General features: G+C 39.4%; 2 protein-coding genes across 15 annotated transcripts; one reads left to right on the plus strand and one right to left on the minus strand.

The window, feature by feature from the left end:
- Positions 1-20,627: 20,627 nt before the first annotated feature.
- LOC106634519 (uncharacterized) lies at positions 20,628-31,581 on the minus strand. 3 transcript variants are annotated; one of them, XR_004670252.3, is made up of 2 exons: positions 29,940-30,264; positions 20,628-23,203 (listed from the first exon to the last, which is right to left on the minus strand). XR_004670252.3 is itself a non-coding variant. In XM_034954697.3 (2 exons), the coding sequence occupies exons 1-2, from the start codon at positions 31,348-31,350 to the stop codon at positions 23,122-23,124; spliced, it is 333 nt and encodes a 110-aa protein (XP_034810588.1). In that variant the 5' UTR covers positions 31,351-31,581; the 3' UTR covers positions 20,628-23,121. The 3 variants fall into 3 exon arrangements, 2 of the variants coding, with proteins under 2 accessions (XP_034810588.1, XP_063451569.1); XM_034954697.3 differs by lacking the exon at positions 29,940-30,264 and adding an exon at positions 31,100-31,581; XM_063595499.1 differs by lacking the exons at positions 20,628-23,203; positions 29,940-30,264 and adding exons at positions 25,910-28,132; positions 31,100-31,581.
- On the plus strand, positions 30,330-74,530 carry NAB1 (NGFI-A binding protein 1). Of its 12 annotated transcripts, none has more exons than XM_034954693.3 (9): positions 30,837-31,091; positions 31,589-31,740; positions 41,029-41,747; positions 52,057-52,190; positions 54,817-54,868; positions 65,463-65,552; positions 67,201-67,363; positions 68,925-69,041; positions 72,010-74,530. In XM_034954693.3, the coding sequence occupies exons 2-9, from the start codon at positions 31,692-31,694 to the stop codon at positions 72,096-72,098; spliced, it is 1,413 nt and encodes a 470-aa protein (XP_034810584.1). In that variant the 5' UTR covers positions 30,837-31,091; positions 31,589-31,691; the 3' UTR covers positions 72,099-74,530. The 12 variants fall into 12 exon arrangements, with proteins under 12 accessions (XP_034810580.1, XP_054964863.1, XP_034810578.2 ...); XM_034954692.3 differs by having other exon boundaries at positions 31,604-31,740; XM_055108889.2 differs by lacking the exon at positions 31,589-31,740 and adding an exon at positions 35,486-35,539 and having other exon boundaries at positions 30,838-31,091; positions 40,910-41,747.
- The last annotated feature ends 69,649 nt before the right edge of the window (positions 74,531-144,179 follow it).

Below are 144,179 nucleotides of genomic sequence, written 5' to 3' on the forward strand. Positions count from 1 at the left end.
ACTTTGCTTGCAGCTTATCAGTGTGGTAACTCATCAAGGCCTTAGCAAAATCATCCTGCCTTTTGGCTGTTTGCCTCATTGTTTGTTTAGTGTAGACCGAGTTACAAATCAAGTCTTATCTTCCTTTGTCAATCAGTTCTTCCCCTTTGCCAGGTGTTCTAAGCAGTTTCTTGCCTCTCACTGTCAGTTTCTAGCAGTTCCTGGACTCTCAAGGTCAGCATGGAGCACTACAGTATATCTCTCACAAGGATCAATGACACTTTATGAGAAACACCTAAACTCTCCCACCAAAACTTAAAAAAGGTGGAGCACTATTGTGACTTTTCATGTATCTCAATCCCTTCTGCTTCTCCCATCCCTCCTTCCCGCTCTTCGACCAAAGATAAATTATTAGCTAGGGATAGATGATATTATCTTTGGACAAAGGAGATAATTCCCCATTATCTACCTTTTTTTATTTTTAATTGAGACAAGTCTCACTCTGTTCTTCAGGCCGGAGTACAGTGGCACGATTATAGCTTACTGCAGCCTCGATCTCCTGGGCTCGAGCAATCCTTCTGCCTCAGCCCCTCAAGTAGCTAGGACTACTGGCACGTTTCACCACGCCCAAGTAGTTTTTGATTTTTAATAGGCACAAGATCTCACTATGTTGCCCATGCTGATCTTGAACTCCTGGACTCAAGCGATCTCCCTGCCTTGGCCTCCCAGTGCTGGGATTACAGGCGTGAGCCACAGCACCCGGCCTAACTTTTTACGTACTCTGTGATTGCATTATTGTGTCATCTGAAATGAAAGAAGATTATTTGCTCTTTTAAAATTGTTTTTTTAAACTTGTAATTCTTGCCCAAAATGCTGAAGTTGGTGAAATGGAAATAAGCAGAGAATAATCTCTCTTCTATCAGAGAGAGCAAAGCTACTTCTCAACTCATACAGCAGAATTGGACTTGCTATTAAGACTCACAGTAGGACAGATGTGGTGGCTCACACCTATAATCCCAGTACTCGGGAGGCCAAGGTGGAAGGATTGCTTGAGCCCAGGAATTTGAGACCAGCCTGGACAACATAGTGAGATTTCGTGTCTACTAAAAATAAAAAATTAGCTGGGCGTGGTGGTGCACGCCTGTAGTCCCAGCTGCTTGGGGGCTGAGGCAGAAGGATCACTTGAGACAAGCCTGGGCAACATATGGAGACACCTGTCTCCACAAAAAAAAAAAAAAAATTAGCCAGATGTGGTGGTGTGAGCCTATAGTCCCAGCTACCTGGGAGGCTGAGGTGGGAGCATCCCTTGAGTCCAGGAGTTTGAGGTTGCAGTGGGTTATGATTGCATCAGTGTGCCCCAGCCTGGGTGACAGAGTAAGACCCTGTCTCAAAAAATAAAAAAAATTTTAAAAAAAGACTCATAGCAACCCATTTGTTACTTGGCTCTGAAATCATGAGATGAAGTAAAAGATTTTTTTTAAATGTTATGCTTTGCTCTTCCAGTTGTGATTGTTATATACAAATAATGCAAAGCTGAGCAGAGTCAAACCTGGGGTATGTGCATGGTGAGTTCCAAAAATCAGGATACATGATTTTTCATTCTGCTATCTAAGGGACAGGCTCATGGGGCAGCCAGGGGCAGAACTTATTGGCCCCTAGACATTATATAGTACTAAAGGCAAAGTGCCAAAAGTTGAGAGTAGGAGATGAATATAGGCCACTGAGGAAAATGGCAAGCTATGAAGTAATAGAAAGTTGGAGAACGGTCACCAAAGCCATTCAATGAATCCTGCCATACTGTGTTTTCCTTGGCTCAGACTGTTTTTACCTCGGTGGCCAGCCCTGCATTGGCTCTTGGGTCTCAGCTTCTTAAAGGTACCACTTAGCACCTGGTGGTTCTTATTCTGTAAATCGATGCTGTATCATCATTGTCATCAAATCAGCAATTCTTTTCCAGGATGCAGACCATGTCCTAATTTGCTTAATTTTCCCTGGGAAACTAAGCTCTCAGTTGGAGGTGATAATGTCTTCTCTTCTTAGAAGTTTGTCAAGACAGTTTTCTAGAGTTGACACCTTTACTGACTTCCTGCTGTCTATTTTATATAACAGGCATGGCATATGCACTATCAAAATTCATGCACAAACATATTGCATGCTACAAGCATAAGGATAGAATGGAAAGAAGCTATTATATTTACCCACCCCAATCAGTTGTTTGCTCTCATGTGGTGGGAGATATGGAAGAATGCTCAGGGGAAAGGAAAAGAGAGAGAAAAGTTTCTTCTGCAACATCCAGCCTTTTCCAGGAAAAGCAAAAAACAAAAACAAAACAAAATAAAACAAACAAAAAAACAGAGAATCCGTCTCTAGTGGGCATTGTTTCCATACCTTATTACAAATAATGAAAAGGATATAAAATCCCAAATGAACTTTCAGATCTCATTTGTTTTAACAATTCAGCCCTGACCACGAATGGCATTTAAAGAGAGTTATAGAAGGGAATTTAATGAACTGATTAAGGTCATCTACAGAAACCTCACAACTAGCATCATACACAATAGTGAAAGACTAGATGATTTTCCTTGTCCAGAAAAAGACAAGAAGGCCCACTCTTGTTACTTTTATTCAACACTGTACAAGAAGCTCTACACAAGGCAATTAGGCAAGAAAAAGAAATAAAAAGCATCCATATTGGAGAGTAAAAAATGAAACCATCTTTATTTACAGATGGCATAATATTGTATACAGAAAATCCTAAGGAATCCATTAAAAAACTATTGGAAGTATTAAATTCAGAAAGGTTGCAAGATACAAGATCAAAATGCAAGTATCAATATACTTCTATATGCTAGCAATGAACAATATGAAAATGAAATTTCAAAAATTCATTCATAGTAGCACTAAAAAGGATAAAATAATAAATTTAACAAAATGAGTAAAAGATCTAAAAGATCTACACCAAAAAATACAAAATACCATTGAAAGAAATTAAAGAAGATCTACATATAGTCATAAGTTGTTTAATGATGGGATTATATTCTGAGAAATGTGTTGTTAGATGTAGGTGATTTTGTTGTCATGTGAACATCACAGAGTGTACTTATACAAACCCAGATTGTATATAGCCTACTATACACTCTGCAGATATATGGCATAGCCTATTGCTCCTAGGCTACAAACTTGTACAGCATGTTACTGCATTGAATACTGTAGGCAACCACAGCATAATGGTAAACATTTGTGCGTCTCAACATATTAAAACATAGAAAAGGTAGAGTAAAAATATGGTATTATAATCTTATGGGATCACCATTATATATGTGGTCTGTCATTGACCAAAATGCCATTATAGTGGCACATGACTGTAAATGGAAGACATCCTATGTTCATGGGTTGGAAGACTTAATATTGTTAAGATTATAGTACTCCCCAAATTGACCTATATATTCAATGCAATACATATAAAAAATTCCATCTGTCTTTGGGTTTTTTTTTTTTTTTGCAGTAATTGGCTCATATGTCCCTATTTCAAAACTTACTACAAAGCTACAATAATCAAGACAGTGCAGTAGTGGCATAAGTATAGACATAAATATCAATGGAATAGAATTGAGAGTCTGGAAAGAAACCTTCACATGATGGTCAATTAATTTTCTACAAGGGAACCTGTCAAGACAATTCAAGGAGAAAGACTATTCTTTTTAATAAATACTTCTGAGGGCTGGGCATGGTGGCTCATGCCTGTAATCCCAGCACTTTGGTAGCCTGAGGCTGGTGACTCACCCGAGGTCAGGGGTTCAAGACCACCCTGGCCAACATGGTGAAACCCCGTCTCTACTAAAAATAAAAATTAGCTGGGCGGGGTGGCATTCACCTGTAGTCCCAGTTACTTGGGAGGCTGAGGCAGGAGAATCACTTGAGCCTGGGAGGCGGATGTTGTAGTGAGCATGCCACTGCACTCCAGCCTGGGGAGTGAGACTCTGTCTCAAAAATAAATAAATAAAGTGCTGAGAAGCTGGGTGTGGTGGCCCATACCTGTAATCTCAGCTACTCAGAAGGCTGATGTTGGGGGATCACTTGAAGCCAGGAATTCAAGACCAGCTGGGCAACATAGCAAGATCCTGTCTCCAAGAAAATAAAAATTTAAAAAATTAACTGGGTGTGGTGGTGTGAGCTTATAGTCTCAGCTACTCAGGAGGCTGAGGTGGGAGGATCTCCTGAGCCCAGGAGGCCGAGGTTGCAGTGAGCTATAGTCATGCCACAGCACTCCAGCCTGGGTGACAGACAAAAACCAAGGCTAGAGTGCAGTCTCTTAAAAAAAAAAAATTAAAGGCTAAGACATCTAGATATTTACATGCAAAAGAAAGAAGTTGGATTCTGACCTTTCATCTTATAGAATAATTAGCTCAAAATAAATCAAAGGCCTAAATGTAAGGGTAAAAATTATAAAACTCTTGGAAGAAAACATTAGAGTAAACTTTGTGACTTGGGATTGGGCAGTGGTTTCTTAGATATGACACCAAAGCACGACAACAAAAATCGGACATCATCACCATAAAAAACTTTTGTGCTTCAATAAAGGGAAAGACACACCACGGACCCTTATCTAATAAGGAATTTGTATCAGAATATATAAAGAATTCTTAAAAGTCAAAATAAGATCAAAAATTAAAAAACAATTTAAATGGCCAAAGAATTTTATTCAACATAATACTGGAAGTCCTAAGCAGAGCAATTAAGCAAGAAAAAAAATAAAGAATATCCAAATTAAAAATAAAGATGTCAAATTATAATGTTTGCAAACGATATATTAGATTTAGAAAAATCTAAAGACTCCACCAAAAAACTAGAACAGACAAACCAATTCAATAAAGTTTCAGGATATAAAATCAACATACAAAAACCAGTAGCATTTATATATGCCAACAGTGAACAGTCTAAAAAATAAATCAAGAAAGCAATCCTATTTACTATACAAAATACCTATGAATAAATTTAACCAAAGAAGTGAAAGATTTATGCAATGAAAATTATAAAGTACTTATGAAAAAATTGAAGAGGACAAAACAAGGGAAAAATGTTCCATGCTCATGGATTGGAAGAATTAATATCATTAAAATGACCATACTGCCCAAAGCAATCTGCAGATTCAATGCAATCTCTATCAAAATACCAATGACATTCATCACAAAAAGAGAAAAAAAAAAACCCTAAAATTCTAATGGAACCACTCAAGACCCCAAATAGCCAAACCATTCCTGAGCAAAAAGAACAAAGCTGGAGGCATCACACTACCTGACTTTGAAATACACTACAAAGCTATAGTAGCCAATAGAAAGGCTACTGGCATAAAAACAGACACACTGACCAATGGCACAGAGTAGAGACTCAGAAATAAATCCATGCATTTACAGCTAACCCATTTTCAACATAGGTGCCAAGAACATATATCAGAGACAAGATGGCCTCTTCAATAAATGGTGGTGGGAAAACTGAATAACCAGATGCAGAAGAATGAAGCTAACCTCTATATCTCATCATATCAAAAATTAAATCAAAGTAGATTAAAGACAAATCTAAGACCTAAAACTATGAAACAACTAGAAGAAAACATTGGGCGAAATGCTTCGGGACACTGGTCTAGGCAAAGATTTTTTAGAAAAGACCTCAAAAGCACAGGCAGCCAAAACAAAAATAGACAAATGGGGTTATATCAAGTTTTAAAAAAACACAAAACCTCTGCAGAGCAAAGGAAACAATCAGCAAAGTGAAGATACAACCTACAGAACGGGAGAAAATATTTGCAAACTATCCATCTCACAAGGAATTAATAAGCAGAATATATAAAGATTCAACTCTATAGCAAAAAACAATCTGATTAAAGAATGGGCAGAGCCAGGCACATGGCACTCATCTGTAATCCCAGCTACTTAGGAGGCTGAAGCAGGAAGATTGCTTGAGCCAGGGAGTTGGAGACAAGCCTGAGCAACATAGTGAGACCCTATCTCCAAAAAGGAGTGGGGGGCAAAAGACCCAAATAGATATTTCTCAAAAGAAGACATACAAATGGCCAACAGGTATTTAAAAAATGGTCAACATCAGTAATCATCAGGGAAATGCAAAGAAAAACCACAATGAGATATCATCTCACCCTAATTAAAATGGCTTTTATCAAAAAGACAAAAACAACAGATGGTGGTGAGGATGTGGAGAAAGGGGAATACCCATACATTGTTGATGGGAATGTTAGTATAGTCACTATAAAACAGTATAGAAGTTCCTCAAAAAAATTATAAATAGAGTTGCCATATAATCTAGCAATCCTACTGCTAAAGACTTAAGTCTTTAATCCATTTTATCCAAAAGAAAGAAAATCAGTATATGGAAGATGTATCCACATTTTCATATTTATTACTCTATTCACAATAGCCAAGATATAGAATCAACCTATGTGTCCATCAATGGATAAATGGATAAAGAAAATGTGGTACATATACACGGTGGAATATTATTCAGCCATAAAAAATACAATGCTTTCATTTACAGCAACTTGGATGGACCTGGAGGTCATTATGTTGAGTGAAATAAGCTGAGCACAGAAAGACAAATACCACATGCTGTCATTCATATGTGGGAGCTAAATGTGGATCTCATGGAGGTAGAGAGTGGATTCATGGTTACCAGAGGCTGGGAATAGTAGGGGTGAAGGAGAGACAAAGAAAGGTTGGTTAGTAATCACATGAAAAGATTCTCAACCATATTAGTTATTAGGGTAATGCAAACCAAAACCACAAGATACCACTTCACATCCATTAAATCATCTATCATCAAAAAGATAGACAATAAAAAGTGTTGACAAAGATGTGGGGAAATCTGAATCCTCATTTATCGTTGGTGAGAATGTAAATGATGCAGTCACTTTGGAAAACAGCTTGGCAGTTCCTCAAAAAGTTAACCATTGAGTTGCCATATGGCCCAGCAATGCCAGTGCTAGGTATACACCCAAGAGCACTGAAAACATGTCTACACAAAAACTTGTACACTCATGTTCACAGAACATGATTAATAGTAGCTAAAATGTGGAAACAACCCAAATGTCCATCAGCTGATGAACAGACAGAGTGTGTTATAGCCATACGATGGAATATTATTTGGCCATAAAAAGGAAAAAAGATAGATGAACCTTGAAAGTATTATGCTGAATGAAAGAATCCACATAATGTATGATTCCATTTATATAAACTGTCCAGAAGAGGCAAGTCCGTAGAGACAGAAAGTAGATTAATGGTTTCCAGGGGCTCCAGAAAGGGGGAATGGGGTAACTGCAAATAAGCATAGGGCTTCTTTTTCGGGTAATGAAAATATTCTGGAACTAGTGTCAATGGTTGCACAACTTTGTGAATGTACTAAGAACACTGAATTGCACATGTTGAAAGGATGCATTTTTGATATGTGAATTACATCTCAATAAAGCTGTTATTTTATAAAAGAAAGAAAGGAAAAGTAAAAGCAAGCTATACAGAAAAAGATAGCTATACAGCTATCTATGATGCTTTAGGCCACCATCGTCCCTGGCTGCTTCAATGCTGTCAGGTATTTACATTGATTAGCTTCTGTTTAGTTGTGCTTTTTTTCTTTCTTTTTAAAATTTGAGGCTTCAATCCAAGCCATCTAGCCAAATAAATTCCCAAACATGTGTTTCTGACACATGGCCAAATAATCTAGATTTAGAGAGGAAATCATGACCAAATTAATTTTAGTCATAAATTAACAGACAGGCAGCTTCTAGAGACCCAAATATGTCTCTTTTTCAAACATGGTGACTGTCTTACTCCATTCAGGCAGCTGTAACAAAAATACTATAGACTGGGTGGCTTAAACTACACTTACTTCTCACAGTTCTGGAGGCTGGGAAGTCCAAGATTAAGATGCAGATTCAGTGTCTGGTAGGGACCAGCTTACCAGTTTATAGACTGTGGTCTTCTGACTATGTCCTTACATGGCAGAAAGGGGTGAAAGAGCTCTCTGGGTCTCTTTTATAAGGGCACTAATCTTATTCATGAGGACTCTGTCGTCATGACATAATCACCTCCCCAAAGCCACACCTCCCAATGCAGCACATTGAGGGTTAGGATTTCAACATATGAATTTTGGGGGGACACAAATATTCAGTCCATAGTAGTGACATAGAAGCATTAAATTAATAGGTTTCCTTTAGTGCAAGGATAACATCCTGAAAATAATAATTAATTTAAAAGTTAAAATGAATAACAAATGGAATGAAACACCCACAGACATTTAAATGTACCCTGAGGAATGCCCTTTTATATTACCATATTAAGAGTGTCGAGAGAGAGAGAGAGAGAAAGAGAGAGAGAGAGCTTTACCTGTGGGTGTATAGTAATTTTGGGTAGTTAAGCAGCACCCTTCTTTTGAGTTGCTCACAATGCTTTATAGCATTCACTTCAATTGTGACAACACTCCTGTGGGTGGCAGGCATTGTACTAAAAGTGCAGTACAGCTGCAGGTCAGACAACCCAGGGGCACACAGTTTTCACATGAACAGTTTATAGCACAGGTGGGTGCCGAGCCCACAGGGTCGGTCCAGTCATGCCTCATCCACATCTGACCAAGGTGGCATCTTCTTGGACTGATGAGCTCTCGAATGAATAACAGTTTTGAGTTCCCATTATTCTGGGTTTCCCAAGTGTGCGTGCCATATCTGAAACAGATGGTCAGTATTACAGGATGATGACGGTTTTTAATGGTAATAGGAATCACATGATTAACACTTCCTGAAAAGAACTGGATTACATATTGAAAATTGGACCTCAGCTCTTCAAAAAAATATTATTTGATTTCCTGTCTCATTTCCAGAAAATCATAGGAATACTGAAAGTCTGTGAAGAGTATTTTGAAATGGATTAACATCTACACTTGTTTTATGTCACACTGATCTCTTAGGCCCCATTCAACTATTTACTTATTTGGCAGTTATGGTACTTTCTCTACACACCAAAAGCCTGGGGAGGGACATGCATGCAGGGACAATGTCCATTTTATTTTCCCGTGTTGTCCCAAGCTTAGCACTGTGCCTGGCACATAGAATGTGCTCAACAACAGTTTTTGAATAAATAAATCTTGCAGTATTTTGCTTTATAAGACTTTTCTTTGACTATATGGCACTCCAGTTGGAGTTCTATTTATCATAACAACCCCTTCTAGCAATGCTTTTGTTGCACAGATAATGTGTTTTTATTTTTCCAGATTTCTTTCATTTCTGATTTACTCTGACCATTCACAAAAGGATATTAAGATTTGAAGATTTCCAAACACCTCTGGTGAGGGAATTTCTATAAGTGTTCAAATGTTTCTTGACTACATTTTAAAAGGTTATTTATATCTGCAGTATTTTTGGCACTTAACAAGTAATAACATATTCATATTACATCAACACTTACTTCATTGTTTTTCCTTTAAAAGTTCTTAGGGGGAAAAAAAAAAAAACCTTAACATCTTCCCAGATTGTATTTCCCTCATCTCCATTAGTTACCAGTGTTGACTCTATTCTTTTTATTGCCAATATTCCTGCAGAAAACTTAGAGATGACCTATTTGTCCTTGATTTTTGCTTCCAAAGATGTGCCACCAAAGAATAGGAATTTCTTATAGAATGCATATGCTTTAGGGGCATCTGTCTCTAACTTTACAAAAATAAAATAATAAAGTTATGTGTTTTCTTCACACATTTGAAAGCCAGAAATAGATTCAAACGTACATTTTTCTAACCGTGTGCCAAGCTAATAAGCTGAGCGCAACAGACTGCATCGCGCAGGCCACCGCGGCTCCGCCCTCGCACTGCGCTCTTCCTCCTCCCGCGCCTACCGCGTCCCTCCTCCCACTGGGAACTGGCCGGCCAGCAGCCCCCCCGCAGTCCCTCCAGCTGCTCCCCTGGCAGCTGCACACTTGCCTCTGGGTCTGTCGTGCCTCTTTGTGTTCCTGGGCATCATTAAAATAATAGAATCGCAGCGTTTAGAGCCGAGTGACTTTGGACTGGCTCCTCTGACACCACTGAATTTCTGCAGATCATTTACTCCATTTTAGACTCTTAACACTTCACCATCTGGAAGGTCTTGGGGAGGGCACTGGGACCAGCGAAATGTCTGCTGCATCATGTGGGGCACTTTTAGTGACCTCCCCTTGAAGCAGACGTCAATGGGAAGTGTTCTAGGTGCCCACAGAGAGGGGTCTGATGGAGGACGCCTGTTACTGCTTCTTCACCCTCAAAGGAAGGAAACCTTTTAGACTTCTGAGGAGGTAGAACTCAACAGTATACACGCTTTTAACTAGCAATATTTATGGTACACGTTCTTCCTTTATAAAATCAGTTCTGCAATGCCTGCTACCAGTCTCTGTTATCTCAGGAACTCTTGAGTGAAGACTATCCCCTGACCTAAGCTGGGCCCATCAGAATCTCTCTGGGGAGTTCGGAACTGGGACAGAAATGCTCATCTCTCTCCTGGTTTCTCCAACAGGAAAGATGTGCATGGGGAGCTGGGGATGGGCAGTGTTTGGGGCTGTGTACCTTGAGGTAGTGAAAACAGATCTGCTGATCCTGCAGGCAGTGAAAGAGAGAGAGAAAGAAAAATAAATCTACAGTGAGAAAAATAGACATGAGAAAAAGCCAGCTTCCCGGCTTCCCAGAAGCTTCCTGGCTCTTGGTTCTAATCCCCCAGGAGATTGTGCTACTTCCTTGCCTGGCCTGAAGTTAGTTTCTCTTCCATGCAACAAAAATCCTCTCCTAAGATGTTGACTCCATAAGGCTTCTGACCACAAAGCACAATCATAATTCTTTCATTGAGTTTAACTATCCAAAATCTCAAGAATCTCAAACTCAAGAACCCAGAATTAGACAGATGACATATCCAAATAGTGAAAGCTATGTTTTTGGTCCAGAATTGTGCAGAGCGTCAGTCCTAGCTGCGCCTGGCCCTGCTCACTAACTCCTCCTCAAAAAACAGTTCATCAGATTTATCTTGCAGCTGCTATATGCTCTGCACCAGGTCAAATGCTGAAGTTTTGGAAGCCATCATGACACAGCCCGATTCCCATGAGCTTTCAATTTAGTAGGGAACTTAGACAAGTAAAACACATTACACAAGCGGTCTTTAAAAAGTTCATTGAAATACATATTATGAAAAAACTATGCATAGATGTCAAAAATTTTTTGCACCAAAATAAACTCGTACTAACTTGTTATAACATGTCTGAAAAGGATCTAGTTCGAGGCACTAAGATATCAGTTTGTAAGGAGTCCCTTATCAGAGCAACGTGAATTCTGCTAAAATTGAAGCAAGAACAAACATTAAATTTTTGGTGAAGCTTGGTTGGAAGAATGATGAAATAATTAACTTTTAATGGAAAGTTTATTGGGACAATGCCCCCCAAAACTAAGCAGTTTATAAATAGAATAATTCATTTTAAGAAGGGGTGAGACAATGTTAAAGCTGAAGCCTAGAGCAGCAGACCATCCACGTCAATTTGTGAGTTAAAACTCATCTTGTTTGAGCCCTAATTGAAGAGGACCAATGATTAACAGCAGAAACAATAGCCAACACCATAGACATCTCAGTTGGTTCCACTTACACAATTCTGACTGAAAAATTAAAGTTGAGCAAATTCTCCACTTGATGCGTGTCAAAACCGTTGTGCCCAGATCAGCTGCAGACAAAAGGAGAGCTTTTGACGGAAATTTTAAAACAAGTGGGATCAACAATCTCAGAGCATTTCTTCAAAGAACTGTAACAGGAAATAAAACATGGCTTCCCCAGTACAATCCTAAAGACAAAACACAATCACAGCAATAGCTACCAAGAGGGGGGATGTGCTTCAGTCAAAGCACAAGCAGACCATCAAGAACCAAGGTCATGGTGAAGGATTTTTTCGGATGCTCAAGGCACTTTGCTTGTTGACTTTCTGGAGGGCCAAAGAACAGTAACATTTGCTTATTATGAGCATGTTTTGAGAAAGCCAAAGCTTTAGCAGAAAAATGCCCAGGAAAGCTTCACCAAAGAGTTCTCCACCACAACAATGCTCCTGCTCATTCATTCCTCTCATCAGACAAGGGGAATTTTTGTTTTTGTTTTTAAGATGGAGTCTCGCTCTGTTGCCCAGAGCAATCTCGTCTCACTGCAACTTCTGCCTCCTGGGTTCAAGCCATTCTCTTGCCTCAGCCTCCCGAGTAGCTGGGATTACAGGCCAGCACCACCACGCCCAGCTAATTTTTGTATTTTTAGTAGAGACGGGGTTTCACCATGTTGGCCAGGCTAGTCTCAAACTCCTGACCTTGTGATCTGCCCACCTCAGCCTCCCAAAGTGCTGGGATTACACCGTGCCCTGCCAGACAAGGGCAATACTTTGAGTTTTGATGCGAAATAATTAGGCATCCACCTTACAGTCCTGATACGGCTCCTTCTGACTTTTTGTTTCCTAAAAAAATCCTTAAATCTTTTTTTTTCAGTTAATAATGTGAAAAAGACTACATTGATCTGGTTAATTTCACAGAACCCTCAGTTCTTTAGGGATGGACTAAATGGCTATTATCACTTATAAAAATGTCTTGAACCTGTTGGAGTTTATGTTGAGAAATGAAGTTTATATACTTTATTTTTATCTTTTAATTCCGTTTTTTCATGAACCTTTTGAACTAGTAAGAGAATTTTCTAATTTAACTTCACTCAGTTTAAATCTCAGTGTTGTTCGAGAAATCATAATATTGGCCAGGTACAGTGGCTCATGTCTGTAGTCGTAGTGCTTTGGGAGGCTGAGGCAGGAGGATTGCTTGAGGCCAGGAGTTTGAGACCAGCCTGGCCAACATAGTGAGACCCTGTTTCTAATTAAAAAAAAAAAAAAAGATCTGAGTCACACAGCAGAAAAACAAATATAAAAAATGATAATACTACTTTGCAGATTTTATCTGTTTAATATTTCAACAGGCCAAGCGTGAGTATCAGCTACAAAAATCTCAAGAATTTTAAAGATATGACAAACTTAAATTATTTGAAGATGTTGTATGAGACCTGCAGAGTTCTAGATGGGGAAGAAACTGTTTCCAAGATGCTTACATATCCAACCAAAGGAAATAGATTAGAAAACAGCAGGATGATCACACAACATAGCTTCACTTTGCTGGTTGTGTGGAATGGGCCTTACAGGACACCATCAACTTTGCTACAATCATGTTGCATTTTTAATTAGGCTCTCAGTGTTGACAGTACAGCAAAGCCCTTTTGGTCAAGGAAACAAACCTTAGACATTGTCAGAGACCAGTTACAAGATCAAGTGGTTTTATAAGATCAATGTAAAAAAAACTTTATATTAATATTTTACTACTTTTATTTTGAATATGTACCAAAGAGCATATGTTATATTTTAAAGCTAATTTGGTAATTTAGAATAAGACTTATAAAAGCAACTTCTTTCAGATTATATATTAACACATGTTGATTGCAGAATATTTGGATAATATAGATCAATACTGTATAACCTAATCCACAAAACCACTTTATTGTTATAGTCATGACTTTTATTTTTGTAATTAATTTCTCAAATCCTCACTTACCCTATCAGGAGACAGTCCAATATAGACTTTCCCCAAATTGTCCAAAGATACCATGGGCTGGGCGTGGTGGCTCATGCCTGTAATCCCAACACTTTGGGAAGCCCAGGCAGGCAGGTTGCTTGAGTCCAGGAGTTCGAGACCAGCCTGGGCAACATGACAAAACCCCATCTCTACTAAAAATACAAAAATTAGCTGGGCATGGTGGCATGCATCTGTAGTTCCAGCTACTCGGGAGGCTGAGGTGGGAGAATCACCTGAGCTCAGGAGGTAGAGGCTGCAGTGAACTGAGATAACGCCACTGCACTCTTGCCTGGGCAACTGGAGTAAGACCCTGTCTCAAAAAAAGAAAAAAGAAAAGAAAAGAAAAGAAAAAGACACTATGGGTCTTACTGGATCCAAAGAGTGACAAGGGTGAGTTGTGTTTCCATTGCTAGGTCTAGAGGGAAGTGGGAAGCTTGACCATTTCACTAGTGCTCTCCTTCCTTGCAGCCTCACAGGGCTCTGTGGAAGTATGGTCCTGCATGGTCCATGCTGTGGCAAATGCCCTTGCTGCATCTGGCCCTGCCTAGCCATGTAGGGCCCCAACCTGGGGTCCTACAATTATAGGTCTCTTGGAGTCCCTCTCAGTCAATGATAGTCACCATTTCCTGTATTCTCAGCATAGGACCAAAGTAGCTGGATCCCAAGAAGCTTCTAACTTAGCCACATGCTGTGCTTCCTCCAAGAATGCCTAAGCCCTTAAATTTATCCCAGGATGTCAACTTAGGTTTGCTGATTCCTAATGATAATTTTATTTCAGGTCCTCATTACTGTTCTCTGATAATGGGCCTTGGCCAGGTTACCCTGATCAATCTTGAAAAGAGCAGGGTAGAATATGTGTCCTTGCCTTTCCAGATGGTCAGGGCTCCATCCTCATATTATCCAACCACTTCATCAGGGACCAACTTTGTTTACCCTGGGTTTCAGAGAATGGCATAATACCAGAAGGATGGGTAAACTCTATTCCCAACATTTCCATAACTAAGGGGGCAACTGGAATGACTTGGCAGGCGACAAATGAAATCCTGTTATGTCAATTAAAAAAAAATCCATGACCAAGCAGTAATATGTGGTCATTATAGAATATACAGAATATTACAAAGAAGAAAATAAAAATCCTTCATAATCTCATCCACAGATAACCTGTTAATGCTGTAGAGGACTCTTGTCCTAACTTGCCTTCCCACCCACCGTTGCAGTACTCTTCCATACCCATCCAACAATTTAGACACGTTGCTGCTCTGAACACTCCATTCTTTACTTCTTTGTGCATTGTATTTCCTTGTCCTGCAATGCCTTCCTATTTTTCCCTGTTGAAATCTACTTCTTTTAAGGTCCAGATCGAATGTCACCTTCCTCTTAAATGCATTCTGATCGCACCCTCTGAATGAAGCTCCACCTACTCGGACCACCCACAATTTGTACTTTACTTGAGGCACATATATCATGCCTTTGAACTGTACTAATTGTTGCAGTAGTGTCAACTCCACGACTAAATTGAAAGTTTGAGAGTAATTCCTACTTGAGAGTAAGATTTTGTTGCATTCAACTTTTCCTTTTTTTTTTGGAGACAGGGTTTCGCTCTTGTTGCCCAGGTTGGAGTGCAATGGCGCGATCTTGGCTCACTGCAGCCTCTGCGTCTCGGGTTCAAGTGATTCTCTCGCCTCAGCCTCCTGAGTAGCTGGAATTACAGGCACCCACCACCATGCCCAGCTAATTTTTGTATTTTTAGTAGAGACGGGGTTTCACCATGTTGGCCAGGCTGGTCTCAAACTCCTGACCTCAGGTGATCCACCTGCCTCAGCCACCCAAAGTGCTGGGATTACAGGCATGAGCCACTGCGCCCAGCCCATATTCAACTTTTCATCTCCCATGTCAACTGGTACAATGCCTTCCTTGCAAATAGTATGTACTCAGCAAATGTTTGTTAAAAAACACGTGTGTACCTAGCAATAGAGAGATAACATATCAATTAACTTGGCCTAGTCAAATTCTTTAACTTTATTAAAATAAAAAATGATAAGGCCAGGTACTGTGGTTCACACCTGTAATCCCAGTGACTCAGGAGACTGATAAAGGAGGATCACCTGAGGCCTGGAATTCAAGACCACCCTAAACAACAAAGCAAGACTCTGTCTCCACAACAAATTAAAAAATTAGCCAGGCATGGTGGTCACATGCCTATAGTTGTAGCTATTTGGGAGGCTGAGGCAGGAAAATCGCTTGAACCCAGGAGTTTGAGGTTACAGTGAGCTATGATTGTGCCACTTCACTCCAGCCTGGGCAACAAAGCAAGATTCTGTGTCTTAAAAAAAAGTATCAAATGTCTGTTGTAAGACTCCAGGTATTTACTATTTCAAACTTTTCTTAAATTTATTTTTAAAAAGTTCAGATGCATAAAATTATAAATAATAATATAATAAACACCCACATACCCAGCATCCATATTAAGAAACAAAACATTACCAATATAACTGAAGTCCTGTAAATTCCATCCTTAATGCACCCCTTTATGCCTCTACCATAGTTAGGCAAATCCTGAACTTGGGGATTAATCTTTCTAAGCATTTATTTTTATTTTAACCATATTACATATGTATTTATAATGTGTGTTTGTTGAATTATTTAAGAATATTCAATTCTGCTATACAAAATAAGAGAAACAAACACATAGGGAGAAAATAATGAAACTAAGAATTGAAGCAAGTAGCTTATGAAACAAGCAAAATTCCTACAAAATGTAGTAGTGCATTTGCGTAATGAACATAATTAGAAAGAGATGGAAAGAACAAGAAACACCTAATAGTCATGATACACGTGAGGCCCTGAATCATCCAACTTTCATGACGCACTGAAGATACTTAAGGCATATCAGGCATTCCCTATTCAAAAGGTTTTAATCTGGCCAACCGTTGGCTCCTCATATCCTCTGCAAAAGAAATATAAATAAAATCCATAGCTGTTCATGAGGTTAACTGATGAGCTACTGCTGTCAGCCAGACCCACTCTGCTCCCAAGACTTTAGAGCAACTGTGTGTTTTGACCCTAAACACCCGTCTGTTAGGCTGCTTTGGTTAAATCTCAACTCTGATCTTTGCAAGCAAACACTTGGTTAGGAAGGCTGATGTGGCAGGGAGAGACAGGACTGAAGATTCAGGTGTTGTCATCTTTCCACCCTGCCTCCTGTGACACATCTTAAATGTGTTAACCCCCTCCATGTCTTTCACCTAGCTTCTTATGGTGTGTTTTAAATTGATTTAATAAGCCACGTGATTTGAGGATTTTGTTTTGGTCCATAAGCCTTTCTTGTTCTGTGATCCCTTGAATAGCTTGCCTGTTAGTGTACTTACAGGCTACCATTGCAGCAACAATGGTTGTTGTTTCCCACACAACAATAGCATTTGCAAGTTTTTAACCTAGATAGAAATATATTCTACACATTCATCTGCAATCTTTTTTTAAGAGACAAGAGTCTTGCTCTGTCACCCAGAATGGAGTGCATTGGTGCAGTCATAGCTCACTGCAGCCTACAACTCTTGGGCTCAAGGAATCCTCCCACCTCAGCCTCCTGAGTAGCTAGGACCATGGGCATGTGCCACCAAGGCTTGGCTAATTTTATTTTTTGTAGAGCAGGGCCTTGCTATGTTGCCCAGGCTGGTCTCAAACTCTTGGCCTCAAGAAGTCTTCCTGCCTTGGCCTCCCAAAGTGCTCCCAATTTACAGGCATGAGCCACTGCGTCTGGTCTTGCAACTTGATTTTTGGTCAACTTGATCAACATCTTATTTGTGAGATTCTTCCATGGGAGATATGCATATCTATTTCATTCATTTTCAGAGCTATATTCATTGAATATTTCACAATTTACCCATAAATTCTTCTGTTGATCTAATATACATCATTTCCAATTTTTTTCTATGCTGCTGTGAATATTCTTGTATGTATCTCCTTGGGCACAGGTAAGAGAGCTTCTCAGAGACTATACCTAGGAGTGCAATTTCTGGGTCACAGAGTATGCACACCTTTAACTTAACTAAATACCACCAAATTGCTCTCCAAAGTGTTTGTACCAATTTATACTCTTAACAGAAGTAAGTTCCTATGTTGTTTGTTTTTTGAGACAGGCTCTCACTCTGCGGCCCAGGCTGGAGTGCAGGGGCATGATTATAGCTCACGGCAGCCTTGGACTCCAGACTTAAGCAATCCTCCTACTTCAGCCTCCCCACTAGGTGGAACCACAGGCGTGTGCCATCATGCCTGGTTAAGTTTTTATTTTTTGTAGAGACGGGATCTCATTATATTGCTCAGGCTAGTTGCTAACTCCTGGACTCAGGTGATCCTTCTGCCTTGGCCTCCCAAAATATTGGAATTAAAGGCAGTTTCTATGTTCTTAATCCTAGCCAACACTTTGCGCTGTCAGACTTTTAAAATTTTTACTGATCTGATGAATGGATGAGCTCTGCTCACAAAGAATCATCTTATGGCATTTCCTTAGTACTTTAATTATGAGGGAAAAAAATCTGTGCAAATTTTCTGTCAGATTTTTGGATTTTCTCATTCTCTGCTTAAGGCCAAGTAAGGTTTCCTCTTTCTATTTCCATCACTGTCAGCAGCAAAGGAAAAACTTTGCAACAAAACTTGTTATATTTTTTTCAGAAGGATTAAAGTTTGGAAGAATACCATATTGGAGGCTTTAAGTCTCAAAAATATCCCTCTGATTATACAGGGGCATAAGAAAATGAATTTAACTGCATCCATGCAAATCGATCATCACTAAGCGTATGTCGTAATGACGGTAGGTCAGTAGTGGAACAACTATGACTCACAGGCTGAGAATGCCCTCATTTAAGAAATTCTACAAAGTTGCTCCCTACCCCAGAGTATCTACCCCAGGGGCTTGTTCCATGTCTCAAATTCAGCTACTAAAGTGCTGAAGTCCAAAATTTTCATATTTAAGAAAACTCCAAAAGAAAACACATCTCAAAAATCATATTTAGTACTTATAAGTCATTAGCACCTTATTTGTCACATCTCTTAAAAACACAAAAGGAATGGGACACAGAACCTGCAAGTGCTAATAAGGCATAAGGTGGAGGCCACCCTCAACTTCTTCCTCCCCCTTTATCCAGAACATTCAGACAGACAAATCTCTGTTCTTAGCATCTTGCTTAAATCTTTTGGATGGCTCCCCAAAAGGGCTAGCAGTATTCTCCAAGTGTGGTCTAGGGGTCCCTTCTGGCTTCAGATCCTTCACTAAGGTAATCATTTAAAAAGTACAGATTTCCCAAGTGCCAGCCCAGGCCTACTTAATCAGTATGTCTGACAGGGAGATCCTGGAATCTGTTTTCAATAAATAATCCAGCTTGATTTTCTTAAAAATACTTTTTCACAATTGAGAAGTATAGTGTACAGTAAGTACAGAAAGCATAAATGTGCAGTTCAATGATTACAAAGTGAACATCCACATAACCATGGTCCAGAACAAGAAAGAGGGCCTTGCTTGCCAGCACTTCAGAAGCCCCCTTGTTCCCCTTTCAATCATTTCTCTCTTCTCTTAGTTGTATCTACTATTCTCATGTCTGACACTCACAGCTTGATTCTTGCACTCACCAGTGCTGACAACTACAGCTACAAGATAAAGTCCACACTGCTTAGTGTGTCAGAGGTGGCTCCTGCACAATTTGGTCTCTACAATTTCATCTTCTGCCTCTGCCCTCTTCACATGTAATTCTCAAGTCATTTGGAATCAGTTATGCTTCATTTCACAATAATTTCCCTAAGTTACTGCTCATGTTTATGCTGCCTCACTGCCTCTGTGCTTCTGTACTTGCTGGGGAGTGCCTGCACTTCCTGAGTCTATTAATTTCATCCTTCCAGACCTGTCCAATTGTTGCTTGCTTACAAGGCCTACTGACTTTCACCCCTCTGCCCTACCCAAACCAGAACCATCACTCTTTCTTTGTGTGACTAAGAACATCTTATAATGTGTGCAAGTGCTTGTTTACATGTGTATTCCGCTTTCTAGACCAGGAAATAGGGCAGAGATTTAATTTTCTTGTGCTTATAGGCTTAGTGTGTATCCCTCAGTCAGTGCTTAATTGTTGAACAAGCAAATAGTCTCCAGGTATAAACATCTTAGGAAAAGTAGCACACTGCAACCTTAATACCTCTGGGTATATTTGGATCAGATCACGTTCTTCCTTGTCAGGAAACAAATGCAGACATCAGTAACACACTGGGTGCCCGAGAGGGAGGTGAAAGTAAGTGAAGAAAGAGGGATGAAACACTGCAGGAGCGGGAGCAGGGGAGCTAGTGATGTTGTCTGAAGGGCTGCCAGAGCCTACAGACCAAGGAGCAATCAGAGTGCTCCCGGCAGCACTGAGCCTTCCCTTCTTTCTCAGAGAGGACTCCCAGTTGTCAGACCACTGTGCTGCATGGGGAGCCTGGACTGTTCCAAATTCCTTACATCTTTTCCTGCCTCTGATTGTCCTCACATTGTCCATCTTCTTCTCTGAGTATCCATTCTGCTTGCAAAATGCCACCTTTTAAGTAAGTAACCTGCCTATTTTTGACCTTAGCATCAAAACTCCTACCCATCCACAGTATGTGAGTGGGAGTGGAAGGCGACAATAAGCCACACAGAGGGGCCTTGTGTAACTGCTTGGTGCTCAGAGGATCTGGACAGAAGCATCTGGGCAGCCTGCCACAGGAAACTTCACAGCAATGTCAATAGTCCTGACGAAAACGAACCTTGACTGTTGGGCAAACTGAGAGGGTGGAAGGACAGAAATGAGCATCACTTGAAATCTACTGATGCCGGAAAAGATATTGTAAAGCAAAATTTAAAATCAAAAAGTAGTTAATAAATTTTGGCCCCTTCTACTGTATGGGTCTGAAAGAGAGCCATCACTGGTGGTTTGATACCTGGGGAAGGGGTGAGGGCAGCTTTGAGTGGAGATGATCAAGGCAGGTCTGGAGCCCACACTTGGGAGATGCTTGCATCTGCAAAATGAAGAAAGAACTGCAGTCTCAGAGAAAGTGGGCTCTGCTCTCCTCCCCTAAGGAACCAGAGCAGCAGATGGGTCTCAAGCAGCACTGGACCAGTTTGGCACCTGGTGGGCCAGTTTTCTGCAGCTAAACAAGGACCGGAACAAACAAACAAGGCATCAGATGTGGCCCAGATGCCAGTTCTGTCACTGGGTGTGAAAGCCCAGTGAACGTCACATTTTGAACTGCAAAAGCTCTGGGACTGCATAGGTCCCTGGAACAGGAGGATCCTTAAGAAGATATAAAGAGATACATGCTTGAATGATTAATAAGGAAAAGAGACTATTTGTGACATCAGATTAAAGCAGTTCAAGCCAGCTCTATATCTATAAATATGTATAAAATCAATATTAACACATTCAATTTTTTTTGTAGCTAGTTGGGTGATAAGGCAACTCAGGACGGCATCTGAATCAGCATGGTCAAAGAATTTGGTGTGGTGGGGTATCTATGCCTTGAGGGTCTACCATGTGTCAGATGGTAGACCCTCAAGACATGTAGTTATACAGGCCAGATGACATTAAAGTGCTTGACACATACTTTTTAGCCCCCAGATTTTGTTGACCTCCTGGTTTTTGTTGCCCTCTGCAAACAAGTGCATAAATACATACAATTTGGTTTTCATTTTTATTTGTAAACTGCTTTTGAAGCAGGATCTTTGTTAAGTAACATTTATTTTTTTCCTGATTTTCAAAGTAATGCATGTTTATTGTTGTTTTTTTGTTTTTGTTTTTTGTTTTTGTTTTTTGACGGAGTCTCACTCTGTCACCTAGGCTGGAGTGCAGTGGCACGATCTCAGCTTACTGCAAACTCAGCCTCCCGGGTTCAAGTGATTCTCCTGCTTCAGCCTCCTGAGGAGCTGGGACTACAGGCGCATGCCACCATGCCCAGCTAATTTTTTGTATTTTTAGTAGAGACGTGGCTTCACCATGTTAGCCAGAATGGTCTCGATCTCCTGACCTCATGATCTGCCCACCTCGGCCTCCCAAAGTGCTAGGATTACAGTCGTGAGCCACTGTGCCTGGCCAAAATTTTTGAAAATTGAAAAAAAGCATAAAGAAGAAAATAAAAACTATCTATAATACCATCACCCAGAGATAATTACTGCTAACATTTAGTAAATTTCCTTCCATGTTTATTTAGGTAGAGAGATTACAGGTTGTTTTGCTCTGTTCTATTTTTACCCATAACATTATGAGCATTTCTCAATATTATTAAATATTAATTGAATATATTCCATCATATAGATATCTTATTTAATACATTATTTTTTATTTTTTTCCATTTCACAAATAATGTTGTAATAAAAATGTATAAACTTAGCATAATATCTTAGAAGTGAATTTGTTGGCTGAAATCATATGGACATGTTGCAACTCTTGGTTCGACTTGCCAAACTACTGTTCTAAAGGTTATTTTTTTTTTTACCAGTAATGATGAGCCCCTAACCTCTGCAACACTGTGATTATTTGGAACAGTTTATTTAAGGAATATAATTTATAGTTGGAAAAAACCCTTATTCTGCCACTATGAGAAACTTATAGTAAGGAATGAAAATACAATAATAGGTAGAAAACTTTAAAGTTTTTGACTACCACATATTATTGCCAGTCCTGGGTAAGCTGAGTCATGATGTATAAGTCCAGGTACACGACAATATAATTCAAACTGTAAAGATGTAACTTTGCAGTTATATGCAAACGGAACTATGTTTATCTGTATTTCAGTAGTTTAAAAGTCTCTCATTGTAGGATATATGCATTGTCCTTTCAAAGTATCCGCTCCTAGAAGGCAGTGTTGAGTAATTTGTTGTGGTAATTTGTTGTGACAATTCACCAACTCATCAATATCAGCACATTCAATTTTTTTTTTTTTTTTTTTTTTTTTTTAGCTAGATGGGTGATATGGCAACTCAGGATTCTACCTGAATCAGCATAGTAAAGTATTTGGTGTGCTGGGGTAGTTTTTGAACCCATTCTGCTTTTCTTTCCTTTTCCTGACACTTACCTCTTGCAATCCAAGCGAAGAGAGAAGACTGGCTGCTGTTTCTCTGCCCCTTCTCCCTGCAGATCCGTCCCAACTACTCCATCCCAACACTCCCATCTGTCCCACGTGAAGAGGCTGGTTTAGAGGAGTTTATGTGAGGATGATCTCTTCTTTGCCCCCTCTGCCTTTTCTTTCCATTTTTTTTTCAGGGGAGCCCTGTACTTGGTACTTTTTCTTTGGCTTTTGACTTCTCCCAAAATAGTTATATCTACTTTAGTCACTTGTCATAAGTACAGACACATCTTCTGTAATCTCCATCCTCTTTCCCCACTTCCTTCCAATTCTTGCCCATTTGCTTCAAGAGGGGCTCTCTTCCTTAACATGCTCTCTTCCTATTTCCTTGCTCCTTTCATGAAAAAGCCAACATCTTGGCTGACAAGTCACACACCTTTGTCAAGGAAACAAACAAAATCCTCCATCCACCCTCATGATGGAGGGTACTCCAGCTGCTGGGTCCTTTGGCTGCAGTGTAGACCTAGAGGAAGAGAGAAGCCCAGAGACTGAGCTGGGAGAGTGGGCACAGACTTGACATTCATCTCAGCAAACAGGGTGGAGAAGGGTAAAGCCAAAGCTGGGACTGTGAGGAACAAGGTGGCCAAGAATGCAGTGTGCAGTGGAAGATGGTTTGAATACATTCCAGAGATGGGGAGCAGAGCACTTTAACCTACTCTCCACCCTGGCTTGTGTTGTTAACAGACAATTATTAATGGCCAGGAATGAGCGGACAGTAGCCAGTGTGGCTGAGACCTAAAACAGTGTTACAGATCAGTTAACTATACAAGTCCTGCACAGTGGATGCTGGGAGAAAAGGGAAGGAGTGGGAAGAGAAGATAGAGTTGCGGAGTTTTAACCACTGTTGCCAAAGATAGGGGATAGAAGAGAAAGAAAAACAAGGCTCTAATCCTTAAAAAATTTCCCGAAATTCTCTTAAGAAAGTCTTTTCAAAAGTTTCCATTTACATTTCTTCTGTCTTAAACACAAATTTTAACCACAATTACTATTCAGTCAATTAAATATTTGGTTGTACTTACTGCCTAATATACTTTTCTGCTCTTTCTATAAGCAATGTGTAGTATAAATTTGCTTATCTGTAGAAGTCAATTGGATTAGATGATTTCTAGGATCCCACCTAATCCCCCCAAAGTTTGTAATACTTGTATTTTCACTTGTATTTTATAAGCACTGGTAGCTCATCCTGGGAATCTAACCATCTCGGGTTTTGTTGTTGTTGTTGTTGTTGTTTTCTTACAACAGAGATTGCATTATAAGTTCAAAATAACCAACTTATAAAGAAATAAGCAATTGGAAACTAAACTAGTTGTATGATGAATTTCTGCAAGGTATTTGAATATATTTTGAATATACAAAAGAGGATGAACTAGGTAAACTTTATAATCCTTTATACCTTAAAATTCTATAGTATCTTGTAATAAAATACAATGGATAAAGGTTTGCTTATTTTTCAGAAGAGCAGCTACTTTTAAAGTCGTGGCTCTTGAAATTATGAGTTATTATATATTCCTATTAACTTGTCTTTAAGAAACTTGTTTATAATCTCTATATATTTAAAAATACTCAAATTTCCATGCATTTAAAAGTTTATTTAGTCTACAATACACTTCCAAAGCTTTGAATTTCATATCGCAAAATAAGGGAAATTTTAATTATATTTCTGGTAATATGAATATTCTACATGACTCAGTTAATTGTAGGGCTACCACCACACAGAGTGGAAAATTTGTTAAGTATAGAATTGTTCTGAGGCAATAATAGACGAGAATTATATTATACCTTAGATCTTGTAGGTCATAAGCCATAATGTTATTCTTCCTCTCCTCTAAGAACATTTTAAATCTATTCTTTTGTTTGGAATTACTGAAGCATTTTAAAGTAAGAAATCTTTCCGAAAATAATAAATTAATGCTCTTTCAGTGAAATTTTCATTCAAATGTCAAAATCACTACCAACTTCTTACATTTTTTTTTTTCACTGAAAACTTTTTTTTAGTTTCACAAAGTGGAAATGGTTAGGGTTTTTTTTTTTTTTTTTTTTTTTTTGGTCAAAAGAATCCCCTATTTTTGCAAATGCTAAAATAATGCACTAATCATTGAGCAGTTTTAATAACAATTTCTTAAAACCCCTTTTAAACATATATTCACTGAATTCAAGAGAAGTATAACACATAGTTGCTCCTTCCAAGGGGGCTTACTGTATACTTAGGATGAACATAATTAAGTAACTAAAGATGCATAAATAACTATAAGCCTTCCATGTGGTACCAAAGAGAAGTGGAATGGGAGTTAGGGAAAGCAGAAGCTACTGAGGGAAGTGGAGCTCACGGTGATCTTCAAGGAAGCTAAACTGGACTTTTAAAGATGGGAGAAACACTTGTGTCAGTGTTTCTGAAACCTCCAGCACTGACTTGGCTGCTTAGAGCTATCTGTTTAATGGTCCAGACGTGGGCTGTGGGACAGAGATCTTGGCCTCAAAGCCTGGCTCTCCCATGTTACCTAAACAGGTAATTTTAGTACCCCATATTTCAGTTTCCTCAGTTCTACCAGAGAATGAAGTGAATAATAGTGCATACTTTATAGCGCTGTTGCGAGGATCAGATGAATTAATACTGATAAAGTGCTACAGCACTTATTAGGTACTCGATACATGTTAGTTATTATTTTCTTGCACCACTAAAATAGCATTTATCCTTGGGAGGTGAGCTTCAGCCCAGGAGTTTGAGACCAGTCTGGCCAACATGGTGAAATCCTGTTTCTATAAAAAATAGAAAAATTAGCCGGGCATGGTGGCACGCCTATAGTTTCAGCTACTTAGTAGACTGAGGTGGGAAGATCACTGGAGCCTGGGAGGTTGAGGCTGCAGTGAAAGCCATGATTGTGCCACTGTACTCCAGCCTGGGTGACAGAGTGAGACCCTGTCTCAAAAACAAAAACAACAAAAAAGAGAGTTTACTTAATAGTCCTCATTTTAAAATTAAGGGTCTTTGCTCAAGGAAATCTATTTAAAAGGTATTTTGAGATCGTTATTCTAAATGCATAATGAATCTCATTTGCCTCAATGGAAGATAACCATAAAAACAAATACAAGGAAAACAGTGCTATTAAATTCTAGCTATATACTGAAGCCTGCCAAGGCTCTGAGCTGAAGCCTGTTTCCTCATTGTAAAAAAAAAAAAAAAAAAAAAAAAAAAAAAAAAAACAGAATTCAGCAAGTATTAGAAGGATTACAGACATACTGGCACCAATTTAAATTTCCTCCTTCGAAGGACTGAAAGAATTGAAAAGGGAATAGCTTGTTCAGTACGTGGTTTACTGCTATTTAATGCCAACGTGCATCTTCCATCTCGAATCATCTCAGCATGCTTCTGTACTTTGACAGAGCCATCAGAAGACAATGTGAAGGAGCAGTGTTCATTTACCATTGACTGGTCTTGTGTTCAAAGGTGTGTCATATATACTGACTGTATATTGTCAGTGGCATACATTATATTCTATTTTCCATGAATTACAACTTCCATTCAGAAGCAGAAAAAAAATTATTCTCTTTCTCTAATTTTTAAACCTGAGAGCAGCCATAAAAAAGAACAGGTTCATGTCTTTTGTGGGAACATGGATGGAGCTGGAGGCTGTTATCCTTAGCAAACTAACACAGGAACAGAAAATCAAATACCTCATGCTCTCACTTACAAGTGGGAGCTAAATGATAAGAACTCATGGACACGAGGAAGCAAACAACAGACACCGGGGTCTACTTGAGGGTGAGGGGTGGGAGGAGGGAGAGAGGCAGAAAAGACAACTATTGGGTAGTGGGCTTAATACCTGGGTTATGAATTAATCTGTACAATGAACCCCAGTGACACAAGTTTACCTATGTAACAAACCACATGTGCCCCAGAACCTAAAATAAAAGTTAAAAAAACACACACACACAACTTGAGAGAGGAAATCTGGTTTTCTGAGAGGGGAAATAAACCTGGTGATTTGGCTGTACACTGTGACACACTCTACAACACGGATTAAAATTATGAACACGCCTGTAAAATAAGCTTCTCCCAAATCTACTCCTGACAGGTAAAAACAAAAACTAAGTCAAGAAGGCTTTCAAATTTTTTAAAAAGTGTTTTCAAAATTTAAAACCATACAAGTGATATTTATTTAAGACATCAGAAGTAGCTCTGTCTTGCCCTTACTTTTATATATAAGGAATAAGCCTGGGATGATATTTGCAAGAGATAGAGTTAAGAATAAACACATGAATAATAGATAAAAAACAGAATTTGATATATTTCTCAGACCACTTTCCAAATGGTGTTAAAAATTCAGAATCTGGTGTATTTATTAACCCTTTGTAATTTATTTAAAAATAAATTTTGTGCCTAAAAATCTAATATGAATTACTTTAGGGACATTCTAAAATTACTTCACAATTTACACACTGCTTCAAAACATATTCTAACTCTTAATATTTTATTGAAAATGTTATATATTTAATCAGAAACTTCTATTAGGAAATACAAATCATACTAATAACATCTACAAAATACAAAATTCTGCTAGTTCATATTTTCCATTTCATTTATTCAGCAAATATTTATTAAGTGACTAGTATGCGTCAGCCAATGTTCTAGCCACTGAATATACAGCAGTGAATAAAAAATTCTGCCCTCTTGGAAATTACACTCATGTCCTTTAGGCTCTTAATGAAATGTAACATGAAATGTGATTTTCCATTTATAAGAAAATTATTTTTATTTTACTATTTGCATTCGACGAAGTATTACAAAAATAATATAGTCTCATTCCTTAGTAGTTTTTATATTCATCTTTTAGAGTGCCTGAAAAGACAATCAAAACTATAAACAGAGACAAAACATTTTCCTTTGTCTTTTAGACTTCCTTCTGTTCTCCTTATTTTCACTGTTTTATAGCAAAGCCCTGGGGGCAGGGAACCATCCATGACTTACTTGTCTTTGTGTTCCAAGCATCCAGCCCTAAACCTGGCACATTCTTGGTGCTTAACAAGCTGTACTGAATAAATGAATAATTTCAATATACAGGTATTTATAATAAAATCACACCAGGAGAAACCAAAACTATTGCATGGACGTTTAACAAAAGATATCCAAAGTGGTCTGAATGGGAACTATTTGTGTTACCACATTCTTACACCTGTCTGGGATGCCTCCAAGAACACTCTAAAGCCTTGAAACTGTTTGATCTCTTCCAGAGGGCCTTCAGAGGATAATCAGACACCATAATTGTTACCTTCCAGGATGGAATGTGAATCTCTTTGCTTTCCTCTAACAAATCCGCAGGGCGTGGGAGTGGGAGAAGACTGTGTGTGTGCTGGAGTCAGGAGGAGGTATTAGGGATGGCATGAGTGACAAAACCTGGTAAGGTGGAAAAAAAGAATCCATCGTCTGACTTGTCTCAGATACAGGCGAATGCTTCAGTTCTTTTTGAGCTACCATATTGACTACAGTGTTGTCATACAGACATACAGAATTGGATGCTTAAAAGCTTAAAATTTTATCTTTCCTTCATTTTCCTTCCTCCCACCACTTCCCCCAGCACCACAGGGCATTTAAGGCAAAGTAAAGTGGGCCAAAAATGCCATTCTTAATGTGGGAAGAATACACTATCTAAATGTGCCCAGAAAACAAACAAGGATAGATTCCACTGTTTAACTGTAGAAACCAGATACAACTCAAGAAAAAAGTATCTGTCCTGACACATTTCCTTTTCAGCATCATGTTCAGCCAGACACAGACAAGCTTGGGAAGAGGATTTAATGTTGTTTCTTCCAACTCTGGAAACAATTCCACTCGAAGGCTCAATAGTTCAGGTAAGACCACTAATTTTGTGACTCATGAATCAGTGATTATACATCTTTACGGAAAAAAGTTCTTTTTTTCTAGCTGTTCAGAACCAAGAGTGTTTGCAAAACATCAAGATTCCACAGAGGAATTAGAAGAGAATTTTGCAGATTTCGTTGCCTGAACATTACCTTCCCCACCAGCCAAGAAATTGCCTAAATCGTCTTTAACATGACCATCTAACTTTCTCTTTAGTAGAACAGGATCCACAGCTGCAAAAACCGTGACAATTAGGGAGACTAAGAGAAACTTCCAGCAGTGATTTCTGCAGTTAAAGAATTTCAGGAATTAAGCAGACTTATTCATTTGAAATATCAACTCAACTACTCCAGACAAAACCTGTCACTAATACTGAAGAAAAAGATTTAACTTTAATTATATGTATTCCATTGCGGCATTACTCATTTCTATAACATGATTTCGCAAAAAGAAAAAAAAAGGTTCTGTACTTTATTAAAGTCTTTTTCTTTCAATATCATCATCATCATCCTATCCATTGCTGCAACATAAAGATGTGGTTTGAAGAATTTCCCATCTCAAAGAATGCCTTGTATCCCCATCAGCGAAGTAGGCACACTCTGGGAGGCCAGCCAGGGTGTGGGAATGGCCTCCTATAAAACTGGATTTTTATGTGTATGTTAAAATGGGATTCTACCTGTCTTTGCAGTAGTTTTATATTAATGAATGCTCTCTAATCTTCAAGAACACAATGCTAAAATTCTTTAATTTTTCCATTTTTTGCCAAGAATTGAAATATAGATTTAAAAAACAGACTTCCAAAATTTTTTTGGCAATAGCTTAAGTACATTTTTCTTTTCTTTTTTTTTTTTTTTGAGACGGAGTTTCGCTCTTGTTGCCCAAACTGGAGTGCAATGGCACGATCTTGGCTCACTGCAACCTCCGCCTCCCGGGTTCAAGCTATTCTCCCGCCTCAGCCTCCCAAGCAGCTGGGATGTCAGGCATGCGCCACCACGCCCGGCTAATTTTGTATTTTTTGTAGAGACGGGATTTCACCACGTTAGCCAGGCTGGTGTCCAACTCCGGACCTCAGGTGATCCGCCCGCCTCGGCCTCCCACAGTGCTGGGATTACAGGCGTGAGCCCTGGCCAGCCTAAGTACATTTTTGAAGGTGCTTTAATACTTTGGTTAGCAAAGTTTATGCAAACCAAAAAATTCTATATTGTGCCTTGGGAACTCTAATTTAACACACACCAGCACTATACTAGCGCCGTAGTTTTTCTACACCATGGACACAAAAAACATTAAACAGTAAAATAAAAGGCAGATTTTCAGGAGGTTAAAAAGGTTGGAATTAAATTACCCGGCCAGCGCGACAGTTGTCAAAGCTGTACTTCGGACTCCCTGGTTCCATTCCTCCCTCCCGCCTCCCGTCCCAACGCCAGAGAGGAGGTGGGGAGGGGGCAAGATGGGCGAGGCAGAGATGCTCTCCCAGCCGCCGGTTCTTCCAGCGCCGCGCACCTGCCGCCCCTTCCTCCATGCGGTCGCTGCAGCCTTCCCGCCGGACGCCTCGCCCCCCCGGGCAGGGGCGCACCTGGACCACCTGCCTCCCCGCCTCTGCCCCGAGCCTGCGGGGGCCAGGGGAGCCCAGCGCGCTGTTGTTTTTTTTTTGTTTTTTTTTTTTTAAAGTCAGCCTCCTAGAGGATGTTGGATTTGGCGGGTGTGCTCTTTGAAATACTATATCGGGAACCTCACACATAATTTTTTTTTTTTAATTGCAAACCTTCCCAGTTCACTCCGCAGCTGGAGAGCAGGCCGGAGGCGGCGTCCCCCACCCGTCTCCCTCCTTGTCGTCCCCTCCCCGCGCCCGGAGCGGGACTCGCGGGAGCCGCCCACTCCCGGCGCCCACTTGGTTCCTCCCAGCTGCCGTGTGAATGGGCCGTCCTCCGGATTCCGCGGAGGGGGCGGCGGGAAGGGGCCGAGCCCCGGGCCCAGCGGCCGCCCCCGCCCCCGCCCGGCGGCGGCCCACGCCGGGATCTGCGTCACTCGGCCGCGCGTGGGCGGGAGCCGGAGCGGCGAATGTAGCAAGAGCGGAATCTCCCAATGTGACAGCGCGGGGTGGGGGAGTGGAGGCGGCGGAGGCGGGCGGGGGAGGGGGAGGAGGGTGTAGCGCGCGCGGGGAAGGCAGGGGAGGGGAGGGGAGGGCAGGGCGCGGCGGGGGAGGCGCTGCCGCCGCCGCCGCCGCCCGCGCGCCGCAGCCTGGAGGAGCCGCCGCCGCCGCCGCCGCGGCCAAGCGAGCGCCGTCGGGGCGGGTGGGCGGGAAGAAGCGGCGGGCTCGAGGTGGGGGGGAGCAGAGAGAGCGCGCCCACCACCTTCCCTTCCCCCCTCGATGGGAGCGGGGGCGTCCCGGCTCCCGCAGCCGCCAGAGGAGGGAGAGCCGGGGGCCGTCGCTTCGGAGTTGGGGCTGAGCAGTCCTCGGGGAGAGCGCGCCAAGACCGCTGCAGCCGCTGGCTGAGTACGTACCGGAGCGGACGGTCGCCACTCCCGGTCCGCCAAGTGCGGGACACTTTCGCGGCTGAGCGGCCGCGGGCGAACTTGGGGCGGCTGAGTCGCGGGGCCGCGCGGGCACTTTGGGGGCGGTGTCCGGGGGAAGCGGGCTCCGCGCGGCCGCCGCCGGAAGGAGAGGGCGGCCCCGGGCTCGTGTGGGCGATTCCCGGAGACATTCGGTGTGCCAGGGCGGCGGGGAGCGGGGAGCTCGGCCCTGACTCGTGCATTTTCCCTCCGAGAAAGGTTGGGGTGCCGAGTCCGTTCTGCTAACGGGGCTGGGGGCGTCACACGGCGCTCTGAGGAACCGCGGGGCGCTGTGGGGGTGTGCGATGTGGGTTGTGCGCGCCGGCCCCAGAGTTTTGCAGCCACCTTCGTCAGGGCAGTCTTTTTGTTTGTTTACTTTATAAAAGTGCTGCACTTACCGTCTCGATTTTCTTCTTGGGTATCTTCCCTTTCCGAATGTAGTTTTCTTTTTAAAAGCGGAAGGAGAGTTTTACATGGAAGTGGCTTACAGAAACTTGGCACTGAGGTGCAGGGAAGCCAGAAACTCTTTGTGTCTCTAAGGCCGATGAGGAATTTGCAAACACATGTGGGACATACAAGCGTTGGATATAGAGGTGTGTGTGTGACCTTATCATGGAGAAACACTGAAAATACTATTAAATCTTTGTGGTCTGCAAACTCAGAGCTTCCAAAGCTTGAGATAGGAAATGACACTTCTGTTAAGCCTGAATGTTGCAGGATCTTGGGGAAAGGGATAGTTGAGATGGAATATACATTTGTAGATTCTGCAGACCAAGCTTTGCAGCGAGTGATCGGGAGGAACCGTAGACTTGAATGTACTTACACCTCGCTCCCTGAGATTCGGGAGGCACGGAAAATTTTTGGATGGCTGTTAATTTAAAATTTCATCTGAAAGAGTCGATTTGGAGTAACTTGTCACTACCAGTTGGTTTGCCAGTGACGTGTCTGCCAACTCAAAGAGTGCAAAGATCAGAAGCTGAAAGAGGAATTCTCAGATCTTGTTTAAAAATATTTTGGCAGTTTTAATAGGTAATATGAGATTGCATAGGAACAGAGGAGCCGAATTTAAAATAGATTAGTCACGTAGGAAATGCTTAGCTGTTGTAAAAGTGTTCACGCAATGACTTACCTTCCTAGGTTTTCACTTTTTTGAAAATTTTTCCCTGAACAACATACTGAATTATGATATTTCATAATTTGTGTGTGGGTTATAAGAAGTATGAGGAGAGAGGATGCATAGGATTTGCTTTTTCTGTTTTGGGTGGAGATTGAGCTTTTCCTGAAGACCTGAAAGAGCTGCTTTTGATCTAATCTGAGTGCCAGTAAAAGTGGCTCTTAGATGAAAGGCTTTTTCTTCTCCATATTTGTGTCATTTAAGACATACAATATTATCTTTTCTTTAAGTTTAAAAGATTATATTTTGTCATCGGTATTAACATACAAATAAGGGTTTTCTTGAGACTTTGTAGATGACTGGCTAGGTCAGCCTTTTTTATCCCTGATTTGGGTATTAGATATTGGAACATTAGGTCTTGAAAGAAAATTTCAAGGAACTTCTGGAAGAAGCTTTCTTGTTTCAATTTTATTATTTTTACCATTTTGCACTAAAGTTAATATGCCATTTCGATATTAAAAATGTTTTTTGTCCTGACTCTGATGGTCTCTTGTTACTTGTGAAGGTATCAATAATAATATAATAATGACAACATTGAGGAACTGTAGATTTTTATTTTATTCTGCCTGCTAATTATGGATGTAATTCAAATGACAGAAATTCTTAGGATTACTATGGTTGTTACAAGGACATTTAGTAAGCTTATATGTCTAGTAAATAACTTGATCTATCTAAAAAATACTTTATCTCATCTTATTTCAAAATTATTCAGTTGAGTAATCTCTTTTTTGTAAGTGGCAAATAACATCCACTGTCGTATGAGAAAGTTAATAGATGTTTATTCTCCTTGTTAGAGAAACACTGAAAGCATTAGGTATTTTCATCACGGTATAGCTAAGAACCTATTGGTTTATTAAAGATTTTGGGGGTTTGCACTGTGGATGCTTCTTTGAAAGAAGAAATTATAAAGTGGGGGACATCTTTGATGAATTTGTTAATGAACTTTAAATATTTAAAGTTCAGGTTGGATGAAAACAGAAGTATGTCAGTTTCTAAAGAAAATATAGACATGGGGTCTCGCTATGTTGCCCATGTTGGCCTCAAACTCCTGGGGCCAAGGGATTATCCCACCTTAGCCTCCGAAGTTATGTCAGGTTTCATTGACCTAAGACTTAGGACTCATTTATTCCATTATAACAAGCCTGGAGCTGTTTTTTGTGAGTGCTATTTATGTACATTTTTGGAAATGAAATCTTTGTAAAATTTACCTTTAAATGCAAAGCTGTGTTTTGGATGGAAGTGACCATTTTATAATATGTTTTGAACAGTTTAAGATCATGCTAATGTATAATCAACCCGTCTCTGCATATTTCATTGTGGAATTTGCTAAACATATTATAGCATAAATAATACCCACTTGAGCATAATAGAAGATTGCTAGACCCTTTGCTTTGGATTTATTTTTATCTTACCTGCTTCTTTTATCCTTTTCAACAGTAGAATGAAGAATGGTACAGTTGTTATATTAAATGCAAATTCCCTTTCTGATCTGACATGTTCAATAACTCATACAACAGTAGAATATACTCCTTAAACTTAATAATGGAGCAAGTGGGAAATTTGAGAAGTTGATGCTTGGAAAAAATAGTAATCCTCATCTTGTGAGAATTCACACAGCTGAAACATGCCATTAAGCTTTCAAAGAGTTTGTCATTTCTCAATACATTGTATTTAGGGGGTGACCCATTAATTTGCATGGTATATTAATTTAATGATTTTTACAGAGAAACTTCTGAAAAGGTGAAAAAAACTTATAAATATTGCCCGCATACTCTGTGCTCAGTGGGTACTTAATGTTTGTTGAATGACTTGATGGTTGGTTGGTTAAGAATTTCCAGCCATTGTATGAAATGCTAGTATCTGCCTATTGTTACTATAGTTAAATGAATAAATACATAGTTATCATTTAGCAAAATCTGGTTTCGTTTTTTCTAATTTTGGCAAGTAAATTTAACCTCACACTGAATATTTTTATTAAAATTTTAAGGTGTCTCTAAAATTTTTTTCCAGCTTCATTCATTCCATTCAGAATTTAGAAACGAATCAATAAGAGACAACATTTTAAGTTTCCCAAATTACCTTCAATTCATTAGAAGGTATATATTTAATTCATAGCTAAGATCCAGAAGTATCTTGACTTATATGGTACACCACTGAATGTTTACTAATATGTGTGCCTAGGTAAATCACTGGAAGCTTGAAACACATACATGGGAGTTAGTACCTAGGCCAACCCTACAATCTTAAGTAACCCATAAAGTGTAGCTGAACTATATTTAATCATTTTAGCTTGAGTTCTGGGTCTAGGATGAGAATAAAAGCGAAAATAATTAATTGCATAGAGCAAGCTTGTCCAACCCGAGGCCTGTGGTTGCATGCAGCCCAGGAGGGCTTTGAATGCGGCCCAACACAAATGCGTAAACTTTCTTATCAGCTATCGTTAGTGTATTTTTTGTGTGGCCCAAGACACTTCTTCCAGTGTGGCTCAGGGAAGCCAAAAGATTGGACACCCCTGACACAGAGGCTCATCCTTCCCTAAATCAAATTCTTGTTTGTTATAAACCTTTTCTGTTTGAGCCTCTCGTGTGCCCATTTCACCCTTCTCTCAGGCCCCTGTACCTTCAAGCTATACTCTCCTGAACTTGGAATACTTCAGAGGCTCTAAGTGTAGTCTTTCTGTCCTCAGATTTCCTATTTTCATTGTCCCCATTTCCCATCTCAGTCTTTCATTAATGTGCATCAGATCTTGTCTAGATGTTAAGAGGAAAACAATCTGATGGAACTAATTTACCTTTATCTGTAAATGACTCATGAGCTCTTAACTCTTCCCAAGGTTTTTCACATTTTTTGTAAGTCTGTAAGAGGTTGCTATTAACTCAGATAATTTTAAAGTAAAAATTGCAGGCTGTGTTGGGGGAAGGAATTTCTAGTCTTATGCATAAATAAGTCAGGCCTTACTAGGATTTTGCCCTTGGTTTCTTCCCACTCCTGGAAGTGTGTTCATATGTGTATTGCTATATATGTTTGTGTATGTGTATCTAATAATGATTCCCATAGCATGGAGGGGAGAAGATGCAAGAATAGTGATTATAAATCCCATTGAGTGTATGGATCATTAATGAGATAGATATTTGATGATAACTTACACCGTGTTTAATTTATAGGAACAGAGAAGAAAAAGACCTAGGATCTCATGACTGAACTTGAATTCTTAAAAGGCAGGTGTTGGGGCCGGACTCGTTGCATGATGTGTAACACTAACCACTTGTAGTTCCTGTATTGGCAGGAACTTTTGCTTTCTTGGGAGAATAGCCATGTTATAGGAGTGCACCGTATAGCTTTTTAAGAAAGAAGAAGTATTAAGGATGAGAGAATGAAAAGGATTGTAGGTAAAGTAACAGGATGCCCTGTTATTGGATTGGCAATTCCTTGAGATACTGGTTTACACAGAAGGCCTCCCCCCTTTGGAATATGAAAGGTTGCTGATCAGATTCTGACTCAGACATTGGGTTTCATTGCACAGCAACCTTTCCAGAGATGTTATTCATCATAGAAACTTTGCTAGGAATAAATGGGGATAAAAGAGTAATGAAACCTAATTCCTACCCTTGGGGTGCTTATAACCTAACAGTGACTTGTTCTGCAGAGCCAGGCAGGTTGCCTTCCTTGTGCCATGACTCCTTCACAGCTGCACAGCATTTACCACATTGTTTAAGTCTCTGCTTCTTGTCTTTCTCCTTGCTCTAAACTGACTCTCCATGAAGGACTGTCTTTCCTCTGTTCCCCAGAACTGGCTTAGTTCTTGGTGTTATTTGAATAAGTTCAAAATGTAAGAGAGACAAAGTGTTGCGGGGTTCAGAGAAGGGAGATGACAGCTGCAGCCAGGGGTAGTGGGAAAGACATTTTGGGAAAGGCTGTGAAGGTTGGAGGGAAAGAGGATGCCTAGCACAGGGGCAGGGAAGTGGAAGGCATATTTGAGGAATGTCTAGTGTATCTGCTTGGCACAAGTATATGGGCATGTTAAGGAACAGAGAGAAGGCTGGAAAGATAGGCTTGGGTCTGGGATGCCTATATGAGTAGTTTGGATTTCTTTATGCACTGGTGGAGAAGTTCGCAAATCTGTAAACTTGGCATTGCAGTGTGGGATCTATTGAAGGTGAAGGAGCTTTTTTCAAAATTGGGGCAAGAAGCAACGAACACTAGAATTTGGTGCTTTTGAGGCAGAGAAAGAAGTGGTGGTGTAGCCTAAGGACATGTAGATTTGAGGAAGAAAGAAGAAAAAGCAAAAATGGAATCCAAACTTACTTAAATCCGGGAAACTGAAAGACCAATGGTGCAACTGAAAGAACTAAGAGAGTTGGAAAGAGTAGACTTGGGAATGTGGAAGAAGGGCAGAAAATGAGAGAATGTACTTGATTTTGGACACATCAAATTTGAGGTTTTGACAATGCCCAGGTGGAATGCCAAATTACAGTTTAGAAGAACAGTTTGGGCTGATGGTTCTGAACTTTTCAGGTGTGAGGATAGCTTTTTAAATAAAAACTTGCAAATATTCATGACTACTTTTAGTATTTGTTTTTTGAGAATACATGTAAAGACAAAACAAAAATTCAGCTATACTGTTGAGTTTTACTGAATAACAGAAGTGTCTATTTACCTTCATTTGCAAAGTAGACGTGTGTGAGAGGCATCTTTTTCACTCAGCAGTTGGTGCTTTGTGTGTATTTGGATTTGAGAACACTTGGAGTGACTCCATGGCTCTTGTCCAAGCTACAAATACAGATTTGGAGGTCATCTGCCTATAGTGATAATTAAAGCCTGGGAATGGGTGAGATCATCAAAAGAAAATTATGGACACACAATAGAAAAGAGATGTAATATAAAAATTTGGAGAATTCTTAGAATATAATAAGTGAAAGAAGGAAAAACAAATAATATAGCATTACCAAAGTAAGGTGAAGAGCATCTCAAGGAGTGATACCATGCAGCAGACAGATTAATGACAGAGAGGCCCAGAGTTTTGATAGAATGGTGAGCCCAGAAAACAAGCTGGCCTGAGTCAGGTTTGAAGGAATGGTTCTTCTTTTCTCTAGTGACAATTAAAGCCCTCTGTCCTATCAAAAAATCCTCACATCCCAGCTTGGAGACTGTCAGGGAAATTTTGTTTTCCATAGCGAAACAGGAGTTGACCGGTAGTTTTGTGGGCCAGACTAGCTCCCTGCTTCACTTAGCACAGTTGGAATCTGGCAGGTGACTGATGCTACCCTGTAAGGAGCCAAAGTGAGTTTTAAAAAAAGTTTTGGAACAAATGATTACCGTTTAAAAAATCAGTGAATAACAACAACAAATGGTCTTAAATTAATGCATTGTTTAATTCCTCTTCTCCTAACATCATTGGGATTCTTTTTATGGGACTGAGCAGGGGGAGGAACATTTAAGCTGATGGAAGTGGAAGTGGAAGTTGCTGTACATTGGCAGCAAGGCCTCCGAGTTAGCTTTTGAATGCAGTTAACTGGTTTCTCTTAACTGGGGAATTCATTGAAAAGTCAGACTCAGAGTGGTCGTTCCAGGATATCTTGAAAAGCCCAGGTAACAGTAGTTTTCAGCTGAGTGGATTTACAATACTCTAAGCTACCTGTATATAATGTGTTAAGGACCCATTTTATATTTACTTCAGATTGGAGAGAGGCAGGTAGAAGCTTTCTTTTGACTTATTTGACCTTCATGTTGAATCATTAATGGTTATAGATTTTATGAAAACAGAAAATCTTGTAAAAGTTTTCTTTCAAATCACATCAAGTTCATGTATGAAGGGGTGGGTGTTTAAATTATCACAGCCGGCTTTGGAAGGAAACTGAAACATTCTCTTAAAGCAAAAGCTTAGGAGGAGAACTCCGTTTCCAGTAGTAAGTGTGGGCCTCTAGAAAGCTCCAGGGACCGAATTGGTTACTTAGTTATGTTGCATCTGTTATCTTGGCTTTGGAAATGTACACTTGGTCCTGTCAGTCTTTATGGAGAAATTATATTCCTAACTACTTTCTTACCCATGCAGAGGGCTTTCTCTTAAGAACTAGGGGGTTTCATTTTTTTTTAAGTGGGTAAAGATGAGAAAGGATGAAACTTGAAAATTATTTTCTAAAATCATTGCCTTATCTCAGAAGAATAAAATATAAGCTTGAGTCTTTTAGTTCTTAAGTTTCTCTTTTGTATTTGTCTAACATATATTTTTTCTTATTGCTCATAAAAAGATTTAAAAGTATTTTTCCAGATTTCCTCATGTAATCTCTCCTCTATTCCATAATGTGAGGAGCACATATGCTGAGTTAATTGATCACCCTGTAAACCTTGCAAAGTTACAGTCCTCTTATTAAAAAAAGATAGTGTGTGTACTACTGGGAAGCCCCATGTCTTGGAGCTTCTGTGTCTTCCACAGTCTATTTTGATCATGTGTATGTATATACACATTATACATGTACTTTTTTTTTTGTATTGCGTTGAAAGCCTATGAAGGAATTGCATGAGGTGTATGATAGGAAAGTAAATGTCCTTTCTTCCACCTCCAACACTTTATAGCAGCCCTTCTATTTGGTATAGTGTAGTTTAATATAGCTCTAAACTTGGGTCTGTAACTCCTGAGAGCTCTGTTTTTGTGAGTTAGTGCCCAGGTGGATGATAGGTTCTCCCTGGAGTGGGAGGACAGGCAGAGCCTCCTTTAGGTGATTTAGAAGATGCAAGAACGTTTTTATCCAGAGGACTGAGGTGGCATGAATGTGAAGGTTGACCTAAAGAATTACCTGGGTCATCACAGTACCTGTAGGAGTTTGTGGTGCCTGGAGGATTTATTAAGTAGGAATCTTGTGCAGTGTGTCATATTTGCCTAATCATGGAAGTCTCCTGAGATGCATCTCAGGCACCTGGGAAACTGCATTTTTCAAAAGCACCCCAGGTGATTTCCTGGGTTTTAGTAGAAGCTACTGGGCCCTAATTCAGCCTTTGTTGTCTTTTGGGAAGTCATCAGGTAACCTGGTTATGCCCATACTAGCCCTTGCAAACAAAGAGACATAAAATTTGCGGAAGTCAAAACAGATGTGGATGACACAGAGGTTCCAGGAGATGGGGCTTCCGGTAGTCAGTGCTTAGAGTGGTAGGGACACCCATTCTCCTGGCTTGGAGTGACTGAGACTAGAATTTTGTGTAGCATTCTGATTGGTGGCATAAAACAAAAGTCCCAAGTTCAGTGACTTCTTGGCTTTCAGGGACGTCCCAGTTAACTATTGCTGCATACTGTCAGAGTTGAGAGTGGGTCTTCCATTTTTCTCTGATGCACATATTCTTTTAGCCTTCTGTTATCTTCTCCATAGAGGGCTACAGGGTACTTTTAATCCTAAGGGTGCATTTGATTACAACAAGTTTATTTGTTTCTCTTAAATGGAAGTACTTGGCCAACTCCTCTTAGTATGTGGGAGGTCTCCAGGCAACTGTGAACAACTTTTAAAGGCTGCTAAGAGGTCAAGAAGTACTTTGCTGAGTCTTGTTCTGTCTCTTTAAAAACAGACTTCTTTGTCTTGCTTGGGCTCAAAAAGTATGTTTCTTCCTTGGCTCTGTCTTAGGCTTTCTGCTGCTGCTTTGGAGTGATCACCCACCCTCCTTATTTTATCCTACAGCCCTCTCCCTGATACGTAGTTAGATTCTAGTCTATTATTTTGCATGCAGGGCCATTCTACATAAGCATTCTACCCTGTGCCATGTGCGAGTGCCATGTGTTTGAAAGGGAATCCCATCATCCTCATTTTTCTGTGTCCCCAGTGCCTGTTAGAATTCTGAACTCTCATATGTAATCTCGTAGTCACCTGTAACTCTTCCCTTAAACCACAGAGTGTCAATAAATGTAACTGTTTTCTTCATCAATAAATGTCAATAAAGAGTAACTTCCTTCCTCACTTAGATCTAAGTGATCACCAAGTCTTGTCAGTTACTTGTTTGACTTTTCTCTACCTCTTCTTTCTTGATTCCTAAATTAACACCTTCTATTTCTCACCTCCAATTCATACTGAAATGTATCTTCCTCTGCCTGCCAGACTCATATTGCTCATTTTTTCTCTATAAAATGGGAATAACTGTACCTGTGTCACAGGGCCATTGTGAGAATTAGACATACGTAATGTAAAGTGTTTATTGTATTGCCTGGCACAAAGTAAGTATTCAGCAAATGGTAGCATACTCTGCTTCTTACCTCCTGCTAAATTTGATTATCTTTCACTCCACCTGCGTCCATACCTTGGCAGTAGCAAAGTATATAGCCAAAAATATGGGACATGGAACCTTTGGTTTGATCCTTGGTTTGAACCTCCAGATTCCTGCTTACCATTTATTCTCTTTTGGGAAAGTAGGTCAGTTTAGTTACTGACCTATAAGGTTTTTAGGAGTTCAGAATGAGATAAAGTATGTAGAGAGAATGCTGCCTTCACAGGCAGTCACGATGCAGATGCTTCTCGTTTTTGTTCTTAAAACCTGTAGTGTAACCTATTTGGTGTAAGGAGTTTGAAGCAAGTATGATGAGTTTTTACTTTTTTTTTTTTTTTTGGCAGGTTAAACCCATCCAGAGTAATGGCTGCGGCCTTACCCAGGACCCTGGGGGAGTTGCAGCTGTATAGAATATTACAAAAAGCCAATCTACTTTCTTATTTTGATGCCTTTATCCAACAAGGTGGTGATGATGTCCAGCAACTCTGTGAAGCAGGAGAAGAGGAGTTTTTGGAAATCATGGCACTCGTGGGCATGGCTAGCAAGCCCCTTCATGTTAGAAGGCTGCAGAAGGCTTTGAGAGACTGGGTCACAAACCCTGGGCTTTTCAATCAGCCACTGACTTCCCTTCCTGTCAGTAGCATACCCATCTATAAATTACCAGAGGGATCACCAACATGGCTGGGAATATCCTGCAGTAGTTATGAAAGGAGTAGCAATGCCCGGGAACCTCATTTAAAAATCCCCAAATGTGCTGCCACCACCTGTGTGCAGAGCTTGGGACAGGGGAAGTCAGATGTGGTCGGGAGCCTAGCACTGCAGAGTGTTGGTGAGTCCAGACTCTGGCAAGGCCACCATGCCACTGAGAGCGAGCACAGCCTCTCCCCAGCAGACCTGGGCTCCCCCGCGTCCCCAAAGGAGAGCAGCGAGGCGCTGGATGCTGCTGCTGCGCTTTCTGTGGCTGAGTGTGTGGAGCGGATGGCCCCCACACTGCCAAAAAGTGACTTGAACGAAGTGAAAGAGCTGCTAAAAACCAACAAGAAGTTGGCCAAAATGATTGGTCACATCTTTGAGATGAACGATGATGATCCACACAAAGAGGAGGAAATTCGGAAATACAGTGCAATATATGGCAGATTTGACTCAAAGAGGAAGGATGGGAAACATCTCACACTTCATGAGGTACAAAGCCCGCGTTGTTCCTTCTGTGTGTGTATGTGGCATGTTGCTAGTCGTTAGAGATAAATTTGGTAATAGTTTGCCACAAATGTGATACACTACCTGAAAGCAGTATTAAAAACATTGAGGTGTTAGCAACATGTAGCACTTTTGTGAAAATAGACCATATTTATTGTGTTCAGGGTATATTTGTATTGAACTTGAACATGTTTGAGCTTTGGAACTACAGTACGAGGTGACTTTTAGAAAAATGTCAGAATTTAAGCAGTGAAAGCGTAAAGTCTTTGCATTTGTAAGGCTGTTTGTTTTTTAATTAAAAAAATAAAACTAGGTTTTAAATATAACTTTTAAAAAACATTTTTGTAGGCTTTTTTTAAAGAAAAAATTTCATAAAAATAGCAAGAACTTAAAGCAATTCTCAGCTAGCATAGAAAACAGATGAATGTTGGAAGAATTCTCACTTTGAACATTGTTTTGGTTTGATGTTTGGCATTAAACATTTTTATTTTATCTTTATAGTACTCTAGACATAGTCTGCTTAAGTTCATGTGTGTGTATATGTGTGTGTAGATATAACATTTTGTCCATATAACATATTATACTTCACGTGTGTGTATAAACTTTGGCATTTACTCCTTTTCTTGTCTATCTGGTCAACACATATCTTTAAAACTCAGCCAAGAATAAGCTTGTGTTTTCTGTAATCTTTTCCTTCAAGTAGAATGACCTTTCCTTTCCATTTTTATCCCTACATATACTTCTGTCACAATAACTTTAACTTCTTATTGTACTCATTTGTATACTGGTCTGTGCTTCACAGTATACTCTGGGTTTCTTCAAGGCAGAGATAATGTCTCCTTCATCTTTATATCCCCAGAGTCAAATGTACACAATAAGTGCTTGGAAAATAAATGAGTTTTCAAAAGTTAAAAAGACTATGTCATAGCTAATTTTTTTTTTTTTTTTGAGATATGGGTCTCACTCTGTCACGCAAGCTAGAGTGCAGTGGGTGCAGCCTGGACCTCCAGGGCTCAAGCAGTCCTCCCTGCTCAGCCTCTTGAGTAGCTTGGACAACAGGTGTGTGCCACCACACCAAGTTAATTTTTTAAGTTTTTCATAGAGATGGGAGTTTCTCCATTGTTGCCCAGGCTGGTCTCAAGCTCCTGGGCTCAAGTGATAGAACTGTCTTGTCCTCCCAAAGTGCTGGAATTACAGGTATGAGCCACTGTACCTAGCCTGATCTTTTTAAATAAATGATTTTAGACATGAATGTTGGAGCTTGAGATCAGATAATTGGTTAGCAGAATTACTTAAGTCATAGCCAGTCTGTGACTTGATCTATTTTGGGAGTATCCTTTGAACCAGTAGAGGAATCCACTAAAAGGGCTATATGGCTGTCATTAGTAGAAAAACAAAAGGCAAAATGTGTTGGCAATTTTAGTTTCATGCTTTAACCTAGTTTTCTTATAATTTTTAAAACATAGCAGATGAAATACAAAGTTGAGTCGAAATACATGTGTTTTTTTTATCAAAGTAAAAGTATTTCTAAAAGATTAACAAACCTAGTTAACCTGACTTAAAAAAAATCATACCCTACTTTTAAAAAATCTAAAAAGAATTATTTTACACTTAGCTTTTGCTAAGGGGCTCTTTGCCTCTTTAGATAAGTAGGTACATATGATATTTAAGTGATGAGACCATGAATTTCACAAAATAAGGAAATACTCAAAATGAATGCCAGTAGGCTGAAATGTGGGGGTGGGGGCTTTGGAAGTTGTGGCTTGTGTTTTTGAAACTTAACTTAGGCCTTCTTGTTACTTGTACTCCAGTATGTGAATCTGGTCCAATAATATAGTTTAGGATAAATGTTTGTGAATCAGGAAGCTTTCTTAAAACTAGTGACTATCCAAGATCTTGGAAGAAATTACAGAATCCTGGGGGAATTGAAAGAAGGTACTATTAGGTATATCTTTTAGGTATTATGAGAATTTTGTATTTTTTCTCCTGATTATTTAAAATTAGCAGAAGTTTTTTTAGTTCTAAGTTCCTGAGATTAAAGAATGTTGCTAGTTTGTACTCAATTTCCACATAAGGAATACATGACTTACTCTTAATTCATTGTTGGCTTAATCTCACTGTTCTGAGGGCTTTCTTCATATAAATTGTGTGGATACTGTTCTTTTAATCTTTCAAGACATAGAGCTGTATGTAGGTCACTGGTGGATGAAATTCAGGAAGCTATCTATACCTGTAAGTTTTTTTCAACTGTTCAAGTACATAAGATTCTTTTTCTTGTAAGAAGAAGAAAATATTTGTTTATATATTTATAATAACATAATTTGTTTCCAAATGTACACCGTAAAGAATTATGGAATGACTTATTGTTAAGCCCCTCTTTTTTTTTTTTTTTTAAGCTAAAGAATCAGCAGTAGTCCTACAGCCTGGCTAAGTACAGTCTGTTTTATAGGTGTCAGATTGTGAAGAGAGTGAGGGCTGAAGCTTAGAACCACACACCTTGCTGGTGTTTGGCAGGTGCCAAGGGACAAACCCAGAGATGATATCAGAAAAAAGCCAGCAGGCAGTGTTGCATCTATCGTAAGGGGTGTTAATAGATAGTAGGTGGTAAACTAGGCAAGCAGTGTGCCCCCAATCTTAAATCAGTGAATGGATGAGGAGAGAGCAACTAAAACTTGGGAACAGCAAGGCAATAGAGAATGTAGAAACTTGTAATACTCAGAAATGTAAGCAGGTAGATAATTTGGCATTACAGAATATTTGTCAGCAGATAGCAGCTTCCAGTCAAAGAGCTCTAGAAAGATAGGAAGGAGAAGAGGAGAACGTAGTCAGCGGGTAACTGTAAGCTGAGCAGAAGAAATTCTGCAGGAATTGGGGTGCTGAGCAGGTTACCAAGATAAGTACCCAGGCCTAAAGAATAAACAGTGATGCCAAGCTTAGGTCAGTTTCCATTATAGTGCTGAGAAGTCAAGGCTGAGTGTTTCAGAGGAGGCCAGCAATTTCACCTTTGAGAGAGGAGGAATGCTGACTCTGAGAACCGCATAAACGTGGTCACATTATTAAGTTAGCTTGTTTTATTCTGAACTCTCAATCTCAGAATTCATAGATTTCAGCATCTAACACTTGAAATGCTGGACTTTTCCTTCTGATGATTTTTAAAAATGAATTATGGTAGTCTATTTCTTGAGTCAATTTTGGTAAGTTACATTTTTCTAAGAATATCCATTTCATCTGAGTTTTCAAACTTAGTGGCGTAAAGTTATTTATAGTTTTTTAAGACCTAATATTGACCTAATATTGATTTTACACTTATCTCTCCTTAGCCCCTGACCAACCTTGCCAAAGGTTTGCCAATTTTATTCTTTTTCAGAGATCTGCAAACTAGGGTCTGTGTGCCCAGTCTCACTCACCTCCTGTTTTTATAAATAAAATTCTATTGGCACACAGCTGGGCCTATTTATTTATGTACTGTTTGTGGCTGATTTTGAGCTACAATGGTGAGTTAAGTAGTTGTGACACAGGCTGTTTGGCCCGTAAAGCCTAAAATATTTACTCTCTGGCCTTTTACAGAAAAAGCTTGCCAACCTCTGATCTTTTTGAAGAAGCCACTCTGGGCTTAGTTGCTATTCTTGCTTGTGCTGTACACGTGTATATATTTGTCTCCTCTCTTAGTTATTTTATTGTTCTTATCTAACTTAATTTGGGTGCTTAGTTCATTAATTTTTAGTCATTCTTTTTCTAATATGAGCAATTAAAGTATAAATTTTCACTATGTATTGATTCAGTGTTATTCCCAAAGTTTTGTTATGAGGTTATTTTATTATTTTTCAATTTTAATTATTTTTATGATTTCTGACCATGTGTTATTTAAAAGTGTTTATTTCCAAATATGAGTAATTTTTTTTCCTTATTTTTCCTAATGATTTCTGACTTAATTACATTGAGGGCAAGAAAACATGGTTTGTGTGATGCCAACCCTTTAAAATTTGTTGAGAGTTTAGTTATGATTCATTTTGTGGTCTGTGTTTTTTACGTTTGGAAATGATATCTTAAGCAGTTGTTAGTAGAGTGTTCTATATGTGTCTGTTCTAACAAGCTTATTAACTCTGTCATTCAAATCTTATATTCTTAACTATTATTTTGTCTGCTTGCTCTGTCAGTAAAAAAAGAGTTGTGTACTAAAATTTTACTGATTGTAGTGTTGTCTGTTTCTCTTTGTATTACGCAGTAATCTTATTAACCTTTAATGTATTTTGCTTTAAAAAGCTATTTTCTTTAATGTTGATATAAATACATGAGCTCTCTTTTTGTTAGTCATTGCCTATTACATCTTTATATCTTTTTTTTTTTTGGAGACAGGGTTCACTTTGTCACCCTAGCTGGAATGCAGTGGTGAGATTACAGCTCACTGTATCCTCGACCTCCCAGGCTTAGGTGATTCTCCCACTCAGCCTCCTGGGTAGCTGGGACCACAGGCATGTGCCACCACACCTAGCTAATTTCTTTCTTTTCTTTTTTCCTTCCTTCCTTCCTTTCTTCCTCTCTTTCTTCTTTCCTTTTTTTTTTTTTTTTGGTAGGGACGGGGTTTCCACATTGCCCAGGCTGGTCTCAAACTCCTGGGCTCAAGCGATCTATCTGCTTCAGCCTCCCCAAGTGTTGGGATTACAGACGTGAGCCACCACACCTGGTCTATTCCTTATTATATCTTTATATCATCCTTTTATTTTCAGCCTTTCTGAATCCATGTTTTATATATATCTTTTATAAATACTGATCAGTTGGTTTTTAAAGAACCCAGTCAGACATTCTTTGTTTTTTAACTGGAATATTTGGTCCATGTACATTTATTATATGACTAATATTTTGTATTTTTTTCCATTATTTTATTTGTATCTCCCCTGTAGCCCTGATATACTTTCTGTACAGATTTATCATCTGGGATTAGCTTCCTTCTGTCTAAAGCTCATTTAGGATTTTCTTAATGAAGGCCTACTGGTGGCAAACTCTGTCCTTCCCTACTTACTAGAAAATATCTTTATTTTGCCCTCATTTTTAATTACTATTTATTTGGGGTATTAAATTCTATAATGTTAGTGGTTTTCCCTTAGTAATTAAAGATACCTTTGTGTAAATAGCGGGGCGTGGTGGCGGGCGCCTGTAGTCCTAGCTACTCGGGAGGCTGAGGCAGGAGAATGGCGTGAACCTGGGAGGCGGAGCTTGCAGTGAGCCAAGATCATGCCACTGCACTCCAGCCTGGGTGACAGAGCAAGACTCCGTCTCAAAAAAAAAAAAAAAAAAAAGTTAGTGGTTATTCTGCTATTTATTGTGTACTTTTAAAATCTTGTTTCTGTCCAATTCTCCTCTCCTGATTCTCAAGTTTCGTGGTTATTTTTACTGTACTGCTTTTTAGTCATATTTTCAAATCCCTTTGTTTCTTCAAATGAAGTCTTTGAGGGTCTGATTTTGCTGTCTGTTGTTTCTACTAGTGTTCACTTTTGTTCCCTTGTTTCTTTTGATGTTTTATGATTTATGTGAATTCATATTTCTTGGAACTTTAACTGTGAGAACATTTAGAGTCCCGGGAAGAAAGTGAATTCCCTAGAGGTTATTTGCTTTTTCTGTTTACTGGGCATCTGGGGACATTACAAATCTAAGACCCTATGAAAATAAATTCTCAGCCCACTTAGTGTGAATTATGGTTGATTGGGGGTTATGAAATCTCAAGAGAGTATCTTCTGTTCTCTCCCAGTCATTACTAGGGTTCAAGACAGATAATTTTCTTTGCATTCTCCTGGGGGTACAGACGTATTTCTAATTCAGCCTTACATTGGGTGTGTGTGGTGAGGTTTCAGCTTTATGGAGGAGGCATCTTAGACTCTTCAATTCTGATGGGCTGTGGGCTTTGCCTCTTTTTTCCTTCCCATTCTCCTCAACCCCATGAGGCCATGAAGATTGAAACTCAAGCTCATCAAGTTTAGCAACTGTCCCTAACTTAAACTTCTTTGAGGTACTGTACTCATTCATTTTGGCCTCAATGTCCTTATTCTCATCAGCTCATTGAGCATTTAAAAGATGATCCCCTCCCTATTTTATTTAACATTTTTAGTTTTTTTTTTCTGAGAGGGGCCAGTAATGGTACCTAGCCCTCCCAGTGCTGGAAATGAAAGTCCTGATTGCCTTTTGAGCCTCCCTATCACACAGTTGTTCACAGTGTTTTTGTACCAACAGTACTTAAAGTCACAATCATTTAATTGTTGGAGATTATAATTTTAACAACCTGTAAAGAAAGTTTTTTTAGGAATCAGTAAACCACTCTTCTTAAGGATAAAGATAACTGTAGTAAGTCCAGTTTTTAAGTCCAGTTATAAAAGATAGCTAACTTCAAGAGGCCGGGCATGGTGGCTCACGCCTGTAATCCCAGCACTTTGGGAGGCCAAGGTGGGTGGATTGCTTGAGGTCAGGAGTTCGAGACCAGCCTGGCCAACATGATGAAACCCCGTCTGTACTAAAAATACAAAAAAATTGGCCGGGCATGGTGGCACATGCCTGTAGTCCCAGTAACTTGGGAGGCTGAGACAGGAGAATCGCTTGAACCCGGGAGGCTGAGGTCACGCCACTGCATTCCAGCCTGGGAGACAGAGTGAGACTCCATCTCAAAAAAAAAAAAGAAAAAGGAAGCGAACTTTAAGAAATCTTTCACATAAAGACATGGTGGAATTTTGGTATTTTGGGCCACAAAAAGAGGAAATGGAGGAAATAAGTAAACCAGTAAGGGAGAATATCTTGTTACTTTATCCTTTTAACAAAATTAGAGTATTGGCATTCAGAAAAAGCTAACAGTGCTGCTGCAAGTGACGGGAATATTTTCATATTTTCCCAACTGCTTGGGAATATTTTCATTTTTCTTTTGTAATTATATCATGATAGTTATTGATGTGTTCATTATTAGCAGCTAGGGAGCATGAAATCTAGGTAACTCTGACAGAACACGTGTTTTTAAGGGAGAGGCTTCATGAATCAGCTTTTTGTTACAACTCGGGGGTGAGCTAGAGTTACTTCTCCAGCCTCAGTTTTTTACCAGGTTCCCTGAGGGCCTGGAGTTTAGTCTACTTTTTTGGTTTGTGGGAGCCTGAATTCAGCGACAGTGAATGCATTATGTTTATTTTTCTTGGTTTCTGGAAAGGTAATAGAAGGAATACTAGAATATTGTTTTCAGTTTATGTTGAAAAGTTATTTTCTGTGTTTGTGCATAAGCTAGTACCTCTGAAATGTTGTCAAATAAAACGTCTTACTGAAAATCAGAGGTTTCGTTAGTAATTTAGATTTATTAATATGAAAAATAAATCGCTACATAAAAAGCTATTTGAGAATCCTCTTCAAGGTCATTTAGCTACTGCCATGCTGAAACTGAAGTTGATTTATTTTGAAAATCATTATTTAAAGTATACATTTCACTTTTAACTCCAATAACATTGTGCCTTTCAAAGGCACTTAGGGGAGGAATTTATCTATTGATGACTCTTTAGGAGGAGTGGAGAAGGCTGAAAATAAATTCTTCCTTCAATTATGCTTTCATATTCAGCTATGGGTTTAAAATAGGAGACCTGGGTTTATTGTTATAACTTGCTGTCAGTGGCCAAATTAATTGTCTCAGAACAAATTAATATAAATTACAGTTATAAATTTGGGGAGGAGGATGTTAAATATCTATATCATACCATGTACCATAACACATTCTAGATGGTTTAAATACTTAGGTGGGAAAAGTAAAACGATTAGACTAAATTATGGAGCATTTATATATTATTAGAGTAGGAAGAGATTTTCTTTGCCTGTCACCCAAGGCATAGAAACTGTTTGGCTAATGACAAACTTAAAAAAAAAATCCCATTACATATGATGAAGAGTTAATGCTGTTAATAAAGAATTCCTGAAGTTCTAAGAACATGAAACATTGTAATGAGTCAAAGATGTAAGAAAAAGCTTTAGTTTCATAGTCAAAGGGATGCAAATTACAACCAAATGCTGTTTTAGAAATATAAAATTGGTAAAGTTTTAAAAAGATAATAACTAGTGTTGGTCAAGATTGTAGGAAATGGACTCATCATGTAATTATTGACAGCATTATGATTTAGAGCAACTTTTCTGAGGGTAGTTAGGTGGAATGTATAAATTTCTTAAAATTTTAGTATACCCTGTGACCTAACTGGTCTATTTGTAGGAATTTATTGCAAAGAAATAATTGGATATGTGTGCAAAGGTACACATTTAAGAATCTCTTATGCAGCTTTTGTTAAAATAGTTCATGGAAAACTGGAGGTAGTTTGATGTCCAGAGCGAAGGTAGTTTAAATAATATATGGTTGTTTTCTACAATGGAATATTGTATGTGTGGGTAGTAAAAGTGATATTATAAAGGATTTTTCAATTCATTCATCAGTCAACAGATATATATTGAACTTCCAGCCCATGCCAGATGCTAATGTAAACAAGCCACGTCTCTGCCTTAATACATCAGTAGAAATGAAAAATATAGCATATGTAACTGAAAAAAGTAGATTACAAATTTGTATGTACATATATACTTAATGTTTATATGTACACTGAAATATTGGAATAATGTATATTAGAATATTGTCATTCTGGATGGAATGATTGCATGCTATTTATTTTTGTTTTCAAAAATTTTAAGTAAGAAAAATTATTCTAAATAAAGATGAGATGCCTGGGTAGGGAGAAAGGGTGACTACAGTAGTCCCCTCTTATCTGTGAGGGACACATTCCAAGACCCCCAGTTGGATGCCTGAAACTGCAAATGGTACCAAACCTTATATATACTGTTCGTCCCTATACATGCATACCTATGATAAAGTTTAACTTATAAATTAGGCACAGCAAGAGATTAACAACAATAACTATTAATAATAATAAAGTAGGACAATTAGAACAATATGCCAGCATTACTGCTCTTGCACTTTGGGGCCATTGTTGAGTCAAATAAGGGTAACTGGAACATGAGTACTGAGATATCAGAAGAGTCCATCTGTTGACTGAGATGGCCACCAAGTAACTGGCAGCCAGGAGTAAAGACAGTGTAGATACACTGGACAAAGGGATGATTCATCACTCGGATGAGACAGAGTGAGATGGCACACAGTTTAAAACTTATGAATTGTTTATTTGTATAATTTTTCATTTAATATTTTTGGGTCCCAGTTGACCACAGGTAACTGAAACCTCAGACAGCAAAACTGTGGGTAAGGGGGTACTGCCGTACCTGATTTCTTATGAAAAGAAAACAAGAGTTAACACTAACCACAACCTTATGCCAGGTGTGTCTCCTCATCTACATCTTGTTAGAGCCTTTTGGGATAGTGATATTATCCCATTTTGCCTCTCAGAATACCAAGTACCAAGCCTCTCAAAAGTTTTGCATGTCCAGAGTCACAGCTGGTAAATGATGAAGCAGGACTCTCCTCAGGTCTGTCTGCCATCACGTCCCATTTTCTTTTTGCTAATCATCATGCCTTGGCTAAGTACATCTTTTGCATATTAAAAAAGTCTGATATACCTCTTGACAGTTTCCTATATCTATTGACAAAATTATGTGAAAAAATTTCTAGTTTGTTAAACAATTACAGATTTTGTGTTTAGGGTAACAAAATTTTAGTACAAAGTGTTTGGTCAACTAGCAACTCTATATTGGCAATATTTAATAGTTACTGAATTATGAAAGGGTGGTAGAATTAGATGGATCTTAGAGATTAGTCCAACACCTTGATTTTCCAATATAGCCCTAGTATATGATAACTCTGTTTTTTACTAAGTGATTTGATAAATGTTTAAAATCATATGGTCTTGATTCCTTTTTAAGAATTTTCATGTCAGTTCATAAAAAATCTGTCAGACCATCTACATTCATTTTTGGTTAGAGAAATGGTGTCAGCAAATCCTGTATTCTAATATTTTGGGTTTTTTAATAAGCGAGTTGCAGAATATTTTTTACTTTTTATTTTCCTTGTTATCTATAAACTCTCCTATCTAACCAAAAAAAGGATATAAATAAATAAAATCAAGATGACTATTATGATTAATTTGGGCTCTGTGAGATGGCAGATGAGTTGGTTTTCTTCTGAAATTCGGCATTAGGCATAATTAGGAATAAATACCATTCTGATTTTTATGAATAATGATTCCATTATATAATGGTGTAACATTCTTATATTTTAAGTGAAACCTTTTGCATTTTGATGAAATTAAAATGTTCTTAATTTTGAAACTCTGTTTTGGATATCCAGCTCACTGTTAATGAAGCGGCTGCTCAACTCTGTGTGAAGGATAATGCCCTGCTGACAAGAAGAGATGAGCTTTTTGCCTTGGCTCGACAGATTTCTCGAGAAGTCACCTATAAATATACTTACAGAACCACCAAGTAAGTATTTAACTAATCGTCAGTATTTTTGCATTGCTTGAGAGAAGTAGAGTTTGAAACATCATCTATTGATAGAATATAAGCATTTCTGAAAAAGTAGAAGTATGATTATTGTTCTATGAAACTAAACAATGCAGTGATTTTGAAAACATTGCCAAGGTGATTTTTGTTGTTTAATTCTCGCTGTTCTCTTTTGAAAGGCATCATTCTCTAGTTACTATAGCATTGTTCTGGTAGTGGTTTTAAACATTCTTCTCTCATACACACACTTTGGTTTTGAGTGTGATGAGGGGATTTAGTCAGACAGCATTTATAGACGTATTTGTACACCCGCTAACTACATGAACTTGTTGAACTCTGAGGAAATAGAATGGTCCTTTTTGCAAGGTGTTTGAATCTGATGAGATTAGCTGAATATGTAAAACGACTCTATTGACTAGTATCTAAGGGAAAATTGAAAGATACTTCTATTACTAGCACATGGGTTATGGAACACAAGTTTGAAATAAAACGTGATGTTAAAAAGCAATGGTGGTTTCAAAATTTAATGTAAACACAGCATATTTTTCTTCACCCTATCCTTACTTAAGCATTGTCTACAGGATAGGACCATTTGATTTTGTTCACTTGATTCCACACAGACCCCGATTTCCAGCCCGCATTGTGTTGTGCCTGCCACTGTTTCTCTGGATGCAGATGACCACTGCATTAGAGTAACTCTAAGTTTTTGTTGAAAATTCACATTCTGAGCACCCTTTCCAGCCCTAATCAATCACATTCTTTGGGGATGGAACTCTGGAATCTGAACTTTCACAAGCATCCCAGAGCATTCTTGTGCATCCTAAGTTTGAAAACCAGCACTATAGGCATTTGCCGTCATTACCATTATTTTTCCTAACTCACAGCAGTTTCATTTTCTGCCCTACGTCAGTACCTACGTATTTATAACTGACAAGTAAAATCATGTAGACTAAGTGAACAGGGTAAGAATATACAGCAACATTCTATGGGATTATTTATAAGGTTTTTTTTTTGGAGTTGTATAATCAAGAGCTGATTCGCTGATTTTTAATTTTCTTCATTGTATTATACACTATTTTCTTTCTGAGTACTTTATTTAAATAATTTTCTTTAATCAAAGTGATACATGTCCATAGTTCAAGAAGTTGTATAACATGTAAGGCTAACAGTGAAACTCAACGGTTCCTGTGCTCTGCCTTCCCGCTTCTCAGCTCCATGTTCCAGAGGCAACTGCCTTCACCGATTTTTAGCCATTTCCTCTAGTATTTACCTTCACCTTTCCGTTTTTTTTTTTTTTTTTTGAGACGGAGTCTTGCTCTGTCACCAGGCTGGAGTGCAATAGCTCGATCTTGGTTCACTGCAACCCCCACCTCCCGGGTTCAAGCGATTCTCTTGCCTCAGCCTCCCAAGTAGCTGGGACTACAGGCGTGCACCACCATGCCCAGCTAATTTTTGTATTGTTAGTAGAGACGAGGTTTCACCATGTTGGCCAGGATGGTCTCGATCTCTTGACCTTGTAATCCACCCACCTTGGCCTCCCAAAGTGCTGGGATTACAGGCGTGAGCCACCGTGCCTAGGCTCACCTTTCCTTTAAAGTTAAATGTACTTTAAAATATGTTAACACTTTTACATAATTTAGAAGCCACCTTGGACTCCTAAGGTGCCCTCATTATTTTTTTACGGCTGCATGGTATTGAATTGTGTGGATGTGCTGTGATTCATTTAGCCCCTATTGATGGCTACTGGGGTTGTGTCTAGTCTTTTATTGTAAAACCACAATAAATAACATCATACATAATATGTTTTGTTGATTCTGAGATGTACTTTTTCACATTTTAACAAATCTTTTATATTGAAGTATAACTTGTAGTTGATGGCTTGTCATAGTTTAATTAATTTCATAGTGGTACATGAAATAATTATGTGTCTTACCATTGATGGAGCATCATTTTATATATATATATGTAGGTACCACTGGGATAGGTTTTCCCAGCAGAGAAATTGCTGGGTTAGGGTAAATACATCTGTAGTTTCTGTAGATAGACAAAATGCATTTTAATCTCATGTAGCCATAAACATACATCTTAAGTGGTCATTTTAGTCATTTTATCCTAAATTATTCCTACTGAACCATAAAGGGATATCCTCCTTGATTTTTTTTTCATTATGTGATGATCATTAAATATTTATTAAGTGCTAGGCTGGGCACAGTGGCTCACGCCTGTAATCCCAGCAATTTGGGAGGCTGAGGTGGGAGGATCACTTGAGCCTAGGAGTTTGTGGCTAGTCTGGGTTGAACATAGTGAGACCCCATCTTTAAAAAAAAAAATTATTGAGTGGCTTTCATACCAAAGCCAGAGGTGGTGAGTTCTTAGGTAGTGGCCTTTTAAAATGTATAATTGTATCTATACCTTCCCCTAGTGTTAACTTGGAAATGATGAAAGATCTTTTCTTCATTATTTTAATGTTCATTATGAATATGTCATTTCTGGTGTTGGAGTTTCAGGGTATATGTTTTGGTGGAAGGTTATAGGCTGAGATGCCTTTGGAATAAAATCAGTTACTTTCTCAAGTTTTTTTTTTTCTCTCTCCCCTTTCCCTTAGGTCAAAATGTGGAGAAAGAGATGAATTATCCCCAAAGAGAATTAAAGTGGAGGTATGGTCATATGTTACATTTTCTTATGCTGATAATGTTTGCTTTTGTTTTAAGATCAAGCAAAATCTTAACTAGTCAGACAAAAAAGATGGTCCCATAAACTAGTGAAAAATGGCTTTCAATAAATCTTTTAAAAATATAGAATTTTGTTACCTTGAAATACAATATTTACAGTAATTTGAATTAGCAGACCAAGGAAAATTTTTTTAAACTTTTTTTTCATGTAGAGATGTGGTCTCGCTATGTTGCCCAGGCTGGTCTTGCACTCAAAACTCCTGGGCTAAAGTGATCCTCCCTCCTTGGCCTCCCAAAGTTCTGGGATTACAGGTGTGAACCACCATGCCTAGTCCCAGGAAATTCTTAAAAGAAAACTGTGGTGACTAGTCCAGTCAATTTATCAAAGGTTGATTTGCAATTGGTGTTTCTTACAGATTTAAAACTTCACGGGTTAAACCATTCCTTTTATAGTTGTATTTACATCATTAGTCATCAAATACAGAGGAGCTAACTTTTCGTTTCTTTATATTAACTATCTAAGGGAAATGATAATTTAGTAGCTATAAATTACAGAGACTTTACTGTAACTAAAGCCTCTTTTAGAGTGTCACGGTTGAGGCTGCTCTTTTGATTTTAGATTTGCAAGTGGTAAGGTGGGAGTTAAGAAAAACATACTTAGGACTCTCAGAACTATAGAATGGTTTCAGAACTATTGTTTCTTACAAATACTTTTTAAAAAGTCTAGTTTGCAGCAGAGTGGAAATCTGGTCAGGTGGCTCCTTCCTTTCTTTTTGTTTTAGGCAGGGGATGGAGGTCAGTGTTCTCTTAGCCATCCTATTATTTAATTTCAAGTTAAAGCAAATAACCTATGCTTGACCACCCTAAATTTCTGTCATCAGTTATATCTACAGAGTATCTATATGGCAGTAATCCTTTATTCATATCAAAGCCAGAGTTATCTTATAAAAACATAAATCCCTTTCTTGCTTAAATCCTTTCAGTGGCTTTCTACTGTACCTGGAATAAAATCTAAACTTTTTTTTTTAAAGGATCTAAGACCCCACATGATCTGACTGCAGCTTGCATCTCCTACCTTGTCTGCTGCCACACTCTCCATTCTTACTGTGTTCCAGCCGCACTGACTGACTTTCTGTTCCTGAACATGCCAAACTCATTTATGCCTCAGCACTCACTGTTTTCCCCCTACCTAGACTTCTGTTTCTTTAGATGGCTTCAAGTCACAGCCGAGTTTCCCCTGACTTCCCTGCCTCCCTTTCTAAAGGGGCACCCTCTCCCCAAAATCACACTCAGGCTTATTCTCCTGGTTTGTTTTCATAGCATTCGCCAGTATTTGAAACTGTTAGATACTTGTTTTAAATTTATTATCAGTCTGCCCCATTAGATGAGAATAGGTCTCTTATCTGTAATCTGCTGCTGTATACTTAGAGTTTGTAACAGCGTTGCACCTAATAGGCACTTAATAAAATCTATAGAATGAAATAATGAATGGCTGCAGATAAGCATCTTTGACTTATAAACACTTTATCCGAAAGCAGTGGTTCTCAAGGAAGAGAAGTATTTTGTCAAAAACAAAAAGCCACATTAAAAAAAGAAATGTGGGCTGGGTATGGTGGCTCACACCTATAATCCCAGCACTTCGGGAGGCCAAGACAGAAGGATTGCTTGAGCTCAGGAGGTCGAGACCAGCCTGGGCAACATGGGGAGACCCTGTCTCTACCCCCAAAAAAGTACTTATATTTGTAACCTACCTCACTGTTAGCTCTGGAATAATGTTTAAGATGGTTAACTCAGAAAATGTTGAAATTATCTAAAAGGCTACATTGAAAGATGATATAACTAGTGAGATGTTTTATCTCTTGCTCCCCCAGATAACAGGTAACAGAGGGTCCTTGTGGATTTGGCTGTTAATGACTCACTGCCACTGAAAGGGAAAGGCAGGTGAACATAGAAACTGCTAAGAAGGCATGTGCCATTGGAGGGTTGAGAGGAAAGAAAGCACAGAAACTACCCAGGGGCCAAAAAATTAGTCAGTTGCTAGGCTAGAAATACGTCTCTATCTATTTTTCACCATTGGCCCTAAGTGTGATCATGATTCAGGCTGCTCACATTTAAGCCACACTTGTCTAGCTTTAGAGGTCACTAAATATTGAAAATTGTGATCATGAATCTCATGGACTGTTTGAGCTGCAGTTGTTTCTTGATGAGTTTTATTGGTAAGTCTTTCTGACCCTCTCAGAGGCCTTGTATTTCATTACAGTGCTTTCAGTTTCCTATTAGAAGCACAAAGTGTTGGGCTGTAACATTAGATATGACCTTTCTGTTCCTTTAAATATACTCCACTAGAGATACTTGAGTTATAGTTCTATATGGTTAGTTTATTGGTTTACTGGAGGTCACAAAGCCACTTGAACAGCTCTGGATTCAAAATTAAGATAATCAGTGTTACTTTTCCCTGTGAATAACTCTTCTAACCCTTCCTAAATAAGACAAGCGACAATCGGCCCCAGGCTTCTTTAAATGCTTTTATAGACACTAGACTCTTGATTTCGTTTCCCAGAAATAAGTAGTAACTACACCTTTGAATTTAGGACAGTGGCTCACTTTTTTGTTGTTGGTTTGTTTTTAATTTTGTTCTGTTCCTCTTTCTTAAAAAGCACTTGTGTATTGCAGGTCATCAGTATCTCCTGAACATGTGTGTGTCTTGTGTGTATGTATACCTACACATGTAGATGGTGTAATCCTTTGCAAAATATATAGTATTGGTATGAATCCTTGTCTGTGCTGTACTATAAGTCAAATTTGAGATACCAGAACTATTTCTGGAAGCTGTTATGAGGTAGAGTAGATAGTACTGGCTGTATAAAGTTACCACTCCCTTAAAACTTTTCACCAAGTACTGGTGCTTTATGTCTACCTTCTATATGGCTTCTGGGGAGAGGGAGAATTTCTGGTATGAGAGGAGATCAGGGGAGACTATTGGGAAGGTGTAATTCGAGCTGGGTTTTTAAAAGAAGGGTAGAATTTCAAAAGGTAGCGATGTGGGGAGGGGATTGGGGTGGCATTATAAAGATAGACTAGCATGGGCAGAGACAGAGGTAAGAAAATACTAAGCATGTTTAGAGAACAATAAGTTTGTCTAGGGAATGTGATTGACACAAAGGACCTCATAAATAAAACTAGAAAGAATTTAGAATTCTTTTAACATACTTTTTCTCTTATTTCATTTGAGTCTTTCTCTTGTGATTCTCAGCTTGTTATTTTCTATTTAAAGAAAGTAATATACAAGGCTGAGCATGGTGGCTTATGACTGTAATCCCAGCACTTTGGGAGGCTGAGGCAGGTGGATTGCTTGAATCCAGGAGTTTGAGACCAGCCTGGGCAACATGGCAAAACCCCATCCTTAAAAAAATTAGCCAGGCATGATGGCATGCGCCTGTAGTCCCAGCTAATCAGGAGGCTGAGGTGGGAGAATCACTGCACCACTGCACTCCAGCCCAGGCAACACAGCACAACCTTGTCTCAAACAAAGGAAAAAAAGTTTTTAAGTAACGTACAAATAAACTTAAGCTTAGCCCATTTTAAAGTGTAACAGATTTCTAATTACAAAGCCCAAACTAATGAGACAAGTTTTTCTCTTTTTTCAAATCTTTAAGCGTTCTAAAATCCTTTATAACAATAAGCATACGTGCCAGATTGCTGGCTTTTTCCATCTTAAAAACATAATTTTTACAGTGAACAAAAAGAAATGTAATGTTGAGCAGATAACATCAAAATAATTTGACATGTAAAGGAAAGAGAAACTTTTTTTGCTTGTCATTATTAATGCATTAGGGTACACTAATACAAGTAGTGCTTTGTTCAAGCTCAGTAAGATCTTTCGTTCCTAAATACTGTGTTTTCCTGATCTATACATGAAGGCTTGGGTGGAATGAAGTTATAATTCATTGACTTGTCTGATTTTTCTACCTGGAAAGCTCTTATTTATGTAGTAGGTTGTTCCCCCTTAAAGGATAGTTAGTTACTTATTTGATTTAAAAAAAAATAGCAGTATACACATTGCATAGAAGTAATCAAGATAATCTGTTGTCCTTAAATAGTGTTCCTCCTTACAGGGTATGTTAAACATTAAAAAACAGATTTTGAACTTTAATTCCTAGAATATTTGAGATGGACATGGAGAAAAAGATCGCCTGCTAGCTTAGGTGTGCCTTAGGGAACCTACCATTTGGAATGAAATCTCTAGGGAAACGTTTCTTCAGCTAGTTAGTAAGTGAGGTTGGAATCCTTCTGCTTAGACGGAATGAATAACATGTCCACTGGAACACAGCCCTCTATGAGTCCACTTTCAGCTGAAATGAAAATAGATTTTGTTTATTCTTACTTATCTTTTGAATTAGATCTAATTAAATCTTCTCATTCTGGGGCAATTGTAAAAATTGCTACTTTGTATTGCTTTTATTTTGTATCAGTCCCTACTAGACATTTGGAATTCATTATCACAAACATTCTTGTCTAACCTATGTGGAGGCTTTATGATTTCCATTTTACAGCCAAGGAGAGACCCAGACAGGCTCAGTATCTTCACCTGTGTTGCCAAACTGCTATCCAGTAGCAGAGCCAGGGCTTCCTATCTATGTCTGATTCCTGAATGTCAAAGCAGTACCACCTTCCTAGGTGCTAATGATTATTCACAAAGCATCTTACCTGTGAAAAAAACACTATTGGGGTTATACCTTTCCTCCTAGTACCGTGTGAAGGGCGAAATGTGTGCAGGACTGGTAGTCTTTGAAAAGGGTGGATAGTGGCAGTTATTATTTTCTAATCCAAGAAATTTTATGTAGTAAACAGTTACAAGTTTTGAGTAGAAAATTTAACAATGTAAATTGCAAACTATTTAAATATAAGAAATTTTCGTTTGATATGCTGATTTTTTATGAGTAAAAACCTTGTGTTGGGAAGATACACAGAGTAAATCAGAAAAATTAGTTTGATTTCCTTATGTCCTACCTATGAAAGAACATATTTAAGGTGGCTTGACAGCTCATTCAAGGAAATGAAAAATCAAGAGCCAAAGTCCCTGGCTCTCTTGTCTTCTCCTAAATTTTTTAAAATGTTAGTTAAAAGTGAATTCAATTAGTAACCTTTCTTTTTCATTAAGAACACATTCAGTTCCATGAACAAATTTGTTATTAACTCCAATGTTATAAGTAACATCTTAGAAGGGAGGAAGGATATATAAAGCTACAGTCTCAGACTTGGTGATGGCAGCTGACTAACTGGACTGAGTGCTGTTTCTCATTTGAGTTTTCTTCATTCGCTGAAATTGCTGGAGACTGGGCAGAGATGGGAAATGACAGCATTCTTGACCCTGTGGGAGTCAGAGGTGCAAAGCATTCAGAGATAAGTGGATGAAAGAAATGAGATTTGTTAATAGAGCCCAGGAAGTCAGAGAACTGGGGCTTGAAGAAGAAAGACCTAAAGGAAACATCTGCTAGCAGTTCCAGCAAGGTGGGGGTGGGAGAGCAAGGAAGGGGGAGGAAAGAGGTTCAGAATATCCACCTACGCTGCTACTAAGCCTGTTGAAAAGAAAGCTGGTCTAATTTGACGTAGACTCTTCCCCTCTGGATCAGAAAAACAGAAGCATTACAATATGCTATTCATACAGAAAGTGTGATTAGAAAAAAGGAAAATGCACATGTGGGGTTGAGAACATCTGCTGTAACAAGTCATCTAGAGACAGCTAAGCAGTGGCTTTAAAGCAGCTTGCTAGTGTTCGGCAGAAAGGATGAGGAGGCATGGGGATGGAGACCAATGGGATGAGAGTAATTAGGTCATGCACCAGCCTCCATCCCATAGCTTTTATTTTCTCAGTGATCAGACCCAGAGTCTCGTCAGCAAGGAAACACTGTGATTAATGGCATCAGCCAAACATATGACATGGAGATAGATTGCTCATAGCATGGTGCAGCTAGCTGGTGCCTGGGAAACAAGCTTACGAGACATAACGAAATTGTGCACCACACATAATGTGAAAGAGACCAGTTTCTTGGGAATGTTCTTACTTTTATTTCTAAGTCATATATTTTGGGGACCTTAAATCTACTTTATGTGACATGCAGTGATAGCTACTCGATTTTGTAGTTTTTCCATCCACAGTGAACTGTCAAGACTGTAGGAGTAAATAATGACTAATGTGCTCAGTTGCAGAGAAATCACTGATTACTTTGGATATTGTTATTTATTACTTATTTTAGGCTTTTATTTATCTTTATTAATGGTGGAATAGTGTCCATTTTCTAGCAACTTTCACATGTAGAGTTTGAGGTTCCCCCATCCAGCTTTTTCAGTATTCTTATGGTTGAATAATCCTGACTTTAGTGCCACCATGTATTTGTATGGCAATGTGTACTTTTCCAAGGTTCACTTATTTGCGTTACTTTATTTAATCCCCACAAACTTCCAGTGGGCAGATACACAGGTGGTGTAATCCTAATTTAAAAATTTGGATCACTGGAAATAATGAGGTTTACTTTTTTGCCTGAGATCACACAGCTGGTTCCTAATGTGAAATGACTAGATCATACCTTTCTCCTGCAAGTTCTTCCAGAAACAGTATTGAGGCATTGGGGCTCATGGGGATTCTGATTGGTGCACTCCACTCGGATTCTGCTGATGAACTGATAACCCTCTAATCTGGGTCTCCAGCCTTGATTTTACCCCAAGCTCCAAACTCACTGCCCCTGCTTACCTGGCTTATCTACACACGGAGGTCTCACTAGCAAATGAGCTCAACCGAATTCATCAGTGTTCTGGCCCCTCCCAGACCTCGTGGTCTTGAGTTCCTTATTCTAGAGAATGTCATAACCAAACTCTCAGTTGCCTTATTTCTGCGGCACCTGCCACTGTCCAGGGCTGGGCCTTCACCAGCAGCCCTCTAACCAGTGTCCCTGTCACCACCCTGAACTCCCCTCCTCCGCGTACATTCTCCCCATCACATTCACATGTGATGGGCTTTCTGAAATGCAAATCCGATCAGTCTCTTCCCTGAGACTTTCAATGGCTTCTCTTTGTATTTAAGATAAAATCTAAAATTCTTAACATAGCTTACAAGGGCTTACAGAATCTGGCCCTGTGTTTCCACCTTCCCTCACCACTCCCTCTTTTTCAGTGTATATTGAATATTTTCCGGCTTCCCAGAGTGTGCCCTGTTCTTTTTGCCTCCAGGCATCTGTACCAGCTGCTTTCTTTTAGAACTCTCAGCCTAGACACCCTGGCCTCTGGGATGGCTGCTCTGCCACAGCGCCCTCTGCTGTGCTCTGGGTCTCCGTCCATTTCCTTCCCTGGACTGTGTTGTCAGGAGCGCCTGAGGCATGGCCATCTTGTTTGACATTGTATTCCCATATTGAGTACAGTGTATGAATCAGCTGGGTGGATGCGACATTTTTGTTGAATGTATAAACACATGTTTCTAGATTTCCAGTGTTCTTTTCACTGAGATAGTTCCCCACGAATGTTCTTAATATTCTCTGGTTGATTTTAGTATTAAATGTTGAGTTCTTCCTTCTCTAAGATGTCTATACTTTGTAATTGTCCATAAAATTTCTCTTTTTTCCCCAGTGTGATGCTTTACTCTGATTAAATCTGGTGGCTTTTTGGATGAACTTAACAGATATCAGTAACAAACATTTATCAAGTAATTCCTGTGGGCCAGGCACTGTGTTAAGCATTTTTCATGAATTTTCTGCTTCCTTAAAATGATTCTGCAAGTTAAGTACTATTGTTATCCCCATTTTATAGATGAGAAAATAGACACAGAGAGATGAAATAATCTACCCAGTATCACAGCAAATAAGTAGTAGAGTTGGGTTTTGAACTCTGCAAGTCATATAGTTAAAGCCCGTCCAGCTTATGAAAAACAGAGCTATAATTTCTGTTTATAGAAATGCCTGTGTTCTTGTGAGTTTCATAAAGGTAGTAACTCTGAATTTATGGACTGAGCATAAGCTTTGAAGCTAGTGTTGTAGCTGTAAAAAAAAGGAAACCCAGTCTTGTCTGTGATGAAGATTAAATGAAATAATGAACATAAAATATAGAACATAGGGACTGGTATATTGTAGACCCCTGGAAAATGATAACCGCTCATATTGAAGTTGTTCTAACTCTTCTACTAGCTTACCTCACTGAACTTGAGAACTTAAGCAGTTCCAGTGGGGTGGGGCTTTGCTAAAGAGAAAGTTGGATTTTTCAGTCTAAATAAATAAGAAAACTTATTTATAAGAAAACTGGAATGGCTAAGAAAAAGTGAACTTTGGATTTAGCTTGGACTGTATACACTTATATGAAGTTCATTTTAGCTTATTTTATGATTATGTTCCATACACATCTGTGAGCCAACATGGAAACCTAGAAGAGTGGCTATTTTCAACACTTCAAAAGTGCTAATTACATACTGGCCCATGATAAAGCTACATAGGACCATCTTAAGACGTTAAGTTTATTAGCTCTTGGCTCTATATCATGTCTTTGAATTTTAAAAATAGCAAATTAGTTATTACTTGGGGAATGTATTTTGATAGATAAAATATTTGAAAGAAATCTGCAGTGGAGAAATAATTTATTGAAAAGACCCTGATGGGGGAAAATTTTTGAACCACTATCTTATATCCCAAATAAGGTAAAATATTTTATTATTACATTATTCCATCTTTTTCTGCTGTGTATTGTAAGAACTTTGGTTTTTAAGGATTTGCCCTCTGCTGCAAATATATAGCTTATCAAAGAAGGGGAGAAATAATGTTTTGGAGTTTAATTGTAAATGCTAATTTCTGTGAGGAGTCCTTTAGGAGGTTTCACTAAAGTTACTAAAACCATGCTGTCATGATATTTTGTAGTTATAATGATCATGAGCAATAAACAGTCAAAAAAAGAAAACCTTGAAAAAAGTAGGTGGAATACCAAGTATAAAATGAAAGTAATTTAAGTTGAAGTATTATCCAGTGCCCCCAGGTAGGCCCTATTTATTATAGGAATTTAGTATGTATTGATATACCTACCTATTTAGTAATTATTACATGCTGAAGGCATTATCTCACTTGCTTTATCTCATTTGGTCCTCACAACAATCCTAATAGATAGGTTCTCCTATCCTCAATTTTCCTATAAGGAAACTGAAGTTCAGAAAGGTTAAGTTACTCATCCAGTGGTCACATAGCTAGTGAGTGGTGACAGGCCTTTCGAATTCCAAAGCTCCATTTCCTGTCATAGGATATGATAAAGGTGAAATCACAAGCCAACATGAAGGAATCCTTGAGCAATTCAGGTTGGGATTATTGGTTAGCACTTTAAAGAACATTTAGTTTGGATCGTTAGCCACATTTCATGTAACAAAATTAATTTCAGATAGGTCAGAGGGTTAAATTTAAAAAACAAATCAAACTTTTAGAAAAATTAGAGGGTAGATTTGAGTACTGAACCAAATTTCTGAAGCAGAATTTCTCTAAACTTTATAGCAACAGTTGAAATCACAAAATAAAAGTATGTACAACTATAGCATATAAAACAGGCATATAAAAATTAAATGATTTTTGAGTATCAAAAGTATAGATAAATTGGCATAAATTAAGAAAACAAGAATTCTTAGTGCTGACAAGGAAATTGTCATGTATTGCTTGTGGTATGATAAACTAGTAAAGGCCCTCTATAGGTTTAACGAAAGTACATAAGGCACAAAAATATCATCTCTGCAGTAATTCTGCTTCTGGGAATCTTTTGTAGTAGATAATCTAAGCTATCGAAAATGCTATCTCCATGAAAATATTTTTGCAGTGTTTTTCATAAAACCAAAAATTAGTAAAAGAATAAAAAATGTCCAATGTGAGGATAGTGGCTAATCAAACCCCCCCCTAGGTTAAATGTTTTTTGTGTGTTTTGTTTTTGTTTTTTTGAGACAGAATCTCACTTTATCACCCTTTGTCACCCAGGCTGGAGTGCAGTGGTGCAGTCTCGGCTCACTGCAACCTCCGCCTCCTGGGTTCAAGCGATTCTCATGCTTCAGCCTCCCAAGTAGCTGCCCAGCCTCCCTAGTAGCTGGGATTTCTGGCGTGTGCTACCACTCCCAGCTAATTTTTTTTTTTTTTTTTTTTTTAGTAGAGATGGGGTTTTACCATATTGGACAGGCTGGTCTCGAACTCCTGACCTCAGGTGATCTGCCCACCTTGGCCTCCCAAAGTGCTGGGATTACAGGTGTGAGCCACTGCACCCAGCCTAGGTGAAATGTTATATAACCATTATTATCAATGATCATAAAGCCTTCTTTCCAGTGTAAAACAATAGGAATGATGACATTTTTCATCTTATTTATGTTTCTACTGAAGTTACAGCTGTAGAAAAATAATGTATGTTTCATAAAAGGCTGAAATGAAATATTTTATAACCAATGAAAGATTTTATAACCATTAAAATCTTAATCATGATTATTCAGGTAGTGAGATTAAGAGTTTGCTTTATTTTCAAGTTTTTGATAATATTTTATTATTTACAAACTCTAAATATAAAGGACTTCTTATTTGACCCACAGGATGGGTTTCCAGATTTCCAGGATTCTGTGCAAACACTCTTCCAGCAGGCTAGAGCTAAGAGTGAAGAACTTGCAGCTCTTAGTTCACAGGTAACATAAACTCCCAGTTATTACTCCATAATAGTATCTGAAGGTTAAAAAATAAATGACTACTTCAACTAGCTTCAGTTTTAAGTATCTGAGGCCTGACTTTTTATTTCCGTTTGTTTTTTAAAACGTCATCTGAGCCACAGCTGTATCAACATGAAAGCAATAACAACTTGGTTTGATTCAGTTTATGAACGGAATCTGATATGGTGCTACTTATTTATTCTTGTAGTTTTGTAGGAAGTGAGACAGATTCTCTACTCAAGAAAACTTAAACAGTTTGATAATCAGGAAAACCAGCCATGTTGACCATGGCTGTGTGTAATACAACTCTGAGATAAAATAATACTAGTTCTCAATAAAATATTAATAGTCAACATTGTAATTATTGTTAAATCTTTTAAATTCATATTTATTGAAAAACTGTTAAATGAATATGTGGCTTCAGGTGCTTTTGCCATTAAGTTATTTAATTTTGTCTGTATACTGAAATTAAAATTTTAAAATGCTTTCTGCAAACATCATCTTTTAGAAAGCACTGTAAGCTTTTATTCCTGTTGAACAGCTTCTTTGTAATAAGTTGCTTTTGATCAAATTTAGTACTGCTAAGTTTTGTTTTTTTCATGTTAGGATGAAAAATACATTTTTTACCTCAGATATGCTTATTTAAATTTTGTCAATTTAGTAACAAGTTCAAATGAAATGAAGTTGTAGTTACTTTTGATTTGGTTTATATGCACTCAGAAAAATAGTGTGTTTATCATGTTTATTCTGTGAATTAATATATTTTACCTACTGATTTTTACATTGTGAATCAGGGCATTTTGTAACCAATTTTATATAGCAGCTTTCTTGTCCTACTCTCTTATATAGCATGGTAGTGATTCATATCTGTGCATTTTGACTATTATCTCCTTGGCAAAATACCACAAATACACTGCTCTGAATATCACATATAAGTAATTTAGAGCAGTGCATTGAAAAGGAACTTATAAAACACATACAGAGATAAATTTATATGTCAGTTGACTAATTGTATATTTAAAATATGCCTTTTTATGATTGGTTGGGAAATACTGCAGTTTCATTTCATGATGAAGGTAGAGATGCTTACTGGCACTGATGTTTTTCTGCATAATTTACATTGTTTAATTCTAGTGGGAAGTGTATTTGTCTTGTTCTTCTAGACAGCCGTTTTACACCTTTTCTCCCCCAAACATATTGTCATCATATCAGAGTCTGTGTACTGCCAGATCCTAAAATAAAAATGCCAAGATTTCGCCCCAAGTGTTAGAAGTAGTTTATAGCAGATGTTGCTGTTGCTTTTAGATTTCTGTTTTAAAAAATCCTTTAAAGGACTTAGTACCTTGGAAAACAAAGCTAAGGTTATGTTGCTTTTGAGCTGACATGGAATTCTCTTGAAAGAATTGAGAAGAAAGCTTTTATCTTTTGTACAATATCCAGCCTTTTATGTTTTAACATGATGATATAGACATCTATGCATATTTATGGAATTTGTATACCACATGAAGTGTGAACTAATTTTAATGAATACTAAATATATTTGCTGGAGTCTGAAATTGGCATCTTTAAACCATTAAAAAATCTAGAATGTTTCAGTTACTGATTTGATTTTTGCTTTACTTACTAGCAGCCTGAAAAGGTGATGGCAAAGCAGATGGAGTTCCTTTGCAATCAAGCTGGCTATGAGAGACTGCAGCATGCCGAGAGGAGGTTGTCTGCAGGGCTTTACAGGCAGAGCTCAGAAGAGCACAGTCCTAACGGCTTGACTTCCGATAACTCAGATGGACAAGGTACATCTTTAGAATATCCTATGCCTTTAGGGCCACTATGTGCACTTCAAAGAGAAACAGAAGACAGTGGCTGATTTTTAAATTACGATATTTTGTAGAGATTATTTTACAGGTTCTCTTATCAAAATTATTTTTTGAATTCTTCATTTTTCTAAAAAGATAATTTATCCTGCAAATTTTAATTTGTAAATTTTTTAATCTTTAAGCAGTTGGCACCTGAGATTGACATGTATTATTTTGTAGGGGTTGGTGGGAATGTGAGATGTCAACAGTACAGATTATTTTCCCCGAAGAAGCAGATTCCGGGAGAGATGTTTATCCTTTTTAAATGACCAAAACTTCATATTTTTTTAGACTTCAAAAACAAGTTTGTGAAATTTACAGCATTTGGCTCTTAAAAGAATATGGTGACTGCATCTAAAGTGTTATGACAGAGTACAGCTCAGGTTTAGAAAGCCATGTGATTCGTGAGTGTTTTTACCATTCTAAAAAGTACTTCATTCTTTTCACATCCTCACATAAAGAAAATCCCAAGTCATTGTTATTCACCCAACCAACAGGCATTTTATTTTTTTAGCAATTCCTATGTGCCAGGCACTCTCCTAGGCACTGAAGATGCAGCAGGGAACAAATCCCTGTTTACCTGGAGCTTACATGTAGTGGAGGGAGATGTACAGGTTATATATCCTCTAGTTTCAAATAGTAATAAGTGTTTGAAGAAAAAAAATAATTTTATAGTGCCTCCTTTTTATATATTATTGTTATACTTTTCTAGAGAGTGGTTATTATTGTAAAAAAATAAAAGGATTCCTAGGTAAGGATACCATCTTAACAAGGATTCTCCAGCCATGGACTGAAATATTACATGTGTCAACACATCAGAGTACTGGAAGAGAAGAAAGTTCTTCCTTTTAAAAATATTACAGGAACCTCTGAGTTGAGGTCTTGTTTAACTTCTCCAATTATCCTTAACAGTTAAGAAGCAAAGGCAATTATTAAAGATTTGGTGACTCTAATTTGTGACACCAGGATAATTCAGTGTGGGGTGACAATTTGCTAATGTGATGGATTTCAGTACATGACAACATGATTGGGTATATAATTTTTTCCCATATTTGTGCTAAATCTGTTTTTTCACGGATTTTGCTGTAGTTTTTTTTTTAATCTTTAATTGGCTTGAAGCCTTCTGTGTCTTTCTAGTACTTGTTATTATATGATTAAATGACATGCCTTGGTAAAATGGTTGCTCTAGTAAGAAAATGCCTTATAGAGGAGATGTATTATATGCCAAAACTGGAATGCTCACAGGAATTCTCAGTCTTTTGTTTAGCTCTTAAAAATATCCTGGCAGAATTGTAAACCTTGGGACTGGCATGAAATGACTTGCCATTTTCCTCTTAAATTATTATTTAAAATGTTTTTTCCAAGTCTTATTTAAATTCTTCAGTGCTTGTTGACTCTCCTCACTTTTTTCCTAAGGAGTGTTCAGGCAAAATTTATTTTTAAGAAAAACCATGGTATGTTTTTAATATTATGCATATTTCTTTTTTCTTTTCATTAGGAGAAAGACCTTTGAATCTCCGAATGCCTAATTTACAGAACAGACAACCCCATCATTTTGTGGTGGATGGGGAGCTGAGCAGACTTTACCCCAGTGAGGCAAAGTCCCACTCATCAGGTGAGAACGTGCTATATGATGAGAGGGTAACACTTGAATAAAAGCATCTTTAAATTCTGTTCTATTTCCTCCCCCATCAAAAAAAAAAAAAAAAAAGTCATTACTGACAGTGTTCCTACAGGTTGAGTATCCCTAACTGGAAAATTCGAAATGCTCCAGGATCCAAAATGTTTTGAGTGTCAGAATGACACTCAAAGGAAACCCGCATTAGAACATTTCAGATTTGGGATGCTGAACCTTTGGTGTAATGCAAATAGTCCAAAATCTGAAAAAGCTCAAAATCCATAGCACTTCCTGGTCCCAGGCATTTTGGATAAGGGATGCTCAATTGTCAGTTTTTCTCCCCTTGGAAGTGGTAGATTGCCATAACACTGGCTGCTCTCACTAGTCTTTTTGCAAACTTCATATTCCGAACAATGACAGGGAAAACTCATGAAAGTTGAGATTACTTTGATTAGCCATTATATGAATGGTGATGTTTATATGAAAGTTTAATAATAAATGGCTGGTTTGAGTTGTGTTACTACCTTTTTTGGCAATAACATAATATGAAATTGATGGACTACATGTTTGCTTTGACAGTGAGAAAACCTTGTGTATCAAAATCTAGACTTTTCATGCAGATGTATTTTGGAGGTGATACTCATATTTCAGAAGTAAACTGAATTCCATAAAAGGATGAGCAGCTCCTTATCATAGTTAGATATTTACATATTTTTATCCAAGTAAAGTGAGTTAGACCTAGTTAAAGCATTAGAGACCAGCACAATTTGAAAGAATCTGTTATCATTCAAGTCTTTGAGTTAAAGTAACTTTAGGAGTCACTTAATCAAAGTCACTGATTTTATAGATGAGGTAGCTAAAGCCAAATAAATAGCTCCAAATTTGCATTGTAAGTCAGCGGGAAATGTAGTTTTACAAGCATTAGGATTAAACCTGACTTTACATCTGTTATCTAGATAGAATGAATTGTGTATTTACTAGAAAAAAAGTGTTATCAAGAGCATTTATGTCTTTCAATTTTAGATCATACTCTTGGTAGCAGATGCTAAAAAGACGAGTTCTAAATAATGTTCTGGTACTGTGACTTTAAAGCATGCTATTGCATACTTGATTGTAGCCATTTTAATAATGTCAAGGGGAGGTTGGGAAATTGAAATTATCCTAAAAAGATGACATCCTGGTCTCATGTTTTCCATAACACAAAAAAAGTGATCTTTAAAGTTTTTTCAAAAACGAACAAAAAACGACTTTTTACCAATTTATATTCCTTAGAAGACTCTATGTAACAGGAATACTCCAATTACATTGATCATGTGTCTCATCATGGGGCATATTTACATATTTCATGGAGATATATTACATAGAGATATAATTGATCTAGGTTTTTAGGTAGAACCGAATGAAGAAATGCCTGAAAAAGCGTCTTTCTTTCTCTTTTTCTTTCTTTCTTCCTTTCCTTTCTTTCCTTCCTTTCTTTCTTTCTTCCTTTCCTTTCTTTCCTTCCTTTCTTTCCTTTCTTTTCTTTCCTTTCTTTCTTTTCTTTTCTTCCTTTCTTTTCTTTTTTTGAGATGGAGTCTCGCTTTCTCGCCCAGGCTGGAGTGCAGTGGCTCAATCTCGGCTCACTCCAGGCTCCTCCTCCCGGGTTTACGCCATTCTCCTGCCTCAGCCTCCCGAGTAGCTAGGACTACAAGTGCCCGCCACTGCGCCTGGCTAATTTTTTGTATTTTTAGTAGAGACAGGGTTTTACCGTGGTCTCAGTCTCCTGACCTCATGATCCGCCCGCCTCGGCCCCACAAAGTGCTGGGATTACAGGTGCGAGCCACTGTGCCCGGCCACCTTATTCTTTATTTTTAACTGAATAGGAATAATACAGGTTTCATATAGTGCAAGCCTGGGTCCAGATCTTAGCACCAATACTTGACTGAGTGACCCTGACTGAGTTACTTAAGTACTCGTCCTTCAGTTGCTTCATTGGTAAAAGAGAAGTAATTTCTGCCTCGTAGGGTAGTTATGAGGATTAAACAAGATAGTGTACCTGCATCGTACACTATCTGTTCCAGCCAGCAGGAATTCAATAAATAGTAGCTACTTTTCTTTTACTACTCTTACGTGGAACTTAAAATCCCCTTCTGTTTAGATAGAGAGGATTCATAAATTGAGCTATTTAATTTCAGATAAGCTATTAGTATTGATTACTTTCTAGAATCCAAGGTGTGAGTGTATGTGATATGGACGTTTGCATGTATATGTGTGTGTACATATCTCCCAGTATTTGTACTTTACATAAAGGTTACATTTGATTGTTATTCTGTAGTGTTTGTATATGGTTGAAATAACTGTACACATAGAACTCCATGGAATGATTTCTCATGAAAATAGTGTTCATTATTTTATCCCTATTTCTCCTACCTTAATATGTCATTGTCAGAAGAACTTTAAAAAATAGTTCCAAGGTTATGAAGATATTTTTCAGTCTGATTCCTTCATTGATGGTAAATATTTTAACCAGTAACAGTTATTTATGAATAATCAGCTTCCTTTTATATATTTATCATGTTGGATCAAGCATTAAATAAAAATTAATATATTCTGTATGCTAAATGTTTTATGTGCATTTCATTATTTAACTTTCGTGCCACTTTATGTAGATACTATTCCTGTTTTATAAATGAAGACACTAAGGCTTAGAGAGGTGTATAACTTGCCCAGAGATGTATACATCTATACATATATGTATAGTATACATATGTATACTATATGTATACATCTAGTAATTGGCAGAGTTGAAATTTAAATCCAGAATCCAAGCTCTTAACAGCTCTATGAACAAAAATTTTGCATGGAATTACAGAATCATGAATAGTTGATACTATTTGATATGGAGTTTGGGGGTTTGTTTTAAAACTTTGATTTTTGTAGTCCATTGATTAAAATATCAACTTACTTTGTTTCCATTTTTATGTAGAGAGCCTTGGGATTTTAAAAGACTACCCTCATTCAGCTTTTACCTTAGAAAAGAAAGTCATCAAAACAGAGCCTGAAGATTCAAGATAGCTGTGATTTCTCTCACCGTTCTCTGGAAATGGCATCAGATTTAAGGATAATACTCCATCATAGAAATAAGCCTTAATAACCAGTGTTGCCTCATTCAGCTCAAACAGATTTCATAGCCAAAGCAAAAGGACTGGTACGGTAGTCTGTGGAAACCAGGAAGATAAAACAACAGCCACAAAAGAGAAAATCAAGAGTGTTGCAATCTATAACAGTAATATTGATTCATTCACATTCCTGTGTTAAGTCATTTTATATGGAAAGGCTTACAAATCAATATTGTAAGCATTCATTATTTAAGAATGTACAATGTATTTGTGTAATTTATAGAAGTAAAATCTAGATGTTGAGACCTGTTTGGTCTAATAGATGTGGATACAGTTTATTTTACTTGAAATTTTGTTGTCTACTTTGTGTGTTTAACGTAAATATATGTCAGAGTTTAGAATCTTTGCCTGCAGTTGTGAAAAAGAAAGCTTAAGTGATGTAGTTATTGGCAAGATTGCAATGATTGTGGAAAAATAGAAAGCGAATACTCAGTTTAAGCCAAGGAAAATATTGTGGATTTAATATTTGATAAAACTGATTTTGTTTAACAGGAAATTTTTAGCATTCAGTCATATAACATCTGGTTATCAATGCACGTTTACACAATAAATACTTGAGTGGAGGAAAGTTAAAAAGATGAGCAATAGAGTAGAAAATATATCTTAAACTAGTTGACCTAGATTGTATTAATAGCTACTTAAGATGTTTCAAAGATAGGAAGCTATTGCTTGGACAGAGAACTTGAAATAAGTGGACCCATGTATAAAAGCTTTGACTTAAACATTGATATTTCAGAATGTGTTAAATAGATTAAGACACAGTAAGTTAACCCTACATGTTACAAAGATGGCGGCTGTTAACAAAGGCTGTAACAGATTAAGTACTATTTTATATCCAGAAAGTCTTCTCTATGTAGAGAAGTCAGAGAGACTAGATGCTTTCACTAGGGAATGTCTTCCCACCCAGCCATCACAAGTGTGGACAATCACTGCATCCACATCTGTAGGCATATTTCTATGGAAGTTTAGTTGACAGCTATATTCATTATTTATTTTACGATTTCATTTTTCTACACCTTTGAGATTTATGAATGCAGTTTTTTCTTAAAATTTATTTTAACTTGACAGTATGTTTTTAGTTCCCCCAATTTAATTAATGGACCATGTGCATATATATGGGAGTGTGCTTACATGTTAATAATTTACTTGCATACTTACGAGAATTTCACATTGGAATTCATAATGGTAAAACAACATACATCTGCCAATATACGTTTTTTCTGTTGGTTTAAGAGAAGATAACTGACAGCTTTACCTACTTCCTACAGATGCATCTAAACCCAGATATTACTGAGAAGAGTGTATTGACTCTGAGTGTAAGAGAGTATGTGTTTTTTTGTTTTTAGTTCTGCTCTAGATCATAATTGTAAAAAATATTAAGTCATAATCTGTTACACTAAAATTTGTCAGCCAAATGTTAGATGAAATGTCTGCACTGTAGTCTCAGATCACTGTCACGTATATAAATTGCTTCTTCATTTTAATTTGTAGAAGTACTTTACAGTAGGAAACGCCAGTAAACAACTTTTATACTGTTAAAAGGCTTTTTTCCCCTTCCTAAATGTTTTAATTGTACCATAGTGTTTTGCTCACTGAAGAAGCTTCTTATGGACCTTGCAACTTTGTTGCTAGCTTGAGGTTGATTATTGTGGTTGTATTGTTCACTGTGTATAGAAATAGTATGAGTACGATTTCAATAGACTGTTCAGTTTTTAATATTAGCCATAGCACTGGTTAGTATCTCAGTAGTTTCATGAAACGTTTCCTGTATTCTAATCTATTTTGAAACATTTTGTTTTTTTTAATTGTGTCTTACAGTCAAGTTTGTAGATTTTCATAAGCCACAATTTTAAAAGATGCAGTAATCTTCCAACTTCCAATATTTATCCATTCGTTGTGGACCCACAGATTGCATCTTTAAATTCATAATAAGTTTCCTTAACTATCTTATGTTTCTAGTCTTTCAAGCTTAGTGATAAGGTGGAAGCACAAGAAAAATTTCAGTAGAATACAGTTTTTATTTTGTAAACACTAATGTATTAAACTTGCTATACATTAAAGCAAATAATATATATTTTTATTTGAATTGTATATGTGAATTGGAAGTTATAACTAGTTGATTTTTTCATTTTGTTAGAGGTATTTTCACTGAACAAGGTCAATTGGTTACCTCAGTATTACAGCCAATATAGTCCAAGGGACCATTTCTCCCCGAGTCTCTTACACTTTATTGTGCGATGTCCACGTTTTTGTGACTCTTCAAGCTGTTGGTGAGGTGGGACGAATGCACTTGCTTCCTGTGGCAATAAAGATTTTCTGTGCCTCACACATTTATGTTTATAGCATTTTCTACATAGCAGTTTTCCAGTGACTAATATTAACCACTCTACCTCGCTTATCTGCTTATTTAAGCTGGGTTTCAGTATTAAGGGGCAAGAACTTACGTCTTAGGTTGGGACTAAATATTGTCAGCTACCGTCATTTCTAAAAAATGATTTGGTAAACAGGTTCTCAGTAGACTCTTGTCTGGCAGAGAGAGGTCAATTTATATTCTCATTTATGTAGAAGTTTATGAAGACATTTTTAAAACTCCACCATTTCTAAATATTAATAAAAGGAACATTAGGATTTAACATCTATAATACATATATGTATAATATTAATGTGATTTGGGTTCAGTGTTATGGGTTAATTATATGAAATTGAGCTAACCTGTAGTAAAGAACCAGGAAGAACCTTTCAGCAGGTATTGATGAGTTCTATAGATTAATGAAGATCATCAGTGTGCCAAGCACTGTGCTAGGTGCCAGGGAAGAGGTAAAGGTCACAAACGAAATATATGATCCTTGCCCAAAACCTAGCTGGATAGGAACTAATACCACTCACATAAAAATTTCAGTGCCTTACATATTGGGATGAGGAGCTGACATTTAAGTGCATTCTGTATTAGGCAGACATTGTGGTAGCAGGCACTTCACAGGTGAGAGAAAGCACATTCAGTGAGTGAGATTCAGAAGAGATCGGTCAGGACTGAAATCAACATTCAGAGGTGGAGTTTGATAAAAAGCCATAGTGGCAGTACATTTCACTTTGAGGCTGCTTTTTTGTTGTTGTTGTTGTTGTTAAATTACTGCAATTTTATTTTGAAACTGCATGGCAGTTAGATCTGCTTGCCTGGGTAATCATTCCTTTGACGATCCACTAAATCTGTCAAAAGGCAGCAGGGAAAGGTGCTTTTCATCTGTCCTTAATTAGTGAAACCACTTGGGTAAAAGCTTTAGGATTTGATAATTATGAGACTACTAGCACCTAGTGTACCTTTACAACTATAGTTGACACTATTTAAGACTTAAAAGCTAAATAAGTATGCATGGAATTTCCTAACTTATGGTCTGTCCACTTGGGTCTCAAAATAGTTAAGTATTATTAACACAATGCCCATTTTGCTTGTGACTTAATGTACTACATCAAGTCTTCAAAAGAAAACCAAGGTATTAACCAACCTGATGAAGCCAGAAGGTCTGCCTCTTTTAGGAAATGAATTCAATTAGTAAGTAGCTGAAGTTAGAATTGAACAAACCTTGTATGTTTGTAACAGCTTGAATGACCAAATACAGTAGTTGCTCTTTTACTAAAAGCCACCATATGGTCCAGCTGTGCATGGGTGGTGTTTCAGGGAATGCAAGCTTCTTATCTCTGGGTATCCTCATAAATGAAATTTGTAGGTAGGCCTCCAAAGTTAATAAGAGAATGATCCAATGCCTGACATTTTTATTGTAAATACAATTTAATATCAAAAATCTTACTGTTAACTATGTCCATAGTGATCCTGTAAGACAATTTTTTATTTCATATAGAAGTGATCAAAAGCAAAATGCTGGAGCTAGGATTTTTCTTACTTTCTGAGTATGCAACAGTTAAACCTTTAAAACATCTTTGGGAGGCTGAGGTGGGCAGATCACGAGGTCAGGAGGTCGAGACCATCCTGGCTAACACGGTGAAACCTCATCTCTACTAAAAAAAAAATACAAAAAAATTAGCCGGGCATGGTGGCGGGCGCCCGTAGTCCCAACTACTCGGGAGGGTGAGGCAGGAGAATGGCGTGAAGTCGGGAGGTGGAGCTTGGAGTGAGCCGAGATCATGCCACTGCACTCCAGCCTGGGCGACAGTGCAAAACTCCGTCTCAAAAAAAAAAATCTTTGGCATCTGTTTCTGCTGACCTATGACATTTTTTTTTTGTGATCACCTCAAAGGTGTTTTTTATTTTTTGTGCAGAAAAGCCTAATCAGAAATTTATTTTTTAAGTTCATAATCAACTTACTAGAATGCAAAAATGTGCTTAAGGTTAAGTTCAGCTTACAAATCTTTACTTTCTAAGTTTAGCAAATCGTAATCACTTTTAAGGGAACTGTGAACTGGTTCTGTTTACAAAGTTGGTTAATTAAGCCTTACTCTTTTATAGTCTTCCCATCTGTTAGGTCACACAATTCTTAAGTGTTAAAACGATGTCCTGTTGAATTCTAGGTCTCCCAGCTGTGTTTGACTATTTGGTCACAATTTCCAAATTGTTATTCTGACTGCTAAGTGATTTACTTTCAAAGTATTGCTCCAATAATGTTAAAGGTCTGGCTTCTACCACTTCATCTTAAAGGAATTTTTAATGAGTTTTTTTTTTTTTTTTAGCAATTGGGGTAAAACCCTCAAGGAACATCAGACTCATAAAATAGTAATCTTAGTTCTTATTTCAACATCCATATGAAATCCTTAGTTACCATTATTTTTCCATTTTATTCTTTTAATTTTAAAATATTTGACAAAAAGATATTGAAGTATACAGCGTGATGGTTTTTTATACCAGTACATTGTATACTGATTACCACAATCAAGACACTGAAGTGGGAAATTACCTCTCCTAATTTTTGTTGACTTTATATTTAGTGCACTTTAGTCAATTTAGTTATTAAATATCTTAAGAATAACTTTCATTAAAATGTTTAAAAAATTTCCTCTGCACAGAGCATTATGCTACATTTATGTAAATTGAGAAACCTACCTAAATACAGTTTTAAGTTTTAGAAGTTTCTATTGAAATGTTTGCTTTATTATACAATTCTATTTAAGTTTTCCATTCTAACTTATTAAAAGAATCAGCTTCTTCACAGTCTCTGAGAAGTAGTGATAGTTCAATGTTGCCATCAAAACATAATGTTGCAAAATGTAGATTAATTACATCACATTGGTTCAAGATGGTAGTGCCACACGTTAAAATCATGAACCCAATAATTTTTCTCATTTACTAAGAGTGACAAATTTTGTGAATTTCCTGTTAGTCCAAACAATTTGGTAATCAACCTAGCCTAGTTTTGCTGTGGGTGAGCACTAGTGACGGTATAAATTAGAATGTGCTTCATATGTACACATTCTGAAACCTTATGAGTCATCTTTGCATTAGAAGTTTGCACCTCATAAATTTGTTCAAAGTGCCATGTTCAACACCCACACATAATCCCAAGCAAGCATGGCCATTCTCTCGTAACTGTCACAGACACCCTATGTTGGCAGGTCACTTAGGCTGCAGTATGTAGGAAGCTAGTTAAGTAGTGCATACGTAGGTGGCATCTTACTGGTAACTGTTTCAGCAGAGACATTTTATAATTTTCTGAGACTACCTATCATCTTCGACTGTGAACTGTTAAACCAAACGTCTGTGGTCTAGCACCCACCATACCCTGCTATTATCCTTTCCAAAAGACAAAGTGATTTTTTTTGGTAGCATGTTCTTACACTGTAGGCTCTTCAGAGTCTCATCGTTTTCGTTATTTTTCCCCCCAAAAATATGTATTTTCCATCCCCAGATCCCTGACAACATAATGTAAGCATGTTTTTCATCAGCAGTTAAAATGAACTAGGTCATTCATTTTCTTTTTGAATTCAACCAATGTCTCCATCATCAGAAAATGCTCATACATTGACTTTTATGAGTTTCTTTTGCATATATTGGCTAACTTTCAAATTGGACCACATCTTTCTGATTTTTATTGGTGAGAAGGCAACAGAAAAATTTGTATAGTGAGATAGGGACATCGCAGATACAGCCAGGTACTTGATTCCAATTCTTAGGATAATAAAAGGCAATTTCCACTTAAAAATCAACATTAAAGGGGAAATTAATTAGAGGTTATGTAATTTATTCAAAGAGAAGAACAATTTTAATATATTTTAATATTTAAAAGTGAGAGGAGAGGATTCCATTTCTCAAGACTTTTCCATTTCATGTCACAGGTATGTGACAGCTGGCTTATAAGGGAAGTCACTTTTTCTATGATTCCTTATTTAAAAGACAGGATCTAGTTCTGCCTTGCAAAGCAAAAGATTTAAAACTCAGGCTTATATTCTTAATCTGGTAGGTAGTGCCATATAAAAAATCCACCATTTCCTAGCACTGGGCCAGCTGCTTTACATGTAATCCTCTGCAACTCCAGGAGGTACTTATCACCCCCATTTTGCAGATGAGAAAACAGACGTCTCAAGAGATAATAGTTATTCCACAACTAGTAGTAGGAACTTAGGCCAGTCACTTGTCCATGAGCACCCGATCCTGTCAAATATCCTTTGAACTGAGTGGCCTGTACTATGTGTAGACATTTTACATGGTAAACACTTTATAGATAAAGCTTGAATACACACATGTGGAAAGAACTAGGCCACATGTGGGTACTGATCAGCTGGTTGTTAGTGGTGTCTAGACTGCAGCAGGGGCTTCCCAAAGAAAGTAAACATCAAGCCTTTCTGAAGGCAGCTACTGAAGCGGAGAAGTGAAAGGGCATTGCAGGGCTTTGGAATTAGCATGTCTGAAAGGCCCAGGTTGGGAAGCAGAAAAGCCACATTCCAATACCACTGGAAAATGTAATGGACTAAAGCAGAAAATTCAAATAAAAGTTTAATTAGATATAAAACATCTAGAAAAGAGTGCCTACTAAATGAAATCCTTTGAAACTCATACAAAGTTCTCATTCAATCTGGGAAGCAATTAGAAGTTGTTTTGTTTGTTTTTGTTTTTTGAGACAGGGTATTGTTCTCTTGCCCAGGCTCGAGTGCAGTGGTGCAATCTTGGCTCGCTGTAACCTCTGCCTCCTGGGCCCAAGCAATCCTCTCACCTCAGCCTCCTGAATAGCTGGGACTGCAGGCGTGCGCTACCATGCTCAGCTAATATTTTAAGGTATATAAGCTGTTCCAAGACACCCCCAAAGGGCTTGATTCTGGCTATGTTATGTGGAGGCAGTGACTAGGAAGCTGTTGCGGTTGTTCACCCTTCAGGTGGTCAAACTTGAGCAGTGACAATAAAGACCAAGGGGAACAAGAGTGAAGGATATGCAATTATTCAATTATTCATTCATTTAGCAAGCATTTGTTAAGCCACCTGCTTAAAAATGCCCAGGCATAGTGTTAGGAACTGCCCTTTAGGGACACAAATTAGCTAGGTTTCAAACCATGGTTTAACTTAATTTGCATCTCCAAATTTCACTCACAAATTATTTATTAATTACAAAGGAGACAAGTCAATTTTACAATAGTGAACTCTAGACTATTCTCCTTTCTTGTACTAAGTGGAAAATTCTAGAAATAACACCTTTATTTAAAGGTTGCAAGGCTATCTTTATCATTAGTTGTGACCTAATTAATCCGTTTCACAAACCAACAAATTTGGCACTATTATCCTCATCTTATAAAGGAGAAACTGCACCAAGAGATTTAGGAACTCATTGATACCTAGAGAAGAAATCAGTTTGCAGGTGATAAGTATTATTTTTGCTCTGGTTTCTGTCTGTAATGAGAAGGAAAAATCAGATTGTGCATTTTAAAAATATAGGTTTTCTCCAGCTCCTTGATGTGGGCTAGTGTGAGGGCCCTAATAAGACAGTTGTGCAGGGACTGAGGAAGCAGCAGCACAGCAGCATAGCTACTGATGACTTGAGAGAAATTCAAAATTAAATGTAAGTATTATATTTTACCTGTTTCTTAAATTGAGGGTTTTTTTGTTTTGTTTTGTTTTTGTGACAGGGTCTCACTTGTCACCCAGGCTGAAGAGTGCAGTGGTGTAACCATGGCTCATTGTGACCCCAACCTCAACAGCTGGGACTGCAGGTGCTCATGACACCATGTCTGGATAATTTTTTGAATTTTTTTTAGAGATGGAATCTCACTATGTTGCCCAGACTGGCCTTGAACTCCTGGGCTCAAGCAATCCTCCCACCTTGGCCTCCCAAAGTGCTGGGATTACAGTTGGGAGCCATTGTGCCTGGCCATTAGGCACAATGGCTCCCAACTGTCTTTTTTAAAGACGGGGAAAATGTTTTTAAAAACTCAAGTTTCCTAAACACAACAAAAAATTATCCTCATTAACATTTTTAGGCACATCTAAGGACAAGGTGACCATAAGAACAAATTAAAACATGATTTTTGAGCCTGAAAGAGTTGTAATCTAAAACAGACAAGCATTATCCTGAACAAATACAAAGAATGTAATAAAGCATTATAAACTGCCCACTACCCAGACTCATTCTCTGCTTCCACTCCAGGACATGAATGCATACCGGGAAATCAGTACCACTAGGGGCCACCCGGGAGACTGCCTTCCACAATGAGGGAGACAATGAATTCTATTTGGGACCTGTGGAGTTTGAGAGGCCTTCCGTTTATTTCAGTGGAGCTATTTAGGATTTACTTGGAGACAAAAGTCTGGAGATCAGGAAAGCCTGAAATTCAGGTCAAGACCGGGATCTTAGATTTGATAGTCACTGGAGTCTCCTAATTGGCCGCTGAAGCCACAGGAGTGAATGAGACAACAGGAAAATAAAAGAGGAGATGGGTAAGGCTAGATCTCTGGGAAATATTAACTATATGGGGTAGGTGGAACAACAACAAAAGCCACCAAGGATACCAAGAAAGAGCAGTCAGAGAAATGGGAGGACAACGGAGAGAAAGAAACATCCTAGAAGAACAGGCAGGAAGCCACAGAATAGAGGGTACTGGGAATGTCAAACTAGGTAAGAGTCAAGCAGGGTGAGAACAGGCTGTGGAAGCAGATTATTAAAGAGGCTACAGTTAACTTTAAGAATGTTAAGAGAGTGCTGCCAAACAGGGTAATTGGGAAGAATAATTGATGCAATAGTTTAATTTACTAAAGTAAAACACAGCATACTGACAGAAGTAAACAGGAAGAATATGAAAATGAGTAATGGACTCACTATATGGCATCTTTTATTCAAATGTAAGGGTTGCCTGTTCCTCAATAAACACCACATTCCTCCTTTATTCAGAGAAGGTTGGAGAGATTTTCTTACAGCTGTTTGATACATCCAAGCTCACTAGGCACACCACCTTTGCACTGTCTGTACCTAAAAAGGTCAAAGAAGAATCCCATAGAACAACTGATCAGGCAACACCTAAACTTTACAGCACGGCAAATTAATGTAAAAGAAAACATTTTTTATTTTCTTTGTTTTTCCATAAATTTCAGTAAAATGACTTTTTAACTGCAATATATTAATGACTCTTGACCCATGATACCAGGGCACCCTCATTGACATCTGGCTGTATATACTAGCCCATGTTTCTTTGGTTTAAAACACTTTGCTTATCTTATCACTGCTTATCTGTAGTTGTTATGGCTTCAAAAATATGTAGTGAAAAGCAGGCATGAAGAGAAGTTTTAGAAGGCAACAGTAACAATTCACTAATGATTTTTTAAAAAAGGACTTGAAATATGTTTAAGCCTCTAAAATATATTTGTTTTTCTCCTGTTAAGAGCAGCTTTGACTTATGATCAGAACACTTTAATAGCAGTAGTTCAACCTAAACATATTCTTCCTGATCTCACAGAAATGATGAATTTTGATGACATAAATTCCTTGAAAGTAAACTACATCTGCTTCTAGCTTCTCCAATCAAAGAGAGTGAATTTATACAGGAGAAATCCTAGAAAACAATATGTGCTCAACCACATATTTGGGGAGGAAAATATCCACTAAAACTCAAATTGGAATTGGAAGTAAAGAGCTATCATATTTTAAAATTTTAGTAGCCTACAATACACTACTCTTGAACTAAGTTGCAAGGTAATTAACTCATAAAGACTCCTGAGTTAAAGAAATTAGACTAATTGTTACCATCCTTCGTAGTTTGCTACGTTTAGCTTAATAAAAATGGCTTTCAAAATTCACTTCATTCTCTCAAAAACATCTCACAACATGTCCATTTTGTTTGTTTGACTGCAGATAGGGCACCAGAATGCGAATTCTGCCACATTATCACATGGGCTATGATACACACACAGAAGAATCAAAAAAGCCTGTTCTATTGAAAGAGTGTAGCATGTTGAGGTCACCTGTCCCATTTCCCAAAGCAAATCTAGGCCCAGCTGTTAAGTGACTTGTCAAAGCTCTCACACAGTGAACAAGTGACACAGCCAGAGACCCCAGGTCTCTGTTTCCCTAGTTCAGGTCTCATTTCCCTGCGGCACCCTTCTTCTCTGCTAGGTGAGATTTTTATTACTTAACAAACAACAACAATATAAACACAAAATTTTTACTATTAGTGGTTAGAGATAATTTAGGAAACAGGAGTTTGAGTCCTGGCTCATCCACTATTTATTTGACTGCCATCAAATCATTTTATATCCCCATATCTATAGCTGCATTTTTCTTATCCAGAGAAGAGCACTTTAGAAGTTCAAAGCCATGTGCTACAGATCAAAGGACGGGGAGTCAAAAAACCTGCATTTTACAACTAGTTTTATCTTCAGATGATGAGACCTGTAAGCAAGTCATTCAAGCTTTTTGAGCTTCAGTTTTCTCATTTGTAAGAGGTTATCATAAAAGATGCCCTCCAAATCCTGAGATTGTGGTGAAATCATGGCATACACAAGACATAAAGATGCTATAATTGTCACCGCCTTTTTAGGGGGTGCAGCTTTTTAGGGGGTACTTTCTCACCTGATTCCATGCATATCCCCAAGAATCCATGAGATGAATCTTATAAACATTTAAGTTATTGCTAATATTTACTGAGGAAAACAAATTCTTGGAGTCAGCAACCTTTGTCTCGCCGTTGAAGAGCATGCTTTGCCTGCTCATTACAATCCCACGTTAAAGAGGCTTTTATTTGAGCACTCAGGAGGCACTGTCATGCAGCAGAAGAACCCTGGATAATGTTCCGGATGTGTGGATTTCAGTCTTTGCCTTGGCCATTGTATTTATGTGTGACTTATCAAATCACATTTTTGCCGTGCCTCAGTTTTCTGTTAAAAAGGGATTGGGCTTTAACTGGTTGTTAACTCCTGTGTCATGTGCCCTGTTGGTTAGCTGATGAAACACATTACTCCTTTCCTTATAACAGTGCATGCACTTAACCTCAACTTTTGCATAAATTTCAGTGGGTCCACAGCCTCACCCAAAACATAATAAAATCGAGGTTAAGAGGCCCTATTTGATCTCTTCTAGCTTTAATCGTCTAGGAAAGCTACAGCCAAACTGTATCTACTTTGGACAAAGATGACATTCCATTTTCAGTTAGCTTTTTCTTCATTAAAGTTCAACCCAACTTCTCCAGTTGTCAGGAGCTTTCTGAAACACTACTAAGCACAGGGTCACTCCACAAATAGCTGACATTTGTGAGGGAAAGGATCTGATGGCCTCAATATTATTTAAAATCAGGACTGCTGAATCTGTCATCCCATATATTAAGCGTTGATAATTTTTTGGTTCTCACATTGATGCCTACAACTAATACATAATGCTACCTTTTTTTTTTTCTCACTCTGTCGCCCAGGCTGGAGTGCAGCAGCGTGATCTCAGCTCATGGCAACCTCAGCCTCCTAAGCTCAAGCGATTCTCCTGCCTCGGCCTCCCTAGTAGCTGGAATTACAGGTGCACGCCACTACCACCTGGCTAATTTTTGTATTTTCAGTAGAGACGGGGTTTCACCCTGTTGGCCAAGCTGGTCTTGAACTTCTAACCTCAAATGATCCACCTGCCTTGGCCTCCCAAATTGCTGAGATTACAGGCGTGAGCCACTGTGCCTGGCCATATAATACAATTTTGTAAAATGAATTCTAAAGTCTCTGTTCATATTAAAAAGGAAAGTCAATACATCCAGATGGCATTTTCTACTCTGAAGAGATAAATGGAAAGGGAAGAAATTAACTTAAATTGTGTTCTTTTTCTCTCTTTAATGAAACCTGTTTTGGGAATCACGTGAATGAGTGACAGTCACATACTCTATCAATTATATAATGACTGACCCCTATAGTGAGCTATTGGCAAGACTCTGTGATTGACTGGCATAGAGCCCATTCAAATGAGCTTAAGCACAGGGAAGTTTTCGAGAAGAATATAAAGGACATCTTAAGGAACCCCAGGGCAGGAAGTACAGCCCAGCCTCAGGAGGAACTGGAGTCCAAGAAGCTGGGGAATTCAGAAGAAAAGGTGGTCCTCTGCATACCTCTCTGAGAGGCAGAGTGTTTCCTCATTCTCCCTTCCCTTTGCACACTTGCTTTGTCTCTCTCAGACCAGCAATGTCTGCTGCAAGATGCTCATGGCTGCCCAGGCCAGCCCGACAATAACTTTCTATCCAGACCCCAATCAAGACTGACCGGAGTCTCTAAAGCCCAATTCCAAATTATCTGCAGGGAGAATTTGACTACTCCAGTTTAAGGCAGGAATACGTTTCAGTGAGCTGGGAGAAATTTGGCTGCATCACTGCCTGCTAGCGATTAGTAGAAGCCACGGGAGCAAAATTCCCGAGAAGGAGGCTTGTATTGGTTCCCTAAAAAGAAAGCATCGGGGCAGAGTGAAAATAATAGAGAAGGAAATTACTTTCCTCCCTAGCATGTGGCAGACCTCTAATCAAAGCAAGAGAGTCAATGCATCAGGAGCGTCGCGGCGGCCGGCTAAGCACGGACCTCTGATGCTTGCTCCCGTGGTCCCAACACACAGAGAGGAAGTCTTTACCTGGGGAAGACGCCCATGGCATAGCAACTACCATTTAACAAGAGGGGCAGAGAGAGTCTATGTTGGTCATCTCTCTTTCCAGATGGATACCAACATTTGAGACTAATTGCAACCACATTCTGAAATCTTCATCAGGGAAATGTTAACTAGAGGGGCAATAAATAATACCAACTTTTATAACAAAAGTTATAGGACCATTTAACTATTAGTGTTAATCTCTATAATGATTTTTAAAGTTAGTTGGGAAAATGTAGCTTAGCTTTGCAACCATGAAACTGTATTAATTAGCACTGTTCCGGTTGCTAAAAGTATAAACTCGAGTTAGCTTAAGAAAAATTATAAATTTATTTTAAGAACAGAATGATATTTAAGGATAGGGAGACAAAGGACAGCTCTATTTAGACTAAAACATGGAATTTAAAAAGTGTCAGGAACCCAGACAGTCCTCTTTCCACTGTTTCCTCTGGTTTTGCTTGTTTGTTTGTTTTTGTTTTGTTTTGTGACAGGGTCTCACTCTGTCACTCAGGCTGCAGGGTCGTGGCATGATCTCAGCTCACTGCAGCCTCGACCTCCCCAGCTCAAGGGTTCCTCCCACCTTAGCCTCCCAAGTAGCTGGGACTACAGGTACATGCCACCATGCCCAGAAGATTTTTGTTTATTTTTGTAGAGACAGGGGACTCACCATGTTGCCGAGGCGGGTCTCGAACTCCTAAGCTCAAGCAATCCGCCCACCTCAGCCTTCCAAAGTGCTAGGATTATAGGCGTGAGCCACTATTCCTGGCTTCACCATCTCCTCTGTTTCTCTTTGTGAGTCAGCTTCATGATCATCTCTGCAAACTGGCTTATACCCTCTCCCTAATTTACAAGGTGGAATATGACTACCAACAATAGTGAGTTTACTCGCATAGCAAAGTAATTTCTTAAAATATTAATGTGTGTGTGTGTGTGTGTTTCTGTTTTGCATTTCCTTGTGCTCACCCAGAGCCGTCCACATTGACTTAAAGAGAGAATTAGAGTGGTTAGCTAGTGCTGGTATGCAAAAGTAAAGAAACGGCCAATGCTTTTTTGTTGTTGGTGGTGGGGGGCTGTTACTTTTTTTTTTTTTCTGAGATGAAGTCTCGCTCTGTCACCCAGGCTGGAGTGCAGTGGTGCGATCTCAGCTCACTGCGACCTCTGCCTCCCAGGTTCAAGTGATTCTACTGCCTCAGCCTCCTGAGTAGCTGAGACTACCGGCATGGGCCAGCAGGCCTTGCTAATTTTTGTATTTTTAGTAGAGACGGGGTTTCACCAGGCTGGTCTCAAACTCCTGACCTCAAGTGATCCACCCACCTCGGCCTCCTAACATGCTGGGTTTACAGGCGTGAGCCACTGCACACGGCCAAAACAGACTCTTTTCTAAGAACCTATCAGAAATAATAGCTCTGAAAGCCAAAGCTTTTGATTTAAAGAATGAGGTGGGTTTTGTTGAAAGAAAGAAAGGATTGTGAATTGAGAGGAAAGACCTTGAAGGAAACAAGGTATACAATTTCTGTCCTAACAATAATACATTAGAAAGAAGCTGCGGGAGGACCCTGACTATGACCACCCTCTCCCCAGGGGGTAGGAGAGGTCAGGTCAGTGGAGCCCTGGGGATAAAGGAACAGGATCTTAGGGAAGCCATATGGATGGAGGCAGAGTTGGCACCCAGAGACTGTGAGTACCTCACTCCCCAGGGCTGGGAGCCACATGGGGGAGCCTAGCCAGACCTACAGATCCAGGAGCACTGTGGAGTGAGCCCACACTGCCCCTGGTGCTTTTTGCCAAGGTGCCACAGTTATCTGGGTTTTGTTGCTTTGTGACCTATACAAGTTCTTCCACAGGCAGCAGCCAGCACATACCCTTGGCCAGCAAAAAAAGGGCTTCCTGGACTCAAGACTTAGCGATCTCCATCTGTTCAGGCCACAGTGGACAAGCAGCCTGTTGAACAGAGCAGGACATTCCTAAGCCTTCCCCGACAGAGGGCGGGCCTCATCCCAGAGCAGGGCTAGTGCTGCGGCGAAAGAGTACCACTGCCCCGTGCTTGGGTACCACTGGACAGTGGCGAATCTGACCTTGTCACTGGGTCTAGCTACATCAATTGCCACTGTCTATCTCCAAGCCTAATTCCAAATTCCCTGAGAAGGGACTCTGATTGACTTATCCTGGGTCAGGTGTCCAGTCCAGTTCAGCCAACTGTGGAAAGTGGAATGGAGATTCATCCACTTTGGGCATGGGAAGAGGGAACTTTAAGGAAGACACTATGAACTGGACAGATACTCCATGGCACAGTTTCTTTTCTTTTCTTGAGACAGGGTCTCACTCTGTCACCCAGGCTGGAGTACAATGGCACAATCATGGCTCACTGCAGCCTCAACCTCCCAGGCTCAAGTGATCCTCCCACCTCAGCTTCCTGAGTAGCTGGGACTACAGGCGTGCACCATCACGCCCAGCTAATTTTTTATATTTTTTGTAGAGAGTGGGTTTTGCCATGTTGCCCAGGCTGGTCTCAAACTACTGGCCTCAAGTGATCCACCCACCTTGGCCTCCCAAAGTGCTGGGATTACAGGCATGAGCCACTGTGCCCAGCCCCAATGCAATTTCATATGGAACTCTTTCCACAGTTTTAATCTGTAGTATCAGACCATTGCACGTCTTAGCTTTTAGACTTAGAGTATTCAATCTTTTATAAACTATGATGTAAACTTGGACACAATATTTCCGTGTCCCAGTTTCTTTACTTAAACTATAAAGATACTGGTAAAAGTATCTCTAGGATTTCTTATAACTATTTCAGATTCTGTGATTCTCTTCATTTCACCATATCTGTAGATGATGAAGGAGTTAAAAATATGCCACTCTCACATGTTGACTATTTTGAATTAAAGGCACTTGAAAATCAGCAGGTGCAAGTAGATCATTCTGACTTTGTTTCTGTTTTTAAAAAGTAGGAGATGAAATTCCCACGTGAAAGACACCCTCCCTATACGAGAAGAAAAGGCAACATTCTTATTACCAAGGGTGAGAAGTTGAGACCAAGAGAATTCTGTACAGACCTTGTTAAAATAACTCTTATTTTTTTAAGTCTTCCCAGAACTCTAGTTGCTTCTTCAAAACTTGCTTGGTCCAATCTTTGGCCAATTCAGTATATAAGTAATTGACTCTAATTTCTTCTTGGGTCTTCATTTCATTACAAGGCTCCTGTGCCATGTAACACATCTGTTACATTCATTTGTATGCTTTTCTCCAGTTGATCTGTCTTGTGTGAATTTAATTCTCAGGCCCAGACAAAAAGGAACCTTAAGGGGGAGCCTCCCTCCCCTACATGGCTACAGGCTGATCGTTCAGAGTTCGTGTTGAAAAATCAAATTCTGTTCTAAAATTACCTTTTATACCTGCAAACATGCCACACACCTCCTCACCACACAGCATGCCCCCACCCACCCACACTGTCTCCCACCCCCACCCCGACATAGATTCACATACTGGAAATTGCTTGTCTCTACTGCTCAGGATTAAAGTCTCTGTCTTGAACTTGAGAGGAAAGAGGATGTTTTGTAGGATGGACAGGCTGTGGTAGAGGGAGGAGAGGTTAGAGAGGTTAGACAGGGCAGAATGGAGTCTTTTCTCCAAGTCTAGGCAGGTTTGGGGTCCTCTGTGCAGTGAGGGGTTGGAGCCTGGGGCTGGATGAGTTATTCAGAGAACTTTGTGAGGCTTGAGGACAGGCCAAGTTGATTCAGGAGCTCAGGTGACAGGTGTGGTTGGGAGCACGGCTGTGACACCCCCAGGACCAGCAACCATGGGCATGGGCCCTGCACCCTGGACAAGGACTCTGGAGGTCTTGGAGGCTGGTGGCTACAGCAAGCCTTCTTCTCCCAGCAGCCTTGTGAGGAGCTGATGGGACGAAGCGAAGCTGAAGTAAAAGTAGAAGAAAGGTTACGGTGCATGATGGGCAGTGCTGTTGTCATGTGGGGACACATTTAGGACTCATTTTGCCCTATAGGACAAGGTCCTGCAGTAACTCAAACAGGGACTAAAAGTGAGTAGATCTTTAAGATCCACAAAACTTTGTATCCAGATATTATGGGCTCAATTGTGTCCCTCTCCAAATTCATATATTGAAGTCCTAACTCCAAGGATCTCAGAATGGGACTATATTTGGAGATAGGGTCTTTAAGGAGGTGATCAATTCAAAATGAGGTCATTAGGATGGGCCCCAATCCAATATGACTGATATCCTTAGAAGACAAGACAATTTGGACATAGATACATACAGAGAGAAGGCGATGTGAAGACACAAGAAGACCATCTACAAGCCAAGGAAAGAGACCTGGAACAGACCTTTCCCTCACAGCTCTCAGAAATAACCAACACTGCTGATGCCTTGATCTCAGACTTCTGGTCTCTAGAACTGTGAGAAAATAAGTTTCTGTTTAAGTCACCCAATCTGTGGTACTTGGTTTCAGCAGTCTCAGCAAACTAATTCACCAGAACACTGTTTTCTGAAGGAACTTTCTAGATCTCTGCACTTTATGGATTTCCTAATATCAGGGACTAAAAGATTCACTGAGTTACAAATGTAGTTTCTTACGGACAGAGAGAAGACACTGGTTTTATCCATGTAAAGCTACAGAACAGAAGAAAAAGCTCCACCTTCAGCTCAGCTGGTGACCATAGGTAGTGCGTTGGCCACATTTTCATGTGATTTCCTAACAAAGTTCTCTGAAACATACCAACTAACTGTTTAATTTTTGAGGATTTCCCACAAAAGAAATTATTTTAAACTCAGAGCTGGTTTAAAAGGTAAGTAGTTTCTTTACTCTGGTGGGACCCCAGTCTTTAAGAATTCATATGGACACACCATAACAAATTGAGAATATTGTGCTAGTTAATGAATTCCTTGCATAATGGGAAAAATGTTAGCTGTCCTGCTCCTTTGTGTTCTTGAGAAGAAATACCAAACAAAAATCTCTGAAGAGTATCTTTCAACATACACATGCATGTTGCACACTGCAACTATCAGTTGGGTCTCAATCATGATATATTAGTCCATTTTCACGCTGCTAATAAAGACATTCCCAAGACTGAGCAATTTACAAAAGAAATCAGTTTTATGGGCTTACAGTTCCACGTGGCTGGGGAGTCCTCACAATCATGGCAGAAGGCAAGGAGAAGCAAGTCACATCTTACATGGATGGTGGCAGGCAAAGAGAGAGAGCTTGTGCAGGGAAGCTCCCATTTTTAAAGCCATCAATCTCATGAGACTTATTCACTATCAGAGAACAGCATGGGAAAGACCCATCCCCATGATTCAATTATCTCCCACTGAGTCCCTCCCACAACACCTGGGAATTATGGGAGCTACAACATGAGGTTTGGGTTGGGGCACAGAGCCAAACCATATCATGTGAGATCAGCTGATAGTCTTCTGAGGTCTCAGTCAGCTACTATTATGACACTGTGCCACATACACAAAACAAGTAATTTGTTTCAGTCTAAAATTTAAACCTGTAATAGAACTCCCAAGAAGTTTCCTACTAAAAAAAAAAAAAAAAAAAAGAGAGGGAAAAAAATCTATAGAAAAATTAGATAATTTTTGCCGTTTTTTTTTTTTTTTTAGTTTTGACATTGGGCTACAGGAGTAAAGCACTAAATGAATGTGTTTTTTCCTGTTTCTCCAAAAGTTTCCTTTACAGGCCAGGCATGGTGGCCCATACCTGCAATCTCAGTGCTTTGGGAGGCTGAGGTGGAAAAACTGATTGAGTCCAACAGTTCAAGACCAGCCATGGCAACATGACAAAATCCTGTCTCTACAAAATAAAAATAAAAATCAGCTGGTTGTGGTGGCAGGTGCCTGTAGTCTCAGTTATTTGGGAGGATCACTTGAGCCCAGGAGTTAAATGCTGCAGTGAGCCGTGATTGTGCCACTGTACTCCAGCTTGGGTGACAGAGCAAGGCTCTGTCTAAATAACAAGTTTCCTATACAAAATAGGTTTTATCTCCTGATTATGATATAGAAAAATCAAATAAAGCAGTGTTGGATATCTGTTGGGACAAATAATTACTTTTACGACTGTGTAACTGAAAGCTGATTGAAATTGGAAATGTTCTTTTCTAAATGAAGTAAATGCCATAGATTCAGTGAAACAAAATTTGATTGATATTATTGACATAAGTGACAGAAAAACTGAAATGTGAAAATCTTATGCTACAGTTCAAATAATAAATCAACTCTTTTGAACATAAAAAAGTATACAACTTTTGTTAATAAAAATTCATTTTTCCCTCTAAACATATGAAAGAGTATTTAAGTAATATTGGCTTGAATGGATGATATATCTTGGTTGGGCTCCACTTACATTATCTTCCCTATCTAGTTGGAAGAATTTTGTAATTAAGAAAAAGTTTCATTCTTTCCTTTTTCCTGCTTCAATGGTCTGATTCAAAAATTGTAAGCTTATCAACTTTCATAAAATGAGCTGTTCCCACCAACATATGTTTAGGGTAAACTTGAGGGAGGAGACGATAGAAACACCAACTACTCTTACTCCTAAATGGTGCCAAGATTTTTGTCTTCACTCAGACTTGAACCCTGAGTCATCTTTGAAACTTATCTTTCTCTTCATGCTTAGTCAGATATGAAGGCCTGCTAATTCTTCATTTGTATTTTCACACGCACACACGCACACATACTCCTATTTCTTTCTAGTCCCATCATCATTCCTTAGTTCAGTCCCTTTCATCTCATGCATTTTCAACCTCTCTTTTTTTCTATTTTCCACTCCATTCTGTATATTGTTTCTAGAAAATTTTCTCTCAACACTACTTTTCTCTGCCAAAGAAAAACAAAACACAATACAACAAGCAATGTCAACAACTCTCTACTGCTAATAGAACACAATTCAAATTCCCTAGGCCAGCATTTTTTTCAAGCTAAGTCAGTTCCACTGAGTTTTCTCTCTATCCAGATTCCAGAGCCCCTGGCTCACCGGAAAAACAAAGTATATGCTTTGGCTCAGAGCATCCCCCATCCGGCACTTCAAACCTTCTGTCCTATTCTGCCTCATCCCTAGATTTCTTTTCTTTTCTTTTCTTTTTTTGAGACGGAGTCTTGCTCTGTCGCCCAGGCTAGAGTGCAGTGGCGTGATCTCGGCTCACCACAACCTCCGCCTCCCGGGTTCAAGAGATTCTCCTGCCTCAGCCTCCCGAGTAGCTGGGATTACAGGTGCCCACTACCGTGCCCGGCTAAGTTTTGTATTTTTAGTAGAGACAGGGTTTCACCATCTTGGCCAGGCTGGTCTTGAACTCCTGACCTCAGGTGATTCACCCACCTGCGCCTCCCAAAGTGCTGGGATTACAAGTGTGAGCCACTATGCCCAGCCGCCTCATCCCTAGATTTCTTATTGCCTGGCCCCTTCAGATTGAGAGTGATTTTGGGCACCTGCTTGGCTTGAAATTGAGCTTCTAAAAAGGTACCTTTGGAATCCAGCTTCATACAGTGCAGACTGTGACATCCCCTGACAAACTTAACACAGCAGAGGAACAACGCTCTGGCACTAGCAGGCTGGAAAGGGGGATCAGACAGTCTGCAGTGCTCTCTTCAGTATGGCCTCCACATAGATATTTTTTGCTTTCTCTCATTACACAAATGATTTATTTCAGCAAATAGTTTAACTGTGGTACCCTAAATCGGAATCCCTAGTCCTCCTCACCAGAGAATGACGAGGCCCCTCCTGTTAAATTGTTCAGGCTGTTCTTTGCTGACATGGTACAATCAAGGACTCCAGCGTGGCCATCTCTATGGCTCATCATGTTCCCTGCTTCTGTGGGCCATGAGTCTCCTCATTACTGCCATTACCAGGTAGGACCCTTCTGGTAACCCACTTGGGGGCAAAGTTCCCTCCAGTTCTGTCTCTGCCCAACCTTTTGGCCTGTCAGTCTCCACTTGGCCAAACGAAATGGAGCCTCAGTGACTGTGGGAACTCTTGTGTTTTTGTTGCTTTTTCCCAAGGGAGGGTCAGATCTCAGGATCTGTCCTCAAGGCAGTGTGAGAAGTGCTGGCTGTGGCTCTATCCACATTCCTTTGTTCCACCTGAGGAGAGGTCCTTCCTGACCTGGGCTTTAAAAGGAAAATGCCTTCTGGAGATCCATCCTTCCATGCTTTCTTCCCTCCATCTCTCTGCACTGCCATTAAAGGCCCCATCCTGTAACTGGGGAAATTCCTTCCACGTAAGGAAGAGGAAGCTCTGTCCAGAGAAACCTTTTTTGAGTCTTGAAAGCTTGAGGTCCTCAGGCTTTGACAAATTGTTCTCTGGGGCACTGCTATTTATTCAGTCAGCTCTGGAAGGGAGGGATGGGCTCCAGGCCCCTGAATGAGTATGAAAGTGGCTGTTCAGTCTCCCCACCATGACAGCTACAGTTGATTTCCTCACTGGTTACCTAACAAGTTCTCACCTTTTTGCCTAAGAGAACACCATCTAAACTCACATCTAAAAAAGGTTATTTCTTTGGTTAACTTGGCTTTTCTCTTACCCTTTTGAGAAAAATGGAACTCACTGTTTGTTGTGTCAAAAAGCACTTGTTTCTTTATTTTTTATTTTTATTTCTTTTTAGAGATAGGGTCTTGCTCTGCTGCTGAGGCTGGAATGCAGTGGCATGATGATAGCTCACTGCGGCCTCAAACTCCTGGGCTCAAGCAATCCCCCTGGCTTTGCCTCCTAACTAGCTGGGACTACAGGTGTGAGCTACCAAAACCAGCTACTTAATTTTTTTTTTTTTTTTTTTTAAGAAACAGTCTCTCTCTATGGTTGCCCAGGCTGGTCTTGAACTCCTGGGTTCAAGCAATCCTCCCGCCTTGGCCTCCCAATGTGCTGGGATTATAGGCATGAGCCACCGCACCCAGTTGAACTTGTTTCTTTAATAGGTTACCACACCAGCTGTCCGAGAGGGGTGGCTCAGGCTTCCATCAGCTTTAAATTCCAAGTTTCCCTTTTATAGGGTTAGAACAATGAGACGGATGTTCTAGTTCATCCCACCTCTCAGTATTGTGCTCAGATAGCAATTACTAACTTTTCCTTCACAACTTATATGCAGAAGATACCTGTGAACCTTATGGTACATATACAAAGAAATGAGATAATCTGAATTTCAGAAGTATGCAAGCTAACGAGCAAGGTAAGTATGTCAGCAACTGGTCATGAAGTACAAAATGAAATAACTAAGAGGTTGCAAATGAGGATGGAGGAGAGTTGATTTTGATTGGAGACGGGTGACTTTGATCAGAAAAGGTTTCTTGAATGTGATGCCATTTAATATCCTTCAGTGTGAGTAAGGTTTTGATTGGGGACAATGACATTAGGGTCAGATGAAATTACATAAGAAAGTCCTAGAGTGTTGGAGAATATGGCACTGTTGGGGAAACAGTATGGGTAAAGAATCTTGCTAGGAATTTAAGAACAAAAATGCATTCCAGTTTTTGAGCAGAAAAATATTCCCACCTAAATTTTGGTTGAGAAATACAACTCTAGTATCAGTGAGAAGACCAGATTGGAAAGGTGTACATATCAAATGCTTCTTGACAGGGCTGCTGAGCTTTGCTTGGACATACCAAATTTCCATAAGGCCACCTACAGCAAGTAGAAATTCAACCCTACTTTTCTTATGCCTTGGGGAGTCTTCTTTGTTGCTTGAGGCCTTGGGTCTCCACATCAGTGCCATTAGCTGATCTCAACTACTCCCAGCAATCCACAGAGGGGGCAAAATCTCTCTGTTATGTATTACACTAGAAATACCCTTGGAAGTACATAGTAGAAACATAGGTAGCTGTTTACAGACCAAAAGGAAAAATCAGTAAAGCAAATGTACAATATGCTAATACCACTTTAATATTTAACTTTTCTATTTATGATGGTTATTATATATGTTTGAAGATCCATAAAATTGATTTTCTACCCACTAGGGAATAAATGGGCTATTTAAAACCATAGGCCCACAAACAATCCCCTGAGGTGCATGAGAGCACATTTCCCTTCTGATAATCACCCACAATTAGAGCAGACTCTTTCAGATACATAAATTAAAGCAATAAAATGAGATAACTATAAATAGCCTTGCTGTTCACACTAAAGGAATTGAGCTGTAAACCACAAATCCTCACCCAAAATAACTTGGTTCTCTAGTTGCAAGCACTGATAAGAATAGGTTATGGAATCACCAGATGGGAAGAAATTCTAGTCTAGTGCAAATCTTTTCTTCTAAACTAGATTGGATCAAACCTCCTAGAGGGACAAGAATCTGTCTTGTTCTAATCATTCAGATCAATGAGTAATTTGCAGATTAGTCTGAAAAGAATTGAGAATGCTGGTGAGCGTTCTTTAAAGGTCACACCTACACAGTATCACTCCCCTAAAAGGTGAGAATCGGGCAAAGACTGGCAGATTTCAGGGGCTGTGGCGAGTGCTCAGGGACAGATCTCTTCTCATCCCTGGTTAGGATGCTTGAGGCTAGGTGGAGTACCTGAGACTGTTTCCTGAAGATGCTTCTGAGGTGCTAAGTCTGAAATCAGGATGCCTAACCAGGGGCTTGAGGGGAGACTGAGGCTCAAGATAGGTAACCAAAATAGGATGAATAGTCAAAATCAGAGGCTCTGAAGGGCTTGGGAGGATGGGCTGCATCCTCTTAAAAGATTAGAATGAGGTGAACCACACTTTCATTTATTGGTATTAAGTACAGACAATTCTTCCTCAAAACAAGTTTTCTTAACATGAATTGCTTGAAAGACAATTGGCTAATTAGGGAGCATGTTTTGCATAACACAGATATCTTTGATCATAACAATTACAATCAAGAACTACACCAAAATAAGAAAAATGAAAAAGCTGTGGCTAGCACAGTCTGGGAATACATCACTGCTTTGCTGTGTGGCTGGCTGCTCATTTAACTCTGATTGCTTTTGTTTATCTCTTCCTTATACCAATTTTGTGTTTTGTCTATAGTAACAATGAAGGTGATAGAATTGTGTTAGAGACCCTCCAGATCCTAACCGCATCACCCATGGAAACAATTATGTTTATAATAAATTTTTTTGTAATGTGAGCTGTCCAGAGAGTACAATTATTGCACTATGGCAGAATAGGCATTTTCATGTACATTTCTTGGCTTTAAATTTAGTACTACTCATTTCAAAATTACAGAAAATGACAAAAAGTGTGCTTGGAAAGATACACCCTCAAGGAATGTATAATCCAGTTTAGATGAGACCTGCTCATTTCTCTAGCCATTCAATGAACCACACTTTTCTCAAGAAGCTAAAATTTTTAATCAAGTAAAATGTAGGGCAGTTATTGTGTGTTTAGTGAATGAACTGGGTGAGTCCAAAATAGAAGACAAGAAACAGTCACCAGTCACATCACATTCAAACATGAGTTATCACAGATCATGTTGTCCCTATATCTCTCTGTTTTGAGGGCCCCTTTATAAGAATGGTGTAAAAATAGGATCTGAGTTACTAAGGAGGACACTTTTCATATTCCCTTCTTGGATATTATTACAGCCATTTTCCCTGAGTGTTTAAAGTTTCATTTTCAAGGCCTCTTCTAATTGGCTAATAGTGCCTGCCTGGAGCACTGGGTTGAGTAGGATGCCAAAGCCATGACTTGGCTCAGAACAATCCAGTGCCTGATTGATTAGTACTGCCTAGCATGATTGTGGGGAAGGAAGTATGTAGGTGTGGACACTGAGAATTGGCCTTCTTGGGTTTTAGACTTTTTTATATATATACATATGGAATCTCACTCTGTTGCCTAGGCTGATGTGATCTCGGCTCACTACAACCTCCGCCTCCTGGCTTCAAGCAATTCTTATGCCTCATCCTCCCAAGAAGCTGGGATTACAGGCACCTGCCACCATGCCCAGCTAATTTCTGTATTTTTAGTAGAGACGGTTTTCACCATATTGGCCAGGCTGGTCTTGAACTCCTGACCTCAGGTGACCCACCCACCTCGGCCTCCCAAAGTGCTGGGATTACAGGGATTACAGGCTGTGCTACCACACCCAGCCAACGTGTTTGTTTTATAACTAATGAGGACATTCAGGGAGACCCTTCCAGAAAGGCAGAGGCCAGGGGGAAGGTTGCCTAAAAGGATGGCCAAAGAGAGTCTGAGAGAGTGAACAAAGCTGGTGGCTGGAGTCAGGAAGAACTTGATTATTCCATGGTCTCAGAGTAAGCCACTCACTACTGCCCTGAAAATTAATGGAGAACTAGAATTTCTCTCCACCCAGAGACTAGGAGGCATTTCAAGAGGGGGCTGAAGTAGAATATGCTTGAGGTCCACTGTGGAAATTAGGTGAGACTACACAAGCTTTCAGAATAGACCTTCATCATGAGTGTGTGGTGGGATGAGACAAGCTGAATTTCATTTAAAGCTGTATCTCAGATATGCTGGCTGCATCTTAGATTCACTTGGGGAGCTTCACAAACCTATATCTGCCTGGGGGGCTATCCTAGACAAATTAAATTATTATCTTTTGGGGGCGAGCCCAGGCATCTTATTTAAAAAAAAGATTGTAGGCCACTGGCCTAGAGAAGGAAGAGCCAGTATGGTGGTATTCCCAGTTAATGAGTAGGCTCAGCAAACTCATTCTGGAAAAGAAGGATCAGAAATGAATCATGGTGAAAACATTTGAGAAGCCCTCCATGCTCACCTCCAAATAGTAGTCCACTGACCTCCATCTTGGGCTCCATCTGAAAGCTTGGAGGCCTGAAAGGAGGATTTCATTCAAGGTCTTCGCCACCAAGTCTGAGCTGAATAGAGAGAGTAGAAAGAAAATAGGAGCTGAAGGTAGGACAGGGAGAAGGGAAAAGGAAACATGAGGAAATAGCAAGAGCTATGGAAAGGCAAGGGCTCTCTCTGTCTTTAAAGGTGTTTGTAAAATATTGCTTAGGGTCTGGAAGCATGAGAAAATCAGATGAAGGAGATAGGGGTGCTTAACTGGGGAAAAGAAACCATAGGGACAGTAACTGTCTTCCAATATTTGAATGGAAAGCCAGAATGACCTAATCTCCTAATAATGCCAGCCACATGCCAGATTCTAGAGCAAACAATATCCAAAACTCTTGGCAGGTAGAACACATTAGACTTCTTTAGTGTTACTCTAGAGACAGAATTAGGACTGGGATGTTTAAAGTTCCAAGGGTGCAGAATTCAGCTCAACCACAAGAGGAAATTTCTATGAGAGACAGTTGAGAGGGGTGGAAGGTCTTTACAGTCCAATACACTGGGTCTAAGTCCTGGGCCTACCACTATTAACTGTGCGATTGAGAAATGTACTTGAATTATCTGAGTTGCTATTTCCTAACCAACAAAATTAGGGCAAAAAATAAGGTTTTGAGGCTTACATAGAGATTCTGTATATAAAGGCCCTACTACAATGTCTAGGGTTTCATAGTAACAACACAACACTGGTAGGCATTTTTCTTGTTGCTCTGGAATTGACAAGTGGAATCCAAAGCTGAGGCAAAGAAGTGTCAAGGAGCAAACAATTAAAAAGAGTAAATGAATGGGGATCAGGAATCCCTTTCAGGGCTTGTTAAGAAGTGGCTGAACTTCCTCTGCTTCCCTAATCTTCATCTCTACCACGTGCTTCCAGTCCATATAAACAGATCGGGGCAAGAGGAGAGACTGTTGGTGAGTCATCTGCTTCCTTGGGGGGCTGCAGAATGAGGAGGTGCTTTTCCTGCTCCCTCCTCACTCACCGGTTTGATGTCTGCTTATACGTAGACGGCCTGGCCCACCTCTGTCCAATGTGACAAGTAGAAAAGAGAATTGGAAGCAGGCAGAGAGAAAGGGTAGAGTGCTGCAGCTCCCATGCCTACCATTTAGCATTTGGTGATGGAAGTGTGATTTCACAGATCAAAGGAATGCATAGAAAGCAGCCAGCCTTGAGCCTGTCTCACCCATATCCCACCCAAGAGAACTGGCTGCCAGGAAAGTGGACCCTGGTAACAACAACAACAACAATAAAAACCAGTGGGGTGAATCACCAAGGGTAGGAGCAGATGGTAGAGATTGTGAAGTGGGAGGCATCTGTGGGGCTTCTGGAAAATTCACATAAGCATCAATGAGGAAGCCAGTATTTGGATGTCTGCCACCAGCTGCCAGCCCTGGCCAGGCAGGTGAGAAACACTTGTCTGTCTCTCCTGTTCCTCCTCACTGGTCCGCACAGATGGGAGGACTGCACAGAATAGAGGAGGATGCTGCCAGAGCAGGTGTGCTATTCCACACCCTGAGTCCCTCTGGTGGGGGCTGGCCAGGGCTGGCGGAGTGGACATTGGTCATTGCATTGGACCCAGACGGAAGCTTTAAATAGGACTTGCGAAAGGAAAATATCTTGGGCTTCCAAAATCACTAAGGAAAACTCAAGCTGGAAACTGCTTAGGGCAAACGTGTCTCGCGTTCTATTTGCAGTCTCCCCTCTGCTCACTGAGATAGATTCATATCTGACTTGCCTCCTTTGGAAAGGCTAATCAGAAATCCAAAAGAATGTAACCATTTGTGTATCAGCTATCTGTGACCTGGAAGCTCCCTCCCCGCTTCGAGTCTTCCTGCCTTTACTTCAAGTCGTCCCGCCTTTCCAGATGGAACCAATGTACTTCTTACATATGTTGATTGATGTCTCACGTCTCCCTAAAATGTATAAAACCAAACTGTGCCCCGACCACATTGGGCACATGTCTTCAGGACTTCCTGAGGCTGTGTCATGGGTGCATCCTCAACCTTGTCAAAATAAACTTTCTAAATTAACCGAGCCCTGTCTCAGACTTTCAGAGTTCACAGACTATACCGAATCGGGCTTTTAATCTTTGAAAGTGACTGGAACCCTAGAGATCTAACCAAGATATTATCAGGGAACTCAGCAGAGAGATCGTGAACATGGCAGAAGTGAAGGCAAGTGATTGTAGAAAAATAATTTCATGCCTGTACTTCCTACGAACAAGGATTGTTTAGTAAACTAGATGTGGTAGCCACGATTTTCATGATCAACAGAGTGGCAACAGGCAAGACTGAATGATGGGGCTTTGGGGAATTGCACTGGCGATGAATCACCCTGAGATTATGCGGGTGGGGTTTCCCCTGAAGGGACTGGAACTGCTCACTGCCAGCTGTCCTCAGAAGAGGTCAGTCATGGGGCAGGAAATCAGAATGCTGGGACTAGAGTCAGTCTGACTGGATTTCCCAGGAAAGGTGACTGTTGAGTCCCCAGGGCACTTCCTCCTGGAGGGGGAAGGACCTGTGCCTGGCACTGATTTATTCTCTATTTTCTGTTTCCTTTCCATTATCCCTGAACCTTTATTGTGATCTGATCAGTGTCTCAAATATTTTGACTTCTGATGTCCTGAGAGGAATTAAGGGGAAAGGTCCACAACCAACCCCTGAGGCAAAGCAGAGGAGGGTTATGACTTCTGTCCTCAGGCCACAGCAGTGGTGGCAGCCACAGGCACCAGCTGAGAATAGCTTTGCCCCAGAGGGACCAGTTTCTGAATACACATGACAGAGCACCCTGAGAGAGTCTCAAGATTATTTAGCAGAACAGGGGACACTGGGAGTAGGGGCAGAGGGCACTCATTTTTGTCAATAAAACTAGTGTGAGTCAAACTACGATGGCTTCAGTTACACTATAAATAGAATTATCAAACAAGGGGACAAGCTCCTTGTCCCTACAAGTGCTTAAAAAATAAATATTTTTCTTTTAAGGAGTTTTCTAATGGTGTTCCTATGACATTAATTTATTAAACATTTAACATACTTTGCACTTACTGTATATCAAGCATTGTGCTAGGTTCCTTACATACAATTTCTATTAATAACCTGGTTTTGTAGTTGAGGAAACAGAAGCTTACAAAGTGAAATAAGTTGCCTTAGGTCTTGCAAATAATCAGTAGTAGAGACCCCCAAAGGTGAGCACACTAGAATACACCAGCCTAGTCGGGGAGGATGACCATCATGGAAAACCACTCACTGATGGAGATGTGCACAAATTGTTTTGGGCGCATATGACTTAGTGTTACGGGAAAGGGAAGAATAGAGGGAGTGGTCAGAGAAGGTATCTTTTTTTTTTTTTTTCTTGAGACAGAGTCTTGCTCTGTTGCCCAGGCGGGAGAGCAGTGGTGTTCAATCTTGGCTCACTGCAGCCTCCCCAGGTTCAAGCGATTCTCATGCCTCAGGCTCCTGAGTAGCTGGGATTACAGGTGTGTGCCATCATACCCGGTTAATTTTTGTGTTTTTAGTAGAGACGGGCTTTCACCATGTTGTCCAGGCTGGTCTTGAACTCCTGGCCTCAAGTGATCCTCCCACTTTGGCCTCTGAAGGTGCTGGGATTACAGGTGTGAGCTACTTCCCAGGCCCATTCAAGGCTTTTTAAAAGACGCGTCTCCAAGGCTGAGTCTTAAAGATGTGCAAGCAGTTAAAAGAAGAAGGAGGAAGCCTCCTGGGGGCAGGTGAGAGGAGGCTGACACTCCAGACGAAAGGGCCAGCCAAGTGATTCTCACAGAGATAGATCAATAAATATTAAGTTGAATGACAACATGGGCAAAGTCACCTAATCAAGACACCACATAGCTCTGGGGTGACAGGAGGAGACTCCATGCCTGTCAGGATGAAGTGCAGAGGGCGAGGCCAGGGAATGCCGGTGAGGCTGCAGATAGCACAGGTGGCCGTGCGCCAGAGGGAGAAGAAGCAACTGTGTGGACAGCAGAAATGTCTGGAGGTTGTTTTCTGAGAGTGGATCTTGGAATCTAAGATTTCTGAAGTGGAGCACTTCCAGATGAGAGGATCCATGGAGTGATGGCTGGCAATGCTGGCTGAAATGAACAAGTGCTAAGGGTCATTGGAATTAGAGGAATGTCCCAACATTTTGAGGCTATATAGTTTCCTTTCAACACTAAGAATCTATAATTCTATTAATTACCTGGCTTTTCTTGAAATGAATGGGTTTGTAAAATGCTTTGGTGTCATACAAAAACAGGTTGCCTAATTAAAAGTTGCTATTGTACTCAGCTTTTCACAAATACACTGCCAGGGTGTTACAATCAAAGCCTGTGATTTTTATGATAGTGCCAATTAAGCTTTTCAGTTTTGTGATGTGTGGACAGAGTATTTATTTGTGATTCTAATACCCCGTGGACCAGTTCACTGGTTTGCATGCAACTGATCAAGCTCAGAGATGTATTACTTGTAAGAAACAAAGGTCCAGTTAGCTTTGAGGATATAGGTAAGCAGCTTAGTCAGAAGCCTCTGAGAGCCTGCCTTATCAGCCACCAAAGACATTTTCAGTGTTTGTAGAAATCTTGACACACTTGCACTAACTAGTCCCATGCATCCTCTCTTTAGACATCTTCCTGGTGCTTGAGTGTGATATTATTATGTGTGTGTGTGTGTGTGTGTGTGTGTGTGTATTATTATCCATATATATTTGTTTTCGCCCACAGTTCCTGGCTTCTAACTCCCATAGCCCTCGTTACAATGCTGGGTACTTCTGGCCTCAGATTCAGGCTTCAGAAAATAGAACCTCTGTCTCTGACATTGTATTTTTAGTAGAGACGGGGTTTCACCATGTTGGTCAGGCTGGTCTCGAACTCCTGACCTCGTGATCCACCTGCCTCAGTCTCCCAAAGTGCTGGGATTACAGGTGTGAGCCTCTGCTCCCGGCCTTTCCTGCACTCCTTTCACCTGCTTTTTTCTCTGCCCAAGGAAGGAGTCTTTTCCCTCCTTCCTGTCCTGGAGCTGGCCATAAAGAAATTATGTGACCTATTTTGTCTGATTGTGGGTCACAAGATCCCCATTTCAGATGGGGTCTACGCCATACCCTGGAGGAAGAAATGCTGCACAGAGAGGCCAAGAAGAATCTGAACAGACAGGCGTTGCTAAGTTTCCCTTCTCAGCCTATTAGTATTGGATCATACCCCTTTTGTCCAATTACATTTCCACAAGGTTGTCAATCATGCCTCTCCAAATGAAGTCTCCATGAAAGGCCCATGGGGACAAAGTTCAGGGGGCTTCCTGAAAGCTGAACACATGGAGGTTCCCTGAGGGTGGCCGCCCAGGGAGAACATGGGAGCTCTGCACCCCTTCCCCTATGCCTCACCCTATGCATCTCTCTTCATTTTTATTATTTGTAATATCCTTTATAATAATCAGTAAACGTCAGTGTTTCCCTGATTTCTGTGAGCAGCTCTAGCAAATTAATCAAACCCAAAGAGGGAGTTGTGGGAACCCCAACTTGAAGTTGGTCATCAGAAGTTTCGGAGGCTCAGACTTGTGACCCGTTTCTGAGTGGGAGACAGTCTTGGGTACTGAGCTCTCCACCTGTGAGATACGACGTTATTTCCAGGTAGAGAGTGTCAGAATTGAATTGGAGGATGGTGTCTGCTGTGGGATTGATTGCTTACTTGGTGTATGGGGGAAAAAAACCCCACTCATTTGGTCATAGAAGTCTTCTGTGTTGATGGTTACTATCGAGGGAGAGAATAGAAAAAGCAGTTTGAGGTTTCTTGCCACTCAGAGTGAGACACAGATGAGCAGCAATATAAAAAGGCACATCTGAACATAGTCATGTTAGAGCACATCTGAACACTTAGGTTCTACCTTTGAACAACTTCCACTGTAGAGGTCATGACCTTTTGCCACATTAACCCTATGATTCAGCCCATTGTTCTTTTGTTCAAAAAGAAATGAGGATCCCACATTGTCTAAGACACTTGCTTAAAATGGGCTACCGCCAAATGTAATCAGTACAGCTGAACCTTTTGTCTTCTCCCCCAATAAGAAGCTAGCATAGAAATACCAAATAGATAATATGACTCAAACTGAAAAGGCAAATTTTGATCATCTGCAAAGGCAACATGACAGACTGGAGACTGTCTTTGACAACTCACTTCAGGACTGTCTTTGTCAATTGTTACCTGCTTCTACGCAGCTCCAGGAGTTCTGGGGAAAAAAATTGTTCTGGGTTCTACAGAATCTCCATAATTTTTTATATCTTCTGGGTAAAACTCAGAAAGACAGTTCTAAGAGACACAATGCCAACCTAGTTTCAGTCTTGGAGCTAGAATCCTGGGTTGTGTCCTACGTCTCACCGCCACACTCTTTCCCTCCTGCTGCCTGGGGATGGTCCACTGCTGTCAACTCTATCACTTAAGAAAAATGTTCCCAGCCTTAAAAAAAAAAATCGTCCGCCAGTTTCAACTTGTGGTGAATTTTTATGGTTGAATTACAAAGGGCTAACAGACTGAGGGGGAACATGAGAGGTTTAGAATGGAAATACTGACTGCTTTCTGGCTTTACCGGTGCTGACAAGCATCTACTCTACTAATCTCACAGATACAAACACGAATCTTGAACTTTTGAGTTTCTTGTGGGCTTCTCGATGAGAAAGACAGCAGAAGTGCTGACTTTACTGGAAATTCCCTGATGAAAAGACCCTTACTGCAGTTTTAAAAATTGGGTCTCCAGGCTCTGATATCGCTTATTGATCATCAAAGTAAGCATTCCCGACTAATGTAACCTACTAAAATGCACAAAGAGAAATAAGCCTTTTCCCTTAACTGCACAACCACTCAGGAGGCAGCACCTGCCGGGGCATAGATGCTTCTCCAATAGTTGTCCGGTGTTTAAGAGGAAGGGTCCAGTCCTGACCAGGACACAACAACGGCCTCTACACACATAGCCTGCTATTCCCAAGAGTCTTCTGCCTTTAGACAACATTTCTTGGAAACTTGGAATAAAAAGCCTCCATTATTTTGCTCTTTCAGGAAGTGATTCATGGTATTTCCAAAATCAACAGAATCTCTCTCAAACAGCAGAATACTTGAATTCCCAAAGCAGGAATTGCTCTTTGCAGACCTTCATAATCTCCTTGTTCATTAAGTTTATGTCTGTTAGTCTCTCATTTGCTAGTGATTCTGGCACTTCAGTCACAAATAGAACAACACAGAATTTTTTTTAAAAAACTAATTCCTTAAAGTAAAAAAAAAATAGAATTTCCAGTTTCCCTGAAGCACACCCAGGGCCCTGATTCTGTCTTCTAGGAGAGGGATTTGACAGTGACTCAGAGAGACGTTTGTAGGGGAGTGGGAAGAACGCTGGAGATTAGACGCCGGAACTCAGCCCTGGATCTGCTGCTTACTGGCAGAGGGTCCCTGTGTTCATCCTGTAACCTCTAAATCTGAATTTTCTCAATTATAAGAATTCTAGGCCAGGTGCAGTGGTGCCTCTAATCCCAGCACTTTGGGAGGCCAAGGCAGGAGGCCAAGGCAGGAATTTGAGACCAGCCTGGGCAACATAGCGAGACTCCATCTCTAGAAAAAATTTCAAAAACGTAGCTGAGTGTCATGGTGCATGTCTGTAGTCCCAGTTATGTGGGAGGCTGAGGCAGGAGGATGGCTTGAGCGCAGGAGCTTGAGGCTGCAGTGAGCTATGATTGTACCACTTCAGCCTGGGTGACAGAGTGAGATTATGTCTCTAAAACAATAAATCTAATATAAATTTTTAAAAAAGAATTTTAACACATACTGTTGGGGTTTCCATGCGATCATAAGACCTAATATTTTTAAAAGAGATGTGAAAACCAAGGTGTCAAACAAAATATCATTGTATGCACAATTACTTGCAAATAGGATAGGATGTTACCTTTACTTGGCAGTGGGGCAGATTCCTTTGTGCTTGGCAAATTTCTCTTGGCCCTGTCCTATTTCCCTTTCTTCCACGTAGGTACTGTTCCTAGGAGCATGCCCATGCTAAGAGTTAGCACGTCTGCCCAGGACTGCCATTCTTCGAAACAGAAGCTTACAAGTTTGGGCCTTGGCTGGCATCTAGGAACTTGGATTTCAGTAGCGTTCATACCATTCCCAGAATTGATAAAAGCAGCTCACTGTGCCTAAACTGTTTGTTAAAACAAAGTGGTTTATGGCAAACACCTGCTTTTCTTATATGAATCTGGAATTTTGTTACATGCTAGGCCAAGGATACTTACAGGGGCAGCCCTGAATAAAAACCCTGGGCATAGAGTCTCGGCTGAGCTTCCCCGATAGACAGCATTTCATACATGTTGCCACACATGTCCTGGGTGACCCCAGTGGGAAAGAACTCTCGGAAGCTTGTGCTTGATTTCCTCTTGATTTCTTTGCTGTTTCTCTCAAAACCCTTTTGCTATAATAAATTATAGCTGTGAGTACAACTATATGCTGAGTCCTCTGAGTCCTCCTACAGAATAATCTAACTCCCCAACAAACTGCCTGCATGCAAATCTCCATCATCTCAGAAAACCTGACCTAAGTCACTCCCCTCCTCACCTCTTACCCAACACTGTCTTTCTTACAACTCAGTTTTAATTAATAGTGCCACCATTCTTCCAGTCCCCCAACCTTAGAATCTTAGACTCAAAACCTTCCCATCCAATTGAGAAATCCTTCCAAATGTGTCGCCATGATGTCTTCTGAATGCATGCTCTCCATTCTCGCCATCTCACTGCCATAATTTAGGCCATTGTGTTTTCCATCTAGACAATTGCATCAGTGCCCCAACTGTTCTTCTCCCAGTTACACTGACACACAATGCTGCCAATTTAATCTTTCTAGTGTAAACCTTGGAAAAAGTGAGTTTCTAGCTTTAAAACCAAAACAAACCCAAAAACTTCATTTTTTTTCCCCATTGCTTTCTAAATAATGTTAAAGTTAGCAAGGCATTCAAGGGCTCCATAAACTGGCCTCAGCCACTCTGCCTGTCTTTTCCCTTCTACCCATTGTACTATACCTTTTAACCATATGGAACCTCACACTATTCACCAAACAAGCCCTGCATTTTTGCCTCCTTTTTCCTTTATTTATGCTATTTCTTTCTTTTCAAAATGTCCCTTACCCATCTTCTCTTATCAAGAGTTTATCACTGCTTTCCATGCCACACTTCTTTTGGGAAATCTTTTCTATAAAACCTTCCCACTCCATCTCTGGAAGAATTCGAGTCTTGGCCTCCACTCTTCCACAGTAAAAATAGGTTACTGTGTCTCCTATGCCCTTTGAATGTGTGTCTCTAAAAATAATAATAAGGTTTCCCTTCCTTTCTCCATTCAGCTGGAGCAAAAGATTTGGCTAAACAAGAGCTAGAGGAAATTCTTGGGCAAGTTTTTCTTCCCATAGGATAGGGAACCAGCTGTAGTTTATAAGCTGTGTACTCTGGATCAGTGGTCTTCAAACATTCTGAGTTATGTTCCCCTAAAAAAATTGAACATGAGTCTCCAACTTTATGTGTATTTATTTACATATTATATACATGTACATTATACTGGCATTTTAGGTACACTATAGAACACATACATACATGGTAATTTTCAAAGAATGAGATAAAAAATAGATATAGAAAATTCTAATATTTTCATTCCACACCTCAGTGAATCCCCTTATACTGAGGTGTGTGCACTGTTTTGTGGAGAACTCTGCTTCTGACTTTGAAGACTCTGTATCCAGTTTTCCCCCTTTGTGACCTTCCTGTCTCAAAGCAAAAGACTTTTCTCAGTTATGCTATGAGCAAAACTAGGAAATATTAACGTCTTTGTGGCCAGAGTGCAAAAAGAGGTCATCCTTTTCCAGGGAAAGGTGAATTTCACAAACCGAGCAAGGTCCTTCTGGTTTAATTGCTCCATTCATAGCCAGATATCGTCCAAAAGGAATCTGAGTCTTATTTTTATTAAAAAGTTGGGATATTCAGACAGTCCCTAAAGACTTTGATTGTTGTTGTTGCTGTTGTTGGGTGGTTATGTGTTTAAATCACACCCTCTGATATGCTCCATGATTAGGAAGACTTTTCAAAGTCTGTTCTGGGCTGTAGGCAGGTTGAGGCAAAATATTTCTCCCCTAAGTAATGACAGATCCAGCTTGATAATGGAGAACTTTAAGTGGAAATGACCTTTAAAAATGTGAAGCTGTCAGCTCACTTCTGCTGTGACAACAGACTCTTGAACAAATCAAGCAGAAAAACAAGGGTACAAGAAATATATAAAGGAGGGTGATATAAAAATAACTATAGAAAGGTTTTTGGGAAATATGGTCAAATGCCTATTAATGTCAAGCATAAACTTGAATATATGACATAGGATGAGGCACAGAAAGAAGGTGTATTGCAAAAGAACATGTGTACAACTTTGGATTTAATGAAATCTTTGAGTTGAAGTATTAAGGAAAGATAGCCCAGAAAGATGGAAAATTGTTGTCGTACAATAAATTGTTGGGTATTACTCTGGAACCCTTCCCCCACTGACTTTCATGTAATTATATTTATGATTAATATCAATATCTACTTCTGCAGCACAGCTTATCAAACAAGTATTACTGGAAACCACTACATTGAAAGTCATTAAAAACAGATAGATACCATATGACCCTGAAAGGCAAGCTGGGCACCAATTGCCATTTCACACACCCCACACAAATGGAGGTTAAGATGGGCTACAGTTCACATTTTGGCTCTGAGTAGCATGTTTGAAACCCAACCAGTAGCCCGCTGTTAAGAATGGACAGTTTGAGGTTTAAAGTAAAATACACCCTTTTCAGGGGGAAATTTCACTTATTTCAATGAAGGTCAAAGTAAATGAGAGAGAGAAAGGGCATAAAATTGCTATCTTCTCTCCAGTGGTGCTGGTATTGTCTATGCCTAGCTGGGTTCTCCAGGCATAAGTGTTTGCCTCGCACACTGTTCCATTTTCATACGGTTCCCGGGGAGGTAGAGGCAGAGAGGAAGTGGAGAAAAGCCTGTCAAACTCTTAACAATCACTCCAGTTGATAATGTAGCAGATGCAATGCATGGGGGTGCAAGGAAGGCTGCTGGTTTGCAGTGTTCTCATACAGAACAACTTGGTGCACATAAACAAATGTACATCAAGTTGTACAGGTAATTAATTTAGGTCTATTTGCCTTTTCTGCCACTATTTGAAAAATTTAATATAAATTGTAGGATATTTTATCCAATAGTTGACTTTCCTGGAAATGGTACAGATATCTTGGAATGCAATTAGTCAGTTAATACAGAAGGAGTGTCTAAAAAAGAAGCTGTTTTTGTATAGTGAGCACTTTAATCTTTTTTTCTGTTTATCTTAGGTCAAATATGGGATGCAGAAAGCACCTCTCTTATTCAATAGCTGGTGAGCTAAGAAAAGGGACATACGAGGATTTATGAGTTTTCCTCTAGTTCTAGGGAAATAGTAATATTTGATCTTTGTAATTTAGGCTAGGTGTCTGGATAAATGGATTGAGTATGCTGTTCAGATATAATAATTTTTCAATGGGATGCGAAGCTGCTAATAATACCAAGTAAGGAGAGACCAAAGGGAAGTATAGATGGTAACTGAGAGATGAAAATGCAACTAAAAGAGATCGACAATAAAGGAATATTTTTTTCTGACGCTAAAGTAAATTTTGAAGCAGGAGTTCTCATTCAATCAATCAGGACTTGCCAGTGGCATTTAAAGGCCCGCTCAGTAGATCTGTAAGCCATTTGCTGCTACTGTGGTTTTTTCTTCATCCACTCTATCTTCAGTGCCCTCTCTTTATAATTTACTGGGCTTCTTCTCAGGAAAGAGAGGACCACCTGGAAGTGGCTCCCCTTCACATGCTCCCTGATATGGTTTGGGTCTGTGTCCCTGCCCAAATCTTATGTCAAATTGTAATTCCCGGTGTTGGAAGGGGGGCCTGGTGGGAGGTGATTGGATCGTGGGGCCAGATTTCCCTTTTTGTGCTGTTTTTCTGAATAGTGAGTGAGTTATCACAAGATCTGGTTGTTTAAAAGTATGTAGCACATCTCCCCTCTCTCTCTTCCTCCTGCTCTGGCCATGTGAAGACATCTCTGCTTCCCGTTTGCCTTCCCCATAACTGTAAGTTTCCTGAGGCCTCACCAGCATTGCTTCCTGTACAGCCTGAGGAACTGTGAGCCAATGAAACCTCTTTTCTTTATAAATTACCCAGTCTCAGGTATTTCTTTATAGCAGTGCAAGAATGGACTGATACACTCCCCATGGACCTAGACTGGTTGAACCCAATCTACACATCTCCTTTCCTAGGGGATGTTAGGGTTTGGGGAATAGAAAAATAATTCCTCCTCACATAAAAGTCAATATATTATTCTATATTGAGTCAGGAAATCTGAAACCATGGTAGGTATTTCAAACACAAAGGATTTAATACAGGGAATTGTTTACAAAGGTGTGGAAGAGCTGAAGGAGCAAAAGGAAGAAAGGGTGATACACATAGAAAGCTCCTGATGTTCCTAGGCTGGCATTCATGAGCCTACTCTTGGTACTGGGGAGTTATGGATGCTGCACTTCAGGGACTGGAACTGTCAAAATTGTCCTTCCGTGGCTCAGGCTGTAATCAAGAAAGAGACTGTGCTGCTGCCTGGGCTGCCAGTGTCTGCAGTTACACTAGCCCCTCTGCTGCTACAGTAGCTCTGGTTGAATTTAGAAATAGAAAGTTTTTCCCTTTTTCCAACTTTCTGATCTTTCCCAATGCCTGCCTGCCATTGACAGATTTGATAGATATGAACAGGAAGCCACCGTCAAGGAGTCTAAGAAAGGGAATCTGCAGACTTCCAGTCCTAAGCAATATACAGAAAATTATAAATGGTTAAGTATAAAGCTGAGAAACAATAGATACATAATCAACACAGTCAGACATTTGCTCTAAAGCAAAGCTTCCTCAACTTGTTTTTAGGTCATAGCATGTATTTTAATTGGGATAAGCTGGGAGGAATGTGGGGCTTGGTAAAACCATATGTCTTAGTCTATTTGTGCTGCTATAACAAAATACCAGAGACTGGGTAATTTATAAAGAACAGAAATTTATTTCTCACAATTTTGGAGACCAATGTGTCAGCAGGTTCAGTGTCTGGTGAGGGCCTTGTCTGTGCTTCCAAGAGGGCATCTTCCTGCTGCATCCTGCAGAGCAGAGGAATGCTACATTCTCACATGGTAGAAGGGACCAAAGGGAAAGAGGGTGCTCCTTTCAACCTCAAGCCCTTTTCAAAAAGCGCTAATCCCCATTCATGAGGATGGAGCCCTCATGACTTAATCCCATACTGAAGGCCCCACTTCTTAATACTGTTACATCAAGGATTAAGTTTCAACATGAATTTTGGAGAGGACACCATCATTTAAACTACAGCACCATCAACTGCATTTTATTTATAACTATGATGAATGAATATAATACAGAGAGGAAGACATTTGATATAAAATTTGTCTGAAATTTCTAAATAAAATATTTTGAAATGTTAATGATAAATTTCAGCTTGCTCCCATAAACCTAACTTTTTATGTTGTGATTTGTGCTTGGAATGGCTATGTATCATTCTTATGTGTTCTTCAATGAAGAGCTCCTCAAATTCTTCATAGTCACTATGGGTGAGAGATGGTTTACAAGTGGTGGTAGAAAAAGTAAAATCTTTTAAAAATAACACTTTAAAAATTTACTGCCATTTAAATTGTATTTAAAGATGAACAGCCCTTCTTTTCTTCTTTGACAAACGTAATGTTTACATTTCTTGTGATGGATATGATTTTTAAATTCTGTGAAAATTTTCAAATCCAGTCAATGTGTTTGTATCATATACACATTGTCAGCATAGTTACCCTGCAGCTAGCTTAGGTGTTCCTAAAAGGACCCACTGGCTGCAAACAGATGGACAGATTGAATAAATGTGAAAGTAGAGGTTAAGGGCTAATGCTGGGTCAGAAGCTACAACAGTCAGCAGTCCTCGCTCAGGCTCCCCAGTCCCACTCTCTCTACCCATTGGGCACCCAGAGCACAAACTCCCCCAACAGAACACAGACTCCCTCTTCATGTTGAGTCCCTGTTGGTGTGCTCTAAGTGGCCTGCTGACGGAGGTGCCAGGTAGTAAAACACCTTCTTGACTGCAATCCTTGCAGCATGGCAGAGTAGGGGTAAAGGATCTTGCTCTGCTTGCCATCTGCAAGTATCTTGGGGCATACTATCACACCTCATTCCACTAAGGCATCTGTATCTCACAATACAATAACACCCATTTGTGGCACACAAATAGTGAGTGAGTTATCACAAGATCTGGTTGTTTAAAAGTATGTCACACATCCCCCCTCTCTCTCTTCCTCCTGCTCTGGCCATGTGAAGACATGTCTGCTTCCCGTTTGCCTTTGGCCATGATTATAAGTTTCCTGAGGCCTCACCAGCCACCCTTCCTGTACAGCCTGAGGAACTGTGAGCCAATGAAACCTCTTTTCTTTATAAATTATTTTATAAATTTGGGGAGCTCTACCCTCAAAACCAGCAAGAACTATATAATTTTGCCTACTGTGGGTTTCAAACATTTATTTGAGTCTAGTTCTGCTTAAAACTCCTTTCACAGGCCAGGCACACTGGCCTATGCCTGTAATCCTAGAATTTTGGGAGGCTGGAGCAGGAGAATCACTTGAGGCCAGGAGTTCAAAACCAGCCTGAGCAACTAGCAAGATCCTATTTCTAAAAAAAAAGAAAAAAAACTTGCCAGGTGTGGTGGTGTGTGCCTATAGTTCTAGCTACTCAGGAGGCTGAGGCAGGAGGATCACTTGGGCCCAGAAGTTTGAGGCAAAAAAGCTAACAAGAAACAAACAAAAAATTTCCCCCAAAACCTCCTTTCACTGATTTGTAAAAGCCTATATTCATTCTCATTATACAGAGATGTGCCTTGACAGAAATTCTGAACAGAATTCTATCTCTCTCTAGCAGAACTTTGTATTGCAACTTTGAGTAAGACTGCTGAAAAACTATCCTTTCATCAGTGTGGTCGGCAGCTCTAAGGTGACTCCCAATGATCCTCATCTCCTGGTATCCGTGCTCCTGTGTGTGGGTTGATCCTAGTGGTTTGGTTCTAATGAACGGAATATGGCACACAGTGATGGGAGGTCACAGTCAATATTAGGCAACAAAAGGACTCTAGCTTCTAACTTGCTTGCCCTTTCTTGGTTTCTCACTGGTTCACTGACTGAAGCCAGTTCTCATGTTATGAATTACCCTATGGTGAGGCCTTCATGGTAAGACACTGAGAGAGGTTTCCAGCCAACAGCCAGAGAAGAACTGCAATCCTTAGGCCAAAAGCTTGGGAGGAACTGAATCCTTCTCCAGTGGAACCTGGAATGACTGCAGCGCAGTTGACACCTTGATTACAACCTTGTAGGAAACCCTAGTCAAAGAATCTTAGCAAAGCTATACCCAGGTTCCCGACACAGAAGTTGTGAGATAAAGCTTGCTGTTTTAAGTTGCCAAGTTTTAGGCTAATTTGTTATTCAGCAATAGATAATGAATACGCTTAATTTTCCTCAATGGGCAGAATTAAATTCATAAAGCATTTGATACCCGCTCACAGTATACCAGTAGCTCATTAATTGTACAAATTTTGAGACCACTTGAAGAACACCAAGTTTGAAAGTCAGGAGAGCAACCAGTAGTGACTATCATAACGTGACTCTTTCTTCTATTTTATTTATAGACTTAGAACCCTGTTTGACAATTCATAAATAAAAATGCCTTCCAATAGATTGGTGACAAATAACCAAACAAATGCAGTCTCAGGAAAAAATACTCAGGCACTTCATGTTGGTTTGCTACAAAAAAAGATGGCTAGGTTTTATCTTAGACTGCTCCCTTATCGAAACAGAACTAACAATTTTTAAATAAAATTCAAGGCATTTAGGCCGGGCATGGTGGCTTACACCTGTAATCCCAGCACTTTGGGAGGCTGAGGTGGGTGGATCACCTGAGCTTAAGAGTTTGAGACCACTCTGGCCAACAACGTGGTGAAGCCCTGTCTATACTAAAAAAAAATACAAAAATTAGTCAGGCGTGGTAGTGCGTGCCTGTAGTCTCAGCTACTCAGGAAGCTGGGGCAGGGAGAATCACTTGAACCCAGGAGGCAGAGAAGTTGCAGTGAGCTGAGATCGGAGCACTGCACTCCAGACTGGGTGACAGAGTGAGACTCCATGGGGAAAAAAAAAAAAAAATTCAAGGCATTTGCCTACTCAAAACAAAAGTAATATTTATCATTTGAACACTGGAAAATACAGAACAGCCCAGAAAGAAAATAAAATTTAAATTTCCTATTATCCTACCTCCTAAAGACAATCACTATCAACATTTTGGTGTATAACTGGTAGGTGCAATTTTCAGGTCCTCCTTCTCCTGAAATATGTGCAAACTGGATGGCTAGAGCTTTGGGAATCATCTCAAGGTGTAAAAACGAAGGTCTCATTGTAAGGACGGTGTGAAAGCTGGGTGAAAAGTAGAATGGCTGTGGGTCTCAGGCAACATCTTAAATCACCCAGCCTGAACTACCTTCCTCCAGACTCTTTAATGTGTCAGAAAAACTCCTAATTTGTTGAAGCCTTTGTTTCAGGTTTCTATTATTTGCAGTCAAACATAATTCCTCACTGACACAATATCTAAGATAATAATATGGTGATTCCTTATTCATGAGATAGCTGTTTTGATGAGATTGTGTCAGGTTCATATTGATAGCCATTGTCACCATTCTTATAGTAAACAATGAACAAACACGTGTTGTGTAACTGATACCTTGTCGGGTTCTGTTTTGGGCACACAAAATGAATCAGGTGCGGATCACACCTTCAAAGGTCTTATATACTACCCGTTAAAGTGAAGTTTTGGACTAACTGGGAAGAATGACAATCTCAAGATATATTAATGGAGAAGAAAGAAATCATTCTGTGGGGAACAGATCAACCATGATTCAAGGAGCAGTGGAAAACAGACATGAAAAAAGTCTAACCTTAAAAACGAATTAAGCATATTTAGGAATGTCAAATGGCATTTTCCTGCCTAAATTAGACACCAAATTATATTTTCATTTGGATCATTGTGTTGTAAATGTTATCTGTGTCATTTGCCCATATATATTGGGGGTAATTTCTAATAGTAATAGATTAAGCAGAAACTTGCACAATAGTCTGAATTATCTTTAAAATTCCCTAAAATAGCCATAACATATAGTCTACAGGCTGTTTATCATCCAGGTTTGGAATGGATCATTGATCATTGCCAATTGGGGACCTCATGAAGTTGTTGTGTATTGGAGCCATATTAAACAAGAAAGATGTATGTTTAAGTACTAGGATCACACTTAGTTTAGCTTACACTTGAGCTTTGTCCACACCACAACAACTTGTGAAAACAGAGACACTCTGAAGCATAGCTCAAATCATTTCTTACATTATGGTCACTCTGGTGCCTAAGCATATGGAGAAAAGTGGAGAGAGGAATTGTTCTCACTGTGCAAATTGTTCTTTCTCTCTCTCTTTTCCTCTCTCATGTGTAGCTAAATTTAGTGTGCATATGATATAACTCCTCTGTATTTATATAAGTCCTAATCCTCTATCTGAAACCACTTCAGAAAGCCAATACTTTTTTTAATCAGAGAAAAGGCATACAAATTTATTTAATGTGTATACATGGGGAGAATCACAAAGTGATTACCCCAGAAAGCCAACAGTTTTTATTATATACCTATATGACCAAAGGCTTCTTTAAAGGTATTACAAATCACAGAAGGCCAAGGTTAACTTGGTAATTTGCATGATGGACTGACAAGTTAAGGGTATTTTATTTTCTTTTATTTTTTGCATTTTCCACAGTATATGTACTTAAGTGTGCTGGGTAGTGAAAGGAAGAGGAGTGAGGGGGTCTCCTCATTGCCAGTGGACCTACTCATCCTTGAAATCAACTATTGGCTTAGGTCCATTGCTGGGTTAGTTCAGCTATGAGAACGTGACCCAGCCATTACGTGAGCCAGATTGCCCAGGTGCATTCTGACACCTTGAGTAAATTGAAGAGGTGCAGAAAGGTATTTAAGCATAAAGGGACTATTCAGGTGGGGCAAGAAATAGCTCCTGAAGCATGAGACCATAAGGAAAGATGACCCAGTCTCAAGTCAAAGTTGCAGATAGAGCCATACAATGTTATAATTCAAAGGCATCATTGAGAGAGAGTCCAGAGGTGAGAAAACCTTAAGTGCCAATTAAAGAAATATAAATGTGTTTATAGGTTTCAGTTTCACCCCTTCCAACTGGAAAATAATTATTTAGGTCTCATGGAGAACTGTAAAGTCTTAGGACTTACATTATCCAATTCACTGAATCGAAAAACATCAATAAAACAAATGACTTGGCTTTTTTGCCACTAAAATGTTAATACAGTCATGCATTGGTTAACAATGGGAATACATTCTCAGAAATGCATCTTTAGGCAATTTTGCTGCTGTGCAAACATCAGAGTGCACTTACACAAACCTAGATGAAATAGTCTATTACACACCTAGGCTATATGGTATGGGTTTGTGTTCCTACCCTACAAACCTGTACATCATGTTACTGTAGTGAATACTGTAGGCAACTGTAACACAATGATAAATATTTGCATATCTAAACATATCTAAATATAGAAAAGGTACAGCAAAAATACAATATAAAAAGTGATACACTGAATAGGGCAGCTTCATCATAATCTTATGGGTCCACTGTCATATACATGATCTGTCATTAACTGAAACGTCATTATGCAGGGCATGACTGTATATGGGTATGCTTATGAAGCAGATTACAAAAGGCAGCATTATAATTTTTTATTCTGGAATTACACTTTAAACTATATTGCAAAGTCAGATAATGGATCCTGGGCTGGGGCTGATTATCACTGATCATCATTATTTTACAGGTGGGAAAACTGGGGATGAGAAAAGGAGGGAAATACCCAGAGTTACAGTGCTGATTGGTCTGTAGGCCTGGAATCCAAGTTTCTTGACTCCCAGTTCAGACCCTCCCTGAACTCATTAAGGACATTCAGGATGGGAGTCAGGATAGAGTGGTTTGGGACTTCATTGAATACTATTTGCATATAAAATGTTCTATATTGGACAAATGTTTTCATTTAATTGTTACAGCAACTACTGTTAATTCCCTTTTTTATAAATTAAACTAAAATAAATAACGTGGGTTTGGTTTGTTAGATTTTGATTTTCATAGTAAGTTATTTTTTAAGTAACCATTAGTACTGGGTATTTTTGAAGACATATCACCTAATACTGTACTATCAAAATAATGTCATGTCTGTTATTGGGAAATTGAAGCAGAAAATATGTATAATTAGGTGCATGCATTAAATGAATACTAAATATCAATTTCAATGCCTGCAAACATGGAGATAAGAATCAATGCAAAAGCAATTTTGTGGGCTGGTCCCATACAGATAATGACACATGAAAAAAAACACAGAAGGAGGACGGTGAACACTGAGTTTTAGGTGACATATCCAGCAATGGAATTATTATAAAATGGACCAGTCCATTTAACATAGACAAATGGAGAAAAACTATTAATACAGATGTCAATTAAAAGAAGAGATCATAAAAATAGATTAAAAACAAAACAAAAACATGACCTAACTATATGCTATCTATGATATACTTAATTGAAATATAAGTCAGTTAAAGCCAAAAGGATGGAAAAACTATGCCACAAAAACACACATCAAAATAGAGCTGGAGTGGCTGTATTAATACTGAAATTGACTTCAGTGCAAAGAAAATTAGTAGGCTAAAGAAGGATATGTCATAACGATAATTGGGTCAATTCACCAAGAAGTCATAACAATCCTAAATGTGTGTTTACCTAACAACTGAGGGTCAAAGTACAGTCATGCACTGCATAACAATGTCTCCGTCAACAACCAACCCCATATAAAGGAGTGGTGCCATAAGATTATAATACCTTTTTTTTTTTTTTTGAGATGGAGTTTCACTCTTGTTGCCCAGGCTAGAGTGCAATGGTGCAATCTCAGCTCACCACAACCTCCGCATCCCGGGTCCAAGAGATTCTCCTGCCTCGGCCTCCCAAGTAGCTGGGATTACAGGCATGTGCCACCACGCCTGGCTAATTTTGTATTTTTACTAGAGACAGGGTTTCTCCATGTTGGTCAGGCTGGTCTCGAACTCCCGACCTCAGGTGATCCGCCCACCTTGGCCTCCCAAAATGCTGGGATTACAGGCGGAAGCCAACGCGCCCAGCCTATAATACCATATTTTAATGTACCTTTTCTATGTTTAGATTTGTTTAGATACAAAAAGACTTACCTTTTGTTACAATTGCCTACAGTATTCAGTATAGTAACATACTGTACATGTTTGTAGCCTAGGAGCAATAGGCTATACCATATAGCCTAGGTGTGTAGTAGGCTATACCATCTAGGTTTGTGTAAGCACACTGTAAGATGTTCACATGATGACATTAAGACATTAAGAATTGCCTTAAGGACACAGTTCTCAGAACATATTCCTGTTGTTAAGTGATGCATGTTTGTACATGAAGCAAACACTAACAGAATTAAAAGGAGAAATGGCCAAATTCACAATTATAGCTGCAGATGTTAACACCATCACTTTCAGTAATCTATAGGACTAATAGACAGAAAATCAGCAAGTATATACAGTAGGATTGGGAAGTATTTTTCTGTAAAGGGTCAAAGAGTGAACACATTAGGCTTCCCAGGCACATATATTCTGTCACAAATTCTCCACTTTTTTACAACTTTTTCTTAGCTCAAGGGCCGTGTAAAAACAGGCTATAAGCCAGATTTTACTGGTAAGCTTTAGTTTGCTGACTCTGAATATAGAATTGAATCACATCATCAACCCACTGGATCAAATTAACATTTATAGAAAACAACCCATGCCAAAACAGAAGATCACACATTCTCTTCAAGGGCATATAAAACACCACCAAGATAGACTATAACCTAGGTCACAAAACAAACCTCAACGAATTTAAAAGAACTGAAATCATACAAAGTGTGCGATCTGAGTATTATAGCATGAAATCAATAATAGGAAAATATCCACACATTTAGAAATTAAACAACACCCTTTTTTTTTTTTTTTGATACAGAATCTTGCTCTGTCACCCAGACTGGAATGCAGTGGCGTGATCTCGGCTCACTGCAACCTCCGCCTCCTGGGTTTAAGCTATTCTCCTGCCTCAGCCTCCCGAGAAGCTGGGACTACAGGCGTGCGCCACCACGCCAGGCTAATTTTGTGTATTTTTAGTAGAGATGGGTTTTCACCATGTTAGCCAGGATGGTCTCAATCTCCTGACCTCGTGATCCGCCTGCCTCAGCCTCCCAAAGTGCTGGGATTACAGGCATGAGCCATCGCACCTGCCCCTAAACAACACACTTCTAAATAACCCAAAGATCAACAAGGCAGTTTCAAGAAAAATGAGAAAATATTTCAAACTGATCATAAATGAAAACATAACATACCAAAAATTTGTGGGATACAACTAAAGCAATGATTAGAGGGAAATTTATAGTATTCAATGTTTATTTTAAAATGAAGTAAAGTCTCAAATCAGTAACTGAAGGTTCTACTTTAAGAAACTAAAAAAGAAGAGTAAAATAACCTAAAGCAAGGATAAAGAAGGCAATATTAAAAATAACAGCAGAAATCAATGAAATATAGTAGAAAATAGAAAAACAAAAGAGAAATTCAATGAAACCAAAAGCTAGTTCTTTGGAACAGTCAATAAACTTAATAAACTTCAAGCTAGACTGACAAAAAGAAAAAGATGGAAGTTATAAAAATTTCTAATATCAGGAATAAAGAAGGGGATATCACTATAAACCCCATAGACATTAAAAGGATAATAAGAAAATGCTATGAACAACTCTAGACACAAAAATTGACAACTGTGGGAAAAGGAATCAATTCCTCAAAATTCCCAAGCTACCAAATCTCACCCAAGATGAAATAGACAATATGAATAGTCCTATATGTATTAAAGCAATTAAATTTGTAGCTTAAAAGTTTTTTGAAAGCAGAAATCTCCAGGTTGAAGTGGCTTCACTTCAACCAAATGTATGATTGACAGATTCAAGCATATATTTAAAGAAATTAAGAACAATTCTATACAATTTCTTCCAGAGCATAGACGAGGAGGGAAAGCTTTCTAATTCATTTTATTAGCCCATCCTTACCCTGAGAGCAAAACCATGAGATCAATATCCCTCATAAACATAGATGCAAAATCTCTGAACAAAATATTAGAAGATTTAATTAAACAATATATAAAAAGATTAATACATCACAACCAAGGGCAATGTATCCTAAATGCAAGTCTGGCTCAATATTTGAAAATCTATCAATGTAATCCACCACTATAACAGTCCAAAGAAGTCCACATGATCATATGATCATATCTGTTTAAGCAGATAAAACATTTGAATGAAATTAACATCCATTCATGATAAAAAGTCTCAGAAAACTAGGAATAGAGGGAAACTTTTTCAACCTAATAAAGGGTATCTACAAAACAAAACTAACTATCTAACATCATACTGAACGATGAAAGACTGAATGCTTACCTGTTAAGATCAGAAATAGGTGAGAATGCTTCTCTCCCAACATTCTTCTACATTCCTTTATTGAGCATCCTAGGAAATATAGCAAGTACAATAAGGAAACAAACACATAAATGGCATATAGAGTGGACAAGAAAAAATGAAACTGTTTCTGTTCACATATAACATGATTGTTTATGTAAAAAATTCCAATGAATCTACAGAAAAAGTTTCTAAAGCTAATAAATTGGTCAAGGTTGCAGAATACAAGGTCAATACACAAAAACCAATCACACTTCAATATGCTAGTACCAGAAAATTGACAACCATAATTTAAGAAAACAAATCATCGAAAAGAGCTCCAAAAAAATGAAATCGTTAGATATAAATCTAACAAAACCTGCACAGGATCTTTATGTTGAGAAACACAAAAACTCAAGGATAAGAAAATATCAACGCAATTAAAATTATTTATCAAAGAGGATATATGGATGGCAACTAATTAGGTAAAAAGATCTTCAACATCATTAGCCATTAGAGAAATGCAAATTCAAACCATGATGAGATACCACTATACACCTATGAGAATGGCTAAAATATAAAAGACTGGCATTACCTACTGCTGGTGAAAATGTAGAGAAATTGGAATTCTCATAGATTGCTGGTGGGAATGCAAAATGGTAGTCATGCTGGACGACAGTTTGGCAGTTTCCTACAAAGCTAAACATAAACTTACCATACAATCCAGCAATTGTGCTCCTAGTTATTTACCCAAATGAGTTGAAAATGTATTTGCAGTGAGCAAAGATCGTGCCACTGCACTCCAGCCTGGGCAACAGGGACAGACTCCATTTCAAAAAAAAAAAAAAGAAAGAAAAGAAAATGTATGACCTCACAAAAACTTGCACACAAATGTTTATAGCATCTTTATTCATTATTGCTAAAAGCTAGAAGCAAACAAGATGTCTTTCAATGGGTGAATGGACAAACAAACTGGTTATTCATATAATGGAATATTTAAAACTATACATAATCAGAGCTGCTGTGCTTTTCCCCATTTTACTTCTAGTAGGAAGTGTTTTATAATTGAAATAAACTTTAAACCAGTGACTTAGTTAATTCAGGCTCTTCATGAAAAACCTCTTTCTCATCTGTGTTTTTGTTCTTTTATGTATCTGTCTATCAGTTAGTATCAGCTTCAAATGAAAGGGAACACAAAATAACAATGGTTTAAACAGGATAGAAATATGTTTCCCTTTCATGTAAGTAAAGTTCAAAACTAAGCAGTCTAGGCCTGGTGTGGTAACTCCATGGTCCCCACATTGTTTATGTCTTGTCACTCTGCCATCCTCAATTTGTTACTTAAACTAATGATCAAAGCGGGCTGCTCAAACCATGTATTAGTTATCTATTGAAGTGGAACAAAAACTGAACTACTTAAGACAGCATCCATTTATTATCTCGCAGTTTCTGTAGGTCAGGAGTCCTGAAATGACTTAGCTGGGTGTCTTTGCCTAAAAGTCTCACATAGGGCTACAATCGAAGAATCTTCCAGTGCTACATTCTCATCTGAAGCCTCAATTAGGAAAGGATCTACTTCCAAGAGCAACCATTCTCTAAAGACATCTCTCATTTATCATGAAAGGTAGAATGTGTTTGCAACTGAGTGGTCTTTCAGCATGCTCCCTGCCAGTAGAATACAGGGGTCCAATGGCCTCATCATTTTGTACTATTTTTGTCTCTTTCATTCCAAACTGGCAGTGTCTTAGCAGAAATAAATCTCTTGAAAACTTCGTAGATCTTTTGTGAATCTCTGGAGTTCATGCCATTAGACAAAAGCCACACCTGCAAAATCTCTTCTCTACCTTGTGCTCCTGCAGAGACTACTGAGGGACATATTCTTAAATTTCTTTGAGGCCCTAGTGTTTGATCAAAAGGATCTGTGAGACCTACTCTTAATTATTTAAAAGGGCCAATTATGTGACTGAATAGTATTCCAAAGAACCAATTTTTATCTTGGAAGATATTAACAAAAGAGTTTACAATTATACTCTTGGCTTCATCTTTAGATTTTCTCTCCTGGCAGTGCCCTGGATTTAAACTTGGTTCAAAATCATGTCTTAATTTTATCATCTTTTGCTGCCTGGAGAGGCTGAGAGTTTTCAAAACCATCCACTTAACATTTTTTCTCTCAACTTCTCTCTTTTCTTTCAAATCTTACTATATGCAGCAAGACAGAACTAGGTTGCACCTTCAACACGTTGCTTGGAAATCTCCTTAGATAGATTATCAAGTTCATTAAGCATATCCTCTGCTTTTCACATAACTGCAGAAAATAGTGTTGCTAAGACTTTTGCCACTGCTAACAAAGATCTCCATTCCTCCAGGGTTCCTCACTTCCTTTTGAGTCTTTACCAACAGCATCCTCAAAGTCCAGATTTCTACTAACAGTATATTCAGAGAAATCTAGGTTTTTCTGTAACATTTCTTCTCAAAATCCTTCTAGCTTCCACCCACTTCTTGGTTCCAAAATCACTTCTACATTTTTAGGCATTTGTTACGGCAGCATTCCATTTCAGCACAGGGTTCAATCAGAGAAGAAGAAATACTACACACACACACACACACACACACACACACACACACACACGGGGCAGGGAGGGTTTCGATTGTCCTTAATTGCAGGAGCTAGTTAAACACTATCTATGAGTCTCTTGTCTTCACATCTGATGCTGGAGCTTTAAGTCCACAAGGCAAGCAGAACAAGAAAGGGATAATGAAGATCTAGAACAAGAACCTATAAGCATGAGATTGAAGCCTGCTATGATTTGAATGTTTGCTCTCTCTGCAACTCATGGTGAAATTTAATTGCCATTGTGACAGTATCGGGAAGTGGGGCTTTTAAGAGATGTTTAGGTCATAAAAGCTCAACTCTCATGAATAGACTAATGCTGTTATTGCAGGAGTGGGTTCATTATCACAGGAGTGGGTTCATTTTCACAGGATTGGGTTTGTCTCCCTGCTTTGCCCTTCTGCCATGGGAGGATGCAGCAACAAGGTATTCACAAGATGCCAGCCCCTTGATCTTAGACTTTCCAGCCTCCATATTTGTGAGCCAATAACTTTTTGTTCATCATAAATTACTTAGTCTGTAGTATTATGTTACATGAGCACAAAAATGAACTAATAGCCCCATGAGGACAGACTGAAACCTGTGCCAGTTATTAATGCCTCTAACCATGGTAGCATGAGTATCTTGCAGAAGCCAAGGCTCACTGTCACAGCCAAACACAACACACATGACCCAGGAGTCAGAAGCTGAAGGAAAATCCAGGGGAATATGGAGCAGCTGCTGCTTCACAGCACTGAGGTGAGTCAGCAGATCAGTGACAAGGTGTGAGAGCTACAAAATGGCTGAAGCCCTCTACCTCTCCTACAAGAATCTCCCTGTGGCCTTCTCTCAGTGGAAACATACAGGAAAGAGAACTCTGGAAAAGGTGGCTCAGCCTGGCTAAATGGACATGTTATCTAGTCACCACACACCATCATGTTTGTAGTTCAGCCAGTGGAAAGGAAGAAGGAAATGAAGATCTCACCCTCTTCTAATTAAGGACACTTCATCAAAGGGATACCTTCTACTTTAACCCCATTGACTGAAACCTAGTCAGTTAGTGACTACACTTAGCTATAAAGGAAGTAGAAAATATAGTCTTCATTCCTGGGCCAGGAATTGTGTTCCTAGGGAAGGAAGAAGGATGGCTATTGGGAGATGACTTGCAGTATCTGCCACAGTATACTTTGCTCCGCTCGGAATGTCTTTTCCTCCTTCTCTGCTTGGCAAACTCTAGTTCACCCCTATAGATCCAGCTCATTTATTATCCCTCCTGCAAAGCCTTCATTCTTTGTTTTTCCATTGGGTTTTATAAATCCCTGTACCCCAGTACTTTCTTATTTATTCATTTACCAAGTTTTAAGTCTCCCCATATGTGCGGCATTGCTCTGGGAACTGGGGATTTAGCAGTGACAAAACAAAGTCCTTTCCTGTACAAAGCTTATTGCTTCATAATTATTTATGATACTTTGTATTCTAAGGCTGTCCCAAATTCAGACAAAAGAAGGACAAGATTCATGGGTAATTTCAAGCAATTTTATTCCTGACTAAAAATGTAAATCTGTTATCTAGAATTATGATTAAATAACTGAGTAAGTCTTCAAAAGTACATCATACTCCTTCCTATTAATCACAACGGTAATATTTGTGATTTATAAATCATGTCTATTTTAGGGAATCACGGACCTTGAAAAGATCTTGGAGATTATCTGATAAAACTACCTTAGTTTACATTAGAAGTCTGAGTCTTGAATCACTGAGATTATATGCCCAGGATTTTGTGCCAGGTTAGTGCCAAGACGAGAGGTAGAACCCAAGAATATTAATTCTTACACAGGTGCCCTCAATATTTTGTATTTTCATAAAACAAAAACAGAGTTTAAAAAAATTCAGTTGCATTTATAAAATTAGTCTTTCAAAAAATTATAGCTTCAAAATTCAGATAAAAAAAATTTGTTATAAGAATAGGGGTATGTCGGGGCAAATGTGTATGTGATAGTTTTAAGGACAGTTTCTAGTTCCAATGTGTGAAAAATATAAGTCATTTGAACATAAACATATTAAAGAGTGGTAATATGGATGTAAAATGTTACAGGTTACGTTTTAAGTGTGACAGATGAAACCTTACATCAAGGTCTATGTAGCCCTTTTCTAAAATTTCATGGATTCTATTAGAGTTCTGCTTCGTGTTAATTTGATATCTATTATAGTACTCTCTCTCTCTCAAAAACTGAAAAATCAGAGCTTTAATTGAAACTTGACATTAAAAAAAAGCCATTTGAGCAGCAGTTTTAAGCAGCCTCTGAATTCTAACACACATCTTTGCTCTTTGAACCTTTGCTCCCACACACCAACAGATGCTGTCTTAAACACACACTCCCACATTCACACCTCCACTCTCAGCCTCTCATCTCCCCTCACAGAGCTCTGACACATTTGTTCTACCTCCTTCATCTCAGGGAGACAGCGTGAAGGATAAATGAAAGTCAGGAGCACAGATGCATAATGTATAAATGGGTGTACTACACAAAACCTATGGAAAAAAACCTCCTGTGAAATAAATAGTATTAATTTATTTCATAAAAATCTAGTTTCAGTAGAATTAATGAAAATATAGCCACTTCTTTCCAGCCAAATTCATGAGATTAAAAGTGAAGATTATGATGCAGTTTAATTTGATCCATTTTTAATCACAATGTTTCTGAGCAAATACAATAATCAAAGATTTCTTTAAAAAGGATATAAGACAGTGCTATTGAATTAGCTCTAATAGTCCTACAAAGAAGAAATAACAGTTAAATTTTTTTTTATGTTGCAGGAAGATTAAATTTAACTCACTAAAGTTTTGCCTTGGAGCTTAAAGTCTTTCTGATTCTGCACTATATTTAGACTTAGGAGGATACAATTAGATCAAAAGTTGTATTTTTAATGTACATGAATATGAAAAATCATCAATGCTACTACTGAAAATACACCAGCCAGGAACTGTGGGAAATCCAAAGTTACTGAGTAAGATAGGTGTTATAAAGTCTCTCTGGGCCGGGCGCGGTGGCTCACGCCTGTAATCCCAGCACTTTGGGAGGCCGAGGCGGGTGGATCACGAGGTCAGGAGATCGAGACCATCCTGGCTAATACGGTGAAACCCCGTCTCTACTAAAAATACAAAAAATTAGCCGGGCGTGGTAGCGGGCGCCTGTAGTCCCAGCTACTCGGGAGGCTGAGGCAGGAGAATGGCGTGAACCCGGGAGGCGGAGCTTGCAGTGAGCCGAGATCGCGCCACTGCACTCCAGCCTGGGCGACAGAGCGAGACTCCGTCTCAAAAAAAAAAAAAAAAGTCTCTCTGAAGCAGCAGTAATTTACTATATATTACTGTTGCTGACAAAGCATCTTGTGTTTTATAAGGTAAATTTTTGTTTATCAAGAATCTTGGAGGTTCTTAAAAGCAATAAACTTATGAAAAACAGAGTAGAACGATGTATACTTTCTCCACTAATGAGTAGAAGGAGCTCACCTCTGATACAAGCTAAGACTCTAGGGGATGAATGGGATACTTTCGGTCACAAGTAGCAGAAAACCCAACCAAAACTATGTGAAAAGAAAATTTCATGGCACAAGTAACTGAAAAGCCTAATTGTAGCGCCCAGGTTTCAAGCATAACTGGACTCAAGCTAAACAATTCAACAGTAATTGGGTTCCTCTCCATCTTATAATTCCACCTTCTGTATGTTTTCAGTATCAGGGTCAATGTGGTCGTGCTCCAGTCCTTCCATCCTCTTAGGTTCAAGACAAACGAGCAAAAGCAAGTCAGCTTCCCCAGGATCTCAGAGTTACTGACTTAGCCTTGTACTTACCACTGAGTTAATTGCAGTGGCTAAGGGAATATGATGGACTGACTGGCTTAAGGAATATATTTTGCCTTTGAGTGACGACAGAGGTGTAGTCTTAATCAAATGGACTGAGAGTAGGAGTGAATGGGTGAGGAGTAAAACTCAGTATGAATATTGAGAGCTGCTGCGGAGACAGAGAATGGATGGGATTGTGGAATACAAACCACATATGCCTACTATAGGAGGAATCTCAATTGTGGCCATAGAGAGATGGTTTTACTGGCTCCATCAAAATCAGTAGCCCTAGATTAAAGGCACTGATAAAAATGCATAGTACATCTACCATTTACAAGGCAGAAGTGCCCCCGAATCATCAAGTGGCTGTATAATGACAATTATACCACTCACCATGCAATGTTTTTGGTGAGCATTAATAAACAAATGCATGGATTAATAAACCAATGCAATGTCTGAATGTTTGTCCCCTCAAAATTCATATGTTGAAATCCTAACACCAAAAGTGATGGTATTACGAAGTGGGCACTTTGAGAGGGAATTAGGTTATGAGGGTGGAGCTCTCATGATTGGGATTAGTGCCCTTACAAAAGAAGTACGAGGGCTGGGTGCAGTGGCTCATGCCTGTAATCCCAGCACTTTGGGGGGCCAAGGCAGGCAGATCACCTGAAGTCAGGAGTTCAAGACCAGCAACCTGGTGAAACTTCATCTCTACTAAAAATATAAAAATTAGCCAGGTATGGTGGCACGCACATGTGGTCCCAGCTACTTGGGAGGCTGAGGCACAAAATCAAGGTGGCTCACACTGCAATCCCAGCACTGTGGGAGGCAAGGAGTTCAAGGCCAGCCTGGCCAACATGGTATAACCCCTTCTCTAATGAAAATACAAAAAATTAGCCATGTGTGGTGGTGCACACCTGTGGTCCCAGGTATTTGGGAGGCTGAGGCACTAGAATTGCTTGAATCCAGGAGGTGGAGGTTGCAGTGAGCTGAGATTGCACCACTGCACTCCAGCCTGGGCAACAGAACACTTCATCACAAAAAATAAAAAAATAAAATAAAAAATAAAGAGACACGAGAGACTCCTTAGTTCCTTCTGCCATGTGAAGACACAGTAAAATGACAGCCATCTATGAACCAGAAAGTGGACCCTCATCAGAAACGCCAAATTTGCCAGCACCTTGATCTTGGACTTCCGAGTCTCTAGAATTATGACAAGCAAATTTCTGTTGTTTATAAGCCACCCAGTCTATGATATTTTCTTATAGCAGTCCAAACAGCCTGAGACAGTGTGTGAACACATAGGTGTTTAATAAATGTGAATTATCTTCCCATTTCCCTTCCAGTCAAATTTTCCTTTCTTAGGTTGGGAGTTCTTCAGAATAGGAAGTATGTCTATGCCTAATTTATCATTTTTTTAATCTCTAGAATTTAGAACAGTATCTGAACAGTATCTAACACACAGTAGGAAGTTAATGCATGATGAACAAACAGGTGTTAGATATATTAGTTAGGTTATAAGTAAGCTGTTGCAACAAAGAGACTCCAAAATATAATAATGGCTTAAACAAGGTAAGTGTTTCTTTCTCTTTCATGAAGCAGTCTGGAGCTTCTGGACAGTGCTTGTTAGGAAGGCACTCTGCTTCTGTAGATCACACAGCTTCCTTTTTATTCCAGCTTCTCCTTGTTTTCCTCATGGGCATGATAGAAGCTTGCTGACCACCATCACAACTGCATTCCAGCCCAAAGGAAGCAGGAAGATATGCAGGGCAAGCAGCTTCCTCTTAAGAATGTGATGCAGATGTTACACACTCTCTTCTATTTATATCCCCTTGGGGAAAACTTGGTCAACTGGCTACAAAAAGCTGCAAGGAATGCCTCTAACAAGGCAGTCACATGCCAGATAAAATTCCACTAACAAAAAGAAAGATTAGGATACTGGAAAGGTCCACTAAAAAAAGAAACATTAGGGGACTGGAGGTAGGGGATCAATTAGCAGTCTCTGTCACATGCAGCCATGTGAAGTCAAAGACATTGGAACCTTGGAGGAAACTTTGCCTCATTTTCTCTGCATCATTGCCAGTAAAAAACCAACACAGAAGTGACCCTGAATTATATTTAAGTGTTGTATGTAAATGAGCCTCTCCATGTTAAGGCTAAAGACAAGAAGATTAATGAGACTGGATGACTAGTGGATTGACTAAGAAGGATCTTACATGCATTCTAGAAAACACCTATTTCCTTAATCTCAGCCCACCTAATTTTATGATGTCAGAACCATGAACTTAAATTTTATTTATTTGATTTCATTCTCAATGTTACTTCTCTAGGAATGATTCACCCTCATTCAAACGTTTCTTCATGTAAAAGTGCTAAAGAATATAGGAAGCTTTATTTGAGCTAAGAATTATATTTCCAACCAAAGACATATAAAAGGATCTTAATTGATAAATATACTTACAATCTGTTCTATGTTGAAGGGAGTTGTCCCAATTCAGACATGACACGTTTAAGGCAGTTAGAGTCCCAGAAAATCTGGGGCAGTTCAATTTTAGATATCTGATATTGTCATTAATTCCTACACATTTTTGAGCATGCATCACCAATGTATGTATATTTATGTATTAATATATATGTATGCACTAACATATATATGAGGTATTATATATGTTAGTATAAAATATATTCTATTATATATTTTATAATATGTATAAAACATACACTAAAACTAAAATTTTAAAATGTGTGCATTATAAAACATACTCCAAAACTGAAATTTTAAAAGGATAAGCCAAAGTAATTACAAATAGAAGTTCTAATATTTAACACCACATACTTTTGGGGCTCATGCATACAAATATGAAAACCACTGTACTAGTTAATTATAGAATCAGAACCAGAACCTAGGTCTCCTGACTTCTAGTTCACTGGTCTTTCCTCTTAACCTTAATCTTTCCATTCATCTTTCTAATACCTCGTTTTGAAGTACAGGGCAGGGTCCAGTTCCAAATAAGATGGAGTAAATGCATCCCATTTTAATTTTCCTTTTAAATCAACAGCTGCCCTTGACAAAATACATAACTCACTTACCAGAAGATCCTGAAAGGTGGATAAAAGAAGTTGTATTGAGTACGAACTGTTTTTCTCTATACTCCCAACACTTCTGGTTACCAAAATGCATAGTACTTTTCTCATACCAACCAATTCTCTGACACCTCTGGGTATCTCATAATTTAATCGGACACTACTACCTGGAGTTAGTGCAGACCCCACAGGGTAAGGGCTCAGTTCCCACAAGACTGCCCCCACTTCAGACAACAGTTACAAGTCCAGGTTGTGACCTGTACTTCTGACCAACCAGCTATAAATCAGGCTCTTGCAACAGCCTGCTTGGGTTCAATCATTTGGTAAAATGGCTCACGGAACTCAGTGAAACACTTATTTATGTTTACCAGTTTATTATAAAGGATATTACAAAGGACACAGATGAGCAGCCAGATGAAGAGGTACATAGGGTAAAGACAGAAGAGCAGAAGCTTCTGTCCCTGTGGAATTAGGCTGTGTCACCCTCCCCTCATGTGGATGTGCTCACCAACCCAGAATCTCTCCAAACCCCATAATTCAGGGATTCTTATGGTGGCTTCATTATATAGGGCATGATGGATTAACTTAATCTCCAGTTCCTCCCCTCCTGGAGGATGAGAGTGAGGCTGGGAAGTTTCAAGCCATGGCGAGACTTCTCTGGCAACATTGAATTGCCTCATTACAACAAAAGATGTTCCTATCACCAGGAAATTCCAAGGGGTTTAGGAGCTCTGTATCAGGAACCAGGGTTAAAGACCAAACAATAAAACAAAAGATGCTTCTAGCACCCCTGTTGCTTAGGAAATTATAAGGGTTTTAAGAATTCAGTGTAAGACAACAAAAAAAGAAAATTTCAGGCCAATATCCATGACGAACATCAATGCGAAAATCCTCTATAAAATACTGGCAAACTGAATCCAGCAGCATATCATAAAGCTTATCCACCACAATCAAGTCAGCTTCATCCCTGGGATGCAAGGTTGGTTCAATATACTCAAATCAATAAATGTAATTCATCACATAAATAGAACCAATGACAAAAACCAAATGATTATCTCAATAGATGCAGAAAAGGCCTTTGATAAAATTTAACACCCCTTCATGCTAAAAACTCTCAATAAACTAGGCATTGATGGAACGAATCTCAAAATAATAAGAGCTATTTATGACAAACCCACAACCAATATCACACTGAATAGGCAAAAGCTGGAAGCATTCCCTTTGAAAACTAGCGCAAGACAAGGATGCCATCTCTCAACACTCCTATTCAACATAGTATTGGAAGTTCTGGCCAGGGCAATCAGGCAAGAGAAAGAAAGGGTATTCAAATAGGAAGACAGGAAGTCAAATTTTCTCTGTTTGCAGATGACATGATTGTATACTTAGAAAACCCCATCGTCTCAGCCCAAAATCTCCTTAAGCTGATAAGCAACTTCAGCAGTCTCAGGATACAAAATCAATGTGCAAAAATCACAAGCATTCCTATACACCAATAATAGACAAACAGAGAGCCAAATCATGAGTGAACTCCTATTCACAATTGCTACAAAGAGAATAAAATACCTAGGAATACAACTTAAAAGGAATGTGAAGGACCTCTTCAAGGAGAACTATAAACCACTGCTCAAGAAATAAGAGAGGACACAAACAAATGGAAAAACATTCCATGCTCATGGATAGGAAGAATCAATATTGTGAAAATGGCCATACTGCCCAAAGTAATTTACAGATTCAATGCTATCCCCATCAAGCTACCATTGACTTTCTTCACAGAATTAGAAAAAAATGCTTTAAATTTCATATGGAACCAAAAAAGAGTCCATTAGCCAAGACACTCCTAAGCAAAAAGAACAAAGCTGGAGGCATCAGGCTACCTGATTTCAAACTATGCTATAAGGCTACAGTAACCAAAACAGCTTGGTACTGGTACCAAAACAGATATATAGACCAATGGAAAGAACACAGGCCTCAGAAATAATGCCACACATCTACAACCATCTGATCTTTGATAAATCTGACAAAAATAAGCAATGGGGAAAGGATTCCCTGCTTAATAAATGGTGTTGGGAAAACCGGCTAGCCCTATGCAGAAAACTGAAACTGGGCCCCTTCCTTATATCCTATACAAAAATTAACTCAAGATGGATTAAAGACTTAAACGCAAGACGTAAAATCATAAAAACCCTAGAAGAAAACCTAGGTAATACCATTCAGGGCATAGGCACGGGCAAAGACTTCATGACTAAAACACCAAAAGCAATGGCAACAAAAGCCAAAATTGACAAATGGGATCTAATTAAACTAAAGAGGTTCTGCAGAGCAAAAGAAACTATCATCAGAGTGAACAGGCAGTCTATAGAATGGGAGAAAATCTTGGCAATCTATCCATCTGACTAAGGGCTAATATCCAGAATCTACAAGGGACTTAAACAAATTTACAAGAAAAAAAATACAAACAGGCCAGGCGTGGTGGCTCACCCCTGTAATCCCAGCATTTTGGGAGGCCAAGGCAGGTGGATCACGAGATCAAGAGATCAAGACCATCCTGGCCAACATGGTGAAACCCTGTCTCTACTGAAAACACAAAAATTAGCTGGGTGTGGTGGCACACACCTGTAGTCCCAGCTACTCGAGAGGCTGAGGCAGGAGAATGGCTTGAAGCCAGGAGGCGGAGGTTGCAGTGAGCTGAGATCGTGCCACTGCACTCCAGCCTGCCAATAGAGCGAGACTGTCTCAAAAAAAAGAAAAAAAGAAAAAAAATACAAACCCCATCAAAAAGTGGGCAAAGGATATGAACAGACACTTCTCAAAAGAAGACATTTATGCAGCCAACAAACATATGAGAAAAAGCTCATCATTACTGATCATTAGAGAAATGCAAATCAAAACCACAATGAGATACCATCTCGTGCCAGTTAGAATGACGATCATTAAAAAGTCAGGAAACAGCAGATGCTGAAGAGGATGTGGAGAAATAGGAATGCTTTTACACTTTTGGTGGGAGTGTAAATTAGTTCAACCATTGTGGAAGACAGTGTGGTGATTCCTCAAGGATCTAGAACCAGAAATACCATTTGACCCAGCAATCCGGTTACTGGGTATATACCCAAAGGACTATAAATCATTCTATAAAGACACATGCACACGTATGTTTATTGCAGCACTATTTACAATAGCAAAGACTTGGAACCAACCCAAATGCCCATCAATGATAGACTGGATAAAGAAAATGTGGCACATATACACCACGGAATACTATGTAGCCATAAAAAAAGAATGAGTTCATGTCCTTTGCAGGGACATGGATGAAGCCGGAAACCATCATTCTCAGCAAGCTAACACAAGAACAGAAAACTGGGCCAGGCGCGGTGGCTCACGCCTGTAATCCCAGCACTTTGGGAGGCTGAGGTAGGCAGATCACGAGGTCAGGAGATCGAGACCATCCTGGCTAACATGCTGAAACTCCGTCTCTAGTAAAAATACAAAAAAATTAGCCAGGCGTGGTGGTGGGCACCTGTAGTCCCAACTACTCGGGAGGCTGAGGCAGGAGAATGGCGTGAACCTGGGAGGTGGAGTTTGCAGTGAGCTGAGATCATGCCACTGCACTCCAGCCTGGGCAACAGTGTGTGACTCTGTCTCAAAAAAAAAAAAAAAAAAATTCAGTATCAGAAACCAGGGGCAGAGAGTATATACATATGTGTGTGTGTGTGTATATATATGTGTGTGTATATATATACTATATATATGTGTGTGTATATATATATTATTTATTTATATATTTATTTCTTATTATTTCACACTAGGGAACTAGGGACTTGAAGAGTCCCTTTATTTTATATATATTATATATATATGTGCATATTGTATATATATATATCACACAAGAACTGGAGACCTGATAGTGAGTTTCTTGGTTTTCTCACCTCCTAGATATACAGGCCTGTGTGCAAGAGATGCCTGCAACCTGGAAACAACAATGGGCACAGACAAAAAAAAGCCCTTCCCCATCCCCCTTAAATCCCTCTTTCTAGTCAGAATACTGGGAAAGGTACAGCCCAACAAGACAGAAATCTTTTAACTATATTTGGCAGGCAAAAGTCTAAGGTGTCTCCTAAGATTTCTCATCACTGATGTACATGCCTCGACCTGGAACCATGTATTCGATGGAGTTTATTCCTGTGATTAGGTTACACTATATGGTACAGTTGATATTAAGATAGCAAGATTATCCAGGTGGTCCTGGTCTAATCACATGAGCCCTTTAAAAGCTGTTTTCTCTGGCTACTTGCAGAAGAGGAAGTCGGGAGATTCAAAATGAGAGATTAGACATGAAGAAGGTTTTCTTGAGCTAAGATAGAAGGGTCCATTTGGCAAGGGCCTGAAAGTGGCCTCTAAGAGCAGAGTGGTCCCCATCTGACAGCTAGCAAGATAATGGGGATTTCAGTCTGATAACTGAAAGGAAATGAATTCTGCCAACAACGTGAGGGAATTTGGAAGGTAATTTGCCTGTACTTGAGACAAACACTATGAAAAAAAGCCATGCCCCTCCCTCATTCCACTAGTACTATTGTAGTAGAGTTGGTTCGTGGGCCTCTGGCTTTCACTCCTCTATTAATTTCCTGTTGCTATTGTAACAAATTACCAAAAAATTAGTGGCTTAAAAGAACAAAAATTTACTATTTTACACTTCTGGAGATCCAAAGTTCAAAAGGGGTCTTATGGGATTAAAATCAAGGTGCACACAGAGGTGCATTTTTTCTGGAGTCTTGAGGGGATGATCCATTTTCTTGCCTGTTCCAGCTTCCAGAGTCTGCCTGTACTCCTTGGCCCATGGCCCCTTCCTCCATCTTCAAAGTACATCATTCCAACTGCTGCTTCTGTAAACACATCTCATCTCTTCTATTGACTGTCTTACCTTTCTCTTATAATGACACTTGTGATCGCATTGGGCCCACCTGAATACCCTTCCCATATGAAGATCCTTATCTTAATCACATGTGTAAAGTCCCTTTTACCAGTAAGGTAACAGATTCTTAGGTTCTAGGGATTAAGATGTATAGAACTCTAGGCTGAGGGGAATTATTTTGTCTACTATAAACCCCTACAGAATGGCACTGTAGAAGAAGTTTTATAAACTAAATTAACATTTGAATCACAGCCCACAAAAGTCAGCTAGGATGTGCATTCTGAACAGACAGAGTTAACTACTTTATAAAATACGAGTTCCAAATAGGAGCTAGAGTCTTATAATACCCAGAAGTCCAGGATACAGTCAAAAATGACTCACCATATCAGGAAAACTTCAAGTCAAATGAAAAATGATCAATAGATGCCAACACCAAGATGACACAGATGGACTTTATTATTTAGATAATTATCAATGATTTTATTTTCTAAACTTACAAGTATTTTTATTTATACATGGTAACAACTATGCATTTTTTTTGTCAGAGCTATTTTTTGTGTATATTTAAGGTGTACAACATGTTTTGACATATTTATATGTAGTGAAATGGTTACTACAGTCACCATTTACTATATACGTCATCTCACATAGCTACTCTCAGACAAGGATTGTAAACCAACTATCATAAAAATGCTCCATAAGCACTTATAAACACTCTTACATCAAATGAAAAAGTAGAAAAATTTAGCAAAGAAATAGAAGATATATTCATTCTTAGCTTTCCTTCATATTCATTCTTGACGGATATTTTTACTGGATGTCGAATTCTGGGTTGACAGTTCTTTCCTTTTAGGACTTTCAAAATGTTTTGCCTCTTCTGTCCTTCAAATTTCTGATTATAAATCTGCTGTCACTTGAGTCATTTTTCATCAGTTGATAATGTGTGGTTTCTCTCTTGCTGATTTTAAGTTTTTCTTTGTCGTTAGTTTTCAGAAGTTTGATTATGATGTGTTTGAGTGTGGATTCTTTAAAGTTTATTCTGTTTGGGGAACACTCAGTTTCTTGAATCTGTAAGTTTATGTCTTTCACCAAATTTGAGGTTGGGCCATTATTTCTTCAGGTATTTCTTCTACCCAGCATTCTTTTTACTCTCCTTCTGAAGACAATAACCTGTGAGACAATAAGTGTGGTGACTGTAGTAACCATTTCACTACATATAAGTATGTTGAGACATCATGTTGTATACCTTAAATATATACAAAAAATAATTCTGACACAAATAATGCATAGTTGCTTACCATATATAAATAAAAACACTTGTAAGTTTAGAAAACCTAACACAGTTATTGTCTCACAGGTCCTTGGGGATTTGTTCATTTTTTAAAAATCTCTTTTCTCTCCGTTGTTTATATTGGTAATTTCTATCGCTCTGTCATTGAAGTCACTGACTCTTCTGTCATCTTTATTTTGTTATTGAGCCCATTCTCACAGCCAAACACTCTGTTCCCATGCTGTTTTGAGGCTAGAAGGAAAGGAAGGGCCAAGGCTGGTAAACCCAGTTCTCAGGCTACTGGGAGAAAGAATAGAGAGTTCATTTGGTGTGGATGACTTTGAGGATCCAGTTTGTATAGTGGGAAGCCTTGGTGTTGTAGCTAATATCAGCATTCAGAGTACAGCCTTCTGACTAGGATAGGATCCCTTGGAGCAGATTTTGGCACAGGAGTGGGGCAGCAGCTATTTTCTGTTAGAAAGAGGAGAGGTGGGTCAGGCAGGGCAGCCAAAACAAAAGTGATGTAGTACCAAGTCTATCTGAGGGGCCAGAATAGAAAGACTTGGGTGATAAGGGCTGGGAGAAATGCCTCCTCACCCACTTAGGCCACATCAGGGGAAGCCATGGAGAAATAACACTCAGAAATTTGTCCCCCTGATATCTAAGTTCATTCATGACTGGAAGAAGGATACATATTCCTTCCTGATCCCCATTTACCCTGATCTCTTGTGTTGAGATTGTGTTGGGTTGAAGGATATGTGTGGACCCCAAAACAGTGTTCCAGACCAAATTTAGGGAAGGCAGAGGGAAAAGGGTTTCCCAACATATATGCTCTCCAGAGATGATCTTGCACAGAACATGTTCTGAGACTTTAATAGGAATCTGTCTCATACAGAACTCTTGGCAATCTCCATTAGAGATCCAAATGACACCTTGGTTTATTTGGCTGTTAGGTTTTGTGTCTAAGCACACCTGAGAAGGAGGAAGGTAATATTCTCTTTGGTCCTTCATATATTCAACTTCCTTTCTTCTCTTCTTCCCTCCCTCTTTTCCATTATTAACTTCACCATCATTCAATGATGGAAAAAAACAAAATAAAAAGAAACCAAAGAAGAGGAGAACAGATAATAAAGTGAGAAAACCGAGGTCTGGTTCCAGTGTTGTTAACGGCATATCTTGGGCTTTTGCATGCATGCTTTAATTTATGACTGCTCAGAAGTGTCTCATGAATAAGCCAGATCTATTGCTCTATAATCATAGTTGTATGATAACCCTCATTTACTGGGTACTGAAGGAGCACTAAGGGGTTGTGTTAAAGGTCACTCACTGTAATTCTTCCATGTACAGCCAGAGATGGTGACATGACTCCCACTCTGTCACCTTTCAGCTGAAACCAGTAAACATTTATTATCTCACAGTATAGGACAGAATTTAAGAGTGGCTTAGCTGGGTGATTGTGGCTCAGGGTCTCTCATGAGTTTGCAGTCAAGATGCTGCCCAGGGCTGCAGTCATCCGAAGGCTTTGCTAGGGGTAGAGGGTTTACTTCCAAGAGGGCTGACTCAAATGGCTTTTGGCAGGAGGCCTTAGTTCTTTTCTACATGAATCTCTCCCTAGGATTGCTTGAATGTCCTCATCACATAGTACCTGATTTCCTTCAGAGCATGTGATTCAAGAGAGAGCAAGGAAAGGAAGTTGCAGTGTCTTAGAAAAACCACATCATCACTTCTGCAATATTTTATTAATTAGAAGCAAGTCACTATGCCCAACTCACCCTCAATTGAAGGGGAATTAAGCTCCACCTCTTGAAGAAAGAAGAATCAGAAATTTGTGTGCATATTTGAAAACCATCACACATGATATCATCAGTATAGTGGGTTATGGTGTTGATGTGCAGAGTATCCAGACAGTCCAAGTCCCTTTAGGTTATATTATGACAGAGGGCATGAGAATTAGCCCTGCTCAATGCTGTAAAAGTCTGTGTCATTCCCGTGCTTTTGTTTCTCTTTCTTTACAGGAATAGAAATGAATACATTTGCCAATCAATGCAAGGTACCTGAGGCCAGGTTAATCAGTTTGTTCTAGCAAAGATATATCTCGCATAACAAAAGCAATTGGGGCAACTATTTGGTTGAGTTTATTATCCCCCAGGATCAGACCAATTTTTGCAAGGGCCTGACAGGTGAATTAAACGAGGATGAGTGAGGGCCATCACTCTGCATCCTTTAGGTCTTAAAGAGAAGCACTAATCTCTGCCATGTTTCCCAGGATGCAATATCACTTTCTTATTTACTATCTTACTGAGAAAGTGAATTTTGTTTCAGCTATTCCTCTTGGTCTCCCCTGCTAACATAGCTTTTACCCCATAGTACAAGGAATCACTGCAGAGATTCTACCAGCTACCAAGGATATCTATTCCAATTACACATCAGGAAACCAGAGAAATGACCCTTTCCTACTTTCTTTTTCTCCATAGCACTTGTCACTATCTAACCTATGTTACACTATTCATTTTATTTATTATTTGTCTCCTCAATGAATATAATCTCTATAAGGGAAGGCAGTTTTGTCTTTCCCTAACTGATTTTTTCCCCATGATTACAAATTACCTAACACATCATTGCCATTTTATAGTTCTAGCACATAGCAGGTGTGCAATAAATATTTGCTGAATGAAACAATGAATATGAATGTTGCTGTCATTGAATAATAATATGAATGTTGTTATTATTGTTCTAATTGTCCCTAAGATTTTTCCGCCTCTCTCAGCAAATGTGATTCCAAGTGTGAAACATTCACTCTGGGGCAAATTAGGGAAAGGTTTCCACAAAGGATCACAGATTGCCATTGCACTTAAAGTCTTTCATGGTGCACAGCACGTATGTTGAAGAGGTAGAAGGCAGATCAGGAGGGGCACCACTTCAAGGTTCTCAGCACCTTTTATATCTCTCTCTTCCCCCAATGTGGATTAAAGTACACATATTTAATCTCCTAAATTTTTCACGGTAATTATTGGTGTTTTGGGATCACACACACACACAATCTGCCAAGGACATACATCAATTCTGAAAGACACTATGGTTTAAATCATAGATAGCAACTAGTTTGGCCTCCTAGAATCAAATTGCTTATTTTTAAAGCATTTGAATTAGTCATAAAATATTTAAATACTTTCAGGCTTCTTGTGAAAAAATAGAAAGATCTGGCTATTACCATTTTTACTAGTTCCTAGAAGTGAATGCTCACTTTTGGATGGGCATGTGCTTTCCATTTTATTACAGTCCTCGCCACTCATTGTTGTCTCCTTCACACTGAGGCTGAATGACAGCTGCCATTCATCAATGTATGGCTGAGACCATTTTTCTTACAGTTAAGAAGAAAGTGATACCATTTTTATGTGTAAGTCCTTTTCAAAGTTGGAAACATAAAATATAGACAAAGAGGAACATATATTTTAAGAGAAATGGAAAAAGTGTTTTGAGGATGTAAGGGGGAGCAAAGATCATGCCAAAGCATTTAATATATAATATGCAAATGAAGTATGACTGGGTCCATAGAGTGCAATTCAAGGTGTCAGGACCTTGAGTTTGCAATTCTTGCTCTAACCTAATAAAAATAAATAAGTCATATAGTCTACTTACCTCATAATTTGCATGGTACTTCTTTCCCTTTTTAGGGAAAGATTACAGATTTTTTAATCTGTAATTCTCATTATTATGTAAAGCACTTTAGTTTCTTTTCTTCATATTAACTTCTTCCCCCCAACACACATATAGACCCACTCACCTCCCAAATTTTGCCCTTTGGGAATAGAAATACAGAACTCTATTTCTCTGCTGTGGTTTGGATGTTTGTACCCCTAAACATCACATTGAAATTTAAGCCCCAGTGTTGGAAGGGGGGCAAGGTTTGGGTCACGGGGGTGTATCCCTCATGAATGGCTTGGTGCCTTCTCTTGGTAATGAGTGAGTTCTCGCTCTATTCAAAGAGCCTGGCACCTCCTCAAACCCCCCTTCCTTCTCTGGCCATGGGAGCTCTGCACAAGCTAGACTTCCCTTCTTCCACCAGGAGTCAAAGCCACCTGAAGTTTTCGCCAAGAGCAGATGCTGGTGCCATGCTTCTTGTACATCCTGCAGAATCATGTGTGGAATAAACGTCTTTTCTTTATAAATTACCCAGCCTCAGGTACTCCTTTATAGCAATCCAAATGGACCAAGATAGACTCATTGCTAGTTCTATGCTTTATAACTCTTGAGTCCTTATTTATACAAAGAAAAGCTTTGCAATTCTGGCTCAGAAAAGATTTAATTAAAATCTTAGCTAAGGATCCTCATTCTCTTTACTTTCAATATGGAGAAAAGAAAGAGAAGTATTTATTTTTCCAGTAGCTTTCAGTTGATAATTTTAGGATTTAATAGCTAAATTATAATAGCACAAGTAAAATTTTATGTTGGTAATTTAATTTCTGGGATACCCTTAGCTAATGAATACACTTGGTGATTAGAAAAATGGAACATCAGGCTGGGCGCAGTGGCTCATGCCTGTAATCCCAGCACTTTGGGAGGCCGAGGCAGGCGTATCACCTGAGGTCGGGAGTTCAAGACCAGCCTGGCCAACATGGTGAAACCCCATCTCTACTAAAAATACAAAAATTAGCTGAGCCTGGTGGCACGCACCTGTAATCCCAGCTATTTGGGAAGCTGAGGCAGAATTGCTCAGCTTCTGAGCAATTTGAGAGAATTGCTTGAATCTGGGAGGCAGAGGTTGCAGCTAGCTGAGGTCACGTCACTGCACTCCAGCCTGGGTGACAGAGGAAAACTCCATCTCAAAAAAAAAAAAAAAAGAAAAGAAAAAAAAAAAGAAAAATGTAACATCAGGTAGAATTATCCAGGTAGAATTATCCAAGTGTTTTTGTTTTTATTTTTGTTTTTTTTTAAGGCCAAACACAAATCCATCACAATTCTGGCACTTACTTTAAATGATAGGGTATTGGGCCGTATTTGTCAATCTCTTGTAAAGAAACCAGGGTGTTTTATGTTTACCTGAATATGTCTTTCTACCTCCACGACCTTTTCCATATTCATTTACGTAAATTATAAAAGTAAGGCAGTTACTGAGCCCAATATTCACTGATAACAAAGCAGGAAGCTTATGGGTATGAATCAGTGTGGATGACTCATTAAAAGCCAAATGTTTGTACGGAAAGCTCCCCTAAAATGGCACAAAAGCAAATATTTATAAACTTGTTAAGAAAGCATTGTGGAACTCTTGGGAGGAGGGGTTAAAATATTGCCACACATTCCTAATTACACCATTACAATAAAACATTGCGTTGCTACCATGAAGTCTGACCCAGGCTCTAAACTCTTTAGCAATGGGGTTGCTCTAATTAGCTATAATAAGACTGATCCTGACTCACAGTGTGTCCGGAATTGGTGGGTTCTTGGTCTCACTGACTTCAAGAATGAAGCCACGGATCCTCGCGGTGAGTGTTACAGTTGGCGCGTCTGGAGTTTGTTCCTTCTGATGTTCGGATGTGTTCGGAGTTTCTTCCTTCTGGTGGGTTCGTGGTCTCGCTGGCTCAGGAGTGAAGCTGCAGACCTTCGCGGTGAGTGTTACAGCTCTTAAGGCGGTGCGTCTGGAGTTGTTCGTTCCTCCCGCTGGGCTCGTGGCCTCGCTGGCTTCAGGATTGAAGCTGCAGACCTTCCCGGTGAGTGTTACAGCTCATAAAAGCAGTGTGGACTCAAAGAGTGAGCAGTAGCAAGATTTACCGCAAAGAGCAAAAGAATAAATCTCCCACAGCATGGAAACGGACCCAAGCTGGTTGCCACTACTAGCTCAGGCAGCCTGCTTTTATTCTCTTATCTGGCCCCACCCACTTCCTGCTGATTGGTAGAGTCCAGTGGTCTGTTTTGACAGGGCGCTGATTGGTGCCTTTACAATCCCTGAGCTACACAGAAAGGTTCTCTACCTCCACACCAGATTAGCTAGATACAGAGTGTGGACACAAAGGTTCTCCAAGGCCCCACCAGAGTAGCTAGATACAGAGTGTCGATTGGTGCATTCACAAACCCTAAGCTAGACACAGGGTGCTGATTGGTGTATTTACAAACCTTGAGCTAGATACAGAGTGCTGATTGGTGTATTTACAATCCCTGAGCTAGACATAAAGGTTCTCCACGTCCCCACCAGACTCAGGAGCCCAGATGGCTTCACCTCGTGGATCCCGCACCGGGGCTGCAGATAGATGGAGCTGCCTGCCAGTCCCGCGTTGTTCGCCCGCACTCCTCAGCCCTTGGGTGGTCGATGGGACTGGGCGCCATGGAGCAGGGGGTGGCGCTCGTCAAGGAGATTCGGGCCGCACAGGAGCCCACGGAGGGGGTCGGAGGCTCAGGCATGACGGGCTGCAGGTCCCGAGCCCTGCCCCGCGGGAAGGCAGCTAAGGCCCGGTGAGAAATCGAGTGCAGCGCCGGTGGGCCGGCACTGCTGGGGGACCCAGTACACCCTCCGCAGCCGCCGGCCCGGGTGCTAAGCCCCTCATTGCCTGGGGCCGGCAGGGCCGGCCGGCTGCTCCGAGTGCGGGGCCCGCCAAGCCCACGCCCACCCGGAACTCCAGCTGGCCCGCAAGCACCGCGCGCAGCCCCGGTTCCCGCTCGCGCCTCTCCCTCCACACTTCCCTGCAAGCTGAGGGAGCCGGCTCCGGCCTTGGCCAGCCCAGAACGGAGCTCCCACAGTGCAGCGGTGGGCTGAAGGGCTCCTCAAGTGCCGCCAAAGTGGGAGCCCAGGCAGAGGAGGCGCCGAGAGCGAGCGAGGGCTGTGAGAACTGCCAGCACGCTGTCACCTCTCAACAGTACTTCTTATTTTGAGATATCATTCTGTTTTGATAACTTCAGCCTCTCTCTATTTTCCTTTTTTTTTTTTTTCCTGAGACGGAGTCTCGCTCTGTTGCCCAGGCTGGAGTGCAGTGGCGCAATCTCGGCTCACTGCAACCTCTGCCTCCTGGGTTCAAGCAATTCTCCTGCCTCAGCCTCCCGAGTAGCTGGGATTACAGGCATGTGCCACCATAACCGGCTAACTTCTGTATTTTTAGTAGAGATGGGGTTTTGCCATGTTGGCCTGGCTGGTCTCAAACTTCTGACCTCAAGTGATCCGCTCGCCCAAAGTGCTAGGATTACAGGCGTGAGCCACCACGCCCGGCCTGTTTTTCTTTCCTTTTTTGAAGACAAGGTCTTGCACTGTTGCCCAGGCTGGGGTTCAGTGGTGTGATCATAGCTCACTGCAGCCTCCAATTCCTGGCCTCAAGCAATCCTCCTGAGTCGGCCTCCCAAAATGCTGGGATTACAGGTGTAAGCCACTGCACCTGGACTATCTCTATTTTGAATGCATCAAAAATACATGTGCTACTTATGACAATTTTAAGTTTTCTGTAGATATTCCTCTTAATTGCAATCTGTACAGAGGACACAAGAAAAGGGCGATTAGAAATGGAAATTTGTTTCTTGATGAGGAAATCTTCAAGTAATGTAAGTATACATTTAAATTCTGCACCAGGATGTTGCCTATTTTTTTAAATGACTTTCTTTGTCCTCCAAGTAAATATAGAATGGCTGTTTGCTTTAATTCTAACAGATACTTTTGGCACATTCCAGGTTCTTGCTTAGACTTCTCAGGCTCTAATTTGAAACCCCAGAGTCCTTTACCCAGACTGATCTGGGGCCTATGGTAAGTCAGCTCCTGTTAGAAGCTGTCTTCAAATAGGAGGTGATGATGGAGGTGGTGGAAGGCTAGTGTT

Source organism: Pan paniscus, chromosome 13 (genome assembly GCF_029289425.2).
Source record: "Pan paniscus chromosome 13, NHGRI_mPanPan1-v2.0_pri, whole genome shotgun sequence".
Classification (NCBI taxonomy): domain Eukaryota; kingdom Metazoa; phylum Chordata; class Mammalia; order Primates; family Hominidae; genus Pan; species Pan paniscus.

Bases quoted from the DNA above. Each gene is read 5' to 3' on its own strand.
- NAB1 (XM_034954689.3), top strand. From the start codon at position 30,511: ATGGGCCGTCCTCCGGATTCCGCGGAGGGGGCGGCGGGAAGGGGCCGA. The intron at 65,553-67,200 runs GTAACATAAACT...TTTACTTACTAG, and splicing joins TTGCAGCTCTTAGTTCACAG to CAGCCTGAAAAGGTGATGGC. The intron at 69,042-72,009 runs GTGAGAACGTGC...ATTTTTATGTAG, and splicing joins GGCAAAGTCCCACTCATCAG to AGAGCCTTGGGATTTTAAAA.
- LOC106634519 (XM_034954697.3), bottom strand. From the start codon at position 31,350: ATGCACGAGTCAGGGCCGAGCTCCCCGCTCCCCGCCGCCCTGGCACAC. The intron at 23,204-31,099 runs GTACGTACTCAG...CTCTTCCTCTAG, and splicing joins AGTGGCGACCGTCCGCTCCG to GTCTACACTGCAGCCAAAGG.